Source organism: Notamacropus eugenii, chromosome 3 (genome assembly GCF_028372415.1).
Source record: "Notamacropus eugenii isolate mMacEug1 chromosome 3, mMacEug1.pri_v2, whole genome shotgun sequence".
NCBI classification, from domain to species: Eukaryota; Metazoa; Chordata; class Mammalia; order Diprotodontia; family Macropodidae; genus Notamacropus; species Notamacropus eugenii.
In genome coordinates, this window is record NC_092874.1 from 478946133 (window position 1) to 479090311 (window position 144179).

General features: G+C 43.2%; 1 protein-coding gene, 2 pseudogenes and 1 gene segment (V, D, J or C); 3 read left to right on the forward strand and 1 right to left on the reverse strand.

Moving 5' to 3' along the window:
- The first annotated feature begins 5577 nt into the window (after nucleotides 1-5577).
- LOC140497742 (STARD3 N-terminal-like protein) lies at nucleotides 5578-65954 on the forward strand. Of its 7 annotated transcripts, XM_072599078.1 has the most exons (12): nucleotides 5612-5790; nucleotides 10532-10588; nucleotides 11465-11572; nucleotides 36387-36531; nucleotides 37106-37391; nucleotides 48043-48120; nucleotides 50637-50714; nucleotides 53560-53613; nucleotides 53709-53826; nucleotides 60268-60369; nucleotides 64374-64446; nucleotides 65450-65954. In XM_072599078.1, exons 5-11 carry the CDS (start codon nucleotides 37167-37169, stop codon nucleotides 64424-64426), a joined length of 708 nt encoding a protein of 235 aa, XP_072455179.1. In that variant the 5' UTR covers nucleotides 5612-5790; nucleotides 10532-10588; nucleotides 11465-11572; nucleotides 36387-36531; nucleotides 37106-37166; the 3' UTR covers nucleotides 64427-64446; nucleotides 65450-65954. The 7 variants fall into 7 exon arrangements, with proteins under 7 accessions (XP_072455184.1, XP_072455177.1, XP_072455179.1 ...); XM_072599077.1 differs by lacking the exons at nucleotides 10532-10588; nucleotides 11465-11572; XM_072599080.1 differs by lacking the exons at nucleotides 5612-5790; nucleotides 10532-10588 and having other exon boundaries at nucleotides 10994-11572.
- Nucleotides 65955-71943: 5989 nt separating this feature from the next.
- On the reverse strand, nucleotides 71944-112954 carry LOC140497748 (T-cell receptor gamma chain C region DFL12-like). The segment is given in 6 exon segments: nucleotides 71944-72375; nucleotides 75196-75249; nucleotides 80689-81009; nucleotides 91934-91984; nucleotides 106038-106043; nucleotides 112646-112954. Coding segments are annotated over 6 exon segments (879 nt in total).
- Nucleotides 106066-107198, forward strand: LOC140497744 (glia maturation factor beta pseudogene; annotated as a pseudogene).
- An 18796-nt stretch (nucleotides 112955-131750) lies between the features above and the next one.
- On the forward strand, nucleotides 131751-133350 carry LOC140497746 (glia maturation factor beta pseudogene; annotated as a pseudogene).
- The last annotated feature ends 10829 nt before the right edge of the window (nucleotides 133351-144179 follow it).

The following is a 144179-nucleotide window of genomic DNA, read 5'->3' on the forward strand; positions in this document are numbered from 1 at the left end:
GGGTCACTCCTCTTCCCAGCAGAAACTAGATATAGGCATAGAGACCAGTGTCCCATGAGATGGAAGACCCTGGATTTAATGATCAGATGGGGAGCCTGGTTTCAGTACATCACAGTGTCTCAAGAATCAAAGGGAAGAGAATACAAGGCTAACGAAGAGGTGTTTGGAGACTGTCAGCATCTGTGACATGTGATGAATGAAGACTTACGCCAGAGAAGTGATGTGACAGCAATAATCAGATACATGCACATCAGGACAAAAAGGACGGCTGGTTGCATAGCAAGAAAAAAAGGCAAGAGGGACAGCCCAGACATGGTATTGAGTGACTTCCAGAGTGATTCCCCAGGACTTTGAGTGCATACTGCTTTCTTGAGTTTCTGAGAGAGTGTTCATGGGAGTCCAGCCACTGTGCTCTTCAGAATTGGATACCTATGTGGATGAGCTCCTTCAGAGTACTGGCATATGGTGTATATTTCTCAACTATGGTAACTCTCAAGGAATTTTGACTGAGGCATTGTGGCTGCAATCTGTGTCAATGGAGGGGATAGCCACACCAGAAGATCTGAAGTAAATTTAGAAAAAGTTGAATAAAACCATTCCTGTTACATTGTCTAATTTCTGTCTATGTATGACAGGGAACAAGTCAGTTAGTCAATCAATAAACATTTATAAAGTGCCTTCTATATGACCAGGTTGCTAAGCAAAGCAGAGTACTGGGTTTGAAGTCAGGAAGACTCATCTTCATGAGTTCAAATCTGGCCTCAGACGCTTACTAGTTGTGTGACCCTGGGCAAGTCATTTAACTCTGTTTGCCTCAGTTTTCTCATCTGTAAAATGAGCTGGAGAAGGAAATGACAAACCACTCCAGTATTTCTGCCAAGAAAACCCCAAATGGGATCATGAAGAGTCAAACACAACTGAAACGACTGAACAATAGCAGCTATATATATAATATTTATGTATCAGGCACTATGCTAAGTGCTGAGAGTACAAAGAAAGGTAAAAGCCAGCCCTTGTTCTCATGTAGCTCGCAGTCTAATGAGGGAGACAAGAAAAGCACTCAACCTCATGGATCTTCCCTACTGAAACTAATTCTCCATTGATCACCTGTTTGTGGGGAAATTGTAACGTCCCATAACAGTTAACAGATATCAACAAATGACCTCTTGTCAAAATACTCTGGCTGGAAAATGGTCAACAAACAAAGTCTTAGCAGTAGTTCACGAATTTTCACCATGATGTGTCATACAAGCTAGTCTACTTTTCATCTGTTACATGATTGATTTTCTTGGACTCTCATTATTGGAAAAACCTGAGACATTCAATAAATACCCACGTGTCTCTTTCTTTGAAAGTCATTTACAAGGGTGGCATCACATCTCAGCCCCACAGGGATCTTGGGGGAAGCGGGGAGAGGCCTCTTGCCAACATAAGCAATATGTGCAGATTTCTCTAAACACAACTGGGAAGAGTAAATCAATGACCTCTGCATGGCTCCTAGGAAGCCTGGTACAAGACTGTGGCATAACATGAGGGATCAGTGGTTGGATTCAACATGGTTAACCTCGGCTCCACATTTAAGTCCAATGCAATGGCTTGGTGGCTTGGGTTACCAACTCAGTCTCATGTGCAGTGAGTCACAATGGGACAGAGGTGATTCCTTACTGGTTATCCTGACTCACTCACTGGGGCAGCGACTAGGATCCTCAGTGAAGTTCTCGTCTTGCATTACACGTATGACTGCAGTGAGCTAAACAGCTTCCCCAAAATGCAACCGAATATCCCACATTGGTAACAACAGGATGGAGATGAACAGTCACTAATGGTCTAGCTTGGCTTAGCCACGAGTGGTTGGCCTTAGCTCCATGCTTTCAATGATCCAAGGCATAATTTTCCCCCTCATCTTCTCGAACCAAAGACCTAGGCAACATTCATTGGCCAAGTCACTGAATATCTCAGACATAACATTTCTCATCTTTAAAATGGGAATAATCAAGATGCCCTACCTACCTTACAGAGTTATTGTGAGAAGGATGTGTATGATATTTGTAATTCAATCAACAAACATTTATGTAGCATAAAATATACACACTTAGAAGTCAAGTCAACAAACATTTATTAAGTACTATGTGCCAGGCATTATCCTAAGCATGGAGATACAAAGAAACACAAAAACACTCCATGACTTTAAGGAACTCACATAATAAAGACAACAACATACAAACAATTTTTCTGTACTAGACACACACATGTGTATATATACATATGTAATACATACAAACATATATATATAGCTAGATATATTGAGAGAGAGACAGAGAGACAGAGAAAGAGAGAGATACAGAGAGAGAGAAGATGGAAGATAATTTCAAAGGGGAAGGCTTTAGCAGATATAAGGTGATAGTAATAACTGATATTTCTATGTTGACTGAATTGTAGGAAAGGTAGCATGGAATTGTAGATAGCATGCTGGACTTGGAGTTAGGAAATCCTGGGTTCAAATCCTATCACAGACATTTATTAGCGTTTGATCCTGGCTAAGTCACTTTTTTAACCCTCAGTTTCTCCATGTGTAAAGTGGGGCTTGTAGAGATGTTGCACACACACAAAAAATGAGAGAGTACTATGACCTTTTAGATACACTATAAATGTCAGCCATTACTATTCTGGATGTCATTATCCTTATTTTACATATAAAGAAGCTGAGCCTTAGAGAGAGGAAGGGACTTGATGGTTATGGAACATACAACTAGCAAGTGTCAAATGAGGGATTTCATGCCAGGTTTCTCCTAGTCCCAACCCCGGGGCCCTTTCCATTACATACACACTCTCCCTTTTTCGGAGTTCTGGTCATGCCAGTTTATAATCGTTTTTCCTTCGTAATTTTTATTTCCCATTCATTAGGAAGGGTGATCCCACTTCCCCAGGCTCACCCAGGAGTGATTTTAAACTTCCTTCCTCCAGACTGGTCTCAGAACCTGGGTCTCTTCCAGGATTTGTCCATAGGCACACATGCTTTTCCCTGACTTCTGCAGGTTCTGTGCTTTCTTTCATTTTCATTTACCTTAAATAACTACCATCACAAAACTTCAGCTTCCTCAATTTACACAGGCAATCCTCACTAATGTATGTGGTAGGCTAGTTGTGCTGGATCAAGGCTGGGACCAAATGCTAGAAGCCCATTTTCCCTTTATAGTTAAGACTGCTAAGACACAGTTAGATGATAAACAAAGGGAAAATAGTAGCATGCTAGAGTTCAGCTCAGTTGAATTCACCGATCCCTATCTAGGCTCTTCCCTCTTCATTCTATTTATTGCATATGAACTTTCTCTTGCACTTGAATCAGACCTCCTTAAGATCAGCAGACCTGTCATTCATCCTGGAGAAGGATGAATGTACACATGTACACATGTGGAAGGAGCCTGGGTCTGGGCTCAGAAGACTGTGGGACCATGGGCAAATCACTGAATGTCTCAGAGCCTCAGTATCCTCCTCCAAGTATTTGCACTATCTTAGCAGTTGGGGTTAGAAACTGCTTTGTAAACCTTAAGATGCAAAAGAAACGGATGTCTTTCATCATGATCTTTGCAGCTCCCATGAGCACTTGGTCTTGCTCAATATGCTCAATAGCTGATGTTGTTTGTCTTTGGTTTTCGAAGAGGGTTAATGACATCGCTGGTTGATATTTTGACTCTTGCACAAATGGGATTGAAAGGGAGACAGAGCTGCATAACATTGGCAGCCTCACTATCTCCTCCAGTCATCAGTCCGGCTCATTGAAAGTCCAGTGGCAACACAACAGGCAACACAGCAAGTGGTGATGGCCCAGGGTGCAATGACATGGTACTCAATAAATGCTTACCTAGAAAATTCCGTGTCTGGCAGAGAGGGCCTGTTTACCAGCCACTCCAATGGAATGGGAGCTCCTTAAAGCCAGGGACTTTTTTTCCATCTTTGAATCCCTGGTGTTTACTTAATATAGTGCTCCCAGGAAGTTCTTAATGACTTTGGAGTTACTTTGTATATATTTATCTATACCCACATTGTATCCTCCAAAGAATGTAACATTCTAGGGAAAGGCATGTTTCCTCTTACGGTAATGGCTAGCTAGCATCATGAAGTGTAGACCCTGGATGTATCCTCGGTATCAGTGCCAAAAAGGGCTTGGCCTCCAGGATCTTACTTTCTAAAGAGAAGACATCTCCAAGGAGATATAGCACATGTACAAAATAATAATAATTAATAGTAATAATATAATGCTTTAAGGTTTGCAAAGTGACTTACTCATTTGATCCTTTGAGATAAAACAGACCTCTGAGGGGCATGTTATGGTTATCCCCATTTGCTGAGTCATTTTTCAGTCCCGGTCCACTCTTGGTGGCTGCATTTGGGATGGACTGTTTCTTCCAGATTCTCCGTGTACCTTCACTTGGCAGTCTTTCCTTTTTTGAAGTCAACTCAATCTAAAGTTTCTACCCACTGATTTATGGAGGTTGTGACTCCCAGGTCATCTCCTTTCCTAAGGAGTCCAGCATCTCATCTTTCTGACTTTTGTCTTTATATCGACAAAAAAGCTTCCTCAAACGCCAATGGTTCACCTTCATTCACTCCGCCTCAGTCACATGCTAGGTCTCACCGCCACCCACAAGGTTTCCATTCGCCTGACTTTGCCTCCCATCATTCCACCTCCCCCGTGCCCCATCCCTCCTAAGACCCGTTTACTCCACCTGCAGAGGGAGTCTCCAGGCTGTTCTTTCTTTGCTATCTTCCCACGGGAGTCTCAACCCAATAGTTAATCATTTACCTCTCCCTGTCCTCTGCTCCGGGATCCCCTGACCCTTGTCCCAGGGCCGCTGATTCTTGCCAGACCTCAGCACTGGATCAATGTCACCCACTGTCTGCCTCCCGCTGTCCAGCGCTCTCATAGCCTTGACCAGCAGGTATATTGCAAACCCCGTTATCTCGCCCCAGCCCCTCCTCCCGGGATGATTCCCGATGTCCTGACCCACAAAAACAGCTCCAGCCCACTTCCCTCTTCGTGCCTCACACAACGCCTTGGCTGGAGGGGGGGGAGCCTCCCCTCTCCCTGTGTTCAGAAATGGGGCTCATCTTACACCAGCGTGTGCACCTCGAGACCCCTTGATGTCATCTCTCCCATTGTTTCCCCCAGGTTTTAATAGATAAGGAAACTGAGGCTGAGAACCGTTTCGGTGACTTGCCCACAGTGACAGCAGGATTTGAACTCGAGTCTTTCTGAAGGATGAGCGTTGGGGCTGAAAGCCTGAAAAGAAGGCACTTGGTCCCCGCCATGCTCACTTTACAAATGAGGACACTGAGGCTCAGAGGTCGGGTGACTCGTCCAAAGAAGAGAATCCCGGGGGCCCAGGGGACTTTTACTCCACCCCCTAAGCACCTGCCCGGCCAGCTCCGCACTGCCCCCTGTCGGCTCCCAGGTGGTTCAGACAGCCCCGCTCATCCCGCCCACACGCCTTGTTCTCCCCTCTCTCATTGGTCACTTCGTCGACTGACCGATTGTTGAAGCAGCCACTCGCTTGGCTCCCCTCCTCCGGGGAGGCCGGTGTCGCGTTGACGTCACCGCGGACGGGTGACGTCAAGGCGCACTGACGTCGCCCGGCGGCTGGCGGACAAGCCGGCTCCGGCCGCTACCTGAGGGCGAGCTCGGGTCCTGGGGCCGCGTCCCGTCCGCCTGCCCGGCCCTGGCCCCGGCCCCGGCCCCGGCTCGAGCGTCCGGCGGCCCTCTGGGACACGGTCCGGCGCCAGCCCGATGAGGTAGGGCGGGGGGCGGAGGGCGGGGGGCGGGGCAGCGGCGCCGTGCCCATTGCGCAGACGGGCACACTGAGGCTGGGGGCGGGGCTGGGAGCCTCCATGCCCTCTCCTGTCAAATGGGTCGCGGGCCCCAGGCCTGACTGGGAGCGTCCCTGCCTCAGTTTCCCCACTCTGCTGCAGGTCGACTTTCTGAGCCCCCGGTGCCTCAGTTTCCCTGTGTCTGGGTTAAGATTGCCCCTGGCCCTCGGGGTGTGTGTGTGTGGGGGGGGGGGTGGGGAGGTCCTTTAATCCGCCGCCAGGCGTTTGCCTCTTACAGGGTTGATGCTTCTCTTGCTGTCCCCACGCTTCGGAGTCCGAGGACCTGCCCCACGCCCTGTCTCTGACCTCAGGCAGGTCCCTTCCCCCGTCTCCGGGACTCAAGTGTCCTCACCCGTCAAGCGTGGGCAGCTCTCCCTTAGCTGTCCCTGGCTCCGCTTTGGTGGTTGGACAGGGCAGTGACCATTCTCCAGGTGATTCCGTTCTGATGAGGAAGGGAGTGACCCATCCTGGACATGCCACCTGCTCTTGCCTCCTGCCAGGCTGGCACACCTGCTCTTCTGCCCCCAGGCCCTGGGAGGTGGGCGTGAGGTGGCCTCAATCCTTAGTATGACCACTGGGTGCCATGTCCACCTTAGGATGGGTCCAAGTGTGGCCGCTGTACATGTGTCCACGTAGGGTCAGGCCAAGTGTAGCCACAGGTGTGTGTGACCCCATCCACAGTCACCACCAAGGGAGGTTTCCAGACCCGACCTCTGGATGGTTCCTGCTGGGAGATGCTGAGGAGCCCCTTGCTTACTGGACAGCGCCACTCATTGTTTTGGAATCTTGGGTCTAAACCTAGACTCTTTGTTTCTCAGGTGAATTCCATGAATTCTCCCAGAGTACAGTGGTTCAGTTTTCTGCAGATTCTTTCTCTGTCTCTTTCTCACACACACTTTCACTTTCTGAAACATAACAAGTTGGTGAAAATCGTTCATTTGACTTTTTTGGTTCTTTATATAAATGAAGGCTAGAAGGACTTCAAATCAAGGACAAGGTCTATCGATTGATACAAAGATATCTGAAATAAAAATTTTTTATCCTATTTTCATCTTTCTATCTACTTACTTTGCTTTATGTGTAAAAAAATTGCCTTCAGGCAGTTGCCACAGCTTGGTCCTTTGAGATCTTAAATTTTGGTCCTTCTTGTGCTAAAATATAAGAACCCCAGATTTACTTTGGTTGTCAGATCTGGAATAAATAGTTGAGACTTTTTCTAACAAAGGTCTTTTAAAAAGACCTTTGCATTAATCTTTTCATCCCTATTTCACTTTTAAAATTGTCTTCTCCCCTCAGCCTTGGGTTCCCCCACTCTTGTTTCTTCATTTGGCTAATGCCTCCATGCTGTTTACCTCTTCTCTCCCACCTCTTGTGCTCCCCAAATGGCCCGGTGCTTAGCACAAGGCCGGGCACCTAAGGAATACTCATTGATGTGGCTGCCACCAGAATCCTCTCCTTCTGGATTTCCTTTGGCCATTCTGTACTTTGCTCACAGTCTATTCTTGGCACCAAATCCAGTAGGTGCCATCTTTGGAGGTGGGAAGGTGAGGTAGGCAGGGATGCTCTGCTGGGTCCATGTCTCCTTGATTCCTATATCTCATCCCAACTGTGGGCATCAGTCACGCCCTCTTCATTTCATCTTGTGCTTCACCTCCCATACATCTTCTGTCAGATGTGTGCCTAGTGCGTTGGGAAGCTTATGTCCTCGGGGGAGCCTGAGAGTTGTCATTTGGGGGGTAGACATGGCAGGATGTGGGGGAGGAAGAGTGCAGTTGAGGTGGTGCACCTGGGAGGCTCAGCAGTGGCGGGTGGCTTGTTCTGGACATGGAAACTTTGAGATGTCTTGTGAACCGGGCCATTGGCAGACACAGAGAGCTGGGAGTCATCGGTGCAGCAGTGATGGGGGTGGCCAGACCCCTAGTTTGGGGTGAGAAAGGGGAGATGAGACATCATCATCTCTTTGCTTTGTTCCAGTCTCTTTATTGGTCCCTACTTGGAACCCGCAGCATTGTCTTCCTGACTCTCTTTGAGCCCTTGGGCTGCTCTAAAAAAGCCCTTCTTCTGTTTGCTTTGTCTCCCTCCTGGACCATAAGCCCTTGAGGGAGGTGAGTGTGTCTCCAGTGCAGCCCTCAGTAGCCCCACTGGTTCTGGGAGCTCACTGATGTGAGGGCCAATTCTGCCCGCTCCATACATTTTTCATCGTGTGATTCCTTTCGTTCCCAGGGGATTGTTCTCATTCTGAGACCTTTCTCAGTGGGTCTCAGAATACCACTCCTCTTGGGTTCCTCCCCCTGGCCCACTTCCCCTCTTTCAGGCTGCTCTTTAGTACACTTTTGTAGCATGCTTCCTAGTAGGTTTTGTGCCCACTTACCAAATGTCTCTTCCATTGCCCATTGAAAGAACTTTGGTCTCTGGAGACCAGGATAATTCATGACTTGCAGCCATATCACATCACTGGAAGACTTACTAAAAAGCTGGACCTTGGTATTGGAGAAGCACTCTGATCCAGTGACTTGCCCAGGGTCACACAGCTTGTCTGTCAGACTCAGGACTTCTGACTTGGGTAATTCTCTAAGTCACTTACCTGCTAGACCAGGGCCTGAATCTCCTGAAATGGTCACTTTATTCATATTTGCACCCCATGATTTCTTTGGGCTGGAACCAATGGCCATAGCTGACGTAATTACAACTTTGAATTTGAATATGTGACCTCTTCACAGGCTTCAGTTTACACTAAAGGGGACCAAGCTGGAGATAGCTCCGATAACGTGGTCAGGACAGTGGAATTGCTGGGGGAACAGAGAGGTTGTTAATTCAGTGATGAGTGACAGAAATTTGATCTTTTCATGAATAATCCTCCCAAAGTGATGGAATTTCATCCTTAAAGCCAGGAGGAAGAAATTTACAAGTTGAGACAAAGTGATTCTTTCAGCTCGGTGCTCAAAATGTTAATGTTGATTTGGTAGCTGCTATTTCTCAAGATTAACAGCGTTCCTGAAGGAAGCAGACAGATTCATAGTGTTAGCGCTTGGAGGGACTTTTGACTTTATCTGAGCAAACCCTTAGTTTACACACATGAGGAAAGCTAAGTGGTTTCCCTGAAGCCTGGGAGCAGAGAAGACTCTGATTTCTCCTTCAGTGCCTTGTTCTTAGCTTTGAGAGGAGCCCTGCTCAACATTTATACTTGTGACTATTTTCCTATTCTCTTTCCAGTTAACCTTGTGACTGGGGAGCAGAATGAAGATTTCAGGGCTTTAAATATGATAATTTTGCTGATTCTCCTTTTTCCTCTTCTTTTTGGATTGAATTTTCTGAGCATGAGTCAGTTTTTATAGGCACTTTAAAAACAATAAGTTTATAGATGCTCTTTTTCTAAATTTTCTATCATATCGATTTCTGGTCTTAATTCTTTTTTGTTGTTGTTCAGTTGCTTTTCAGTCATGTCCAGGTCTCTGTGGCCCCATTTGGGGTTTTCTTGGCAAAGATACTGGAGGGGTTTACCATTTCCTTCTCTAGCTCATTTTACAGAGGAAGAAACTGAGGCAAGCAGGATGAAGTGACTTGCCCAGGGTCACACAGCTATTTGAACTTAGGAAGATGAGTCTTCCTGACTCCAGACCTGGCACTTTATCTACTGTGCCACCTCACTACTCCTCACTGTTTTTACTCTCCCTTATTTTTTTCTTTCATTTTGGTTCATGTCTTTCTTTTTTTTTCTACCATCAGTTTCATTTCTAAATATATGCCTCCTCCCTCTTCTCCTCAGTCTTGTAACCAAAATAAAAAAAAAGAGAGAGAAGGAGAAAAATGGAGATCAGCTCAGCATAGCTTCCTGACATCAGTTGTGACTGACAGGCTGTGGGGTGGTGCCCAGTTAGGTCCTCCAGCTCTCCTGTCCTAGGAAGGGGGCTCGTGCTTTCATCTTGGGGGAAAGGGAGGAGTAATCGGCTGGGTTATAACTAAATAGCGCTGAGTTCTTTCCATTTACCTTGGTGTTATTACGTAAACTGTTCCTAGATTTTAGTTGCTTTACCCTGCATCAGGTCCAGAAGAGAATGAATTCCTTGGGGAGACTGGTTGCTCTTCTCTCTTATTAAAAGAACCGTTCTTTGTCACTGATTGGATCACAAGAGTTGTTTTGGCCTTGTTTTTTATATTTTAAAAGCTTTCCCAGTATCTTCAACCCAATTATTTACTTGTCTTTGTTTCTGTGTAGCCTTTGTTCTCATGTTATTGTCAAATATTATTACAGTTTAGTCTGAAATGATAAGTTTGGTTTCTACCTTGTTAAATTTATGAATTCTCTGCATTTGAAACAATCTATTTCTTGCCTTTTTGATTCTGGTCTTCATACACACACTTCTAGCTTGCTAAATAAGTTCGACTCTTTGTCGTCAATCTGTGTTTATTTAATTTCCTATGTCCTGATATTGTGGTATTAAAGTGTCTTATTTTATTTTCACCTAATACTTCTTATGCTATTGTTGTTATTTTACTAATTAATAATTATTATAAATGTACATAAATGTTATAATAATTATTCATTTAATTACTGAATTGTTTGGTGGAGATGTGTGACAATTGTTAGATATTCATTTAATGTTTCTTTTAAGTATTTCATGATTTCCTTGATATGATTTAATTGCTGCCACTTTTATTTGTGCAGGATATTTTGGACTAGCCTCTTAGTTTTGTGTTACGTGAAGATATATGCCTTGTATAGGTAAGACAAAGGATCTATGGGAAAGGGTTAATCTGAAACATCTCCCTGGGCTGTAGCAATAGTGTGACTGGGTAACACATCCTTTGTAGGAAGAAAAGGAAGAGTATAATGAGTCACCAGAACGGCCTTTGAGCCGTTAGGCTAGTGGTGCTCTGGACGTGACTCAGGTCCTAGTAGACCGAGTCTGCTAGGGGGTGCAGTGGGCAGTGTGTATCTGGGGGCAGAATCAGACCTCAGACCCTCAGCCGTGTGATCCTGGACATGTCACTCACCTGCTGGCAGCCTCACATTTCCTCTTTATGCAGCAAGGATGATGACAGCTTTCCCCCAGGGTTATTGTAAGGGCAGATGAGCTGATATATGTCAAGTGCTTTTGCCAGCCTTAGAGCATTTCACCAGTTCTGGTGTTGCTGTGCCAGCCCTTCTTGGTAGGCATGGTCAGAGCTGCCTTTCAATTGAGAAAGAGTGAAATTCCTTCATTCTTGTGCTTAGAAAACTGTTTGTCTTCATACCAGATATGTTTATCAGCATAGCAGACAACATGACATCCATGGTGAAGTTGCCAGCCCACGAGAGCGGCAGTTTGTCATGTGTGCAACAGCCTCATTTTGCAGTGGGAAATACCAAGGGTAGTTGGCAGCAGTGGCCAGAGAATAAAATGGCACATGAATTTCTGCGAACTCATTCAGAAGTTGCATTTCACATTGAAGGAGGCTAGAGTTAATCATAGGACAGCTGGGTGGTATGGTGGATAGGGTGCTGAGCCAGGAGTCAGGAAGACTCCTCTCCCTGAGTTCAAACCTGGCCTCAGATACTTACTAGTGTGACCCTGGGCAAGTCACTTCACCCTGTTTGCCTCCATTTCTTCATCTGTAGAATAAATTGGAGAAGGAATGACCAACCACTCCAGTATCTTCACCAAATGGTGTCATGAAGAGTCAGACACAAGTGAAAACAACTGAACACTACTGAATAATGACAATGGTGAGCCACATTTTACAATGATGTCCAAAGGGGTCTGGTAGCAGGAGACGGAGCAAACCCTGGCAAGACTGAAACCCTATTCTGTCTAGTGTATAAGCTGGGCTGGTACACGATTTACATTGAGAGGAGTTCCTGGGATGAGAGCATCAAATGCAGAACTGTTATTTCAGGGGAGTTTCTTTTGACACCCTCAGCCTGAAAGAAGGATGAATTTTGCTACTCAGGCCATTGATTGTTGTCATGGATGGTTAGGTTGTAAAACCTTATTTTGTTAGACTTAGGCCTCAGGTTTGTAATAGGCACTCAGACATTTAATGCAGGATATCCCTGGGATGGTTGGTCCCCCATCTGTTTGCTCCCTTTAAGAGTCGATACCATCCCTGCATACATTCTAGATGACCGCAGTCATCTCGTGGAACCTGCTAACCCTGAGCAAACTTGACTAGAGGCTCTGTCATGATCAGACTGAATGGACTGAAATTTTAGGTGTAGAGAATGATGAGTTCCTATTGAGAGGAAAACCGTGTTAGTTTTTTACAACATCAGAGATTGAGAAGTTTTTCATTGTGTTAGTGTGGCATTTGGGAAAGAGACAGGACTTCACCAGAGACTGTTGCGCAGATGGTAGTGCCTCCTGTGGGTGTAGCACGTTGCCCTGTGATGACAGAGGATGCTGGGGTAACAAGGCCCGATTCTGGTCCTCATGGAGGGAAGGAAGCAAACAAGTGTATATGATGTGCATTTCAGTGAGGGCTGTCTTATGGAGCTCTGGACCCAAGGGCTGGGGAAGGATATAGCAGAGCTGAGATCAGGGAGAACTTCATGGAAGAGGAGATGTTGATTGGGATGGCCAGGGATTCAGTGGGGGGAGCATCTGGGAGCAGGAAGGGGGGAGACTGTGGGATGTGGTTGGAGGCAGGGAGGGGCCTTTGTGGCTGGAATAGAATGAATGGAGGGAGGACTTGTGAAGTGAGGGGCAAGGTGGGCTGGCACCAGACTGGAAGATTGAGGCTTCCCATTGTATCAATTCCACTAAAACCTCATGAATTCAGATGAATTGGAAGGAAGAAACTTACCTAAAGAAATGGCATTTTATTACGTAAAGGCATGTAATTGGAACTCTCTTATCCTTCATTGTAGGCACGAAGTCCTTATTGACTGATTAGATGGAAAGGAGATTTGATCCGCAGGATCCAAAGGCCTGAATTCAGATCATGGCCGTGGCTCTGCTTCTCTGCCTAGGAATGTGCTGCTTGAGCTCAGTTTCCTTAGCTATAAAGTGTAGATGATAATCCTTGTGTCTTCCTCAGGGGTGTAGATTTGTCACCCTTTGATCATGGAACCCCTCTGTGGTTTTATGACTAAGCTGAGCTCTTTGTATTTTCTATCCCACTGAGATGAACTGAGATGTTTCAGGGATAAGGTGGTGTTTGGCTAGCCTGTTACAAACCTGTGATTGAGAATCCATGTAAAGTATATTCGTACCCTTTCTTGTCTTTGGAATTGTAGCAAACTGATTATAATCCAGTTTTTGGATTGCGTCTTAAAGCATTACTGGAGCATAATCATGGTATGTTAGTGATTGTATGTACAGTATTGTTGCTTCAGAGAGGAGGTATGAGATCATTGAGACCGAGATGCCTGGGAAAGTGTGTGTGTGTGTGTGTGTGTGTGTGTGTGTGTGTGTGTGTGTGTATGTATCTTTTAGGAGCTTTCTTCTGGTGCAAAAAAAAAATTCCAGATAAACTGAAAGTTCTTGTTTCTTGAGTTTCAGTTAATTAAGGTTTTATTTTAAATGAACTGGAAACTTGTTTGAAAATAGTTTGCCTTTAAACTGTTTCCAGTCTCTTCCCAGTCTTTTTTGATTCGCTGTTCATTTGAATAACAAAATCTTCATTTGTAGGTGGGGCAGAGAGACCCTTCAGCCTAGGCCTTATCTAAGTTAGTCTAAACTCCAGACTGGAGGAAGTGAAGTGAATGTCCCCAATGACATAAGAGAAAGGGGTTGTTTCTAATGAAAGAAGTGGGAAATTTCTCCTTTGTGAAAGCACCTGTTGATCTTCCTTACTTAATGGTAGTTTACACAAATTAGATTTAGCATTCTGTGCTGGGCATTTATGAGCTCTGGGAAAGCGTTGACTTCCCACTTAATGAACTTACTGAAACTCTGTGGTCTTTTTCCCCATCTCCCACTACTACCATTTCTTCTTGCCTTTTGGGGACTAGTTGACTCCCTTGAAATCTTTTTAAATTAATGATTTTTTAAGTCATTGGTGTGAGAGCGAAACATAGATTGACCTGAAGCACAAGGTGAGCCTGAACATGTTGGCAGTGCCTCCTTTGAGCCCCACAGTGTGCTAGGGGCTGGGCAGAGGTACAAGATTAATGCAGAACAGCCCCAAGCCTCCAGAGGGTCCCTTTTGGATGGAGGGATGTGAGGCCTGGATGTAAGAGAGAGTGGGTTTAGGCCGGGTTTTTGGAGGAGGCTTCGGGATGGCAGGCCAAAGGGAGATGGCCCATGTTTTTGTCTGACTGCAGGATGCTGGGGGCTGTAGCTTTAAAAAAAGGTGGTTGTTTCCATCAGAGTTTGGTTCCCGGATGCCGTGGCTGTCATTTGGGTATTTATTATTCTCTAGGGCCTGCCTCCTTTACTTCTTGCTAAGCGTCTTCCCATGTTTCTCTGAATTCCTTCCCTTCATTGTTCCTCTCTTAGCTCTAGGTGGTATTTGTGAGAGATGATTAAGGTGCGGCCCGACCTGGGCTCTTCGTACCTTTTGTATTTTGGTGTAATTGATTTCCTTGGTGTTCTTGTACCAGATCCTCCATCTCCCACTTCCAAGCACTTTCCCTGGCTCTCCTCCATGCCTAGAACTCTCTCTGCCTCTTCTCTGCCTTCTAGCATCCTTAGATTCCATCAGTTCTCAGTCAAAGTCTCACCTTCTACAAGATTCCTTTTCTGATTCCCTTTAATGCTACTACCCTCTCTGTTTGCCTGTTGTCTTCCTCCTGAGAACAGGGACTGTCTTTTGCCTTTCTTTGAATGCCCCTGGGTTTAGCATAGTGCTTGGCACATAGTGAGCACTGCTAGATTTGACTTGTAATCCTGTCAGGCAATTAAGCAATTATTGAGTGTGTCTCATGTGCCACACACTGTGCCAAGGGTCGGGGACACAGATACAAACAGAAAGAAAGCCAGTTCCTACCCTCCAGGAGCTTCCATTCTAATGGGTTCAGACAACCCATAAAAGGGAGCAGAGATTGGTGGGGGTGGGGGCTGGGGTGGTAACTAGAGAGGAAGATTCTGGGCCTGGTTCTTTGAGGAGGGAGGCCAGGAGAGCTCTGGGTGAAGCCTGACCAGAGAGGAATGAAGCCCTGGCTGGCCCAAGCCTCTGGAGTCCTTCAGATGGTGCTTCTGGGAGGAGCCAGCCAGGCAGAGGGAGAAGACTTGGAGGCCAAGGGGACCTCCAAATGTGCCAACCTGGTTGGAGTGAGCTTTTAGGGGAAGAGGCTTTGGGGCATTGCAGAGAAAGCTCAGGGAGAGCCCTCAGAGGGACCCAAGGCTGAGAAGGCGTCTGTAGGATTCAGCTGCCGGTCAAAGGGACCTGCAACAGCCTTGGAGCCGAATAATCCCACTAAGCCACAACAGGAAGTCCGCCTCTCATTGCACAGAGATGATGCTCACCTGCTTGGAAAAGTTCCTTTCTATAGAAGCCACAATCTAAAAGTGGGAAAGTAGGCTTGGATGATTGTTATATATGAGGGATTGTAAGCAGGCACTTTTGGTTGGAAGGGGAGAGATGTGTTATAATCTTGGAAGTGTGTGCAGAACCAAATTGTGAAGAGCTTGAAATGTCCCTCCTCCCCCCCACACCCCAAAAGATTGTATTTTATTTTAGAGGTAGAAGGAAACCCCCTTGACTTTCTGAGCAGGACCTGTGGTTATAATATGTCCCTTGTTCAGTTTTGTGGAGAGAAAGGAGCGATACTAGGGGCAGGGAGATGGATTTAGGAGGGGTTTGCTCTAGCCCAGCTAAGAGGAGATGAATGAGTGCTTAGACCACAGTGGTGATCTGTGTGAATGGAGAGGTGGAATGGGGAGAAGCATTGTCGTTAGGGCCTTGGACTGACCAAGACTGACTGGACATGGGGGCAAGTGAGAGAGAGGAGCTGAGGATGTCACCAAGGTCTCAAACTTCAGGACTGGACAGAGGAGGGGATCCTTAAAGGACAGAGGCAAGAGGCTTGGGCACTGGGGAAGGTGACAAACCTCTAGGGGAAAAGGAAACTTGAGAAATCTGGTTTCTATTGAGATCAGTAAACTGTCATTACTGTCTAGAGTGGAGAGGGGGACACTCCCTAAAATCAATGAGCAATTATCACTCATGCTTTTATTGACAAAATTATATTCAGTAAAACATGTCATTGTTTTTAACTTGCATTGACTCACTGAGATCAAAGGATCACAGAGATCTGTGGCTGGAAGGGACCTCGGAGGCCTTTTCTAATCTAAGCCCCTCATTTTATTGCTGAGGAAATTGGAACCCAGGGAGCTCATGGGACTTGTTTGAGATCACACACATTTAAGTCTTTTGTCATTTCCGTTTTGGAGTTCTTCTTGGCCTTAAAGATGCCCCCTCCCAAGTTTCCGTGGAGCATAGGGTCTTGGCTGATGCCCTCCCCAGCCTCCAGTGCTCACTCGTGCCATGATTCTGGGTTTGTTTGAATTCGATTTTGCATTTGCTTTCATGTGCACATGCTGTTTTCCCATGACAGAGGGCAGACCCTCTTTTAATTTTTCTGCTTTTGTACCCCAGCACAGCGTAGGGGCTTAACTATTGCTTGGTGAGTTGCATTGAATTTTGTGTGCACTACTACTCCTATGAGCATTGTACATCCAGATGGGATTTTCCACAATAGCTTTTTCCCAGGGACTTAGTGAAATTTGGCTGAAGAAGAGCCTGTTGCCATGACTGTTATTTAACCAGAGGATGGGAAACAGAGAAGAGAGGACAGGAAATATTCGTCTGGAGACCAGGCCCACTCCGTCCCTGGATGTTGGTAGTTAAAAAGACAATCTGGCCTTTTCCGCCTCAGACGCTTGTGCTCCAAAGGTTTGCATAACAAGTGTAATAAGCTCATACTTAGGACCTTTGGATGTGAAGTTTTTGCCTTTAGAAATCTTTAACCTGAATTATGTAAGAATGTCTCTTGGGTTGACTAGCATGTGCAGCGTGGGTGTCTATTGAAGAAAATGAATGTGTGCTGAAAAATCAGAGAGAAAACTAGTGTCAATTCATGGGAGAAATCCAGATGAAAACTGTGTCTGTTCCCTTTCTCCTTCCTTCTCTCTGGTTCCATTTGTATTTAGCAAAGCATTTTTTTCTTGCTGTTCCGTTGTTTTCAGTTGTGTCTGTCTCTTCATGATCCTGTGTGGGATTTTCTTGGCAGAGATACTGGTGTGCTTTGTTATTTCCTTCTCCAGCTCAATTTACAGACAAGGAAACTGAGGCAAACAGGGTGAAGTGACTTCCCCAAGGGCATAGGCCAGATTTGAAGTCAGGTTTTCCTGACTCTAAACCTGGTGCTCTGTCCCCTAGACCACTTAGCTGCCCGGGGAACCATTTTAGTCACAGGAATAAGAATTGGACTAGAGAGAAGTTAGCTCTGCTCTGTTCACCCCATTGTATGCCTTACTTACTTGTCTTTGACCTTTTCTCTGATAAAGCTGTTCACGATGATGTGTGTTAGTATTCCAAGGACTGAGCTTTAACAGCCATTTCAGAACCATTTCTCTGGCTCTGATCTGCTTTGAGGTGATAGACAGGCCCAGTCACCAGTAGAAGCTGGCAAACAGAGTTGTCAGTTGCAGCCTTTGTCAATGTACTTTATGGGAAGACTCTGCTCAGTAAACCCTACCCTCTAGTGAAGACGAATGAGGTCTAGTGGCACACACACACACACACACACACACACACACACAGGTATGTGTGTCTGTGTGTATCTCTCTCTCTCTATATATCTCTGGAGAGAGAAGATGATGATGAGGATGATGAAGAGGAAGAGGAAGAGAGGGAGGAGGAGAAGTTGTTTACCATAATGGATAGAACTCCGATCTTGGAGTCAGGAAGCCTTGGGTTCAGATCCTGGATCTAGCACTTAGTAGTTGGATATCTCTAGGTAAACACTCTCACCTCCCTTAGTTTCCTCATCTGTCCAATCTTAGTGACCTTCTGTGAGCTCTGCCAGCTCTCTTCTATAACCCTTTTGATTTTCTGCGGCTGGAATGGAAAGGTAACAGGGCTTGAGGAGAGCATTGTCTCCCAAGGGAAGAATAAAGTCCACAAAGAACAGAAGTCATCGGTAATGATGCATTCCATTTCCTGGATCTTGGGAGGGCTCAGTGGAGATTCTTTCTGGGTCTACATCTCCTGCCATTTTGGACAGGTAAGATGTCTTAGGACCCTAAAACATTTTGAGAGAATTTTAGAGATCCTGTCATGTCAGGGACTTTAGAGGTCAGCTGATGAGAGAAGCAGAGAATTTCAGAAGAAGGGACCTCCATGGCTGTCGAGTCCAGTTGATGCCCATACTGACCCAGTTATCATCTATCAGACCAATTCTTGTATACAGCCTTTGCTTGTAGATCACTGGTAGGGAGGAGCCTAGCACCTTCTAACATGGCTGTTCTGCTTAACTTAACATTCTTAAACTGTTAGGAAATTTTTCCTGAACAAATTGCCGTCTTTCTCTTGACAATGTCTCCCCTCTTAAGGAGCAAACAGAAGATAACTCCCTCTTCTTCCTTGCTGAGACACTTGGAAGTAAGACAGCCAGCACTGTGCTAAGCTCTGGGGCTACAAAGAAAATGTTTTATAAAAGCTAGGGAGTTGTAAAGGGTTGGGTAGGTGAAGAGGTGGGAGGGCCTCACCTGAGGCATTTCGTCCAAGTTGGGAAGTCAGAAGCACAGCCACTCCAGAGGAAGTGCCCTCAGGATCAAACACTCTGGCAAATGCCGTTGAGTGCACCCTCCAGGACTGTGCTCCCTCTCCCGTTTCCAGTATTCTTACACTGTACTCCTCACACATACTCTTCAGTCTAGTGACCTTGGTCTCCTGGCTGTTCCAAAAACGAACAAGACTCTCCATCTCTTGGCTCTGGGCATTTTCTCCATCTGTCCCCCATGCCTGGCAATTCTTTGTCCTCAGTTCTGATGACTCACCTCTCTGACTTTCTTTAAGTCCCAACCAAAGTCCTACCTTCTGCAGGAAGTCTTTCCCAACCCCCCTTCATTCCAGTGCCTTCCTTCTATTCATGATCATTTCTTATTTAGCTTGCTTACATAGCTTACATAAGCTTACATAGCTTGCTTTGCATGTTCTCTCCCCCATTAGATTGTAAGCTCCTTGAGGCCTGAGAGTTTCTTTTGCCCCTTTTTGCATCCCCAGCATTTAGCACAATGCCTGGCACATAGTAGATGCTTCATAAAGGCCTTAGCTTTTCCCTAAAGTGCGGGCAGTGGGAGAAGGCTTGGCCCAGCAGAGAGATATCCCAGTGTGAGAAAGCAGAAGGCCAGGTGGGTGCTGCAAGGCAGGGAGGCCCCAGGTACAGAGGGAGGGCTGTTATGTTTCTACTGAGTCTCCTTTCCTTTAAGCTTTTTCTTTGTTTGCCCTGTCCTTAGCACAGTGCCTGGCTCACAGTATTTCATAAATGGTGGGTGATTGATTGATTGGCATCTCCATTTCCCTCAGTCCTCGTTAATTCTGGGCACATCTTTATGTGATCACCCTCCCCTGCATACTTTTCAGCTTATTCATGTCCTTTCTAAACTATTGTTCCCAGATAGAGGTGCCCCAGATAGGATTTACCTGGGGCCAAGTACAGACAGCCTGTTACTTCCTTATTTACCAGGATTGTCACATTCTCATTCCTAGAAACTTCCCTTCTTGTTGTAGCCCAAGGTCCCAGGAGTTGTTTTGACTGCCACATCCTGTTGACTCATTGATGGAACTTGCAATCTACTACAACCCTCAGATTTTTTTTGGCAGATTTTCTTCATCCCCTCCTTGGGAAATGGAATGCAAGAATAAGATTTTACGTTTACCCTTATTCAATTTCATCTCTTGAAATTCAGCCCAGCGCTGCGGCCTATGGAGTCATGAAAGCATGGAGGCCTGGATAGGTGATTTACTTGGTAACTCTAGTCAGCGGTAGAATGAGGAACAGAACTTGTCAAGATCTGTTTAACCAATACAACCTGGCATTATGATCTAGAAACCAAACTGTTTTAGTGGGAGAAAGGGTGACCACTCTGAAAGTTAAGGAAAAGACCCAACCTTGGAGAAGGGATGATGTTCTCATGCTTCCCAGACTCCCAAACAGTAAACTAGCTCTGGCCATTTGTGTGGCAACTTCATCATCGATGTGGACCTCCTTGGAAGGTATACTACCAAGGTAAATGAACTTATCCACAGCATTTATAATGTCACCATATAACCAATGATTCCACATAGGGACAGTGTGGTGCTAGCTGGCGAAGAACCTGTGTTTTCTTCGTGTTAGTTGTTTGGCCAAATTAGCTCAGGTAGCAGAGAATCAATCCATACTTTGTTGCATTTCAACTTCAGAAGCTCAGCCTCATCTGTGAACAAAAAATCATATACCAACTCTCCCTCCACTTTAGTCTTGGCTTGTAGCCTTTTTAAGTTAAAAAAGTTTACAGTCAGTGAGGTAGCTGACCTAGATGCCCTTTTCATATTCTTTGAAGGTATCCAATGGCATCCCAGAAAACATCTTGCTAAAAAGCTTGGGAGCAAGCACACAGCCCTGCTTCACTCCATTGGTGACTGGGAAAGCATTATCCATTATCCAGAACCTGAGCAAGCTTTCTGTCATGAAACCTATGAACAATACTGATGAACTCCAGGCAACCAAGGTTTGCCATGATCTTCCACAAGCTCTCATGACTGACAGTATCAAAGACCTTGGTCAGATTGTTGACTATTGTGTACAGAGCTCTGTTCTGCTCTAGGCATTTCTCCTGGACTTGTCAAGCAGCAAATACCATATCAACTGTTGCTCAGCTCTTTCTGAAGCCATACTGGCTCCAGGGTAGATGACCATCTTCCAGGTGAAGGTTCAGCCTATGAAGGAGGATTCTGGCAACAATCTTGCCAGTAGTGACTAAGAGAGAGACCCTGCTCCCCACTGTGATTATCAGGGTGTTTCCAGAATTCCAAAGGAGGAGAGATTATTTTCAGCTGGTGGGGGTGGGGTGAGGGACCAGGGAAGACTTCATGGAGGAAGGAGCATTTGAACTGGGCCTTTGAGGATGAACAGAGTTTCAGTAGGTAGTGCTGGAGGGCATTCTGGGAAAAGGGAATGACATTAAACCAGGCAGAAAAGCTGAAAAGCCTAGGTGTGGCAGACAGCAGAGTGGTAGACAAGAGAGGTCTGTGGTGGCCATTGGGAAACTGTGGTATAATTTAGTGAAGGGGAATGATGCAGTCAAAAGTTATGTTTTGATTCCAGGATCTCAGAGGTAAAGCTGGCCCTGACTTTAGAGGCCCTCCCAGGCCAAGCCCCTGTAATTTAGAGAGGAGATATCTGCCCAAGGCCACACAGGCGGTGAAGGGAAAAATGCCACAGTCCAGATTCCTGTGGTCTGGCTGCAGATGGGCTCTTTGCCTTGCCCCCTGCTGCTCACTTCTGCTGCAGTGCCTTCTGGGTGGGAGATCAGAAGTTTGGGAGTTGGGTCTCTCTTCCTTTGGAACTCACAGATACAGAGAAGCTCAGGCTTGCTGGTGTTTCAACAGTTCTGTCTCTACTTCTCCCCCCCCCCCCATTTATTTTTGTTTACTTCTGTATATTGCGTCATGCATGAGAATGAGTACTTCTAAGCACTGTGCAGAAAGCTATGGAAATTTGCTTATTAACCTTCCAGGTTTAATATGAGATGAATGAAGAACTTTGTCATCTTCTGAACATGATTGTTCTGAACTCTAAGGCTCCACAGAGGGAAGGCATCCCGAAGGTGTGTTGAAATGGTCCAGCCCAACTCCCAAGCTTGATGGGATACACATCTCTTTGAGAGAGAGAGAGAATCTGATAGAGTGGAAGAACAGTCAGCCTCAGAGTCTGAGAAGTTGAGTCTAAATCTCTTTACTTAGTGTGTGATTTGGGGTAATTCCTGCCTCCTCAATAAAATGAGGCATTTGGACAAGGTGACTTGGTAGCAATAAATCTCTGATCCTACACGATGTCAGATTGCTGTATGGTAATAAATTTTGGTGACTATCTGGACGTTCTTAAAGGTTCTTCATTGTCCATAAAGACTGATAGAGTTCTGCATAACATCAGAGAAAGCTATGAGGGGTCCTCTTGGAGGCTTTCCTGACATTTCTCTTACAGCACTTTTCATTTGCCCTGGCACGGACATTTAGCCTTTCAGTATGCCTTCTCTTTTACATGTGGTCCAACTTCCACTTGAATTTCTGCTGAAGAATCGGGCAGGTGATTTTAGTTGATATTACCTTGAACTTAGTAATTAACTTAGTAATCATCTCTAATGCAGATTTCTCTGTATTTTTCCATCATTCATACTTAGAGTTGTGTTGGTTTTTAAAGGGACACAGCCATAAGAAAATCCAGCCAACTGATTTTTGGAAATGACTTGAATTTAGGGTCACTCACACTTCTTACACTCTGCAAACAGCAGGATTATTTTGTCAAATAAGGATACGTTTGTGACCTTGACTTTGTTTAATTTCCTGTATTACTTCATATTGTTGGTACTTCTCCTAGTTCAAGAATCTGGTGTATTGCTTCATCCCACTTCTCTCTTCTCTGGAGCCCTTCTCAGCAATCATTGTTAAGCTTTGAAAAGTCAGCAAAAAAGTCTAGCTTTCCTCAAACTTTGTGAGGTGCACGTATGCAGACAAACAAATCCTTAGCTCTATGTGATAGTGCTGTATTTGAATTTTCTTTAGTTTGAATTCTTGTCCACAAATTTATCTTTAGGTATCTTCAAATTGCTTTAAGTATCTCACACTCTAAATTACAGATGCTCATCTGAATTGGCGGAGGTTCCCTATACTAATAAAATCACATATTTGTTCTCTGTGAAAGCAAATGGCTGTCCTCATCTTATTTTATGTTTTTGGAAAGGAAAATTTTTATTTTTTTCCTCCAACTTTATTTATTTGTTTTCAATTTTCAACAATCACTTCCATAAGTTTTAAATTTTCTCCCCCTACCTCCCTCTTCCCTCCCCAAGACAGCATGCAATCTTATTAAATACATCCATTCTACACATCTATTCTTATTAAATGCATTTTCACATTAGTCATGTTGCATAGAAGAATTAAAATGAATGTGAGAAAGCACAAATAAGGCTCAACAAAACCAAACATAGCAAAAGAGAAAATAGTCTGTTTCATTCTCTGTGCCGATTGCGTAGTTCTTTCTCTTAATGTGGCTGGCATTTTGCATAATGAGTCCTTTAGAAATGTTTTAGGTCTTTGCATTGCTGTGATGGGCTAAGTGTATCAGACATAGTCTTTGGACACTGAGGCTGTTACTGTGTACACTGTTTTCCTGATTCTGCTCACTTCAGTTAACATCAATTCATGTAAGTCTATCCAGGTATTCAGAGTCCACTTGTTTGCCATTTCTTATAGCATAGTAGTATTCCATTACATTCATATACCACAACTTGTTCAGCCATTCCCCAGTTGATGGGCATTTTGTTGATTTCCAGTTCTTGGCCCCCACAAAGGGAGCTGCTATAAATATTTTTTTTTCCATGTGGGCCCTTTTCCCATTTTTATAGTTTCTTTGGGATACAACCTTAGAAGCGGTATTGCTGGGTCAAAGGGTATGCACATTCTTATAGCCCTTTAGGCTTAGTTCCAAATTACTCTCCAGAATGGTTGGATCGGCTCACAGCTCCATCAACAATGAGTTAGTGTTCCAACTCTCCCACATCTTCTCCAACATTTATCATCTTCCTGTATTGTTATGTTAGCCAATCTGATAGGTGATCAATAATGACTTAGAGCATTTTTTCATAGGACTACAGATAGCTTTCATTTCTTCCTCTAAAAACTGCCTGTTCATATCCTTTGAATATTTATCAAGAAGGGAATTTGACCTCATTTTAAATAAACAAAATACTGATTTTCCAAAATTTATAAATTGGGAAATGAATTAAAAATTTAATATCAGCAAGAGTCATAGTAATATTCCCTTCATTATGGTACCATGTTTTCCTTTTAATCTTAGTTTTGGCAAATGCTAAGTGCATATTGCCTTTAAAGACCAAGCATAAAGGTTTTCTTACTAATTTTTTATTTCCTACTTCATAAATTTGTTTTTCTGAATTTCTTATTTTTATTTGTCCTTTGTTCTCAAAGAGGACCAATGATATCGTGAAGCCGCCATCTTGGCTTGTGTGTTATTGGATTTAAGTGATTCAGAGTTGCACAAAGCCCTCAGCCTCACTCTCTCTTCCACAGTCATTGACTTCTAGGGGCAAGAGATTAATCAAGATGACTGGCAGTGGTCCAGGATGCAGTGGATGGCCTTGACGTCTTTGATGTCTGACCAAGCTCTTAAGTGTTTGACAGCACTTGCCTTAGCTCCCTTCATGGCTGTTGGAATGAACAGTCCTCATCCATTCACTGTGCTGGATGAAGTCTTCTCATGCTTGGGGTGGACCTCCCCCTGACTCATGAACAGTGCTGATACCTGTCAGTCACTTTCAGCCTGGTGTAACCTGTCTGCCAAGGTGGCTTTGACGGAGTGTGGCTCCTGTTCATAGGACAGCTTCTTGGAGCCACAGGTGAGAGCTGGGTGACAGATGCATACCTAAGGTGGATAAGCAGCCCTTTAAAGGGCCCAGTAGCCCTCACATCAGAGGGGTTAGACTTCCCCATGAACATCTCATACACCCAGGAAAATCACTTTGCTTGGTTGGTTGTTGTCCTTCATCTTCAAAGAGGACCAAAATGACATCACCATGATAAAGTGAAATTTCAGTGTGTCTGACTGTGGCTGATCAGACCAATATGAGCTTGGAATGCTCTAGTACAGGTTGGGCATAGACAGTCCATTTGAATATTTGAGGTGGATATCCTAAATTTGCGCATCCTGTGTGTACTTTGTGCTGTTTCAGTTCTCTTTTGCTCAAAGAGTACAGCACCCTTTCTGATGTGGGCATGCCATGCTGAGCGGTCCTGTGCCAGTGTCTCCCATGTTGCACAGTCAAATCCAAAGTTCTTGAGAGAGACCTTGAGAGTGTCCTTGTATCGTTTCTTCTAGCCATCATGTGATCTTGTGCCCCTTGCAAGTTCTCAATAAAATAGTCTTTTTGGCAAGTGTACATTTTGTGTTCAAGCAGTGTGGCTAGCCCATCAGAGTTGCACCCTCTGAAGCATAGTTTGAATACTTGGCAGTTCAGCTCAAGCAAGGACTTCAGTGTCTGATCCCTTATCCTGCCAGGTGATCCTCAGAATCTTCCTAAGACAGTTGAAATGGAAATGATTCAGTTTCCTGGCATGGCGCTGGTGGATTGTCCATGTTTCACAAGCATATAACGATGAGGTCAACACAACAGTTCTGTAGACCTTCAGTTTGGTAGTCAGTCTAATACCTCTTCTGTCCCAAACCTTTCTTCAGAGCCTACCAAATACTGAGCTAGCTCTGGCAACGCGTGAGTCAACCTCATTGTTAATGTGTACATCCCTGGAAAGTACACTACCAAGGTAAATGAAGTTATCCACAGCATTCAAAACTTCTCCATTTGTTGCAACCGATGGTTCCATGTATGGATGGTGTGGTGGTGGCTGATGGAGCACCTGTGTTTTTTTGGTGTTAATTATTAGGCCAAAATTAGCACCGGCAGCAGAGAACTGATCCATCTCAATTTCAGATGCTACATTGAGTGCACAGTCATCTGCAAACAGAAAATCATGCACTAACACTCCCTCCACTTTGGTCTTGGCTTGTAACCTTTTCAGATTGAAGAATTTACCATCAGTGCGGTAGTTGACCTTGATGCTGTGTTCATCCTCATTGAAAGCATTTGTCAACATGGCTGAAAACATCATGCTAAAAAGCATGGGAGCAAGCTCACTTTTGTGTGAGCAATGTTCCCCCTACCTTGTAAATCTCAGCTGGAATAGAATTAGCACTAAGTGCTTTGCCACGTAAAAGGAACCTAATGGCTCTCAAAACCTCTTCTTCAGTTTCCCTGTTTCACTCCACTGGTGACTGGGAAGGCATGAGAGCTTTGTCCATTATCCAGAACCTGGGCAAACATGCCATCATGAGATTGACATACAATATTGATGAACTTCTCCTGACAACCAAATTTTGACATAATTTTGCATAAGCCCTCATGACTAACAGTGTCAAAGACCTTGGTCAGATTCACAAACATGACCTCTGTTCTGCTCCTGGCATTTTTCCTGGAGTTATCAGACAGCAAACACCATGTTGACTGTTCCTTGGTCCTTTCTGAAGCCACACTGGCTCTCAGGTATATGCCCATCTTCCAGGTGAAGGATCAGCCTATTAAGGAGGACTCTAGCAAGAATTTTGCTAGCAATGACTAAGAGAGAGACCCCTCTGTGGTTGTCTCAAGACAATCTATTCCCTTTACCCTTATAGAGATGAACAATGGGTGCATCCTTGAACTCCTGGGGGATAACCTCCTCTTGCCATATAATCTGGAAAATTTCAGTCAGCTTTTGTATGAGCAATGATCCCTCTACCTTGTAAATCTCAGCTGGGATAGAGTCAGCACCAGGTGCTTTGCCACATGAAAGGAGGCTAACGGCTCTCAAAACCTCTTCTTCAGTTGGAAGTTCAGCTAAGGAGTGATTGACTTCAACCTGAGGTAAAAGGTCCATGGCCTCAGCATTGATTGATGATGGTCTGTGGAGAACACTATAGAAGTGTTCAGCCCATCTGTCTAGGATCATGCCCTTATCAGTAATCAATGTGGCTCCATCATTACTGAGTAATTGTGATGCACCATAAGTTTTTGGTCCATAAATAGTTTTCAGGGAATCACAAAAGCACTTTGAATTGTTACTATCAGCATAAAACTGAATTTCATCTGCCTTCTTACTGAGCCAGGAATCCTGCATCTCTCTAAGCTTTGCTTGTACTTTGCTTTTGATGGAATTAAATGCTGCTTTCTTAGAGGTGGATGAACTATCCTGCTGATAAATCCTGTGGAGTTCACTTATTTCATTTAGCAGCTTTTGTAAATTTCCCCATCATTTTCATCAAACCAGTTTTGGTGTTTGCAGGTGTTCCGACCCAGATGAGCAAATGCAGTGCTCTACGTCAAATCTCTGAGAGCTGCCCACTCCTTTTCTGCTCCACTCTTGCCAGCTGTATGTTGGCTCAACTTTCCCACCAAGTCAGCAGCAAACTGTTCATGCTCAGAGAAGAGCTCTAATTTGTTGACATTAATTCTTCTGGTAGTCATTTTGCCTTGGGGGCAGCGCTTTTGGTGAATGCAAATATTTAGCTTGGAAAGGATAAGTCTATGATCAGTTCAGCACTCTGCACCACACATTGCCTTTGTCACTCTCACGTCTTGTCTGTCTCTTCTCCTTACAATCACATAATCTATTAGATGCTAGTGTTTGCCACGAGAGTGCATCCATGAAGTTTTATTGCGTTTAGGTAAATGGAAGACAGTATTGGTGATGAGAAGGTCATGTGATGCACAAGTCTTCAGCAGTAAATGACCATTGCTGTTGCAGTTTCCAACTCCATTCCTCCCTAGGATTCCCTGCCAAGTCTGGTAGTCTGAGCCTACTCTATCATTAAAGTCACCCAGACTTATAAGCTTGTCCTCTTTTGGCACATTGATGATAAGGGTCTCTAGGTCTTCATAAAGTTTTTCTTTGACGTCATCAGGGTTTGTCATGGTGGGAGCACAGGCACTGATGATGGTGGCATGGTGTTTTCCTGTGAGTGGCAATTGCATTGTCATGAGCCTGTCATTCACTCCTTTTGGCAGGCATACCAGTTTGCTGATTAGATTAGTTTTGATTGCAACATCCGTGCCAACTTCACATCACTTTCCTTCATTGTGCCCCTTCATTGTGCCCTTCATTGTGTCCAGAAAAAGGTGTATCCAGCTCCAACTTCAGTATGCTGACCTTCATTTGACAACCTTGTTTCACTCAGGGCTGCCATTTGGGTGTGATACCTGTTGAGTTCTCTTGCAAGAAGAGCAGTTCTTCTTTCAGGTCTACTGAATTTTGTGTTGTCTATTAATGTGTGCACATTCCATGTGCCGATGGTGAATGGAATCATCTTTGCAGATGTTTTCATACATTTTTTTTTGTGTTTCAACTGCATAGTGGGATTCTCCATCTGCTGCGTTAATCAGGCCAGGGTTGAGGAGGCAGACAATGTTTAGGGCATCTTTCCTAGCACCTTCCTTATACCAGGAGGTGAGCAGTGCGATCCTTAAAAGGCTGCTCAGACACCCAGGGGGCTGCTGAGTCCCGCTGCTGCTTGTAGTGAGAAACGACCCTATGGACTGGGCCGCCTGTGAGCAGGGTCATGATTCCAGCTCCCAGTGTATCCGCACCTGCTACTTCATCACTTGACTGTTGCCACAGGACTTTGAGGCATAATTGTGAAATGGTATGGCTGAAGTTTTTGATTCATGCATAAACTGGATTTAAATGCATCAAGTCGTCAGTCTCACTCTCTCCTCTAGAGTCATCATAGTCCAGTGGCAGGACAGAGTCATGACAGCTGGAGATGGCTCAGGATGCAGTGGATGACCTTGTCGTCTTCAGTGTCTAACCAAGCTCTATGCATTCCACATTGCTTGTTTCATCTGCGTTCATGGCTATTGGAACAAATTGTTCTCATCTGCCCATTCCACTCGAAGAAGTCTTCACATGCTTGGGGTAGACCCTAACTCACCAATGGGTTTAAGAACCCTTGGTTACCCTCAAACTGGTTTGGCCTGTCTGATGAAATGGTTTACTAGAGTGTGGCTGCTGTACATGCTGCAGCTTCTTGGAGCCACAGATTAGAGTTCGGTGGAACAGGTGGACACCAAAGGTGAAAAGAGCCCCAAAAAGGGCTCAGCATCTATCATACCAAAGGTACTGATATGCCCTGAACACACCCTACACCTCAGGAAAATCACTTTAATGACTGGAGGATGGATTGACATTAGGAGAGACCCTGAGTTGGACAGACCCACCAGCAACTCCTGCAGGAATCCAGGTGTGAGGTGATGAGGGAGAAGAGAAATGCACATATGGGAGAGATGCTGCAGAAGAAACCTTGGGCACAGCTTGGCTACGGGAGTTGAGGGGAAAGGAGAAGTACGGGATGGCTCCTGGGCCTTGGAGGATAGTGTTACCCTAGTTAGGAGGGAGGAGGATGTAGTTCAGTTTTGGACATGTTCCGTTTAAGGTGTCAACTGCACATCTAGTTTGAGATGTCTGAAAGGCAGTTGCAGATGTAAAATTGGGGGTGAGCAGAAAAGTTAGGACCAGAAAGGTGGATTTGAGCATCATAAGAAATCCATATAGAGATGGCAGTGAAATCCTTGGAAGCTGATGAGATCACCAAGTGAAGTAATATAGAGGGAGAAGAGTAGAAGCCTCAGGACTGCACTCTGAAGGGCACCTACAGCTAGACGGCATGATCCCGATGAGAATACATCAGAGGAGATGGAGAAGGAGCCATCAGAGAGGACCAGGAGAGAGGGATGTTCCTGAAAACCTAGAGAAGAGAATGTGAGTGAGGAGAGACTGATCAACAGTGTCCAAGGCTTCAGAGAGGCCGAGGAGAGTGAGGACTGAGAAGAACATTGGATTTCCATCTGAGAGATCATGGTACCTTTGGAGAAAGCAGTTTGGGTGGAATGATGAGGTCAGAAGCCAGTGTGGAAGAAGAAAGTGGGAGGAGCAAAAGTGAGGCAGCTCTTGTAGATGACTTTTTCAAGGGGTTTAGTCACAAAAGGTGGAAAAGATAAGACTATAGTTTTTTGGGATGGAAGGATCAAGCGAGAGTTTGTGAGAATATTCTCCATCATGGGCATATTTGTAGGCAGTAAAGAATGAGCCAGTGGACAGGGAAAGATTGAACATAAGTGATTGAGTAGGGATAACAGGGGCCAGTCTGTTGGAGGGTATGAGATGGAGTGAGGTGATATAATGGGATCCCTAGAGTAGGTAGGATGGCTATTAGCCATCCAGCATTTCTGAAAAGACTATTGTGTTCAATATGGCAAGGAATTAAGCAGCCTGAGACTGCGCTGAGCTTGGGAGAAGGGAGTGGGGAGTCTGTCCAGCCCTGTCCTGTGACCCATTATACCTGCAAGCAGTAAAGGGTTTATGTTCTCTTGCCAGTCCTCTGTAGAAGGGGAACAGTCATCCAAGATCCAGGGCAAGGCAAAGAGGGGAAGGTCAAGGTTTGTATTCTTTGGTCCCAGAGCTGAGAACATTCCAGAGATAATACTGTGGGTCTGCTATGAATCCTGCTGAACTGATGGCAGATGTTCATACACAAAGACCCAGACACCTCTGTTTACCTTTCTGATTATATAAGGCTCTGGGTTTCGAGATACTGATCGATCATGCCAACATGCTATATTCCAGATAAGTGAGAATTAAAAGAAGGAAGAAGGGCTGGGTAAGACCACAATTAGTCTATTCAACTTTAAAGGAATCCTAATTGGTAGGAAACATTTCTTTACAGTAAACTGAAGTTCATACACTCATGGCATAGAGATGTTCTCTGAGTGAGCTGGTTACATTTTAGCATTAGCTTTAGAAATACGTGGTCTTAGACATAAGGAAGGGGCTTATACAGGGGTTGAGGCTCAGGGTACTTCTTGGGGAGAAGGAAGACACCGTAAATAATCCACTTGTTGAAAGGCTCTTTTTGTTGGTCTAATGAAGACCTGCACAACAAGAGGGCTGTATGGCAGCTGTCACATGACCTGAGGCAACCAACTGTTGTCATTCTGTCTCTAGTTTCACCTATCTGTGGCCCAAAGAGGTTAAGCCTACTTTAATTTTACTCTCTACCCTTTGCCACCTTGTGCAGGTCTCATTTAATGTGATGAGAATGTTTAGAGAGAGGTCATCTAGTATCCTGTTTAGGGCCTTCATTCTTGATGTGGGGAAACAGACCTAGAGAAATTAAGTGTCATGGTGGTAGAGCCTGTGTTTGTGTAGCACTTTGAATTTTGCCTGTAAGTGCTGTGCCCTCTTACCTTGGCAGTAGGTCTTTGAGCCAGGCAGGGAGAACTTTGGAATCCTGTTTTTACCAATGAGGAAGCTGAGGACCAGCTTCTTTTTCAGGAAGGTATCTCCGTTCATCAAAATCATTCACAACTCTGAAAATTATAGCCATGTTGAGTCTGTTTTTACAAATGACTAATGTGGAAATGCTCTGCATCCCTGCACATATAGAACCTCTGTTTGATTGTTTTACCCTCTCAAGGAGGGAGGGCTGGATAGAATTTTGAGCTCAAAACTTTCAATAAAGATTTTTAAAAATTAAAAACATCTGCCAATGTAAACAATCTTGTTGCTGCTCGATCTGATGTTGGCTCTGAGGTAGGGCATAAACAAGGAGACAGATGTGTTCTTGCCCGAGGTATTTGCTACACGGATGGAGAAGAGGAAGCACTGCATCCAAGGCAAAGTAGGGTTCCGTGTGCAGACTGAGGTCCTCCTGGTGCTCCCGTCCGAGGATGACGTTGTGGTGATTGAATCAAGCTTCCAACCATTGCAGAGCCTCCTGGAAATGATCTGTCATCTTTTAAAAAGGTTGGCCTGACCATCCACACTCTCAAGGCCAAGTAGATGAAGAACAGTAATTGCTCACAGTATAACCTATTGGATAGACCATTTGTAGAACTTGTCTATTACTGTGTTAATTGGATATAGAAAATGCAGATAGACTATGAGTTGGGCCCATGTTTAACAAGAGGAAAGTGGCCTGGATTGCTTTGGGGAAGTTGCTGTCAGAAAAACCTTAGGATTATTAAAAGAGCTTTCCCATGACCCATCTTTTTAACACCAAAGCAATATTAGGCAATGTTGTTTTATCGCCGTGAAATGCAGAATACAACAATTAAAAATGAGTATCCCATGGAAGGGCAATGGAAAGGTCCATGGGAAGAGTGAGCTGGCTGGAGCTTCTTCAAAGACTAGAAGTGGTCTGTGGTCATGTGATGAGTCCAGAGGATGATGCTAGCCTTCTGCTGGCCCCCTCACAATGTCAGGAGAAAGTGAGGAAGTTCTTGAATGTGCTGGGTGGACCCCTATCCTGACCTTTGGGGAGGAAATGGGTAGGCGTGGCTGGGTTTTCTTCTGCATTTAGGGAGAAAATTTCCAGACTGATGAAATCACAGTTGCATGTGAGTATTTTAAAATACCACTAACCATGTCTTCGTTAATTTTGAAAATTTCCCTTAGTTGGCACTGTTTCTGGCATTTCTAGCACCTGTGCCTGGGAAAGGGTAATGTGTTCTAGTATCTGAGTTTTAATCTGAAGAGCTGTTTGAGCTCTTTAAGGAAAGTTGTCATTAGTGGGCATAGTGTTGGGGCTAGAAAATCAGGCCCTTTGGTGGGGAGGGGCAGCCCCATCAGCGAGGGCTGCTCATTTCTTTGCTTGCTTTTCTAATACAAAATGATGATTTTATATCGAAAACTTGTGTTTATGTTGTTTTAATTCAGCAAATCCATCTGTGTGTCATGCTGGAGCATGAGTTGCTAAGCAGAAATGTTTGTTCATAGCAAACATGCTCTTTGCACAGTGATTTTCTTTTGTTGCTAGTTAAGTCTCAGAGCTATAGCATTTCTTTATTGTCTTGTAAACGACATTTGGGTATTTTCATTGATTAACAGACAATTTTGGGAAAACACTCCTGTCTGTGGAGACAGAGAAACTAGGTTCAAACCTCTCTCTTGTCACTACCTATGGGGCTTTGGGCAAATTACTTTTCCTCTCATGCCTCAGTTTCTTCATTTGTAAATTCGACCCTAGATGGCCTCTTAGAATCCTTCTAACTCCAAATCTCTAGCCACTTATTCTAAAGGATGATAGACTCAGAGATGAAAGAAGCCTTGCACATCTTCTAGTCCAGCCTCTCAATCTTCCTTTCACAGATGAGGACACTGAGGTCTAGAGGCTAAGCAACTTCCCTAGAGGCTGTCAGCTGACTTGGGTGTCAGTAGAGGGAATCCTCCCAAGTGAAGCTTTCTGCTTGGATGTTGGCCTTAATGTGGCCATGTTAGAGACAGCCACCTAAGGGCCAGAAGATTATAGGCTACAAAGAGTTGTGATTTTTATTTCAGCTCCATTTCTTGGGCAAAGCACAAAAGTCACTCTCACGGAGTCATACCTTTTATGCTTTCTTCTGATTTCTTGTGTGCTTCAAAATGATATGTGTAATTCGCTGATACTTAGAATGAAAATTGATGACCTTATTGGCATCACTGTTTATTACCTGTCTGGCATGGCCTGTCTGGCATGGCAGCAGCCTTGAACGGTGTTTCTGGAATCAGTTACAGTCAGTGTCTTATTCTTCCTGAAAGTGAGGGGGAGAGGCAAGGTTAGCAGTCCTGGGGATATGCGCACACATTTATGTAGAAATAACTTATAAACATTTTTATACCTAGGAGTATGCACAGATATTTGTGATTAAGTACACCTACACTGACCCTCTTCAGGCTCTCTGAGCTGTTTTGTTTTAACTACAGCTCCTGTGTAGGACTGGAATGAGATGGTTGTATCCACTTGAAATGGTAAAACCATACTCCAGGAAATTGTTCTGAGTTATAGAGCTGCAAAGGATATTCAGGGTCATCTCATTCAGCCTCCTCATATTCCAGATAAGGGAACAGAAGGTCCAGAGAGCTGAGGTGATTTGCCTGAGGCTCCTTATGTAAGGATGGAGAATCAGAGGATAAACCAAGTCATCCAGTCTCCATGGGTATTTTTACTTCTTACTTCCAAAGCCTGCCCACTGAAGGCTCTTGGAATTTCCAAGCTGACAAGACGTTTCAGAGAGAATACAAGTAGCAATCCTCCATGGAAACTTTTGTGAAAACACTGTCCTAATGGCCCCCCAAACAAAGATTGCTTTGTCTCAGCAAGTGAAAGAAAACTGCTTCCTCTTGAAAAAAATCCCCCCTAGAAAAGAGGTTAGCAAATATAATAATAGTTTGGCTGCAAGATGCTGTGCCTTGTCCAGTTCTTGACGGTCCCAGCCTGCCCCAGAATCCTGATGCCGTATCACCCTCTTTCTCTAGCAAGGGGGGCTGACTGACTTTCACTAATACTTCTATTTACCAAATATGCCTTAAATTATCGGAGAGTACAAACAGAAGTTTGACTGACAGAAGTAAAGTAGAAGAGAATGGTGGGGGGGGAGGGGCAAGGTGGCTTCCATTCTTTGGAAAAGTTTCTTGGGGGGGAGTTCTAGCAAACATTTCACAGAACTGACCTGGAGCCCAGAGACTGCTGAGTCCCAAAAACATTCAAAGTAAATGAACTGGTAACAGTGTGACCATGGCAGGAAGAAGCCCCCATCTTTTTCATGAGTAATATGTTCATTTCAAGCTGCTTTTGTTGACCTCTTGCCTTCATTTCCACTGGTGCATCTTGGAGGTTCAGTGGTTAGAACACAGAGCCTGGAGTCAGGAAGTCCCAATCAAGTCTTAGACCCTTAGCCTAATTGTGTGATCCTGGGTAAGTCACGTCTCTGTCTGCCTCGGTTTCCCCATTTGTAAAATGGAGATGATGATAATAGTACCAACTATGCAGGGTTATTGTGAGGGTCAGTGAGATATTTGTAAAGAGCTTAGCCCAGTGCCTGGTACAGAGAAGTTAGCTATTATTATTAGATCTATTGTGCTTCTTCAAGATAATTAAAAATAGAGTATTTTCAGTGATAGAATTCTTTTTAGAATACATACAAGACACGAATCTTGGTCATGAGACTGGTCAATCAGAAATGTGCTTTCTTTCTCAGAGCAGGGATGAGGTTGCCTGTGCCCCATACCCTCGGAGCCCAGGCGTGTTTCATCTCCTTTCTGTCATGGCACATTTTCGCTGGCTGTCCGTGGAGGGAGTAGGTCATATATGGAGAATCTTTGGTGTAGTTCTTGGTAGCCAAGTGGGGCACTCTGAGCTCCATCTCCATCTGAATCCATGTTCTAGAGAAACTGCAAGCTGCTGCTTATCTGAGGAGGGGAAGACAAGCCTGGTCAGTCCTGCCTGAACCCCACCAAGAAGTCCTTTGGCATGGATTAGGAGAGCTCATGGAGCAAGCATCAACCATCTTCTAGGTGCTTAGTTGACTGCATTCATCTCAAATACCCTGAAAAGTAGGATGTGGGAGTAAGGACTCCTCCTGCATGCTTTTTTTTCTGGTGTTTTCTTGTGTGGTAGAAAACCCTTGTGGATGCTATAGATTGATAAGCATTCAACACTTCTTTTTCATTCTGAGTAAATGGCTTTCCCCAAATGATTGCCTACCCAGTGACTTTGTCTACATAGGGGAGCTGGTCACTAAGCTTGTGCATTTCATTGATCTGACCAGAAATTCAGGGCTTATGCCCTGATTATTGTCTAGCTGTCTTTGCCTGGAATTATCAGAGAGCTCGCTGAACACTATGGTGTACCTGGGAATGTTATGGCATACCTGAGGCAGGTATCTTTTTGTTCCCAAGTTTGGTCAGTCTTTCCTGATGCACATGGGTGTGGGGGATCACAGGAGGAGGTAAAGTCAAGACTTGTTTGTAAATCAGAACAAATCCTATTTGTTCTTTTAATGGGATAGTTCTATTTGTCTGGGAAACCAGGCTTCTGTAGGGGAAGCGAAAACATTGTTTTACTAGAATTTCTCTGCCTAGGATCCCCTAGACTTTATGTGTACAATAGGTTTTTATATAGCCTTCATTTCTGATCTCTACCCAGCCAAACCGTCCTGCAAACCAATCTCATAACAAAGAACAGAAAAGAAAGAGAGGAAAAAAGTGATTCCACAAAACCCACCACTAAGTCAACCATGTCTGATAACATGGACCTCCAAAATTTCACTCTTATAGTCACCATATCTCCACAAATAGGGGAGGGAGGTGCATTTCCTTAGGATTTCTTTGGGATCCACGTTGACAGTACAATTAAATAGCATTCAGCTTACTTTCAGTCTTTTAGTTTGCATTGTTATAAAGTTTATTTTTTAGAGGGAGGGGGCTTTATTCTGCATCAGTTCAAGTAAGTCTTCCTGGATTCTCTGAATTCTTCTAAGAGTGCAGTAATAATCCATTCTATTCGTTGACTACAATTTCTTCCTCAGTAAAGTAGTAACTTACTTTATTTCCTGTTCTTTGTTGCCACAAAAAAGTTAGCATTGTATCATGGAATTCAACTTATAGAATGCTATGAACTCAGTGCAGTTGAGGTAACAGGCTCAGGGAGGTTAAAGAATTTGTTCAGTATCACATACTGGAACCAACTTTGGGGTGCTATGCCACATAAAACACTGGACCTAGAGTCAAGAAGACCTGAGTTCAAATCCAGCCTCAGACCCTTACTCTATGACTTTGGGCAAATCTGCCTCAGTTTCTCTAACTGTAAAATGGGGATAATAATAGCACATGCTTCCCAGTCTTGTTATGAGAATCAAAGAAAATAATTTTTGTCAGATGCCTAGTGCAGTCTGCCACAGAGCAAGTGATTAGTAAGTGTGTTTCCTTTTCTTCTTCTTTCTTGACTTGGCTTAATGTTTCTTCCGATACAGCGCTGTCTGCTGGAGTCAGAGTGGAGGAGTCTGGGGCCATTTCTCTGTAGGTTGTGCAAATGCTTAGAGTCCACCTTTCCCTAGGACAAGGATTATGGTGGAGGAGCTTCTTCCTGGGGGTTCCAGTCTAAAGTTGGGCTATAAGGTAAAATCCATAGTGCCAAATGACCCTCAAAAATCCCCTAAACTCACTCAGAAAGTATCTTTAAGTAGTCGCAGTTGGAAAGGGTTTGGAATCTCTTTAAAATTTGAAACCACTTAAATTGTGATTTTTTTTCCTCCCTCCCCCTTCTCCATAGATTGATTTGAATTGGCTCATAAGTTAAATATTTAGAAATTGTACAGACCACTGTGAATCACCGCCCCAAATCATGTCATTGGTAGAGGAACAATTCTGGGATGCCGTTCATATTCTACACAGCTCCCCTCCTTTTTTTTTTTACGGATTCATGCTGCTTTTTGGACAGTGTATTATAATGACGTGTAAGTAAATTGGAAAATTGAAATCAGAAGTTCTTTTCTTTCTGTTTTCCCTTGTGTTGAGCCTTTGGCCTGGCCTTTAATATCCAAGTGAGGCCTTTGTGTTGTGTCTCATTAGTAGACCTCCTTCCCCAAGGTTTTCTGTCACCAAATTTTGGAAATAACTATGCAGTGAAAAGCAGTTTGGCAAAGTGCTTCAAGCAAACTAACTTTGTGTTTCCATCTTTTTTTCTCTAAAGATTGTTCCTGAATGCCAGTGATGGTGAAGCTGGGAAAAGGTTCCTTTAAACCATCACCAGGATGAATCATCTGCCCAATGATCTGGAAAATGCCCTCAGTGGAAGTCAGGGCTCCCACGCCTCTCTGCTCAATGTCCACTCCATCAACCCCACCCAGCTGATGGCCAGGATCGAATCCTACGAAGGGCGGGAGAAGAAAGGCATCTCAGACGTCCGCAGGACTTTCTGTTTGTTTGTCACCTTTGACCTTTTGTTTGTTACTCTGCTGTGGATAATAGAGTTAAATGTGAGTGTTACTCTTCCATTAGTTTCAGCTTTCGGTTTCTGAAAATCAAGCGCTTTCACATTTTCCTCAACAACCATTTTATGTAGCCTGTGTAATTCTATGCAGATAGGGCATCAGTCTAAACCTGATGTTTCTGAGCTGATGAGATGCCCAGAGGCTTGAACTTCTCAGGCTCCATATTTTATTGATATTGCAAAATTCAAATTCAAATGAATGATATTTCTTGTTTGTGCCCTAAGCTTTCTCTTCCTCAGTCTTATCATCCCTTGTTCTCTCATGGTGGAGCTCAGTCCAGATCTAATCTGACTGGGGCCCGGTACCACTGTGACCGCCATCTCCCTTTTCCTGGACATAAAGTCTTATTGCCCAGAGCTAGATTTCTCTAAAAGTGCTTTACAGTTATTATCTAATCCTCACTGACTGCCCTGAGAGGGAGGTGCTGTGATGATGTCCATTTTACAGATGAGGAAAAGGGTTTAGGCAGGTTAAGGGATACTGCAGAGTAGCACAGCTTGTAAGTGTCTGAGGCATGGTCTGAACTTTATTCTTACTGGCTTCAAGTCTAGTATTCTGTACTTTGCTGCCACCTTCTTGCTATCTGGAATCAGAGTAACTTTTGGCCTCCATGCCACACTGATGAGCAAGTCAGATTGAATTGGAAGTCCACTAAATCTCAGTCCTTGTTCCAAAGGTGCTGGTATATGGCAATACCTCCTTTATCCTTTACTTTTGAAGTTGGTATTTTGTACCAAAGTGTATAGCCATTCATTTATCCCTTTTAAATAATAGGTTAGAATTGGTTCATTGGTATATAGCACAGGGACTCTGGGGTCTGGGAACTTTTTAAAAAAAATTTTTTGCTAAGTGCATTTGAATATAATCACTTTCATCTGTAACCCCATCTCTTACTTGATGCATTTAAAAATATTCTGATTCTAAACAATCTAATAAAATATGAGTTGGTCCACAGGTTTCATTAGACACCCAAAGTGACCCACGACCTGGGAACTGTTTAGAGACCCTCATCTAGACAGTTGGTGTTTTGATTGATTGTTGTTCAGTGTGTTATCTAGCCCTCCCAACTATGCCAGTATGTAAAGTAGACAGGCACCCTTACTCAACCAAGTTATTTTCATAAATGTTAGATCACCGTAGAACCCAATGACAAAGTTTGAGGGCTCTCTCCTAATATTGTAAAAAATTGGCAAGGACTCATTAAGTATCTGTTCCTTGAGTCTAGCCATTTGACAAGTTCCAAATCCAGTTGATTGTCATCATTTACCCCATCTCTGTCTGCTTGTATCTTCTCAGTTTATTCTTAAGAATGTTTTCTCCTTCTTGGGCTCACTTTGTTTATAGAATTTTAGGCCATTTAATCCAACCTCACCTTTTCCTGAACCTTTTGAAATTCGCCCTCCTGAAGATAGCAGATTCGTTTTTTCTCTGATGTCTCTGGCCTTCCAAGCTTCTCTAAAACAGAAATTATGCACCAAAGATAGAGAAACATCAGCTGTGCCCCTGGTCTGAAACACCCAGGATCCAAAAGAAGTTTGTAAGAAAAATCCCCGCAGAACGATGGCTAGACTCGTACCCTGGGCTCCCTACCTCCTGTGCTAGCAGCAGAGGAGAAGCAGAAAGCGAGGGCAGTGGAAGCAAAGCTGCCCCGCATTCAAGCAGGACGCTAGTCTTTTTTAAAATTTGATTTAGCTTTTTTTTTCTTTCCCCAGTTACGTGTAAAAACAATTTCTAACATTTATTTTCAAATTCTCTTCTTTGCTCCCTCCCTCCCCTCCCTCACTAAGAAGGCAAGCAGTTCGATGTAGGCTGTACATGTGCATGCATGCACGACATTTCCACAACAGTCATGTTGTGAAAGAAAACAGACAAAAAAATTTCAATAAAAATAAAGTGAAAAACAAGTAGACTTCGGTCTGTGTTCAGACGCCATTGGTCCTTTCTCTGCGGGTGGATCGCATTTTCATCCTTCAGAGCAGGACCTTGTCTTGAAGAGAGATGCCTGGAGATAACCCAAGGATTGTGGGTCTCCCAGAGAGATCCTGAAGACCAGACATCAGGCAATAATACAGGAAGACTGCACAGAACCTCTGAATGCAGGAACAAAATTCCAGTGGCAAGAATGAAGATCTCGCCTCCAGAAATCTGACTTCGCCAGTTGAGGAAACAGCAGATTATCCAGTTTCCCCCTTCTCTATGAGAAATACCACCCCACCCCCCCAAAGGATTGGTGACTCCCAGAGTCATTTCTGTAGGCAGTGCCTCTTTGCTAATTGGAATTAGCGCCAGAGCAGGCTGCACCTTGTTTCTTCCTTCAGAAGTTTGGAAAGACAAAATCCTTTGGACAGATCAAGAGTTTACCTGCTGCTCTGCTCTGGGCAGATGCCGGGTTGGTTAAAGCTTACCACAGCACAAAATCTTGCATCTACTGAGCAAACACTTGGGGCTGCTTCTCATTTGGGACATTTGCTTCTTCCTGCCTTAGGAAGGATTTCTTCTTGGGCAAAGACTGGCCTTCCAGTAATTAATGGCAGCGTGTTCATTTTTAGGATATCATTATGACCAAATGGAACAGACAGTGCTCGGGGATGGGGAGGTCAATTGTAATTGGAACTAGTTTTTAATTGGACTAGTTTAGTTTTTGAAGAACAAAATTGAACATCCCGAAAAGAACTGCTGATCACAGTTTGAAATGCATTCCATCAGTAACTTCAACCTTAGAAGGTAGCTGGAGTTTTAATACGTTTCTTAGAATTTCATTTATTTCCAGCTTAGTTTGGCTTTAAGTTTCATTTCCACTTCTTTAAAATCTCTCTTTTTTCAGGACTGTCCCATTCATATGATGAGTATTGTTTTTTTTTTGTTTTTTTTTTTTATTAATTTTTAACATTTATTTTCACACAATTTTGGGTTACAAATTTTCTCCCCTTTTCTCCCCTTCCCCGCCCCCAAACCCGAGCTTTCTAATTGCCCCTGTGACCTATCTGCTCTCTCCTCTCTCCTCCCTCCCTGCCCTTGTCTCCGTCTTTTCTTTTGTCCTGTAGGACCAGATAGCTTTCTTGACCCCTTAACCTGTATTTCTTGTTACCCAGTGGTAAGAACATTACATTTGGTCCTAACACTTTGAGTTCTAACCTCCTTAGCTCCCTCCCTCTCCACCCCTTCCCCTTGAAAGACAGGCAATTCAATATAGGCCATATCTGTTTAGTTTTGCAAATGATTTCCATACTAGTTGTGTTGTATAGGACTAATTATATTTCCCTCCATCCTATCCTGTCCCCCTTTATTTCTATTTTCTTATGGTCCTTTCCCTCCCCATGAGTGTCGACCTCGTATTGCATTCTCCTCCCCATGCCCTCCCCTCCATCCACCCCCCCACCCTGCTTGTGCCCCTGTCCCCCACTCTCCTGTATTATGAGATAGGTTTTCCTATCAAAATGAGTGTGCATTATATTCTTTCCTTTAGTGGAATGTGATGAGAGTAGACCTCATGTTTTTCTCTTGCCTCCCCTCTTTATCCCACCACTAATAAGTCTTTTGCTTGCCTCTTTTATGAGAGAGAATTTGCCCCATATAACTTCTCCCTTTCTCCTCCCAATATTTCTCTCTCACTGCTTGATTTCATTTTTTTTTTTAATATATGATCCCATCCTCTTCAATTCACTCTGTGCACTCTGTCTCTATGTATGTGTGCGTGTGTGCATGTGTGTGTGTGTGTGTACTCCCACCCAGTGCCCAGATACTGAAATGTTTCAAGAGTTATAAATATTGTCTTTCCTTGTAGGAATGTAAACAGTTCAACTTTAGTAAGTCCCTTATGATTTCTCTTTGCTGTTCGCCTTTTCATGGTTCTCTTCATTCTTGTGTTAGAAAGTCAAATTTTCTTTCCAGCTTTGGTCTTTTCATCAGGAAAATTTGAAAGTCTTCTATTTCATTGAAAGACCATTTTTTCTCCTGAAGTATTATACTCAGTTTTGCTGGGTAGGTGATTCTTGGCTTCAGTCCTAGTTCCTTTGACTTCTGGAATATCCTATTCCATTCCCTTCTATCCCTCAATGTAGAGGGTGCCAGATCTTGTGCTATCCTGATTGTATTTCCACAATACTTGAATTGTTTCTTTCTAGCTGCTTGCAATATTTTCTCTTTCACCTGGGAATTCTGGAATTTGGCCACAATGCTCCTAGGAGTTTTCTCTTTTTGGATCTCTTTCATGCGGTGTTCTGCGGATTCCTTGAATATTTATCTTGCCTTCTGGTTCTAGAATCTCAGGGCAGTTTTCCTTGATAATTTCATGGAAGATGATGTCTAGGCTCTTCTTTTGATCATGGTTTTCAGGTAGTCCCAGAATTTTTACATTGTCTCTCCTGATTCTATTTTCCAGGTCAGTTGTTTTTCCAATAAGATATTTCACATTATCTTCCATTTTTCGAATCTGCGCGGTATGTTCTGAGATATGCCTACATACACCCCTTCAATAGAGACACACTGTGTAGGAGGAACTTTTGGGGCAGGCTAGTTCCATATTTGGAATTGTGCACTAGATAAAGCAGCCCCAAGAGTGGCCCTGCTTGGTCAGGAGCATCTGTCCCTGGGCCGAGCGGCTGCTTTGATCAGTTTCTCTAGGCTGGCGAGGCATGAAGTATGTGGCATCACAAAACCTACTTAGTGTTCATTGTTGGCCTGGGCTACTTGTTTGTGCTTTCTCAGCTTTCTTTGGTTTCTGGCCCCTTAACGCCAATGAAAGCCTCACCCAATGCCATTCTGCTCTGAGATCAGGAGGGGTAGGAACCAAGGGTCCTTCAGTCATGGATTGTTTCCTTGTCTGAACTTCAGGTTACTGCCTCAGGCTGTCTTGCTCTCTCCCCATGACTTGTGTGATGGGTGTCTTTAAATCGAATGAGACATTTGGGATTTACTGAGAACTGATGTCGTGCTTATTTGCTTCAGAAGGTCATGGTCCTGGCGCAGGGCCCTGTCACAACTCTATCACTGAAGCTTTTGGCTTCTTTTCTTGCTTTTACATCTCCTCCAAATTAGATAAACAAGCCCTCTGTGCCTTCATTCAACAGGGTGGAGGATAGACCACCTCATGCCATTTCCCTGATATCCTCCTTCACTTGGCCAGGCTCCATTCACATTCTGGGGGTCTCAAGACTTAGTCGATGAATATCCTAAGACAGGGGTGGGGAACTGGGGCCTTGAGGCCACATGTTGCCCTCTAGGTCCTCAGAGTCGACCCTTTGATCAAATCCAAACTTCACATCACAAATCCCCTTCATAAAAGGATTTGTTCTGTAAAACTTGGACTCAGTCCAAAGGCCACCCTGGAGAACCTAGAGGGTCACCAGCAGATGAGGATCAGAGTGCTCTTTGCAGGAGACAGCTTATCAAGCATTTAAAGTAACAGACAAACAAAAATATAAAATGCCCATTTTTATAGGTGAAATCCACAAAGCAGTTCCTGACGGGTGTGGAAAAAAAGAGAATTGCAGATCTTTCTTGGGCATCACATTTCTTCTCCTTTAATCAGTTTTTCCAGGTAAAGTAGAGCACTTTCTTTTCTCAGTGTGCTCTTTTCTTTCCACTTCTGACTGCACTTCTGTACTTTAGATCTGCCTGAAGTATTGTGGTCTCTGACTGTAAGTGAGCATGGAATGTATAAATATTTTTGGGACCAGCATTTCAAGACCAGGGAATGCTTTGATGTTCATCTGACTCTGGGCCAGAGGCTCTTGGTGATTTTATAGAGACCTGCCTCGTGCCCACAGGCTCCAGAGAACCCTTGGATCATTGCAGGGGGTTAATGACTATCTCACCGTATTTTGGGACATAAAAATAACGTTTGGAATACTAATGGCTGTTTTTCATTCCCATGAGTAGAATTGAAGAAGCTCTAAAGCAGTGACCCACTTGCAAGATTCACTTGTTGGACTTTTGTATTTTTTCCCCCATTTCTTTTTTTCCAAGTTTTTATCTTTTTAACTTTTAAAAAATATATAATTTATTTATTTTTTAGTTCTCAACATTCACTTCCACAAGAATTTGAATTCAAAATTTTCTCCCCATCTCTCCCCACCCCCACCCCAGGAGAGCATAGATCCCATCCACCCCTTCCTCCAGTTACCCACCCTTCTGTTACCCACCCTTCTTCCATCCCCCTTCCCCTCTATTTTCCTGTAGGGCAAAACAGATTTCTGTACTCCATTGCCTATATATCTTAATTTCCCATTGCATACTAAAACAATTTTTTAACATTCATTCTTAAAGCTTTGAGTTCTATATTTTCTCCCTCTCTCCCCACTCACCCTCATTGAGAAAACAAGTAATTCAATGTAGGTCATACATGTGTAACAATGCAAAGCACTTCCTTAATAGCTTTGTTGTAAAAGATGAACCACATTTCCCTCTGTCCCATCCTGCCCTTCATTTATTCCATTCTCTCCCCTGACCCGTCCTCCCATAATAGTGTTTGCTTCTGATTATCCCTTTCCTCAATTTCCTGTCCCTTCTATTATCTTCCCTCTCCTATTCCCTTCCCCCTTGCCTTCCAATATCCAATGGAGTGTGTGTTATTCCCTCCTTAAGCCAAATCTCATGAGAGTAAGGTTCAATTATTTCCTTTCATCTCCTCCCCGCTGCTTTCCCCTCCTTTGTAAAAGCTCTTTCTTCCCTCTTTTATGTGAGATGATTTGCTACATTCTCCCTCTCCCTTTCTCTTACTCTTGGTACATTCCATAAAACAGCAAATTTTATTTTTTTAGGTATTCTCCTTTCATATTCAGCTTACCCTGTGCCCTCTACGTATGTGTATATATATATATATATATATATATATATATATATATATATATATATATATATATATACCCACACACACACACATGTATGTATATATGTGTATATATACGTATATACACACATTCACCCATGTACGTATACATACCTACACATATATAATATACACATACATACATAGCCATACACAGCAACATATATATATATTCCTACTAACTACCCTAATACTGAAAAAGGTCTCATGAGTTACAAATAACATCTTTCCATGTAGGAATGTAAACAGTTCAACTTTAACGAGTTCCTTAAGGCTTCTCTTTCGTGTTTACCTTTTCATGTTTCTCTTAATTCTTGTATTTGAAAGTCAAATTTTCTATTCAACTCTGGTCTTTTCAGCAAGAATGCTTAGAAATCTATTTCATTGAAATTCCATTTTTTCTCCGAAGTATTATACTCAATTTTGCTGGGTAGGTGATTCTTGGTTTTAATCCTATCTCCTTTGACCTCTGGAATATCATATTCCAAGCCCTTTGATCCCTTAGTAGAGAAACTGCTAAATCCTGTGTTATTCTGATTGTATTTCCACAATGCTTGAATGTTTCCTTCTGGCTGCTTGTAATATTTTCTCCTTGACCTGGGAACTCTGGAATTTGGCTACGATATTCCTAGGAGTTATCCTTTTGGGATCTCTTTCAAGAGGTGATTGGTGAATTTTTTCCATTTCTATTTTACCCTCTGGGTCTAGAATATCAGGGCAGTTTTCCTTGGTAATTTCTTGGAAAATGATGTCTAGGCTTTTTTTTTTATTATGTTCAAGTAGATCAATAATTTTTAAATTATCTCTCCTGGATCTATTTTTCAGGTCAGTGGTTTTTCCAATGAGATATTTCACTTTGTCTTCTATTTTGCTTTTTTTTGGTTTTGTTTTATAATTGCTTGGTTTCTTATAAAGTCCTTAGCTTCCATCTGCTCCATTCTAATTTTTAAATAACTATTTTCTTCAGTGAGCCTTTGAACCTCCTTTTCCATTTTGCCAATTCTGCTTTTTAAAGTGTTCTTCTTCTCATTGGCTTTTTGGACCTCTGGCATAGTCTATTTTTAAAGGTGTTATTTTCTTCAGTATTTTTTGGGTCTCCTTTAACAAGCTGTTGACTCACTTTTCATGATTTTCTTGCATTGCTCTCATTTCTCTTCCTAATTTTTCCTCCACCTCTCTTACTTGATTTTCAAAATCCTTTTTGAGCTCTTGCATGGCCTGAGACCATTGCATATTTATTTTGGAGGTTTTGGATGTAGAAGCCTTGACTTTGATGTCTTTCTCTGATGGTATGCTTTGTTCTTCCTCATCTGAAAGGATGGAAGAAAATACCTTTTCACCAAGAAAGTAATCTTCAAAAATCTTATTTTTTTCCCTTTTTTGGGCATTTTCTCAATGAGTTACTTGACTCCTGAGTCTTTTGTCAAGTGGAGGGTATATACTGAGGACCTGTAAGTTCTCAGTTCCTCCAACGTGGCACAATTAAAGAAGGGGAGTTTATTCCTCTCCTAGCCTGCGCTCTGGTCTGTGAGCAACAAACACTCTTTTCTACCCTGGAACTGTGAGTAGGATTCCCTCTCCACAGTCACCACCAGCTCCACCACTCTAGCCAGCAGTCCTCCTCACCCCAGGACTGCCACTCAGGGCTGAGATCCAGATCAGTGGCTCAATTCCCCCAGGGTCTTTAGGCAAAGGGCTCCAAAAGGGAATGCTGCCACTGCCTGGGGTGAGGGCTGGGGCTGGACTGCACTTCCCTCTCACCCAGGTGGAAGCTTTCTTACTGACCTTTGAAACTGTTTCTGGCATTTGTGGGTTGAGAAATCTGGGAACTGCAGCTGCTACCCGTGATTCCTCACCCTGAAGCTTGTTCTAGTCCTGTCCATGAAGTGTGGCCCTGGCTGCGCTGCGCTCTGCACTGAGCCCAGTGTGATAGACCTTTCCTTTTGACCTTCCAGGCTGCCTTGGACTGGAAATCTCTTTCCCTCTGTCAATTTGTGGCTTCTGCTGCTCTAGAATTTCTTTAGAGTAATTTTTTACAGGTATTTTATGGGCTATGGGGCGGGGGAGAGTTAGAGCAGGTCTGTCCTTCTACTCTGTCATCTTGACTCTGCCCCCCCATTTCTTTTTTCAAATGAAACTGGAGGTAGAGCTCTTCACACAGTGCCTCAAACTTAACCTTCAGGGTCTCAGTTTCCTCTGAAAGTCTTACAGCTCCAGATCTAGTTGATAGTGCAGGAACATAGGGGGAACTTGCCAATTCTCACTGTGCTACTTTGTTCCTTTGGGATCTTGGGCAGGTACTCTGACCTGTAGATTTCAGTTACCTCATCTGTGACATGAAAGGGTTTCACCGTGAGGGTGAAATTCTACAATCCATCAACTGTTTCACCAATTGAGAGCCTACCTAATTGTATTTATTTGTTCTCCATCCCAATCTCCATGTTATCCTTTTGTTTTTTTGAGACTGGGTCTCCCTGTCTTGTCCAGACTCATGAACTGATCCCACAAGGCACCAGAGCATTGACATTCTCTATCTCAGGCCCAGGCTGGTTTGTGCCTCCTTAAGCTTCCTACTGTCTGATCCCTTACTCCTGGGGGTGCACGCCATCAAAGCTGAATTTAGTGCTGACATCCAATAGGCAGAACCCACTGTAGCCTCAGACTCTTGAGATTAAGCGATACCCAGCCTGAGCCTCCTGGTAGCTGGGGTAGCGAGTATGCCACCATGCCCAGCCTTCTATGTTATCCTTAACTGTGTGGTAGGAGGCTTGAGCAGACTCTTCCGGAAATCTAGATAGACCACATCCATCACATTCCCCACCTTGACTAAGCTGTTCTTCTGTCCAAAGAGGAGCAGAGGTCAATCTAGTGTGGCTTGGTAACCCATGTTGGCATTTGCTGTTTTGAAAATATTCTCTCATTTCTCCCCCATTTGAGGAAAGTTATGAGTGGGAGAATAGCAGGCTGTCACCAGGGAGCAGGAGGGAAAGCAGTATGTCCCAAGTCTTCACATAGTTGCCAGCACAGAGCTCGGTGGGGACACAGGTCAGCTTGGAGCTTGGAAGACAATGGGGAAGCTGCCGTTTGTGCAGGGACAGCTCCAGGTTACAAGCCAGGCCTGCAGTGGAGGGAGGATTCCAGTTTGGCTCACCTTTTAGGAGTACTTTGTAAAATACTTTTCCTTCCAAGAGAGGAAAATCCTTTTTAAGTCATAAAATGTTCTTTCCTTCTGAGTTATTCCTTATTATTTCAGCCTTCCTTCTTGAAGAAATGCATGGCATTATTTCCCCAACAGTCAGTGAGAGCAACGCCTCTCCTGGTCAGGTGGATGTGGATCCTTGAAGAGTTCCATCTAACTCACTCATCTGCTCCCTCTGGCCCTCTGAGTGACCTCTGGGAGTGGCTATTCTCTAGTATGCTCTGGTCTAGAGGGACCCTACCCACTGGAGGTCCCGTGTTCTTACTACACCCATGTTAAATGCATAGATGAATACTTAAGTTAAACAGAATGACTTTCCACATGTCACAGATTTACAGGCAAAGGGGTCCTTAGTCAAGCTTTCCCCTACAGTCATTCCTGTGCCCCTTTAATCACTGAGTAAACTGAAGCCCATTTAGCCAGGAGGTAACAGGAGATCCTGGAATCAAACAAAAAGACTTTGCTCTGCTTGTGCTTTTTTCTACCTTGTTCTGGGAGATTTCAGTCCCTTGAGGAGGGTGGGCAGGGACGTGCCTGTGGAAGCGGTCGCTTTGGTGTGTGTTGCTGACTGCACCCTTTTCTTTCATGTTTTCTTCTTTGCCTTCTAGGTGAATGGGGGCATCGAGACCACTCTGGAGAAGGAGGTGGTGCAGTATGACTACTACTCCTCTTACTTTGACATATTTGTGAGTATGTCCCACGGTCGCAGGACCCCAGGGCTGCTCCTAGTTGTTGCTTTTGGGCCCTTGGTGCTGACTCTCTCTGGTCCAGTCACTGCTCCTACTGTAAACCTGCTAGTGGAGGGCATGGTTGTCTGCAGATCAGTCTGACTGTGTCTTCTTAGGGGACTCAGCACGGAGCATTTATTATTTGCCGTACACTACAAATACTGCCTCATTTGATCCTCAGAACAGCTCTTTATGGTAGCTGAGTTGATTGAGGCAAACAGAAGGAAAATGACTTATCCAGGGTCACACAGATAATCAGTATCCAAGGCTGGATCTGAACTCAGGTCTTCCTGCACCACCGAGCTGGCCCATATTAATCTCTACTATCTAGGCATTAATTATCAGGGCCCTATGGTAGGGAACTGTGCAGGGAGAGGCCTTCTGCTGCTTTGAAGCCTGGCACAACCATTTATTTCTGTATTGGCTGAATCCCTTTGAGTGCTTGAAGAGCAAATGATGTTCCTCTGTGTTGGTGCAAGCAGAGAAGCGACCATTTGTGGGGAAAGGCTTCTGTAATCTGAATCTCATGTCGATGCCTCGGCATTTCAGGAACCTCTTATTTATGCAAAGAGGGCCACAATTGGTGTTAGTGACCTGTCTGGGCTGGAGTGACCACGTCCATACCAACTCCTGTCTGTGGTCCCTTCGGGGACACTATTTTCACCATCATTGCATCCCGCAGCTTTGGCGCTAGCACCTCTGTGACCATCCTTTCTTGTTTCTGGTGATGCCACGGGGTTAGGGAGAGCATGGGTAATTAGAAGTCCCCACTGCTCCTTCTCATTCCATGTATTTCTTGTCCTTTGGATTCCAAACATTTCTCACAACTACCATCATCTTCCATCCTTTTTCTTGAAAGAATGCCCAGAAGACAAAAAATCCTAAGGGGAAACAACTGTACTTCAACAGCTGTGTTCAGCGCCTACTGTGCACCCTCAGGTGAAAGAACAGATAACAGAAGTGGGACACTTTGGTTTCTCTACTGGTCATGTTCTGGTGCTGTGACCTTGCACAAGTTCCTTCCTTTCTGTGGGCTGGGCCTCCCTTTCTTCCTCTGTAAAATGAGGAGGTGGATGAGCTGAGCTTTGAGGTTTCCATATGGCTTTAGAATCCTGTGACCCCAAGAAACAATGGGGTGGCCTGGAGGGATGCTCTTGTGCAGGCTTAATTAAAGGCTGTGTGCCAGACTTTGGGTAGCTTATCCTGGCCACATAGAGGAGCTTGGGAGGCACCATGGCCCAGGGGTGTTATGAAGCCCTAGGAACAGAAATGCAAAAAGGCAGAGAAGAAGGCAGGCTTTGCCTGCAGGAAGGTAACATTCAGGTAGGCTGAGACAAGGCATGGGCTCGTGGTGCAGAGTCCTGCAGGGTCAGGAGGACAGCCTGTGGAGGAATGAAGATGTGGCAGTCTGGGGCCTGCTCCTTAAAATGGAGGCTCTGGGAGGAATGAGCAGGTCTGAGGGAGAGGTGGCAAGATCCTGGGGTCAGGCTAGAGAAGGTCTGAAACACAGGTGGCTGCAGAAGGCTGAGAGACAAGCTGGGGCAAGCTTGAGACCAGGAGGAGGGAATGGCAAGACAGAGTATTGTGGGCCCCAATGAGCCTTAGCATTCTCTTGGCCAAGGCCCTCATTTTACAAAAGTCAGTGACTTTCCCAGGGTCGTACATTTTACAGAGACTGGATTTGAACCCATGTCTTCTGAATGCTAAGGGAGAGGAAAAGATGACAGGATTTTTTGTTGATGACTGTCCTTAGCTTTCCTTTCTTCCCTCCCCATTCCATTCACCCATTTCTTGAGAGAAGTGGATGTCTCATCAAGGTGGGGACATAGACCCCTTGCCTAACCCCATTCCTTCCTGTACGTATTCCAGAAGTTTATGTTTGCACATGAAATGAGAGGAACATTCCAGAAGATCTTCTCCTACAGTGTTCTAAAAGGAGATGGTTGCTGTGTGTGGAGTCACCTGACAGGGTGTTTTAATCCTGGGTTCTCTTTAAATCTGCGCAGGTCTGTGAGAAGTGGCCTAGGCAGCCCTGGGGCTGGCTTTTCCCTGCATCCCTTCTGTTCCCTCCTGCAGGCCGGGACCTTTCCTCTCTCCCAGACTGTGACTGTCAGGCCCATTGTGTAGGGCTGGCTTTTCTTTCTGTCCTGGCCCAGTCCTTTGTTCTCCTCTGTCCCTTCACACGCTGGGCTTTGTCCGACTCCACATGATAGGCAGGCCAGGTGCTGACTGGGAGTCAGGAAGAGTTGGCTTCAGGTCTCCCCTCTGACACTCACTGTCTATGTGGTCAGGGACAAGTCCTCAGTTTCCTCATTAGTGAAAGGAAGGGATTGGCCTAGATGCTCTCTAAGAGTCCTTGTCACTCTGAAGTTAGGAGCTGTGGTCCTGGTAATTAACCTTTGAGTATGTCATAGGTGTTTGCTTTTGGCCATTAAAATGAGAAGATTTTTTTTCTTCCCTCTTTTTTGATACAGCTCCTGGCAGTTTTTCGTTTTAAAGTGTTAATCCTCGCATATGCTGTGTGCAGGCTGCGCCACTGGTGGGCAGTAGCAGTGAGTATCTCTCCCCTCCCCCTCTCCCCCCAAATGCTGACAGTGAGGAGTGAGCCTAGCTGGGCACTGAGACCCCTGGAATTCCCTCTTCATACCTCAGGGTCTCCTGTTTGAGGGCCTTTTGGTAGAACTCTGACATCGATGTGCCGTCCAACCCGTTTGTGGGCTTGTCAGCACACTCAGGGTTGGTTTGGCTCTCGAGGTGCTTCCTTCACCTACTAATGAGAAGATAACAGGATTCGTCCTGTGGATCACAAGGCCACACAGGTGACTGCCAAGGGGATATACCCTTCCCTGCCTCGTGCTGCACATACCTGAAGGGACCAAGGAACGAAAATCTGTGTGGCTGTGAGATTGTTCTGTCAATGAAGCACCTGAAGACCCAGGATTGAAACTACTCCCAGCCTGCAACCCTAAATCTAGACATGGGGGAAGCGAGAAAAAGTGAGAGGAGAAATTGGAGGCAAGGATTTGGTCAGCCAGTCCACTTTTGGGGCAACAGCTTTACAGGAAATAAATACAGGGAAAAAAAGGGGGAATCATGAATTTAGGAAAGGGAAAACAGAGTGGCTCTAGGTCTTTGGGCAGGTGACCACTCTGGACCTCAGTTTCCTCAGTTATTAAAAAGAGATTCCCTGGGCCTTTCTGAGCCTTTACTGAGATCGTAATTGTAAAGCAGAGTGCCTGGCATGTAGTCAGTGCCATAGAAATATTAGCTGTTACCCTCATTCGTATTATTCTGTGATTCTAAACAGACGTCTTTCCATCTTTCTTTTTTCTTCCATTTATTTCTGGGTGCATTTCTGATGCTCTCCTGAGGCCAGGGTTATCCCAATCAGTGTCTCATTTGGGGAACAAACCGCTGTGTAACTGGGCATTCGTGCCCTGGACCCAGCTGCAGACAACTCTGTAACTTCTGTTGTTTGTGTTGGCCCAGGGAGGAGGAAGCATTAATGTCTGGAGGCAGGGATCTCCTTTCCTGTGAAGGGAGTGATGATGTCACTTTCTTAGGAAAACCCTGGTGTGTGTGGTGATGTTTTCTCATGCAGGGCTGCTTGGGGGGCTGGGATTGGGCTGTCCCGGGGACTGGATCGCCAAGGGTGTCACTGACAGGCAAGGCCCAGGGGATCTTCTTTCCTAAACGCCTGGGCCTCTCCCTCCTCATCTCTCCCTTCTATCTTCCCCAGCTTTCTTTGGATCCCAGCCAACCTTCCATCTTCTGCAAGAAGCTGGTCCCGTTCCATCCCATATGCAGCTTCTCCACCTTAGCACAGTGCTAAGCACAGAAGTGCTGTTGACTTGATGTAACCAGCCATTCCTAGTAGGTAGCATGTGATAGCAGCTCAGGTCTGTGTGGGCTCAAAAGCTTTATTAAGACTTGCACAAGGCTTTACAGCTGTAATCTCTTTCGGTCCGCACAGCAACCCTTTAAGGTTGTCAGATCCTCTTATCCCATTTTACAGATGGTAAAATGGAGGCTCAGAAGCCTTCCATGGACATTTTGTAGTGGCAACTGGGGGCCTGATTCCTGAGTCCAGGTCCAGCTCTGTGGACACTTATTCAACAAACACTTATGCATTGCCTGTTGCAGGCAAGGAATTGTAAATATGATCAAAGCCTTGTTCCCAGGGAGCTTTTACTTTCTTATGGGGATTTGAGGATAAGGATACAAGTCAGAGGAGGGCAGAGGCCCTGGCAGATGGGAGGAAGGTGAGATTGCCTTCCCTGGGGCTGGAGAACATGGTGTTGGGAAATATGCCATTGGAGCTGGTAGCCCCTTTCCCACCATGCCCATCCGCAGAAGGATGCTGGAACAGCACCTGATCCAGCCTCTGGGCCAGATGAGAAGAGCTGACCCACAGTGAGTGCCTTTGGAGGGCTTTACTTTGGGAAGCAGGTACCCTCACTGCCCCCACTTTCCAGATGAGAGAATTGAAGGGTAAGTGACTTGCCCATGGTCATAGGGTCAGCCAGCATCTGAGGCAGGATTTGAACTTGGGTCTTCTGGAGTCAAAATTGGCTACTTGGTCCCCTCTGCCATCTGGCCAGCCACCTAAGCAATCCTGACCCTGAGTGAGTGACTTTACCTCCCTGATCATCAGTTTCTCCAGCTGTAAAATGAGAGGATTGGTTTAGGGGATCTCTATAATGCCATCCTTCTGAATTCTTTGGTTCTGTAGAGAAATAAAGCATTTATTAAATAGCCAGGTAACAGGGAGTTCAAGTACAAGCAAACAAAATGGTCCCTCTTCTCATTCTAGTGGGGAGACAAAATGTGAGACTCAGGCCAGATAAGAAAGGAGGAGTAGCATCTCCAGGTGGGCAGGGGTCTGGGGAGGACTAGTGCTGTCCAGAGAGTAGACAAAACTCCTCTGGACAGTGACTTTCTGTGTGTGAAGATGTTCCCCAAAGCCTTTGACTGACTTGCTGCTCACTTACTGTTCAGGGTAAGTTACGTGAATAAGGGACCCTGATGGACCCTTACCAACATTTGTTCATCTTCAAATACTAGAGAAGGATGAGAGCAGATAGAGGGCCATGCCCTGCTGGCTCTGTGGGTCTGCTCTCTTCCCTCCAAGAATTCTCTGACTCTCAGGTGGGGGGAGTGTTAGATTTTGTATCTGGGGCCCAGATCAAGGCATCACTTCCCAGCACACACCTGAATGCCTAGTAAGTGAGGAGCAGGCCCAGGGCTTCAGGCCTGGTCCAGGGGCCATGCAGAGGCCTCTCTTCCCTCTCTGTGGAGCCAGAGCTGCTATGGTGCGCATGTCACTTCCTACAGAACTTGAGCCTGTGATGAGACTGTTATTGGTATCTGCATTGAACTCATTCCTTTGTCTTTCAGTTGACGACAGCTGTGACGAGTGCCTTTTTATTAGTCAAAGTCATCCTGTCCAAGGTAAGAGGCCCTCTTCCCTCCCCAGGGACATCTCCTGGGTGCTCTGCCTGCCAACGGCCAAAGGCTGACCCTTCCCCTCCCCCTCCATCTTTCAGCTCTTCTCTCAGGGGGCCTTTGGATATGTGCTGCCCATCATCTCCTTCATCCTGGCGTGGATTGAAACCTGGTTCCTAGATTTCAAAGTACTGCCTCAAGAAGCTGAGGAGGACAACAGTGAGTTCCCTTCTCACGGCTTGAGTGTTTGCCTTGGGTGGGGGAGGGCCCCAGGAAGGTCCCTGGGAACCTCCTTGGCCATGCAGAGGCTGCTGGGGGTGGGCCACAATGACTTTGCAGGGTTGACTCAGTCATTCTGTCCCTTCTAAGCTCTGCCACGTGCTTGAGGAGGGACCAGGGTCAATAAAACATAGACCTTGTCACACTGCAGGAACGATAGGACCTGCATCTATATGTATAATATAGTGGACATTGTAGAAATAAATGTGATACTCATATTGTATAATAGATCATTTATTAATAGCTAAACCACTCATTTAATCAATTAGATATTGAATAATATAAAAATAAGCAGCAAACAGTAATATAAGAAAATAAATTAATTTTAATTTAACTTAACAGATTTATAATAAAATGATATTAAAATATAATTTAAATGAAACTTGGGATGGGGAGGTTTGATATCACATATATACTCACACATCTAGATAGGTAGGTACATATGTACCCACACACACACACACACACACACACACACACACACACGCACACACGAATATGAGAACGCCATAGGAGTAGTCTAAAGTGGAGGTCTCCAGGGTCAGAGAAGAGCCTGCTTCAGCTCGTGTTTGCTTGTTAAGTGTCTGCCCTTGCCAAGCTGATGTTGTCTGAGGGCAGGAGACCAAGGTGAATGACAGCGTGGTAAGGGGGGGTAAGTGATATGTCCCTCCCCGCAAAATAAGCCAGATACAGAGTGTCATGGGGATAGGGCGGATGGTTTTCAAATGCGAGTGAGGAGAAGGAACCGTGCAGGGCCTGACCAAAGAGAAGGATTTCCGAGGGCTGAGAGGAGGCCAGAGTGTTTTTGACATGGGTGGGGTGGATTGTATGTCAGGGGTTTGAATAGAGTGCTGGATTCTGATTTACTGGATGACCTTGGGCAAGTCACTTAACCTCTGCCTGCCTCAGTTTCTTCATCTGTAAAATGGAGATAATTTAAGCACCTCACTTCCAGGGTTGATGTCAGGACCTTAAATCGCTACATCAGTGCTAAGTGTTGTCATCTGCTGGGTAGGGCAGGGTGAGCGTACAGAAGATCTGGGTGTGTGCTGTGGCGGCAACTTGGATTGGAAGAGATGAGATAGGGCTGAAAAGACAAGTTGGCTCCCTCTCATGGAAAGCCCTGAATGCCGGGCCAGAGAGGCTGTTTTCCCCAGTAGAGGAGTGTTTTTTGGGGGGGTCACCGAAACAGGGCAGCTCTTTGGAGGCTGGGTGGGGAGTGAGAGAGCCTGGAGGTGGGAAGACCAGAAGGCTTGGCCCTGGGACAGGAGGAAATGGATTCCAGCATGTTGTGGAAAGAAAATCAGCAAGACTTCAGCGACTGAAGGACCTTAGGAAAAGGGAAAAGGCAAAGGGCACTGGGCTGTCCAAGCTCAGGTGACCAGCATGGTAGCGGTGCCATTAACAGAGTTTGGGCTGAGAGGAGTGTAGTGGGGAAGGTAATGGGCAGCCTGGCCTCAGAGCTGCCCACAGGATGTCCAGGTGGGGTTGGCCGGCAGCAGGGGGACAGACAGACCTGGAGGCTGGGCAGGGACCATGGGAACAGAAGCGATTGTCTCGTCTGCTCCATGTACACTGTTGAGGTTGGGGTTCTGTTTCCTTCCATTGCTGCCTCATCTTGTTCTTGTGTTTCTGAATCAGGAGTTTGTTATCTCTTGGTTCCTCCTTCCCTCCAAAGGTAGGACTGACTTTCTTCAGTTTGCTTTGCTTCATCTCCTCACCAGCTCTTACCCTCCCCTAGGGGTCCCCCTTCCCTCGTTCTGCTCGATGGGTTCAGTTATCTGCTTCTTCCCTGCTTTTTTCTGTCAGCTTAGTAGCCAATTAAAAGCCTCCTTCCTCTTCCTTTCTGTTTGTCTTGTTTGGTGTTAAATTTCTCTGCTCCTTCTTCTAAAAAGGATTTCTTTTTCTAGTTTTTTTTTCCTAAGTTTTGTTCCTTTTCTGTCTATTCTAGACTTTTTGTTTATGGCCTTGAGCTTTAGCTTAACCTCCTTTAACCTCTGTGTTCCCCAGGGAATTAAAGCTTCTAAGGTGCCTATTTGGAGCTCCCTTTGTCCTTTCTTTACAGATCTGGCCCCTTCCCTTTTTTTCCTTTGTTCCTCGCTCTTAGAGATGTCTGTTCCTGGAGGAGAGAGAGGATAGAAGTATGTTCTGCCCTGTGGTGGAACACCCTCCCCCACCACATGCTAGCCCCCTTCCTGCCCTTGTTCCCTCTGTCCCTCGGATCTGTGGCGAGCACGGCTGCACCTCCTCAGAGAGTGGGGTGGGACAGAGTGCAGGGAAGTCCATGTTCTTCATTACAGCTGCTTTCCTTATTGCATATAATGCTTATTTTGGGTCAAACGGCTCGTCCTCCATGCTGTTGCTTGCATGATCTGGAAGACTGAGAGGAGATTGTCAAAGGAAAAGGTGTAGTGTGAAGGGAAAGGAGCCAACAAAAAAGTGCCCTATGGGACACCTAGCCTTGGGACCGTAGCCAAGGAGCTAGGGACGGAGATATTCAAGCAAGAGGAAGATGACAAGGGCCAGTATTTGTCTAGTGGCATTTTTGTCATCTCATGTGACCCTCACAGCAGCCCTGGGTGGTTGGTGCCTTTCTCATCTTGCTTTACAACTAAGGAAACTGAGGCTGAGAGAGGTTGAATGTGGCTTGCCCAGGGTCACATGGCCAAGTCTTATTGGAACTCAGGTCTTCCTGACCCCAGGTCCAGCACTCCCTCCGCTGCTGCTCCTAGCGACCTCACTAGGAGAAATTGGAGAAGCCCTAGGTCGTGAGGTGCATGGAGCGGTCAGTGGTGTCTAGCTCAAGGAAGGACAGAGAAAGAGCCATTGGAATTGCCCATTAAGGGACTGTAGCTTTGGGGAGAGAAGATGGAAGGAAGGGGAGGCAGCAAGGACATAAACTGATGGTTTGAGCTGCTGCCTTGTGGTCATTGTTATTTTGTTTTAAGGACATTGGAGACCAGGGTGTATTTAGGCAGAAAGAAAGGAGCCAGACCTGGGGTAGATGGGAACAGGTGGGCCTGAGGACACAAGTGGATGGGGAAGGAGAGAAGGGACAGAGATAGAGAACGTGCCATCCCTCTACTGAAGAGAGTGAAGCCCCCCATGGTAAATTTCCTCATCTTCCCTTATTCTATCCTACAGAAGTTCCTGGAGGTAGACTGAGGGCCAAAGGAGTCAGGGCTTGGGAGTGGCCCTTTGGAGCCCAAATTGTGAGTCAGTGAAACATAGACCAAAGTGTGGTTGGACACTGCCAAAGGCCCGAGAGTCCAGAGAGGCCTGGAGAGTGCCACTTCATAGTTTCCTCCAACAGGGTCAGCAGCTCCAGAATAGTTCCAGAGAAGGCCACAAAGGTTGAGGCAGAGGCTGAGATTAGCTGGCTGGGGCAGCAGAGTGGCAAGGACCAAGTCAGGAGAAAGAACTCGTTGGAATAACTGAGTTGGATTTATTCTTGTGATGGGAAGGGCCCAGAGGCTGGGAGGGGAGAGTGTGCGAGGGGATGGAAGTCAGAGAGAGGAAAGACAGGCCTCAGCCAAGGTGGTGTACACAGAAGCCTGAGGAGGAGGCAGGCATCTACACGAGGGGTTTAGGTCTGATCTAAAATCCTTTTATGAAGGGAATTTGTTCTGTGAAGTTTGGATTCAGTCAAAGGAATGCACTTGAGGACCTAGAGGGCCACAGCCACATGTGGCCTCAAGGCTAGGAGAAAGGTAGGGGGTTGCAATTTGCTAGCCTTACGTCAGGGGTGAACACCAGGCTAGGGCCTCAGTGTGGTGAAGTTGTCATATAGCCTGTCTGAATCGTATCAGGGAAGGACCGGAGGTTATGGAGGGCCTGAGAGGCTTACCCTATCCTGTTCTCTGGTGTGTCCTGCTGGTCTGTTCAGTGCAGATGGGGGCTCAAGGTGGGTTTGGGTTGATCCTGCCATTTTCAGAGGGTTTTATGTTTTAGGGCTAAGACCCCCGAGTGCAGTCAGGGAAACCAGGCTTCCTTTCCAAACTGAGATCAACTGTCAGGTGACCATGTCAGGAAATTGCATTTGGCTATCTTGATTTTTCTGGAGTAAAGCCAAATTGGTTAAAAAAAGAAATCTGTTAACTAATAAAGTTTTTGTGTTTATATACAAAGCTGTTACTTTGGAAGGGTTTCTGTACATGTCTGTTTGGCGTTTAAAGCCTTTATAATAGGGCTTGACCTACCCTTCCAGCTTCATTACCCATCATCCCCCTTCCTATACTCAGTGGTCCTGCAGACTGTCCTTCCCCATCCATGCAGCTTCATCTCCCATCTCTACACCTTTGCCCAGGTCACCCCTATGACAAATGGACTTCCTTCTCACCTTCCCCCTCTTAAAATCCCTGGTCTTCTCCAGGGCTTTACTCACTGCCTTCGCCATCCAAACTCTCTGGTCCCCCACCAGCTGCTAGAGCCTCCCCATGACATTCTCTTGTGTCTCTTGTACACTCTGCCCCCCGCCAGGTCACATGCTCCTGGAGGCCAGGGACCGGTTCACATTCCTCTTGGTATCTCCGCACCTAGCACGGTACCTGGCATACTGTAGATGCTTAATCAATACTGGTTGGTGATTGGTGACACATCAGAGAAAATCAAGTTAAGCCTGTTTGGGGTGAGATGCAGTAAGAGGGGCAGCTCTGGAAGACGACGAGTGTCGCTCCTGATCCTTCTGAGGGAGAGACCTCTCTTCCTGTCGGCCACGACCCCGACACAGGCAAGACCAGCTTGATAATAACTGCTCACAAGGTGCAGAGACTTTGGCCAATACTCCTTTCACAGGCCTCTGAGGCCCAGAGCTGGAGCCCGGGTCATTTGGCTCCCAGTTCAGGCTCTGTCTCTTATCTGGCATCTCAGGGCTGTTAGCAGCCTGTGGGTAGGTGGTTTGGGAATGGCCTGCAGGTGGCCCAGCTCCTGCCTCTGGGCTCCCTTCCTATATGACATGGGTCTTGGTCCTGCCCTGAGAGCAGAGTCTGGAGGGAAGGGGACTGAGTCTGACTGATACAGGACCTGTAAACAACACCTTTCAGCACTTAGAGGAGGATCAGGAGGTGATGAGATCCCAGCGTCTGAGGCCTGATGTGTCTCACAGTCGAGTCACGTCAAAGCCACCACTCTGACCGCTGGGCCCCAGGGCTCTCTTTGCAGAGGATGGCTTTGAGTAGAAGCCCAAATGATTCATGGAGCCACAGGTCAGATACTGGACTTTTCTTTCTGACACTGCTGATGCAGACTGTAGACGTCCTTTCCTCTCAGGGCACTTAGTCTAAAACTAGCAAATTCCAGGCAGTAGGAAGGGCACCATTTCCACCTTTAGATACCCGTTGGTCCCGCTTTGTGTTAGCTCATTAAATGCTTAGGAAGTTCTGTGCTCAGGCCTAGCCATCAAGCCGTACCGGCACTAATCATTAAAGCACTTCTTGGATTTGCATGTTCAGCCTGGAGCTGAATGTTACTATAACACACTGAATAAACGGGAGGGAGGATGCCTAGGGAAGTCCTGGCACACAGCTTTGTTTCTCTGTACCCATTTTCAGGAAATTTTAAAATAAGACAATGAAATTAAAATATAAGGAAAGGCAGTATGGAAGTGAATCGGGGGAGAAAAGAAGCCACGTGTCAGGCACTCCTCCCTCCTGTGGCTGCTCTGTGGGTTCATCCTCTGCCTCCTGAGTCATTTTGGATACACCCCTGCAGTTTGTTTTCAGCCAGTTGGATGAGGGAGATGCCAGGAGGAACAAGGCTTCGCCTCGAGTCAGAGATACAGATGATTAGACTGCTTGAGAACAATGGGGCATGAGAGCACATGACTGACCAGCATCAGCAGAGGCGAGGCCTCACTCTCTTCATGCCCTCCTTGATGCCAGGGCATGGCACAGTGCTCCCAAGGAGCTGGCGCATGCATCACCGTGAGCTCCAGCAGACACTGCCATTGCTGGGAGGGAGGCCAGCCATGTACAGTAGCTTCTTTCTTGCCCCACATTATTATTTTGATGGTCCATCAAGGTACCAGGTGTGGCTGGTTCAAATGCCTTCTCTTTCAAGAGATGCTGCAAGTCTTTTATCTGCTGGTGCAACCCATTTGTTGTTGAAGGGAACAGGATGTTCTCAGGGGACTGAGAGAAGGAAAAGTCCAGTGGCAGCCCTGGGCACCCCGGTCCCACAGGCCAGCTGTGTCCTGTATTGGGGTGAGGTGGGAAAAGGGGCATTGCCACTGTCATGGTGTTCCAGAGCTTTTCAAAGTCACACCTTCACCGCCATATGCATGGGCAGATGTGGGTACCTGTTGACAAGCATTTTTAGATGATGCTAGCCCTCTGTCCTGCTGTGGCAGACTAATGCCCGGGCTCTCAATCCCTTCTCTTCCAGGACTTCTGCTGGTTCAGGACGCTTCGGAGAGGGCAGCCCTCATCCAGCCTCCTGGAGGTCTCTCAGATGGGCAGTTTTATTCCCCTCCTGAGTCTGAAGCAGGTAAAGGGCATTTGGCTGATGCTTTGTTCCCTGCTGTATTGGGAACCGCCCCCCCCCCTTCCCCCCCCTGCCCACCCCGGCTTCATACTTCCACTTGCCTGCCACTGTTCATGGTCTCCCCCCGAGGAGGCAAGGAGGTGGTTCTGGACCCACACAAATTCTCTTGGTAGGTGTTGTCAGTGCTTCTGAGGTCCAGGTGACTGCCCCAAAAGGGAGGAATGGTAGGATTTGGCCTCTGGCTGGCTATGCTTTGCTCATGGTGCCACCTGGTGGAGTTGAGGAATGTTCTTGGCACCATAGCCAGGCAGCTGGGCGGGGCTTTGAGGAAGGAAGGAGGGGTGGGGCCAGGCTGGGTAATTCTGTATTTGTTTGTCGTTGTCACCTCTTGAGTTTCCAGTCCAGGAAACACATTGGAATATAAATGTTCCTTAGAATCAGAAGGAAGTAGATGGTCTCCTTTGCACATCCAGAAAAGGGGCCTTCTAGAATTGGCCTGAGATTCTCAGGCTGCTGTCCCTGGGCTTTGGAGAGCCGGTATAGAGCTAGGGGTGAAGGGGGAAGGTCAGTAATGTGCCCAGGGTCCCCCAGGTAGCAGCAGGTCTGAATCCGGGGCATGCTGATTACAAGTCCAGTGCCTGGTTATCCATGGTGGCTTGGTTATGTGTGTGTAAAGGTGTGTGGAGGTGTAATGGAGAGGGGTGGTGTCTGATCAGTCTATTCAGTGGGAAAGGCGGACAGACCTTTGGCCACTGGGTTTCAGAAATTGTATGAAGATTTCTCTCCTGAGAGACCCATGGTGTTGGTGAAGAAATGCTGCCTCCTGTTGTCACCAAAGACTGTGTGGAAACGGATCACTGTTGGGGGTGTGGTGTGAACTGCTCTGGGAGCTGTGAAGCACCAGCTAATGACATGGTGAAAGGCTTTGGTCCCTCTGTTGCTATGGCTACTCTGTTTCTCTGCCATGGAAACACTGGATTCATCCCCTCCCCACCAGCTTCTCTGTGATGAACTTCCCTGCACTCAGCTGGGCTGGTTATAGGAAAGCAAAGTCTGTCATGGAAATCTGTGTGCCTCTTGGTGTAGACCATCTGAGTGAGCTCGGGTACCATTGTGGCAGCCTTGGAGTTGGGGCTCACTTGGGAGAGGTGACCAGACATGGTGGAGGGACTGTTTTTGTTCTCCTTCAGCTGACACCCACGGATGCTGAAAAATACCCAGCCACATTTTGGAGAGAGCACAGTTGGAAGGCTTTAGAGCAGCTCAGGCTTAAGGGTGTTTGTCAAAGGCCAGATGAGGTTATTGGTGCTGAATGAGCCTGAGGCATTGGTAGTGTTACCTTAAAAAGCACCGTCCAGAGAAGAAAGCGGTTAAACCACAGCAAAGATTGTGTGATTTGTGACTGTATAGCTGAGAAACAAAGCTTCCTGCTCATTGTGTCCTGTGGGGGATTTTTTTTAAACCACTAATTTCACATCAAAGACATGGTTTCTGAGCTGAGGCACACACCGTGGCCCGAGTGAATGTGTGAGGTAGAACTCTGCTCCAGATCCTCCATCTTGGCTAAAGCCCCCACCCCAGCCGCTTTAATCAGGAAGCAGGCCCCCAACTGGGTTGTAGCCTACTCACAGTGGAGGGGGCAGGCAAGCAGTTCTGGGGGCAGCATGCCCTGCTTACCAGCCTCTTCTCACCTGCTGCTGGGGGCAGATGGGCCCAGGCAAGGCCGTCTGTGGAGCCAGGGCAGGTCAGTGCTTAACACACATGAATGTAGACGTATGTACTGTACACAAAGATTCAGACATCTACATGTGTGGGCTTGTGTGCATATTGCAAGGGAGAATGAGAGAGAGGAACCAGGAATAAACATGCATTATAAAGTCTTGGCCCACACTGACCTTTCTGGTTTTCCCCAGTGTGTCCTGCTCTGTTATAAGGCTGGGATTTCTACTTTTATGTGATTTTTCTATGATAAAATTTTAATAACTGTTTCATTTTTATCAGTACTTTTTGTTTTTCCCTTATTTATCCCTCCTCCTCCCCTGCGTGGTGGTCCATCCTTTGCAACAAACAATACAACAGAGGAAGAAGCCGGCAGTTCAGAAAAACCAGGCCATGGCCTGGCCTGACTGTGTGTGCAGTGCGCCATCCTATCACCCCCCAACCCCACCCAGCCCCCTCTATCATCCGCTAAAGATGTCCGTGACTTGTGCTTCTGCGTGAAGCACTGTGTGGAGGGTCCTTGTGGTGCTCATGTTTCCCTTCCGTTGGCAGAATTGTAAAGGTTGTTTTCCTCATCCTCGTTCACTCCCCTTTCATCTTCATCTGCCCAGGCTTTGGAAGTCTTCACTGTCACCCCATATCTGCTGATCATTGTTTGTTTGGCTGCCCACCCTGTGGGCAGGCAGCGTCTGCTTGGGTCCAGAGCCTTTGGGCAGGCCAGCTATGTGTGGTGTTTGTCCTTCTTGATCCTGTGCCTGGAGGTCAGAGGTGTGAACATGGGAGTCGCTTTTCAGGCCTGATTCTAGATTGCTTTGGGGTGCTCTAAGCTTCACTCTGATATCACTTGTAGGCGACAGGCTTTTTGGTGAGGTTGGCAGCTCATAATTCAGCCACTGAGAGATGTGAGCTCACATCTGACCTTGAGACTTAGCTGTGTGACCTTAGGCAAGTCACTTTTTCTCTGTTTGCCTCAGTCTCCTCATCTATAAAATGGGCATCATCATAAATAGTGCCTTCCTTCCAGGGCACTGTGAGGATCAGTATATGTAAAGCATTTAGCTCAGCATCATGGCTTAGGGGGAAAAAAGGCACTTAATAGATTGTCCCCTTCTAGCTCAAGTCCTGTCTGACACATACTGACTGTGTGACCCTGGGCCAGTCACATGCTTTTGATGCCATGGGCAGCTCTATGTTGGTGAATGGAGTTTCCTCCCCAGGAAGTCCCTACCCTGATGAAAGGTGTTCTAATGCAGCAGCAGGGCTGCCCAGTGTGAAGAGCCCTGAATCTCAGAGTCAGGAGACTGAGGTTTGAATCCCTGCCTGGACCCTGCCTGACGTGGTGAGTCTGGCTGAATCAGGTGTTCCCTGGAGCCTTGTGGATTGGTGGACTGCTTGGTTACCAATAAGAACTGAATTTCTCCTACAAGGGCATTGTTGGCAATGTGTTGAAGTGGATAGAGCCCCAGCCCTGACATCCCCTGCTCGTGGGCACACATCCCACTCCTGGCTCTTCCTACCTGGCCTTCTCTTCAAGTCACAGAATCATGGAACCCAAAAGCTCTGGAGGGCCTGCCCCAGGGAGGGGGCAGCTCAGACAAAAGAAGGAGGCTCATTGAGCGACTCTGCACAGGTGTCAGAATGCTTCAAAACCATAAAGGGAAAGCCCTCCAGGGCTAGAGCTGGTCAGTAGTGCTTGGGGACTGACTGTCCACTGATGTCTGCACTCTCCTTCTCAGCTTTATTCTGTCTGTAAACTTTCCAGCCAGACTGTCTCTTCCTCCTTGGCTCAAGTTCATAAAAATGATAAGCAGCCTGAGGCCCAGGCCAGATTCCTGGGCCACAGCACTGAAGACTGGCTGAGCCACCCTGGAACCAGTAAGAACGGCTCCCTGGTCCCATCTGAATCATCTCAGTTCTCATCACAGTTCTCCATCCTCTTTTTCTAAGCATGTTAAGAGATGCTTTATTAAAAGTTTTGCTGAACTCTGTTTACATCAGATCGGCAGCATTCACTGGGTTCCCTATGTTAGTAACCCTTCCATGATGGGTAACAAGGGTAGTCGGGTGCAGCCTTGGTGAGGCCATGAAGTCATACCTGCCTCGTCTTTGTCTGGTTACTTCAACTTCCAGAGCCTCCATTTTTGCATCTGAAAAGTGGGGCTAATCTCAGCAACGACCTCACAGGGTTGTTGTGAGGATCATGAACGTAGGAGGCCTAGCACAGTGTCTGGCACATAGTAGGCCCTTCATAAATGCTTGATCCCTTTCTCTTCCTTTCTCCCACATAGGTTCTGATGAAGAAGCAGAAGAAAAGCAGGATAGTGAAAAGCCAGTCCTGTAGCTGTGAGAATTTTGAGGAAAGTAAGTGTTGGAAACAAAAGATGAGAGCCCCAAAGTACAAATGCTGTCTCTGGGAGGGTTTTCACTGAGGTGACCAGCACAGCCTTCCTTAGATGTATCCTTTAGTCAGTCAGCAAATTGCCTTGATATTCAGGGAGTGAAATACCTTAATATTTGTCTACGTGTTTGCTTGGAAAAGCATTGTGAGTGGGAGTCTCCAGGCACTTGTGAGGCCCTGATCCCACGAGGTGACCTGAGTCTTTATTATGTGGCCCAGCACTGTGGATATTGTTTGCCATTTGTGCCCCGTCTGTGGGTGGCGAGGCAGGCAGGACAGTGGGGAAGGGAGCCGTGCCGATGTGAAGGCTGGTATGCTTTGGTCTGGTCCAGGCTTCCCTACCAAGAGTATGCCTTGGGTAAAACAATTCTGTTTGCTGCAAGCTCTCCATCTGTGAAGTGGGGCTGGTCTATTCCTAGTGCCACGGTCAATAGATCGAGGACATGGAAATTTCTAAGATGGAAGAGCAGGCACTGATTCACTGACCCAGCTCTGCTCTAGGCATCCCTGACAGGCAGGCTAGGCTAGGCCCTCTCAGAGCCCCCAAAAGCCACACAAGCTGAAGAGGCAGAGCTGCTTTTCAGGCTCCAGCTTGGCCTCATCATGTAACTCTCAAAGGACAAGCTGCCTTAGAAAATTGGAATAACCACAGGCTTCATTCTGAACCAGCCCCTCCAAGGCCCTTGCTCTTCCTGTTGTATTTTGTTAGGTAGCTTCTGATGCCAAAATGTATAGGATGATTGCCCATGTATAACCTGCACTGGATGCTTACTGTCTTAGGGAGGGGGAGGTGAGGAAGGGAGGGATAAAAATTGCAACCCCCAAACAAAAAAATGCAGAAAATGGTTGTAACATGTAATTGGGGGGAAATAAAATCTTGCAGAAAAACATAAGAACTTCACAAAAGTGCAGGGAACAACAGGAATGATGAATGTTGAACCTGTCTCCTTCTTATGACCACCCCAGCCTGGCCCATCTGTGAATCTTCACTGTCCGTCCATCTGTCCGTCTGTCTGAGTTGGGAGTGTGAAGGCCCCCAGCATCGTGGGCTCTGCCCAGGAAGCCGTGCCCACCTGTTTTAATCAAGGGTTTATTTATTGTGATACCTCACAGAAGATTGTCCCCCACCCACACATATCTGTTTGCCTGCCTGGGGCTGATGAGAATGTCCCAGAACAGCCCATGCTGTTGTCTGCTGCTGAGCCTTGTCTAATGGGAGGGAGCTCTGGGAAAGTGTCGTGCTGTATTCCTAATCAATAGACACCATGGTAGTATAGCCACCTGACACATCTTCTGTAACACAAAAAGTACATGGATTTTTTTTCTGACTCACAAAACGAAATTGTTTTATTTGTCTCAGATTTATTTTATATTTCTTTTTAAAAGAATAACATGTCCTTGTGTGTTTTTAAATTCATGCATATGAGCTCTTTGTACAGTTTAAAATCATTAATAAAAGGCAACATCCCAACCTTTGGCTCTGACCTTTTACTTGAGTGGTTGGTGGGCCAGGCAGTGTATGAGCTGGGCAGCGGGTGCTCAGCATCGTTGTCCCTGCCTTTCCATCCAGGTCGTCTCCTGTCTGGGTAGGGTGGGGACTGACTGGGTATTGATTTCACTGGCGTGGAGAGCTCCCAGGTGAGCACAGTCAGTCTACCAGTACTGGTTGTCATCATCTTCACCACTTGTAGTCTCAGTTGAGAGGTTCAGTGACTTGTTCAGGGTCCCACAGCCAGCATGCTTCAGAAGCAGGATCTGAACCCAGAGCTTCCTGATTCCCAAAGCAGCTCCCAGCCTGCCTCTCTTTTTCACCAGATCCCTACCTGGACCCTCCCTAGAGGGTCTCCCTGAGTAACATTCTGCAAGCCTCCTCCCACCATGTGTGTGTGTGTCAGGGGTTCCCCCTGGAACCATTTCTCTCTCTTCCTTGTTCAGCCTGTTGCCCTTCCCACAGGGCAAGGCCTCGCCTGCCCTGTTTATTTAAATTTCTGAGTCTCAAGTGTTAAACTCATTTACGTGGTTTAAAAGCTTTGTCCCTTTTCTAGGCCACCATAAAAAGAGGGTTCCTTTGGGACTGAAGGGAATTCAGGTTCATCAATCCTTGTAGTCATTGCTGCTGAGTCAGCATTGGTCAGAAAATGTGCTCTGTGTCCTCAGTCTGTCAGTGCCCCGATAACTAGCTACGTCCTCCGAGAGCAGATGTCAGCTAGGCATACTCTGCAGGGAAGAGAGCAACCTTTGGGAGATTCAGCGTGCTGTGTTAGCCTGGCTTGGGAGGGTGTTTGTGTGTGCATGAATATGTGATGAGTATGTATTTATGTGTGTGTGTGTATTTGTGAGTGTGTGTCTACATGTGTGTATATTTAATGTGTATATGTGATGGCATGGATGGCATGTGTGTATATATTTGTGTGTGTGTGTGTGATGAGTGAGTCTACATGAGTATATGTGAGTGTGTGTATACATGTGTGTGATGAGTATATGAGTCTATATATTTGTGAATGTGTGTGTGTGTGAATGCACATATGTGTGTTGGAGGGGGAGGGAGAAGGGGAGAGACATGGCCCATGAAGAGCAGCATCTTGAAAACTTTGTCCAGTTGGGAGGACACCAAACCCCCACAACCTGTGACAACACCCGAGGTAGTTGTCACAGTAGTTGGTGAGGGTCTCCATGGCCGAGGTGCTTGAGAAGAGTGAGGGAGAGCAGAGAGGGGAGTGGAAGGAGGGAGTGTCCAAGCCATGCTAGCCCTGGGGACAGGGGCGCCGGCAATCTGGGCAGTCACACATCCCTGCCATATTAAGGCCAGATGGGGCCGCCTGCTTAGTGGCCCAGCTTTCTCTTTCTGCCTATGCACCCCATCCCCCTTGCCTGCTCCTGACTCTCTGCCTGCACACTTTCTCCTCTCAGTTTTTCTCTTCCTCCAAGGATGAACTCAGGGCCCTTCCTTTGGCGGCCACCAGTTCCGAATGCCCTGATCTCCTTCAGTGACCTGGTGTTTCCTGACCGGGTGCATATTTTCTCCTTCCTGTAGCACATGAGCTCCTTGGCCAGAGGGGTTCCATCTTTGCATCCTCCTCAGTGCCTTAGGACAGCCATGCACATTCTAGGGAGAAGGGCTCAGTTCTGTGACTGTACCAGTGCAAGGGCAGGGAGACAGGTCATTTTTAGGGAGGAAACTCCCTCTGCCACTATGGACCAGTGCCTCCACTGCAGCTTATCATTTGGGGAAGGGGCACGGGACATCCCAGGACAGGGGAAGGGGAAGAGCTTTGCCCACAGTCACCCAGCCCACACGCGTCAGAGGCAGCCCTTGAACACAGGCCTTCTTGACTGAGGCTGCCTCTGCCCTCTGACCCAGAACAAATAAAAGATGTTGAATGTTTGTTGAATTGGCTTAAGGTAAATATTTGCAGTAGGTGAAGAGAAGAGAAATCCAAGAGAACTCACTGGGCTGATGGCCAACAATAGCTCAGACTGGCATGCACAGTGTGAGCCAAAAGATGGCACACTGTCTCAAGTCTAATATTCATTCAACAAACCCTGGGGACGTCATCTGCTAGGAGGCCTCAGGAGGCAGCACACAGAGACATGTAACTGTGTCCTCTCAGGGCATTACATCACAGGGTGGATGGGCCTGCAGGCCTGTTGATCATTTTCATCAGACTTAATACTATGTGCATGGTTCCTATTCTGAACCCAAGGCAGAGGTACAAAGGAGGACTCCTTGTGTGAGGCCCAGAGAGGCCAGCCACAGCCCCTTTGCACGGCCCCTTGATGCAGGCTGCTTTTTATCTACCACTAACTGTGGCCTTTGAGAAGGTGCAGGTTGAGCTGTGGTTTAACTGCCCTGTTTTGTCACATAATACCCCAGCCCCTCTGCCCATCCCCCAGCCTCAACTGGAAGAGGCTTGTTTGACTCAAGCATTTTCCCCAGCCCACCTCAAAGACAAAGCAAAGCCTAAGGAAGCCATGATCCACACATCCGCTGCTGAGGCCACCACCCCTTTGGAAGCCCAAATCAAACCTCAGGAGGGGTGTGGGAAAGGGGACTCACTGGTTCACTCTCCTTTCCCCTCTACCTCCAGCCTTTCTAATCAAGCCCAAGAGAAGGATGCTAAGTTGTGTGATTAACACAATACTATTTATTGACTTGAGTGAAAACGTTCATTTCACTGTTTGTTTATCACCAATAAGCAAAAACAAGAAATGAGTGACAAGATCTGGGCACCCTTAGGAGCATAAGCTAGCAGCTTTCAAATCTGAAAAAAAAAAAATGATTGTTTTTCTTTTCAACTCTTTGTCCTCCCCTGCCTCTTTAAGAACAAATAGGAATTCTGGGAGGCTTCCTGGATGCCTCTCTGTTCCTCTGGGATGTTGATGGTAGTCTCAACACTTTGGACTTATTGGGGTCATTTGTATTAAAGTCTGCCTTCTTCTCATGCTTTCTTCCCTCTTTCCCTTTTCCCTTCTTCCTCTTATGCTGATAGAAAATATGTAATTGTGTAGATTCTGTATGATTGTTCACGTACATATTAAATATTCCCAGTGCTCAAGCTACTGTGCCCAGCACTGGTCGATATAGCCTTGCAAACCTACAAATTTTGTGCCAGGGATATTTGTTCCTAAAAACCTGTTGGTGGCAGGGGGACCAGCAAAGAACTGATTGTGCCAACATGTAAATTATGTGATGGCAGGAATATCATGATGACTGATTGTAGCTCAGAGACAGGGAAAGAGAATGTGAATGTGTGACTGAGAATTTTAAAAAGTATTTTCTGAGGACATTTCAATACATTTCTACTAGATGGTCTTTGGACCCAGAGAGAGAATTAATAAGGAAGTGAGCCAGTAGCAGATGGAGGAGTGTGGGCTTTTTCGCTTTGTCCCCAGGAGCATCCAATAGGTATCATTCTCACACCTTAGACCCCAATATTTTGAAGGGTTTCTGCATGTACATTAGCACAAGCATGCCCTACCACCTTTAAGGCTATTATTTGCCTCTTTTACCTTTCATTACGATAGTAATTATGTAATGCTAAGGCAGGGAAGGGACCTTAGCCATCATCAAGTCAGCTGTCATACAGCTAAGCACTGGAAGACTTGAATCCCTGACCCTACCACCAGCCCAGTGACCAAGGGGAAGTCATTTAATTTGTATAATGAGGATGGACTAAATAGGATGCTCTAGATGCACAATCCTCATTGGGTCACTGGGTGACCTGGGGCAAGTCATCACCATCTCTGGGTCTTTGTTCCCTCATCTATAAAGCAAGGGGGTTGAGCTGAGAGCTGAGAGACTCCTTCTAGCTCCATATCTGGAATCCTCTGACTTGTTATGCCCACTCACTGAACTTGTTTCATGTTTCTGACCCCAATATAAGTGTGACTCAACTTCCCCCAAAGTATGTGGAAGTGCTGGCAGGGAGGCATTGGGTTAAATGGATGGAAAATTCTCTCCATTCTTCTTTGGGCTTATGAGAGTTAAAGGGAAAGCAATGTCAGGACTGTTTCATTGCTGGAGATGCCAAGATTTTATGTTGACTTGGTGAAGTTCATGCTCTGATTTAACTTTTTTGCACAACTTTGATAAAGCCTTGGTTCCACCTAGGATTTTCTTATACCTTGGGAGTATCCCTTCCAAAATCATGGGGATCCTGGGAATGGAGAATGCCTGGTGCTAGTGCATTTGGCTTTGAGTGTTGTGTCCAAGCCACCAAAAGATTGAGAGCACCAGCCTCATAACTAACTTCTCCAGATTTTACCCATCATCTCTCTGTCTTGATGCTGTGCACCTTAACAATGAATAGATCTTAAACCTTCACGTCACTAAATAAGACAAATATGGCGGACTCATCCTTCAGAGCCAAAAGAGCTATTGGAGATGTGCTAATCCAATGAGAAACCCAGAGAGTTAAAATCACTTATAGGATCATGACATGACCAATTTGCAACCAGAAGAAACCTTAGAAGTCGCCTTGTCTAACCCTCTCACTTTGTAGAGGAAGAAACCGAGACCAAGATGGTTAGAACCATGCAGGCCTGCTTTAGAACTGAAAGGGGCCTAAGAGGCTATCCAGGACCCTGCTAATTCTAGAGATGAGAAAACAGAGAAATTAGAGCCCCAGGATCACAGACAGTAGGCAGCAGAGTTCATTTGATGCCATTTCAAAGAAGCTGCCATTTTGGAAGAAAGGCAATTCTTGTTGTAATTTCCCATCATGCTTTTAAGAAAATTCAGCTCACAGCCTCCGTTGATGAAGGAAGGAATCTGTATCCTAAAGCATGGGCTTTATCATAGGCATCATTAATGAAGTAAGTCACCAGTGAGGCTCAGTGGCTAGGAAGATAGTAGAGAGGGTGCTAGACCTGGAGGAAGGAAGACCACAGTTCATATTCCACATGAGAAACTTAGCATGACTCTGGGCAAGTCACCCCCTTTCTGCCTCAGTTTCCTATTCATAGAGATGATAATAATAGCAGCTGCTTCCCAGGGTTGTAAGGGTAACATGAGATTATACACATTCACCGTTGTTACTCTTGTTAGCTCCTTCAGGCCTTAGTCTGGGTATGATGTTGCATTCACCCAGACTTGGAGTCCCCATCCTCCCCCATGTATTCTACAGCCCAGTGACACTGACCCCCTGGCTGTTCCTCATACAAGATCTTCCATCTCCAGACTGGGCATTTTCCCTCACCATGCTCCAAGAATGCTGGAATACTGTCGTCCCATTGCGGCCTTTTGGCTTCCTTCAAGTTCCAGCTAAATTCCCACCTTCTACAAGAAGCCTCCTGGTCCCTCTTAACTCTGATTTATTCTGTTTGTTTCTTGTTTGTACATAATTGTCTCCCCATTGGAATGTGAGCTCCTTGTGGAGAGGAGCTGGTTTGTTTTTCTTCCCCTCCTTTCTTTGTATCCCCAGCACACAGCATACGTGTTGGCACATAGTAGGCACTTAATAGATGTTTAATGACTGTCTAACTCACTCATTCACTACTGGCTTTCTAGCTGGTGCCCTTGAGAAACTCACAGAGAAAGCCCTTCCTTCATTCCCCTGCTGTAACCAGAGGAACCAAATAAATGGGTGCCGTCTGTATTCAGATGTACAAATGGAAGACACCACATCAGCCAATTCCAGCTCCAATTTCATATGAAGCCTAATACAGGAAAGAATGAGACTTGGAGATAAGAAGACACAAGATCAGACTCTGCCCCCATCACTTTCTAGCTATGTGACTGAGTAAGTCATTGATGCTCTGGGAGACTTAGTTTTTTTCATCTGTAAATTGGGGTGAGTTAGACCCATAATGCCTCCCTCGCTGGACTGAGACTCCAAGGCAGTACTGTGTGTCAAGTACTTTTCACCCCTAAATGTGCTCCACAGAGGTGAGACGTCATCATCCCATCACTGGGTAGCATCTGACTAGGTCGGACCAACAGAGGTGACACAGAAAAGAGGGAAATTTAGTGCCTTTTTTATTGGGGAGAGGTCTATCAGTAAGGAGGTGCCTAGATATCTAGAGTAAAGCACCCAAAAGAACAAAACTTTTACAACCTAAAGTTTCCTGTTTGTCCGACAGATTAAAATTAACCATCTTGCATTTTCCAAGTTAGAACATAGATGCATTGCTAAGCAAAAAGAAAATGATGAGAATCTATAATGTGGTCACCGGCCACCTCCTGCAGAAGATAACACGGAACACGCAGATAAACTCTCCCCTCTGTGAGAGCTGAAGGGCACCTCAGCATGCCTACTTTGTGCCTTGGTTCCAAGCCGCTCTCTTCTGGTAGAGGAAGAAGAGGGTAATGGTGAAGTAGATGGTACTCTTCACAAGCAGGATCATATAGGTATAAAAAGCCGATGTGTTGGCAAAATGCAGCTCCTGGAGCTCTAAAATGAGAGAGCGTGGTTAGTGCTGCATGGCCCTTTAGGAGATATAGGAGCACAAGCATTGGGAGCAGAAGCCCCTGACCCTGGGCTCTGGCAGGGACAGCACCAACAACGAAAGTGAGCCCTGAAAGGAGACTGGAGAAAGCAGGATATGCTAGGCCACCAGTGCACTTGTATAATTGCTCAGAACACTTCTTTATGCTACCATTTGTTGGATTCTCTTTTCCTCACTGGGTCTAATTTGGAAGCATACAGCAATATAATAATAATGTTAACAAAAAACTAGCATTTATGTCTTGTTTTATAAACCTTGAAGTACTGCATAAGTAGGGGCTATGATGGTTTTTATCATTACGAATAAAAGCAATAGCAGTGGATGGAGTCATCCTTCCAGATCTTCTAGAGAATTCCTATGTCAGAGCTGGGAGGGGCCTCAGGGGCCACCTAGGGAAACCCTTCCTTGAACAGGAGTCCCTAAAGTCTTGCAGTTATTAAGCCATGAACTTAATTTGTTTTTTTTTTAATTGATAACTGCATTTCAACACATTCGTTTCCTTTGTAACTCAGTCTCACACACTTATTAGCTGTGTGATCGTGGGCAAGTAAGTCACAATCTCTGTCTCAGTTTTCTTATCTGTAAAATGGGGATAGCAGCAGCACCTACATCCTAGGGTGGTTGTGAGGGTCAACTGAGATCATTATAAAACGCTTAGCACAATGCCTGGCACATGATTAGTTATTATTTATTAATTTATGCATTTAAAAACATGCTTCTGAGAAGGGACGCAAAACCTTTACCAGCCTGCCCACAGTGCAAAAATGGTAAAGTGCCCTCAATCTACATCATTTCCATCAAATGGTAATCCAGCCTTTGCCTGAAGACCCCAGTAAAGGTGAATCCACTGCCTCTCAAGGGAAAAATACTACAGACAATCTCAGCTTTCACCAATCTGAGTCCCTAAGTTAGAAACTGAGGAACAGGTGAGGAGGAAAGAGCCCTGATCTAGGCTCTAAAGATCTCAGACTGCAGCTTTGCACTTGCTAACTTTATGACCACAGTCAGCTCTAACTCTTCTGAACCTTACCTTCTGCATCTGTAAAATGGGGATGACGATACCTTTGCTTCTCACCTCATTGGATTATTGCAAGGAAAGAACGATGTCTAACTGAGATATAACAAGTCCATGGAAATGGGAGTTATTCTCCTCAGAGACAATCAGAAGTTGCATGTGTCTGCTTAAGACAGATTTGTCCACTGCATTGGGAAAGGATCATGTAATTGCAAGGGACTGCCCCTAAAATCCTATGGATTCTTGAATACACAGCACTATGGTCTGGCGTGGAGGGGTCAAATCTGTGGCCAGTAGCCCACAACACTCCCCAACGCTTCCTAAAGACATCAGGTTAAAATGTAAGTGGGAAATATTTAAGAAAATAAATAAAAATTCAGTAAAACAAAAATGGTGATACATTTAAAACCTAACTCAAAATGTAGCCCCAAGAGATTTTCAGCCTTGGGTTAGTGCCTCCGTATTTGACTTTGAAACCAGAGGTCTGGAGAGAAGACAGTGCTGCAAGTGCAAAACTTTAATCTCAGAGCTGTCCCTGCGGGGTCAGTAGTTGTGGATCATCCCCAGCTGCTGATCCTGCCAGGGCTTTGGCCGATTCCCTCCTCATCTCTCACCTGAGGCTGACTTGTTGCCCAGATGGGATTGCTGTGAGGACCAATCCTGACTAAAACTCAGAAAACCCATTGGAAAATACAAATGGGAGGCATTTTTATCGTTATCATTGTCAGTCTGGCGTAGATTGAATTGTGCCCCTCGACCAAAAGTTTTTATTGACCCCGAGCCAAAGTTTCTGTGGAAGCTTTCATTCTGTGACATTGTTGCATGACTAAGTCACTTCTCATCTCTGGGTCTGTGACTTCACCCATAAAATGAGGATTTGTACCAGGATGATTCTGAATCCCGTCCCCCTCTAATGGCCCATGATTCTATGTCACTTGGCTGATGTGACAGAGATACCGCCCCATAAACAAGTGCATGAAGGCAAATAGAGCCAGACTGTTTTCATTGGATTCAGATCTAGAGGGAATCTTAGATATCATCCCCTTCACCTTCTCCCCCATTTTACAATGAGGAAATGGAGACCTAGGCAAAGGAAGGGACCTAACCAATGTCCTACAGAGAGGAAATGAGGTTTATAAAATGCTTTCCTAAAAATCCCTGTGAGACCAGGTATCGATGTCCTGATTGGATAGAAGGGAAAACTGACATTCAGAAAAGCTAAGCAGCCTGACAAGCATCAAGCTGTTAGTCTTGTCCAGGATATGACTGCATTTTCCTGACTACAAGCACGACATTTTCTCCACTAAGAAGTGGAGACCCAGAGGGCTTCAGTGACTCAACCATATTCACACACCATTAGTCAGTGCTACAGCTGGGAAACGAGGTCATTAACTCAACTTTGTTGCTTTGGGTTGACCAACACCTGGGGTGATTCTCGGGGAAAGGTCTAGGATGCCTTCCATCCTGGACCTCCCAGGCCAGCTGCTTCCCAAGCTCCCATCAGTCAAACACTTCCAATCTTTCTGGCTCCAGAAGCCCTAGATTCCAGACTTTGCACAGTTAGATTATGATAGGAAGGAAGTGTCCTTACATGGACAAGCCAGTCTTCCACATTTCCCTGCAGCATCGGGTGTCTTGTTCTGGATCCCAGGAAGCTTCCATTCCTCCCCCAATCACCAGAAGTACAAAGCTGAGCTGATCATGATAAAGACTCCCTACAGCCCAGAAAACAAGTTAATGGGAAACTTACCTCTCCTACCGTCAGTTTTGTTACAGTGATCTGAAGAGTGATTTTCTTTGAAAACTAGAAAAAGGAGAAAAATCAGAAAAAATTTCTATTTAGTTAGCTACACACATATGTTTATTCTAATAGAAAAACATCCATTCAGAGAAAACCACAGGATTCTGGCAAGATTCTTATCAGGTGATTTTTTTTCTATTCTCATTCATTCCTTCATTATATTCAGTTCCATTGGGTTTTGGACACATGGTGGGACTGATGTGCCAAGCAGGAAATATTTTATCAGATAATTAAACAGACAAATTGGTGTCTCCTTCAAGGACTTTGTGTTAGCTACATGCACGGATGGTCTGAGTGTTTGAATCAAAAAAAAATCATTCATTCAGGGAATGGTAGAATCAGTCAATCACTACACATTTACTAAGTGCCTGCCATGTGCTACGTGTTGAGTTGGAAGAGAGCTTGGAGATCAATTGGCCCAGTCAGAACAACAAAGTGCTTGTCTCCTGAGTAAACAGGATTCCTGCCAGATGCTAGGACACCACGCATGGGATCCTCCCTTCAAGGGTTGGACTCAACCATTAAAACAATGGATTTCTTAAGTGGAAAGTCACTAGCCCTGGTTCGGTTCGTGTGGGCTCCATGATACTGACACCATGAAACTTCCCTTTGAAATGACTTTGCATGATGGTTTATGCCCCTGGCATTGACTTATCTGTGTACGTTGCTCCTGTGGGATGCAAGCTTCTTTAGGGCAGGGATTGTTCAGTCTTCGTGCCCACAGTCCCTGATCAAATCACTCTTGAAGGGAGTAAACTGATGGGTACCCTTTTTCACTCTTACATGATCATTAAATGACTGTTGTTTTCTTAGAATTTAATCTCCCAACCTAATTTAACAATTCAAATGAACAAATCTTCATTGCATTGTTACATGCCATTGGGCGGCTAGAGGTCAACTGAGGCAGACATTTCATTGGGAAAATGCTGAAGCATGCATCCTTCACTTCAATATTTGGCCAGTACACTCCACCAAGCTGACATGGCCACTTGTACTAAAGGGAGGCCTTAACATTCATCTAGAACAGTGGTCTTAACCTGGGATCTGTGAACTTATTTTGTCAAAGAAGTATATTTCAGTACAGTTGCTTTACTTTGTAATCCTATGTGTTCCATTTCAGGCACTTAACAACATAATTTTGAGAAATGGTCTGTAGCCTTCTCCAGGCTGCCAAAGGGGTCCATGAATAAAAATAAATTAGAACCGCAGTAACCCAACCTATTTATGTTATGGACAAAGAAACCAAGGTCCAGACAAGTGAAGCAAATTGTCCCAGGTCACAAGTGACAGAGCCAGGATTTGAACCCGGGTCTTCTGCTAGCAAATCAAGCATCCTTCCCATCGTCCTGTCCTGTGTGCTGGGCATGCTTATGGAATTTTGTGTCTCTACGCTTGGAAAGTAGCGAACAGCAGAGTGACAAGAATGAACAACAAAGGACAAATGGAAGAAATTGTCCTGGTACAGATCAGATTAAAAAAATCAAACTTGATAAGGAAGCCATTTATTTACCAAGAATGGTCTGGCAGAGAGGTTTCCCTTGACCAACTTCAACTAAACATGATTTTCTACTAAATTTCTTTGTTTTTTAGGGAGTTTCTTGTGACCTTTTTATCAGTCAATTCATTGAAGTGACAAATGAGATGCATTTAAAAGCAATGTCTGGGGATTCTTTGGATGTTTTCATTAAAAACAACTTCCTTGTATAAGGGACACTCAGGGTTGGTTTCCTTGTTGTTTCTGAAAGTCACATCTATGTAAAAAATGGACACCTATGAAAACCAAAGTGGTAAGTACATTTACAAGAATGAGTCACTGGAACCCAAAGGAGAGAACCCAATTCTGAGCCAGTATTCGGGGAAATGACCAGCATTGCCCCTCTCCTTTCCTCATCTCTACTGCAAACTCCTCCTGCCTCTGGGGCTCATAGACTGTGTCGATAGAAAAAAGCCATCGAATTCATTTTATTAGCTAACTAGTCAGTAATCAGACAAAACTGAACCACCTAATGCAGACCTTGAATAAAGCTCAGTTTAATGCAATGGAATGAAGAGCAGACATGAGAGTATTATTCAGGCAAAAAGACAAAACCCAACATGATGGTAAAAAAAAATTCCAACCCTCCCAAGCCCAAGGACTGAGGTTAATTTGAGGTCAAAGGCCTTGAGCAACTTGAGGGATCCATGTGGGTGTGAAACACCTAGATTTCTTCCCTTCACTTTGCATCTGGGCAAACATAGCAAGAGAAGGTATCATGGGGGAAAATATGAAGTTCTGTTAAAAATAGGATTTTGGATATGGAGCATGGATTTAGAACTGGGAGGGACCTCATGCCTCCATTTTATAGATAAGAAAACTGAGGTCCAGAGATAAACCTCTTGTGTCAAGTAATACTGGTAGTGACAGAGACGGAATTCAAGCTCAGGTCCTCTGACCTCAGACCCAATGGACTTTCTTCCACATTGTCTCATCCCTTCAAAAGCAGACACAGACTCAGCAGACCATTTCTAGTCCCTCTTCCCCTCCATACCTAGACACTTTTCTCCTAAGACGTCTGTCCAAGTCTGACAAAAGCTGGTAAAAGTGTAAAGAAAGACTCCATCTCTCTGCTATGATTAAGCTATTGTCACATTCATTTCAAAAAGTAGATTGTGATACAATGGGAGCTGGAAACCATCTGCACTCCTTGGATGTCTCTAACATAGGATAAGGTGGTGGTATCCTGTCTGGTGTAGAAAAGGGCCACCAATCCATTAACAAGCATTTATAAAACATCTATTCTATGCCTGTTCACTCTACTGGGCACCAGAGATGTAGAGACAGAAGGGAAATCAGGCTCCCCAGGAGCTTGTTATTTATCTGAGAAGCAACATTTAAAAGTTGTATTTTGTTTATGATCCTAAATACCCACTTTGACAGATCTCACACCAGGGGATCAACCAATTAAAACTGACTGGTGATGATGCATGAGCCACACCATCACCAGGTCTTGGGGTTTGTTACTGAGAATTGTAGGAATTTTATGACCAGAAGAGATAGAAACCAGTATAAGGACAGGGATTGGACCTGTGATATTATTGACAAGAAAATGCCCAGGGAAGGAAGTTTCCCCTGCCAGAGCAGGCTGGCTCCCCTCTGAAACTTACAGTTTTAGAAGTTAATTGATTTGTCCAGAGTCACATGGTCAGTAAAGGTCAGAGGCAACACTGAGCTCAAGTCTTCCTGGCTTCCAAGGCTAGGTCTACCATGAAGCCACTCTCTCTCAAATATATGCGTATGTATATTATATATATATTATATCTGTTATATATATTATGTATGTGCATATTATATATGTATACACACAGACGTAGACATATATGTGTGTATATATAGTGATAGGTCCAATGTAGAGATTTTTTTCCAGTGGAGGGAGGTACCAAAGAAAGGCTTGCATGCTATGTACCAGGACCCAAACTCCCTGCTTATTGTTCCATGAACTCACATCTCCATCTTCCTACTTGTGCATCAGCTGCCCCTCGTGACTGAAACGGACTCCCACCTCACCCTTTGAATTTTTGTATTAAAACCTTCCTCGGTCTCCCTCACTGTTGGGGTTCTCTCCCTTCCCTAGTGAGTAGGCATATACTTATAGCCTCCCTTCCACAGAACATAAGCCCCTTGAGGACAAGGGCTATTCTCCATGTTGTCTTTGTATCTCCAGTACTTTGCAAAGTGTCTGATTCATAGTAGTTTGATAGATTGCTTTTGGATTGAAGTGGACTGAACTTCTTCTGATATTATGAGTTGAGGGTTTGGAGCAACAACTGCAAAGCAGCTGGGAGTACGAGACATTCCAGTCAGCAAATTCTAATGGTTGATTCCCTGTGGGTGGGATTGTGAGATCTGCCAAGACATCCATGTGATCTCCTAGCGAAGATATATTTCTACATTTTTTTCACTTTCTCTTTGGTGTATAAGTGTCCATGTAATCGGTGATTGTGAGCAGGAAGCACCTTGGGAGATTGCCTTGTCTAGTGGTTCCCGGAAGGCAGGCTCCAAAGACATGAGCAAACTTGGAGTTCTTCTGAGTGGTCTGCAAACCCAAATGTGTACTCAATACACCTTCCGTAGACTAAATGAACAGTTGGTCTCACAGTTAATAAATACAATGATATACAAATTCACTTAAATGTCACTGAATTCAGAGCTTTTACTTATTCTATATTTTGCAGCTCTTAGAACAGTACCTGGGAAATAATAAGTGCTTTGTAATTGTTGATTTTTTTAAACCTGTGAATTGATATTAATAATAAAATGACTCTCATATAGAGGTCTCAAAAAATTTGACATCCCAAAGGGCCCTTTGTTCCTTGAAAAGGTAGAGAAGATGTTACATCCCTCTACAATCTGCAGATGAGGATACGAAGGTCTGGAGAGGAGCATATAATGAGTAAGTGCTAGAGCTGGGTGCTGAGTCCAGTGCCCTTTGGTCTTTCTATGGATGTAGATGTAGATGTAGATGTAGATGTAGATGTAGATGTAGATGTAGATGTAGATGTAGATGTAGATGTAGATGTAGATGTAGATGTAGATGTAGATGTAGATGTAGATGAAGTCCTGTGTACACAGAGGATTTTGCCTTTGCCTCCCCCAGAATTTACTGAAACACAATGGGAGGACAGAATCTCAGCCCCACTAGCTTGATGTGCAAATATTTGATATGAGATCTTTGTGCTGAGCTCACATACCAGATGAAAGGATTTAACCTATCGTTATGTGAATCTTAGATGTCTCTGCTTTTCTCTTAGTGGTTTGTTTGGATGGAAGATGAAATGTAACGTGTGGGAAAAAGAGTTGGATATGTTCATGGACTAAAAGGAGGGAAGACTTATCAAAAGTCACTCTTTTTTGAAAGAAATAAAAGAACTTACTTTGGTATAGGACTCTGTGGTCTACCTATGTCTTTTGATGTAACTGTCCCAGTCCTGTCTGGTCCTTTCAGTATCGTTATTGACCAGGTAATTCAGTTATAACAATTAGGGGGCTTATCTGTATGTTTTACTTTCTCTCTCTCTGTCTCTCACTGTCTCTGTTTTTGTTTCTCTTTGTCTCTCTTTCTTTCCCCTATCTCCTCCCCCTCTTTTCTCCCTCCTTTCTTCCCTCCCTCCCTCCTTCCTATTCTCTCTCTCACTTTCTGTCTAAATTCCCCCATGAAAATATAAACTCTTTGAAGGCAGGGGCTCTTTGAATTTCTAATTTCTAACTGCAGTATTTAGTATGCTTGGCATACTGTAAGTATTTAATGCATTATTGGTGATTGACTTTGGGAGGCTGGGCAGAACTTTGAATGACAGTGAGGCCAATTCTTGATTCTGCTAATGGAAAGCTCTTGGAGAGAGAGAAGAGTCAACATGCAGAAATATGGAACTTTGTTTCCCTGCTCCTGAGATCAGAGTACATACCTTCCGAAATTGAAGGAAGACGAACTGCCACAGGTTCTATGCCCGATTCCTCATGTTGGAAGTAGTAGATAAGATTTTTAGGCTGGGTGTCTTCTTGCACAGTCAGCCAACTGACCTGCGAGTATGAACCATTGACCTTAGTGATAGGTCCAAGCTGTGCATCCAGCGAGCGTGACTGCTCATCTTTCCAATATGTTTTAACGACATTGGGGAAAAAATCCTCCAGCAGGCAAATGTAAGTCCCAGATTTTTTCTTCTTCACTTCTTCCAAAGTAGGGAGAAAAACTATGGATTTTGGTGCTTTCTTTTCAATAGCAGTACCTACAGAGAAAATCAAAGAACAAAAAGATATTTATTGGAAAAACTGATTTGGTGCCACTAATGCTGGTCTAAGAAAGTTCTGAAGCTCAATACTATCCTGGACAAGGAAAGATGCCCCTTAGGCTTCTTGGGGCACCATTTGTTTTAGACTCACAGAATTTCAAGGTTGAAAAAGACCACAGTAGTCATCTAGTTGAACCCCAAACTGAAAAACTGTTCCCTATATACCATACCCAAATGGACATCCAGCTGAGGCAGCCACTACTTCTGAAGGCAGTTCCATCTACTTTTGGATGGTTTGAGTTGTTAGAAAGATCTTCCTTATCTTGGGTGGAAATTTGCCTCTTTCCAACTCAGTTTTGCCATATTGGGTCAAGCAGCAGAACAAGGCAAAACTCTCTTCCAGATGACAACCCGTTATAAACTTTTACCACATTATTTCTGGATATTCGCCAGTTTTGATGAATAGGAAATTGTATAGGAAATCTGGCCTTCAGGATGGGAGATGATATTCAGAAGGGCCATTCTTGTGAACTGACTGGCTTGTGTATTTCTTTAGAATTCATCCAGATGTTTTTTCTAGGTGATACTGAAACCAGTTTTTCTCTCCCTAGACCTAATTCAAATGTCACCTGATTTATTCAATTTTATACAGGATCAAATGCTTGGGAAAGTTTTAACAAACCACATTCACATCAGTGTTCCATGGAAGTAAATCAGACAGCAACTTTTGCTTTCAAACATGAATAGAGAGCTTTCAAATTCTCAAAAATGCTGGTCAGAAAAATATTTATAGCAGCTCTTTCTGTGGTGGCAAAGAATTGGACATTGAGAGGATGCCCATCAATTGGGGAATGGCTGAAGAAGTATGTGATTTTAATGGAATATTATTGTGTTATAAGAAATGACAAGTAGAATGATTTCAGAAGAACCTGGAAAAACTTACAGGAACTGATACAAAGTGAAGCAGAATCAGAAGAACATTGTATGAATAATGATACTGTACGACGAAGATCTGTGAATGACTTGGCTATTGTCAGAAACACAGTAAATCAAGACAATCCCAAAGGAGTTCCGATGAAAAATGCTATCCACCTCCAGAGAAAGTACTGATATTATCTGAATACATACCAAAGCATACTATTTTTCACTTTCTTCTATTTGAATTTTCTTATACAATATGATTAATGTGGAAATGTTTTAGATAATTGCACATGTGTAACCTATATTGGATTGCTTACCATCTCACGTAGGGGGTAAGAAAGGGAGGTAGGGTTAGAATTTGTAATTGAAAACTTTAAAAAAAAACCCAAATGTTAAAAATGGTTTTTACTGTAATTGAGGAGAATATAAAATATTTTCTTAAAAATTCTGCTCAATTTCTAAGTTTACATTTTTCCTAATTATACTCAAGAAAATCATTAGGTTATTCAGGAGCATATTACCTCATACTCCTTCCAAAAGTATAAATTATGTCTTAAGTTTGAAAAGCTGCCTTCTCTTGATAAAGGATGCTCTTTCCTCCCACCAGTTGTTTTCCAGAAGAGGGGTTGACTTTATTTTGTATATCATTACCTTGTATTTCAAGATATACATTTACCAGTAATAACGTATTGTGCCTTATCCAAAGCATTTTGAAGAAATGATTCTGTTGGTCTTTTCAAAATGGCCTTTGCTTTCTGAAGTTTTATGTGAGTTTTATGTGAGTTATAGATTTTTCATGCCTTTTCCTAGGTTGAACTTCACTAATAATTGGGAATTTTCTACATATTTCAGCATCTTTCAAATACAAATACATTTAATCACTTACTTTACCCTTCAATGCCCACCTTCTCCATTGTTTTGTCTATCCAGCTGGCAATAGGATTGTTCCAAATCCCTACTAATTACAACCTACATTGGGAATGATGAACTGTGAAGAGGCTGATGGATCTGATGCCCTGAGGGCTTCTTGTAAGAACTTACTATATCATTAGGACTGAATGTGACATCTTAACGGAGCTGCTGCCAGAAGGGTAAAAATAGCCAATGCATTCACCAATATTTCATTAAATTCTTCCACTAAGATCCTACACTGATGCCTCCTCATTTCTTGGGAGGAATTTGGCTTCTTAAAATTTGTGCCAATGAGTCACAAGCTCTGGTATGTTCCTCCAAAATGGGCTGCACGCTGTGTGTCCACCATCCCCAAATCAGCTGAGCTATGTTTGGTGAAGCTCCTCATAAGTTGCTGATTTGATGGTGAGGACTGCAGAAACTCGTAAGTCACATACACTGTAAAGACATACCAGAGACAAAGGGACTGGAGGAATCAGTGAAGTTTGATTTTTCACCTTAGTCAGTTTTTTTGAGTTTTTTTTTTGTTTTTATCCAGAGGAGTTCATTAGTTTCATTTTCCAATATGCTAAAATAATGAAAAGATACAGCAAAATAGCAGGAGCTCTCTTCCCTCCAGCCATAGTCCTTTACTACGTGTATCCACCCCCTTCAGAACAAGGTGATTTCCCAGTTCCCACTAATTCCAGCCATATCCTCACAGCCACCCCTACTGGAAAATAGCCTACTTTTCTCACAGACCTTCAACAGCTGTGGGTTTTTGCTTTCCCAAATGCATTAAACCTCGTTTTATGGCTGGGATGCCTAGAAATTGATGGAAACATAACTGAAACACTTACTTGTCACAATGAGCTTTGTCCCTTCACCAAAGACTTTAGCAGGTCCCACCGTGGGGCATCCAGCTACAAAAACCATCTAAGGAGCTCACTCAGAGCCAGAGACAGAATCAAGGCACACTGTGGGGCCAAAGGGTTTGTCTCCATGGTATTTTTTCCTGTGTGTATATTATTCATAAATATACCAAACCTCAGCCAAGCTTTCAATCAACCTTAGTTATCCAACTCAGTCATTTGCGTTGAATTCTTCCTATTTCTTTTCTTCTCTTTTGCCCCTTTATTCTCTCATTGCTCCTCTAAAAATAGTCATTTCAACTCCACAAAATAAATTTACCAAAACTCATCCATGTTTTCAATTAACATTAGTTCTCCAACTTACACATTAGAGTTGATTCTCTGTAAATTTTGCTTTTCTTCTCTTTTTACCCTCATTCCTTTTGTTACTCCTCTCAAAATACTCGTTTTGATTTTGTGACAATTTTTCTAATTTATTTGATTGGTTAGAGAACATGTCCGCTTTTGTAAAGAACCTCCGAAGACTATCATATGTCAGTCACAGCAAATGTTCTGACCTTTATTTCTTGGTGGTGAGAAAACACCAGTGACACCTGGGGTACTTAGAAAAATTGTTGTTTTGAACATTTACAAAGTAATATTTACTTCAGTGACATAACATTAACAAATATACAAACACTTCTAGGAAAATACCTTCTCCCAGAAGCAGGTTCCTGGGTCTCCCAGGTGAGTACTTCCATCTTTTTATTTTTTAACTTTGGATTCAAGGGCCAAAACACAAATACAAAACAGAAAAGAAACAAAAACATATCATAAACTTAAATAATGAAAATTCAATACAAAGTAAGAAAGGAAAAAAGCATGTTGTATGCAGAGCAGAATGTAAGAGAGGATTGAAAATATGTAACAAAATTGTCCATCGATCTTTGCTTCCCTGTGAGTTTTCTTTTGTTCTCTGCCATGAGCTTTTTTGTTCTTTTTCCCTTCCCCCCACACCCCCAGAAAGCGACAATAAAGTTTAGATATGTTTCTCTATAGCTATAGATATATACATTCACATATATACATATATATTTATATATATATGTAGACATATACTTTCCCCCAAATATTCTATTCCTGGTCTTTGTTTTTATGTTTGTGCATATCTCTTGTTTCCTATCCCTCCTACCTCCTCTACTTTACTTCTACCCACTACCTTGCCCTCCCATTTATTACTTGCCTACCCCCCTTCATGGATCCCTCCCCATATCCTCCCATTCCCAAAAATCCAAACACCTTTTCGTACCCCCCCATTTATGTATTCCCTCACCCTTCCCTCTAAAGATCCCTCCCTTGTCCTCTCCCCCTCCCTATGCTGCTACCGTTTTATTTCCTCTGAATTTAGAAGATTTTTACATTCTTCTAAACATACATTTGTTGCTCCTTCTTAAGCCTATTCCCCATGAAAGCAGGTTACTAGAACTACTAACCCTCTTCCCCATCTAATTCCTCTGTATCAGTTCTTCCTCTTGTGCCTCATTTTTATAAAATAATTACTCAGTTTTAATTGTTCCTAAATGATTTTACTTTTTAAATTAATATCGTAATTAGGTTTACCTCAATCTTTGTTAAAAGCTAACTAATTATTAATAAGAATCTTAGACATACATTTTACACGTATAAAATGTAAACAGCTTAGCCTTGTGAGTCCCTCATAATCAGTCATTGGTATAAATATACTTTATATTTTTTTGGTTCTTATATGTCAAATCTTCTATTAAGTTCAAGATTTTTTTAATGAAGTTTTGAAAGTCTGAGAGTTGATCGAATGTCCATATTTTTTTTTTCATTCAGAATAATACTTAACTTGGCTGGAACCCCAGTTTCTTTTACTCTTCTTGTGTTCCAAGACTTGCTGTCCTTTAATGTCTCTGCTTCTAGGTCTTGTGTGGTTCTAATTGTGGCTCCATCATATTTAAATTGTTTTCATTTTGATTCTTTTAATATTTTATTCTTGAGCTGGGGATTTCAGAATTTGACTATGACATTCCTATGAGTTTTCCTCATAGGATCTTTTTAAAGTGGTGGTTGAAGGACTTTTTTCCATTTCTACTTTCCCCCTTGTTCTAATGCTTCAGGACAATTTTCTTTAACTATTTCTTGAATGTTTGTATCAAGATTCTTTTTGTCGGATCATAACTTTAAGTTAGTTCAATTATTTTTCTATTTTCTCTTTTTATCTATTCTCCAGATCTGTTGTTTTTCTTATAAAATGTTTCACTTTCTCTTCTATAATTATTTTGTGATCTCTTATAATTTCACTCTCTTCCCTTTGCCTAATTCTAATTTTCAAGGTGTCTTTTTCTTCCTTAAGAGTCTGGATTTCCTTTTCCTTTCATAACCTTCTGGTTTCTCTTGGATTATTCTTATTTTTTTTTTTAGCTTTTCCTCCATCTCTGTCATTTTGATTTTTAAAGTCTTTGTTAAGATCTTCTAGAAATTCTTTTGGGGCAGGTTACTCTTTGGGGGTGGTGGTGGTTCAATATCCTCCTCTGAACATGATCTACAGTCATCTCTATTCCCATAATAGCTTTCTATCATTGGATTCTTTCTCCTTTGCCTGTATATTTTTTTGTGGTAATAGCTTAATTTTTGTAATCTCCTGTAACCCAGAGGTATTGGGAAATGGTGCATCTTGCCCCAGAGCTTCAGTGCTGTCTCTAACTTGGAACCAAAGCCAAACCTCCAACCTCCAGTAAGTGCCAGCAGCCAGAGGCTTTCAACACCCGCTTTTGCACTCACCAGTCAGGCACTGGTTCCTTCTGGCCCCCAGCTCTTCGCCATACAGCTGGGTCTGGCATTCCTTCTCAGCAAAGATTCCCTCAATCTTCCTGGGCTCATTCACTATCCAGGGGGTGAAAGTTTAAGTTGCTGGAGCGGATTCAGCCTCCCAAACCAACCAACCCCAGGGCTTGCAGCTAGTCTGGAGGTGTTTGCTCTTCATGGGGCCAAACCTTGGCCTGAGATTTTGCTTCTGATCTTCTCAAATTGTCCCAGGAAGACCCGGATCATGATCCTATCCTTACTTATCTCCCTCCCTAAGGTGCTATTTGAACTCTTGTGGGGGAAAATCTTGAGAGCTCAGAATTTTCTGACCTACTCCGCCATTTTCCCGGAATCCTCTCGAAAAATTCTTTAGACATTGTTTCCTTGCAAGCGGTTGAATAATTTCCAGAGTGGCTATCATCTGAGTGACTTTCTTTTTCACTTCTCCATTTGAAGTGAGGTTGTCCCTGAATCCCCTGGGGAATTCCTGATGCATAACATGAGTCAGTGTGATAGAGATGGAAAAGAGTTCGGGACCTGGACTGAAGAGACTCAGGTTCCAATTCTGCTTTTTACCTATATAAAAGTAAGCTTTCTTGTTGTTATCATGAAATTTAGACCTGGAACGGATCTTTGTAGCTGTCTAGACCAGGATTTCTTAACATTTGTTTTGTGGTTTTGTGTTCTGGATGCCTTTGGCAGCAGGTCAGTGAAGTCTATAGGTCCCTTCTTGGGATAAAGCTTTTAAATGTATAAAGTAAAATGCATAGGAGTACAAGGAAACTAAATGCATTGCAATGCAATGATATGCATACACACACACACAGGTAGCTAGATACATGTATATGTCTATATCTCTGTATGTATATATAAAGTTCACAGTGCTTAGAACCGCTAACTCTAAAATTCCTCCATTTTATAGATGAGTTAACAGAGATAACCTACTCAAAATCACACAAAGAGAGGAATAAGAGATAGAGTTGTGATCTGAATTCAGGTCCCCTGACTCCCAGCAAATTTTAGAAGATATCCAAGAGACTCCTCTTAATGGATCATACCTGATTGCCAAACTATGAAGTTTAACTTTAACACAGAAGACATCCCCACAGAGTCACTCACTGATCCCTAGATTAAAGGGCCCTTCAAGACCACTTGACTTGGAGTTGGCAAACTATGGCTCCCACCCACCACCCTACCTGTTTTTGTATGGTCTGGAGCTAAGAATGGTTTTTACATTTATGTAAATCTAGGCTAACCCATGTCTTCTCTAAGAATTCCCATTAGAACAGAGCCATCAGCTGGCCATCCAGCTTTTTCTCTGATGATGTCTAGTGAATGGGGAGCTCACTCCTACCTCCTCCCCTTTGGAGCAGTTCTCAGGAGGAAATTCATCCCAACCTCCAGACCAAGGTGGCCTCTTTGCAAACAACTTTTCCCATGGCTTCTTGCTGTGCCTGCTGGGGCTAAGCAGAATGAGTTCGATCCCTCTTGAATAGTCATAGGTATGACAGGAAGTAAATTTATGGATATGGTATTTTGTGAATGACCTTTTAAATAAAAGAGAACTTTAAATAATAAAAAAGTCATAGGTAAAATGTGATGCAGTTAGTTGCTTGCTGTCTTGTTTTAACTATTACTGAGATTTTAATGGATGCTGATATTTCCCTAACTTTTCCTTCATATGATAGAAACTTATGCAATCAGTATGAAGCCAGAGTGAAGTCAAAGGGACTTTGGAGGAATCATAGGTGTAAAAATGAAAAGTTTGTTTTGCACCTCAGGCAGCATTTGCCCAGAGGATTTTATCAGGCATATTTCCAAAAATAAAATAGAATGACAACAAAAATGACAGATAAAATCCTTTGAAGTAACCCAGCATCTCCCCTGAGCCTTGGTGCATTGCAACCATTCTCTCCAGAGCAAAATGATTTCCCCGCTGCCGCTAACTTCAATCAAATACTCACTGCCATCCCACCAGAAAATGTCCCACTTAGTTTGCAAACATCCCAAATGGATCTAGCCTTACTTTTTACCTGGGATTACTGGAAACTGATGGAAACATGACTGAAGCACTTACTTGTCACAATGAGCTTTGTCCCTTCACCAAAGACTTTACCAGGTCCCACTGTGGGGCATCCAGCTACAAAAACCATCTAAGGAGCTCACCCACAGCCAGAGATAGAATCAAGGTGAAATGTGGGGTCAAAGGGTTTGTCTTTATGGTATTTTTTCTTGTGTGTTTGTTCTCCATAAATTTACCAAATCTGAGCAGAGTTTTCACTGAACCATAGTTATCCAACCTAAACATTTGCATTGAATTCTCCCTATTTCTTCTCTTTTCCTTTGCCCCTTTATTCTCTCATTCCTCCTCTAAAAACATTCTTTCCAGCTCCACAAATGTTTTCCTAATTTCTTTGATTACTTATTAATTGTGAATTAGGGAAAATTTCCATTTTTTTGAGGTGTGAAAAACCTTGGAAGGAAGTTGAATTTTTGTCACAGTAACTGTTTAAAATTTTGTCTTTTTGTGCGAAGAAAAATAATCAAGGATACAGCTTAGAGAAAAAAAATCAAGCTACATTGTCCTTCCAGCTATTCCCTTAGGTGACAGGGATCTGGTGGCCAATTCAGCACTAAATTTCATGTGTGTGAAATGATTCTCCATTTGAGCATTTCGGCCGTCCCTGAATGTTCCAGAGAATTCTGGAAGTGTGAACATTAGCTTGTATTCAAGAGGAGGGTGCTGTCAACTGGAAAAAGCTTTGGAGCAGAATTAGGAGAGACCCAGACTCAAACCCAGCCTAAAAGACATACCAGTTATATGACTGTGGGCTCTTCCTTTGCCCTTCCAGGACTCAGTTTCCTCATCTGAACAATGGAAATGGTAGAAACTGTTTCACCGTTGAAATGAGCAAATGCAAAATTGTATCTAAAATATTTGACACAGCCCTTCACCATTCCCTCTACAAATGTTAGTTATCATTTTCACGGAAGTCAGACCTGAAAGGGATTACCTGGTCCAGTTTCCTTATTTTATAGATGATACAATTGAGACCCAGAGAATGTTTCAGTGACTCGCCCCAAGGATCTAAAGGTTAGCAGAGCTGCCCTTTGGATACAGGTTCTCCGAACATAAACTCCTTTTTATAAGACTGTGTTCAGAATCCCCATATCGAGTCCTGTCTGACTATCAGCACACAAAGCACAGTGACCTAGTTGTCATGCAACATACCTGTCACAATGAGTTTTGTCCCAGAGCCAAATACTTTGACGTATATTGTGCCCGCACAATGTCTGAGCCCTTTACAAAATCTCTGAATCTAAGAGCGCTCTAAAGCTGTTCAACATTCCTTCCTCCCCACATTATATCTTCCATTTTCTCTTGGAACAACTCTTCTGTCATTCATGTCTGCTCTACTACTTTTCATTGATTGTCTAAATCAACTATGTTCAAAGTGTGTTCTAGGGATCCTTGGGGGTCCCCAAGACTGTTTCAGGGGGTCTACAAGGTCAAAACAATTTTTACGATAATACTAAGATGATTTCATTTCCAGCAGGATAAATAATAGGTAGAACCTACACAAATAAAAAAATATTTGGAGGTGTGGTCCTCAAAAAGTTTTAGGAGTGTAGCGATTACAGGGATCTAAAAGTTTGAGAATTTCTGGCTTTATTCACTGATTCATCCATGCAGTCAGTCAGTGATCCATTCCTGGGATATTTCCTACACCATTACAGCATGCCAAGGAGAGCTGAGATCTGTGCTTCCAAACTGAATATTTCTTCTGTTACTGCCTGAATCATCTTTATGGTGGCTCTTCATTTCTTAAGGAACCACCCCTGGATTTCTCTGTACCTTGTTACCTAAATGATTCCAGGACATTTGGGTGTTCTGATGGGCCTGAGCAAACAGCTCCAAGACTTAAGTAGCTTGCTTTCCTGATTGGATTAAGATCACATCATAGGTGTTATTACTAGAATAGAATTCCCTCACTAGTAACTTATTTGGTTAAAATATGACTCCTACTTCAAAAGTTAGATTCCGAGTTTCAGAAATTATATTTAAAAACGAGAGGTATACAGAACTTCCCTCCCTTCTTTGAAGAGGTAGGAGATTATGGGTGTGGAACATTGTGTACATTTTCCAGCTGGGTTACTGTGCTGATTTGTTGGGCTAAATCTTCTCTCCTCATCCTGCCCTTTCCCTTCCCCTCCTCTCCTGTTACCAGGGATGTTGCTCTGGAAAGGGGATGTGGACGGATATTTAGAGAGGAAAGTGATGTAAAGATAAGACAGATCAATGAAGTTTTTGAAAAGAAAAGAGTGAGAGGGACCTATTCATACAATTAGGTATAAAAAATAATTATTTCTAATAACAAAAGCTCACATTTAAATAGTCTTTACATTTGGAGCTCTTTTCTTTCATTAGCTCAGGTGACTTCACAGAAACCCTGGGAAGTGTGTTGTCTTTAACCACATTTTACAGGTCAGGAAACTGAGGCTCAGAGAGATTAGTCAGGGTCACACAGCCATTTAGTGTCGGGTGGGATTCAGGGTTTCTTGACTCCAACCCCAGCATTCTGACCATGACACCTTTGCACAAGTGTCTATTGACCCTCAGTCTTGAAGACTGGATATTGTAGTTTGAGGCAATGAAGGGACTTTACTCTGAATCTAGTTCTTCCCTGGCCACAGTTGTAATCCAATCAAGATGCTGCTACAGTGGCTATTATCCTCCATGGAAAATGCATTTGCTAGCTCTAAAATGCCACTTATCCTTGTATTCTGAAATTGCCATTCTCCTTTCCAGGGCAGGGTGGCTGAAGCCTCTGCAGCTCAACAGGAAGTCTGGCTGGGCTTGGTCAGAGCCCCATGCTGGTTCCCTCCCTCCACCCCACTCTGTTTCCCCCCACGCCATGAGCTCTGCAGATACCCTTGGAAAGAGAATGGAGTCTGGCAGCATACCCTCAGCAGCATCATTTCTCACAAATACAGTGTGTGTGTGTGTGTGTGTGTGTGTGTGTGTGTGTGTGTGTGTGAATCCATCTAGGTGAAGGCCTTTCTTCTGAAAAGTGTTTTAAAAGTTTAGAGCTGGCAGGGATCTCAGAAGTCACTTAAACCCACCTTCTTATTTTACATAGGAGGAAACTGAAGCTCAAAGAGGTGACCCGACGTCCAAAATGACCCAAATGAAAAGTTGCAAAGCCGTAATTCAAACCCAGATCTCAGGACTCCAAAACCAGAATTTTCCCCACTGTATGGTTATGTCCCCTTGAATGAAAGCTCCAGGAAGAAGCTCCTGTAAGGTGGTTGTCTTTATATCCCTCCACCTGACTCAGTGCTGGCACATAGTAGGTGCTTCCTAAAGATGCATTGAATTGGTTTGAATTCCCCCAGATATGGGCAAAAAAGAAGGAAAAAGCACTTACCACTCCCAAGAACTATGAGCTGAGTTCCTTCTGCGAAGATTTTGATCCAGCCTGAGCTATCACACTGATCACCTGCTAAACAAAAACCTCCATGAGCGCCACAAGACTTATCCTGGGATGTGAACATCTAGGAATAAAAACAACTAAGTAGACAGATTTCCCCAACATCCTCACATTTGTAATGCGGCTACTTGATCATTGGGCACGTCCAGAGATTTACTGTCCCTTGGAGTCTCTGAGATGGCAGGCGAGCCTTCCCAAGAGGCACTGAATGAACTGCACACTCCTTAATAAATGAGCAAGGTCACAGTGTCCTCATATGGTGCACAGTAAAGACTTCCCTTAATGGGATCTGCAGGGATGAGGGAGATAATAGAAAAAAAAATGAATTTGAATAAAGTAGAAACTGAATAAAATATGAAAATGAAATAGACTGAAGATCCCAGGATGTCTGAGGAAGAAACAATAAAGCATCTACTCATTTCACAAGGCGTAAACTGAAGCCCGGAGGTGAAGGGGCTTGCCCAAAGTTATATAGATGATGAGTGGCAGTCAGGGTATGAGCTCACTAAATGACACTCAATCTTCACCCTGGCAGTACATAAGCAGAGCCATTGTGTGTGTGTGTGTGTGTGTGTGTGCGTGTGTGTGTGTGTGTGTGTGTGTGTGTGTGTGTGTGTGTGTAAGGTGGGAGTATGGGGGAGAGACAGAAAGACACCACAAAGAACTTTAGAGCAGAGGAGAGGACACCGCATCCGCTCTTAGCCACAGCCAACGTGGGGCATGGCCACACAGAAAGAAGAAGGTATTTACATGATGGGAAATGGTGGCAGGGTCACTGTAGACTTAAGTACTCCTGTTCCTTTTCTCAGTGCATGGCCAAATAGGAAGCTGTACCTGCAGTCAAGTTGATTTTTTGTTCTGTTGAGTTGACAGTTTAACAGGAAGTGTACTGTTTGTGGCTCTCTGGAAGCAGACTCTTGACATCTGTGCTCCCACATATGGTCGGTTACCAAGTTGGGCTCATTTCAGTTCCATGATTTCTCCTCTGTCCATCTACTCCTTCCTCCCTCTTCCCATCACCACAAACTGATCTGGTCCTTGAGCATCTTCAATAGATAGCTACCTCATTACAGGTCTTTCCCTCTTTACTCTTCTCAAAAGGACCTTGTCCACATTTGGCACATGGAAGTGACCCATTTGAATGTGAATCCACAGTCACTAGGCTGACCACACACAGAAAATTTACTTCTCTTTTAAAGAAATCTTTGGGTGAGAGATTTGAGGCCTGGAATTTGTACCTCATTCAGATAAAGAAAATAAAATGTTCTTTCACAGAAGATGGAATTCGAGCAATTTCTACAATGCCTCCAGTAACATAATGGAATATTGGAATAACAAAGGAAAATGTAATGCAAAACTTTCAGAATTCTTATCAATGTATTTACCGATCATGGCTTCAGAGGACAGGTGGGTAAAGCACACCTCCTACCTCTCATTTGAGAGGTGGTGGATTACTGGTGCAGAGTGAGGTATACACTGTCAAACTAATCCAATTTTCCTTAATTGTATCTTGTGTTAAAAAAACACAAGGTCAGGTGTTTTTGAAGAGGAGAGTCATTGTGAAGTCTGAGTGATTTCAAAAGTAGAGCAACTCAACAAATCACTATTATAATTCATTCATTTTGCCAATCAATAAGCATAGTCCATGCTGTGGCCTAAATGCATTACCCTGATTCTCTAGGAGCTCACATCCTAATAGAGAGATGCTGTTCAAATAACTGTGTACACACAACACACATGTTGAATAAGTTGAAGGTTGTGTCAGAGGGAAAGCATTTGTAGCATGTGTGTGTGTGTGTGTGTGTGTGTGTGTGTGTGTGTGGGATGGGGACCAGTCAGCCAGTGAGTCAATAAAGATTTATTAAACATCTAGGGCATCAAGGTGGCACATAGTGCACAGAGCCCTGGGCCTAAAGTCAGGAAGACTTTTCCTCCGGAGTTCAAATCTAGCCTCAGACACTTACTAGCTGTGTAATCCTGGACAAGTCACTTCACCCTGTTTGCCTCAGTTTCCTAATCTGTAAAAAGAGCTGTAGAAGGTCAGCACCTTTGCCAAGAAAACATCAAGTGGGGTCACAGAGAGCTGCACAAGACTGCAAATGACTGAACAACAAAACACCTACTAGGTGCCAGGCATTGTGCTGAGCAAATAACTGGGTAAGTACCTGCTTTCCACAGGATGAATAGGAAATGACCCACAGAAGGAAGGCACTAAAATTAAGAGAGGCTGGCGATGGGTTGGTAGAAGATGGCATCACAGTTGGCACTTGGATGAAACCAGGGAATCCAAGAGGGGAAAATGAGGAGGAGGAGCATTCCAGGAATGGGGGTGGGGTAGGGAGATGGACAGCCAGAGAAAATGGTCATAGTAGGGATTTGGAGTGTCTTGTTGAAGGAACATTAAGGACACCAGTGGTGTTCCCAAAACTCAGTTGGGATCATGTTAAGCTCCCTCTTTAAAGAGCTCCAGTAACTCCCTGTCTCTTCTAAAATAAAATTAAAATGCCTTTTTTTGGCATTTAAAACCCATCATTGCTTGAGCTAAGCCTGCTTTTGCAGGCATATCACACACGAATGTATTTGTCTTCATGCGTTTGAAAATCCAGGCAAAGTGGCCTTCCTACTGAGCTTTCTCACCCAGAAAATCCACCTCCCACCTCCATGCCTTTACACTAACTGTGCTCCAGGACAACTTCCTCCCACCTCCTCTTCTAGGAATTCCTAGGCTTCCTCAAGGATCCTCTGAGCTCTGGAATATTCTTCCAGGTGGATATGTGATCCTCTCACTTTACTGAGGCACAACACAACCACTTCTTGCCTTTTCAGCTCACACAGCACTTATCTGGGTCCTGACATACCTACCCCTTAAGACATTCAATCAAGAGGTGAGAGACTCTCTTATTCCATGGCTGCTGGTGCAGCCCTTAGAGTGCCCACCTGCTGTCCTTCCCCTTCAGAGAGACCTGGGTTGAAAGCCAAGCCTTATTTCTTGTGCTTCAAGAGCTGGCACATAGTAGGTGTTTAATAAATGCTTCTTGCTTTTAACTATGGGACTCTGGGCAAGTGACTTCAGGTCTCTAAGCCTCAGATCCCTCTTCTGGCCAATGTGCAATAGAATCTTTCCACTGCTGACTCACGTGGTTCTTGAGAGGAAGGCAATAGTCACTAGCCCTCTGCTTCATTAGGACAGATGAGGAATCTTCCTCTGCCAATGCCAGCTGTCTCCTCTACAACTTACAGGCTTGGGGAGCAGTCCAAAAGATCGAGAGATTTGGGAACCAATCTGAAACTATGCCCAAAATCATAAATTATAGATTGTGCCCACACTTATAAACCTAGGTATACCCTTTGAACCAGCAATACCACTACTAGGTCTGTTTCTCAAGATTATCAGGAGGAAAAGGAAAGAACTTTCATGTTCTAAAAACTGATAATTTCAGTTACATTAAATGAAAATTTTTGTACAAATGAAAAAAGGTAGCTAATATACAGAAGGAAAGCAGGAAACTATAGACAGTTTCTCAGATAAAGGTTTCATATGTCAAATATATAAAGAATTTTTTCTAATCTAGAAAAAAGTCATTCCCCAATTGGTAAATGGTCAAAGGATATGAACAGATTGTTTTTAAATAAAGAAATCAAAATGATTTATAGCTATATGAGAAAATGCTCTAAATCACTATTGACCAGGGAATTGGAAATTAGAACGATGTGGAACTACCACTGTATACCTATCAGATTGGCTAAAATGATTGAAAGGGAAAGCAACAAATGTTGAAGGTGATATGGAAAAAAATGGACACTCATTTACTCTTGGTGGAATTGTGAACTGATTGAACCATTTTGGAGAGCATTTTGGAATTATACCCAGAGTTATTAAAATGCCTCTACCCTTTGACTCAGTAATACCACTAGTAGGACTCTTTCAAAAGAAGATTAAGTAAAAAGGAAAGGAACCTCTGTGTTCTAAAAGATTTATAACAGTTCTCTTTGTGGCAAAGAACTGGAATTTATGGGGATGCCCACCAGGTGAGGACTTGCTGAACAAATTGTGGTATATGATCATGATGGAAAACTGTTGTGCTATAAGAAATGACGAGCTCAATGATCTTAGAAAAAACATGGATAGACTTGCACAAATAATGAAGAGCAAAATGAGGAGAAGGAAGAGAACATTGTATACAATAATAGTAACATTGTTTCAAGAATAACTTTGAGTGACTAAGTCATTTCGATCACTACTAATATCCACGTTAACTACAAAGGATACATGAAGGAAGACGCTATCAGCATCCAGAGAAAAAACTGAGAAATAGAGGTATGTATTGTATGTTTTTTACATACACAAACATACACAGATATTTGTGTCTAATGGTCACTACCTCTAGGGTTTGGGGTGAGAAGAAGAAAGGAAGAAAAAAGGATAAAAATATATTTAGATGATAAATTTATTATGTATTAAAAGTGATAGCAAGTTGGTCACAATACATGTGCTGTTTCATATGCAATCCTCTGTGTTTTTTCCTATTCTACTATATTATTGGAATGATTGTTTTATTTCTTAAGTTCAGAATAAAATGAGTAAAATAAAATGTCTCACAATTGGGGGCCCCATCCTTTCCTCTTTGGACAGTTTTGAGACTAAAGTTGGGGAACATACCTTTGCCTGTTGTCTGAGGGAAAATTAGAGCACTTGAGTACCTCAGAATTGAAAGAGATGTCAAAGATGGCTTGTTCCAGCCTCCAGTGCCATGCACACAAACACTCTTTGGAAATCCCCCTGAATTAGGATTGTGCAATTTAGCAGATCCTGGCTGGCTCTTCATCTTTCAAGGAGAACAATGCATGGGGGAGCATGGAGGTAGGTTCCAATCCTGCCTCTGACACCTGCAACCCATGTGACATTGGACAAGTCATTTGCTGTCCATGATGAAGTCTCCTCATCTGTCTGCAAAATGAGGCATCTGTTCTAGATTGCTGCTAAAGTGCCTTTCAGGAAAAGCTAGGATCCTACAAGTATAACATTTCTGGGCCTCAGTTTACTTCTCTATAAACTAAAGGTCTTGGGTCAGATTCCTCTTGAGGTCCTTTCCACCCCTATGTCTATGATCATATTAAGTGTTCACCTCTATGGCACCATCCAAGGCCCTCCAAATGCCTTTATTTTTTGGAACTTGGTTGAGCGATGTGACCCTCTCATTCACTGACAGAGGCTTCCTCACATTGGTGAGGCTGAGTTGGAGCAGAGACACTTTCCAAGAACCTGGGCAGCTGTGGGAGAAGGGAAAGGAAATGAAAGAAAATCTCACAGTTGGGTCAAGACGCCCAGACCCACTTCTGAGACTTCCCCCTCCTAGTTTTGAGTCGACCACAGGCAAGATTACCACCATGCCCGCTATCTAGCTGTGGGACCTGGGGTTGACAGTGAGGATTTCCCAGTTGCATGGATGCACAGAGTGAGAGTTTTTGTTCACAGCCTCTGTAGTTTTGGCTCAGAGTGCCATCCCAGCAGGCACAGTAGTATAGCCCCCCATCTGCCTCCATGACTTAGTGGACCCTGAGGCTTGCTGAGAAGTCGCTCTCCCATTTCTTGGCCTCCTACCTCTCCTCACTGACCCCATCCTCATGAATGACATTCTCATTGGATGAAAGATAGAGAATCCATTCCAGACGCCCACCGGGCTTCTGGCGGTACCAGTGAATGTAAGCATACCCAAAAGGAGACACCTTTACTTGGCATTCAAGAAAGGCAGTGTTACCAGTTCTCGTAGTGTTGGACAGTATGTGTTGGGTCACTATGGGCTCCATCCTTGCCCCTACAAGAGAAAAGAATCTATCCTGAACTGCCAGATACCCAACAACTCAAAATATAGGGCTGGTGAATTTGGGCTGGACTTGGACTTTGAGAGGTGAATAGTTCAAGTTTAGAACATAAGACAAGTTAATGAAATCGGTTTTGAAAAGATCTTTTAAAAAGCTACTGATGAATGGTCCAAAAATTCTTTCAAAGTCGTTACTAAGTACTTTAATCAATTATACATAAAATAAGCGCTGATCTGATGATAAACGAATTCCTTATTGACTGACTTGACTTTTTTTAATGGGTTAAAGGAGTTTTCATTGTCTTTTAAACTTTTTTTAATTTATGGAATAAAACTAGCATTTCCATGGCATAGCACAGTCACTGTTTGAATGAATAAAGGAATTTGTTGGGCGAGTTTGACTTCTTGTATCTACTTAGAGAATGAAACAGAGACATCAACCTTCGAGCAAGGACAGAGGGAACAGAAAGGGTATGAAAGTTTCTGTCTCTCTCTTTAGAGTAACTGAAACAAGGCTAATCAAATGCATTTGCCCATTCAGATGGAGGCTTGGAAATGTCTTTCAGGGAGCCTTTAGTACAGCCAGTGCTCTTATGGTAGAGGTTATGGCCCTGGTAGTACCTTTGCCAGGGTCGTCCTGCTGGGTAAGTGACCTCAGATAGGATTTCAGCCCAGGGACTCTGACTCTGAGATCACTACATAATGCTGCATTTTTCAGAGGAAGAGATGTGGTGTTGCCTTAAAAAGAAACCTCAGATTCAGTCTTTTATCCCATAGTTCATAGTTGTCTCTGGGAAGAAAGCATCAGGTTTTTTGCCCTCACCCATTTTGTGACCCCCTCCACAAATTGATACCAAATAAATGATAAGAAGAAAGACCTCACAAGTCTCAAGAAAGTCAGGATCAGAAAACAAACCAGTCACACTCTGGTGGTCTCCATAATGTTTTGGGAGAGAGGCAGAAGACATTCTTCAGAAGGGAAGTGATGCCCGTATTGGAGAAGAAGGAAATGACTCTATCCAGAAGGAAGCTAATCATAGAAAATGTCCTTTTGGCCATAGATGCACAGCCACCCACAGGGGAAAGAGATCTAGGCTAATTCATTGGTGACAGTTCATTGAATTCAATCGTTTAGGTATTTACAAGCAGCATCATTGTATACAGGTGCCCTTCCTTAGAAAAGGGGGTCCTTATAAAGAATATGAGGTTCCTGTAATGGGTCCCTAGGTTTCACAGGAAATTGTGAACATGGGTATAATATCTGCCTTGTAATATAGCACATCTGGATCACAGTTCTGATGCATGTGGGCTGCTTGGCTTCTCATTGCATTGGGAAGTGCTCACACACTCCCTCACCCCAAATTGCGCACCCCACCCCTACTTTACTGGAACGTACCTCTTAAATGTTACCAATGATATCTCTGCTGTGAAATTCAGGGTTTTCCTCTCAGTCCTCAACCTCATTGGCCTCTCTTCAGAATTTAACTCTGTTGACCACCCTCTTCTTAGATATGGGGTTAAACAGAGCAAAGATGGATCAACAAGGAGCACAAGACAAAAACCAAACCCTCAAAAGCCTAAATAGTTAATGGGAACTTAAATAATTTGGAGGGAAGCAGTAGGAAGGACAGCCCTGACAATCAGGGAACTAAACCTCCTGAGGCCATATTAGTGAGCTGCTCTATGTTGTGGGTGAGAATAGCAATGTGGGAGATGTCATGGATGGGGAGGGGGAGAAGAGGGACAGAAGGAAGCAGCTGCTGGGCTACCACCAAGTCCATGGGGAACAGATTCTTCTAGGCTCTGAACAACAATGAAAGCCATGGGAAAATAGGCTAAAAAATCGAGTTGAGGGCCTGGATGGTACCTCAAGGTGGAGTTGTTCCTCTAAGAAGTGCATCCTTGTTGGTACCACTAAAACACATTCCAGTGGGAGAAGAGATTTATATCTCTGCCAAGAGACAGGGAGAGTTTAGTGGACAAGGAAGCTCAGTGGCACCGGGGAGACTCCAGGCTGGACCTGGAATCAGAACGACTTGTGCTTGAATGTGATCTCAGACATGTCCTAGTTGGGTGACCTTGGGCAAGTCACTTAACTCTGTTTGCCTCAGTTTTTCAACTGTAAAATGAGGACAATAGTAGGATACATCTCAGCATCATCATGAGGAGCAAGTGAGATCTATGTAGAGTGACTAGTATGGTGCCTGGCACATAGCAGGTATGTCATCATCATCATCATCATCATCACCATCATCATCATCATCACCATCATCATCATCATCATCATCATCATCACCATCATCAATAGTATCACTATTGTTATTACATCTTGGGAGATCTGCCCTTTAGGAGGCTGCCTAAGGTTGTGCCTTCTTGGACACCATCTGTGCCCCAAGAAGTGCTGCATGATTGTCTAAAGGCAGCCAGCTCCCGGAATGTTTTAGAAGGGAGGCTTTAGAAGGGGAGCCGTATGACTAGTCACTGACTATGGCTGTCTTAAAAATAGCAAGGCAAAGGCAGGGAGCAGGAACAGGACTGTGGACTTTGAGCAGCCAATGAGGCCCACCACACACATCTGCTCCCATCTGATGCTCTTATTTTTAATGGGACAAAGCAGAGAGTCAGGAGGACAGGCAAAGAGGTACAAAATCAGTACCATTGAGATGGATGGAAGGAACTGAGGTGATGCTTCAGAAACTTTGACTTCATGAGTCAGAGGAAGTCAAGGAACAAGTCAAAATAGTCTGTGAACACTTTCTGCTCAGTTGTTTTCAGTCACATCTGACCCTTCCTGACTCCATTTGTGGCTTTCTTGGCCAAGGTATGGAGTGATTTGCCATTTCCTGCTCCAGTTCATTTTACAGTTGAGGAAAACAAGGTTAAGTAACTTGCCCAGGGTCACATAACTAGTAAGTGTCTGAGGTCAAATTTGAATTCAGGAAGATGAGTCTTGCTGACTCCTGGCCTAGCACTCTGTCCTCTGCACTCTATCCTATCCTATCCACTAGTTGCCCCAAACATTTATTAAGCACCACTGTGTTTTAGTTGTTCTGCTAAGTGCTGGGGATACAAAGAAGTGCCCTCCTGCTCCCCCTTCCCAAAAAACAACTGTTCCTGCTCTCAAGGAGCTCATAGGGTAATGGGGGAGACCACAGACAAACAAAGTACCAACAATGTTTGGACAGGATGAGTTGGAAATATTTAATAGAGGAAAAACCTTCTCATTATTAAGTGGAATCAGGAAAGATTTCCAGTGGAAAATGAAATTTTAGCTGACACTTGGAGGAACCAAGGGAATGCAGAAGGCAGAGTTGAAGGAGAGAGTCCCAGGTAGAGGGCACAGCCAGTGAATGTGCCTTGATCTAAGTGTGTATGTGTGTGCATGTGTGTGTGTGTTTATATGTGTGTTTGTGTGCATGCATGTATGTTTATGTGCATGTGTATATGCATGTGTGTGTCTGTATGTGGGTATGTGTAGGTGTGTTTTTGTGTGTCTGTATGAAACACAGTGGAACATTGAAGATGTCTGGCATGGTAGGAAGGGTCCAGTTTAGGAAGGGCTTTGAACACCAAAGAAAGGATTTTCTATTTGATCCCAGAGGTGTCTGCCATGGCAGGGCCACTCTGCTCTGCACTGATCCATAGACTCATGTTCTCTTCCATGGCTGGTCATAGTATTTCTGCAAGGCTATTGGCATTTCTTTGGATAGAAACCATATTTTGGGCTCCTTTCATCTTTCCCACAGCACTGGGCACCCTCTATGTGAATCCACATTTGTTGACTGAAAAAGATAATGAACCACCATCGCAAATAATGAGAAATTGCATCTCAGTGTTGGAAGGCATGGTCCTGGTCACTTAGTGCTAATGTGACCCCAGAAAGCATTTGTGTTGGTTCAGAGAACCAAGGAAATAAGACAGGATATTAATGTTGCCTTTCTGTCTGTGTCTCTTACTTCCTCAAAAGTAATATTGAATCCAATGGCCATCTTTGGTGCATGAGCCTTGGACAGGTGGCCAGACATGGAGTCAGGAATATCAGAATTAAAAAGCACTGCTCATTTGATGCTAGGAAAGCCACTTCAGTCACCATAATGAGTGAAGAGGGTAAGACAACATAACATAGTGTAAGGCTCTCTGCCAAAAAACTGAGTGACAGAATTTGAGAATTGGAAGGGACCTTGGGAGCTGTCTAGTGCAACTTACAAAACCAATGGAAATCTTACAATTCTATAGAAATATGAGTGGTGATGATGGTGATGGAAGGAGTTTGGAACCTGTGTGAATTGGAGCAGGAATGTGATATAGCATAGACATGGGCCTGATGGCCTTGGGAAGAAATGAAGGAAGTGCTGCAGGTGGGCTGAGGATGGGAGTGAGAAATGAGGAGGTGGCCCCCAGGAAAGAGGATGTGGGGAGGGATGGAGGAGGGTAGGATTCTTGTAGGTGTTGTCATTGGGTGTTGATTGCTGTGGTCTTCCCAGCATGCACAGTGGTAGGCAGCCTCATCCTCATGTGTTATGAAATTTATTGCTAGGAGTCAAGTTCTTTTTTCTTCTATCAGTTCTGCCCCAAATTTGTCTTTTACATCATCTAAGGATACTTTATTAGTGACTCAGCTTTTTGAGAGAAAGAGTAAAATTTACAAAGGCTGGCTTGGCTTTTGTTGGCACCAATATAGGGACTTATCCTTAAAGGTGAAGTGACCAAACACTTGATAAATCACACATGCTGCTGTGTTCAGCTCTTTTAATTTACACTTCATAACTTTACACATAGTTCCAGATCACTCTTCAAACCTCTCAATCTTCTTGACCACTCTCCAAGCCTGTAGTTTGTAGAGAAGGCATCAGCTGGCATTGTCAGGGGAGATTCCTCACCTGTCCTAATGAAGCACAGGGCCAGTAATTTTGCCTTCCATTCCGTAACCATGTGAGTCAGCAGTGAAAGATTCTATTGAACATTGTCCAGATGAGGGAATTGAGCCTTAGAGATGGAGTCACTTGCTCAGGGACCCACAGTTGACAGGTAGAATCAAGCAAGAAGTGTTTCTTAAATACCCACTAAGTGCCACGCAGTAGAAGCACAGGACATAAGGCTTGACTTTCAACCCAGGTCTCTCTGACTTTCAGTCCAGTGCCTTGTCTCCTGACTCCAGGCTACTCCCAAGTACAAGCCTGTCTCCCAGAGGTGATGGGATGATGATAACCTTTCACTTTGTGTTGTCCTTCACTCATACTGTTTCTTTGGGACCCCTGAACCTTTCTTTCCCTTTGACAAAAGAAACCAGTGAGCTCTGGCATTGATCTGCTCTCCTGTTCTTCAAATACCCCCAGAAAAATGGGTATTTGGAGAGTTAATTTGCCAGTCAGTTTGAAAGGTTTCATCCAGCTAGAACCAGAGAGGGTCATTGCTCCTGTTCCAGCTTGACTTTCCACACCACTACTGCACCAGTTTCTTAAAGGGGACTATGTCTTGGGCTCCTTACTTTTTTCCCACAGCACTGGGAACACTCCATATGAATTTGTTGACTGACAACGATAAATAACCTCCACCACCATGAATAATGAGGAGAAATAGCATCTCAATGCTGGAAGGTACTTCCCTAGTCAGAGAAAACATGTGAATTGTTTCAGAGACCTAAGGAATGAAGAGATGATATTAATGTCTTCATTCTTCCTCTTTCTCCTATTTTCTCCTGAGGACTATAGGATTCAATTGCCAGCTTTGGTGCATGAACCTTGAACTGGTGGCAGACATGACATCTGGAAATCTGTGTTCAAATTCTGCCTCAGACAAGGAATTCCTGGTAAGCCACTTAAATCATCTGTTATCTCACCTTCTGTAAAGTGGGAATGGAAGGAGATTCCGTTCCAGAGAGAGAAGAGGGTGAGACAACATGACGTAGTGTAAAGCTGCCAGAAAACAGAATGCAAAAGTTTGAGAACTGGAAGTGACCTCAGAAGCTGTCTAATCCAACCCATAAAACCAATGGAAACCTTACAGCCCTGTAGAGATGTCAGTGATTATGATGCTGATGGAGGGAGCTTGGAACCTGTGTGAGTTCAAACAGGAATATGGTATGGTATAAACATGGGCCACATGGCCTTGAGAAGAAATGCAGGAAGTGCTACAGGCAGGCTGAGGATGGGAGTGAGAAATGAGGAGGTGGCCCCCAGGGAAGAGGATGTGGGAGGGAGGGAGGAGGGTAGGATTCTTGTAGGTGTTGTCATTGGGTGTTGATTGCTGTGGTCTTCCCAGCATGCACAGTAGTAGGTGGCCTCATCTTCATGTGTTATGGAGTTAATTGCTAGGAATGAAGTTCTTCTGTCTTCAATCTTTTCTGCCACAAATTTGTTCCTTACATCACCTAAGGGTATTTTGTTGGGGGTGCTGGTTGATTGTACAGAGAGCAGATGCTTCAAAGACTGGTTTGGCTTCTGTTGATACCAGTGTATGTACTCAGAAGCAAAGTCTGTGGAGCCGGACACTTGACAAGTCACACGTGCTGTTCTTCTTAGCACTTTGGTGATGGAGACCTCAGGCTGTGTCAGTTCTATGGCTGCATGTCCAACTAGAAATAAAAGAAGAGAACACAGAGATATGAGCAGGTCCCTTTGAGAATTTCTTCCATTTCTCACCTGATCTGAAAAGAAGGAGAAGTTGACTCACGGTTCCAGAGGGCAACCACAGCAAGCACTTGGCAGAGGCTCATTCTGGAGGTGCCAGTTTGTTTGACCAGAAGAGAACCCAAGGAAGCAAGGAGAGTGATGGACAGAGAGATCTGGATGGTGGAAAGAGTGGCCTGTTGTGGTGTCAGCAGAGGAAATGAGCTGCTGGAATCTTGTGACCTTTCTAAGAGGTACAGACCAGGGCTGTCCCCATAGGGGTGGCAGGCTTGGTAATGTCAGTGGTGATTGTCCTTCCTGTTTCCTTTGCCCAAAGATGAAAGTATGGAGGTATTGCCTTGACCCACTTCTCCTACCCCTAAAACCCTGGGAATATCTGCTGGTGACACCTCAGACACTCCAGAGACCTCTAAATAAGTAGATCGCACATTCTTTTAAAGCTTTATTCTCACTGAGAAATAACAAGAAGAGTGAAAAGAGAGGGAATGAAGAAGACCTGGGCTCATGTCCTGGTGCTCGTTAATTCTAGGTTTGTCATCACCTTTCAGTTTTCTTCTTTTTTTCCTTTTGTAGGATTTTTAAAAATTATAATTAAATTTTTGTTTTCTTTTGAACTTAAGAAGAATAGAAAGAGTAGAGTAGAAAAGCAAGTTGCACATGAAACTGCAAATATTTTTTGTACAACTTGCTTTTGCTATTAATTGTACACCAAAGTAATAATTTAATTTTCTTTCTTTCCCCTCCCATCCCCCGTATGCTACAAAATACTACCATTAGACACAATTATATATTTGTATCAATATATTTCTGTAAATTCATGCCTTCCTTACTTCTATTTATGAGTTCTTTTTCTGGATGCAGATAGCACATTCCTTTATATATCTCTGTAGCAAATTTGGGTTTTTATAATATTCTAAATGATTTACTTGCCTAAAGTCAGTCTCAAAGTGATATTTCTGTCACTGTATACAGTGTTCTCTTTGTTGTTCTCATCTTACTTTTCATCATTTCATGTAAGTCTTTCCATGTTTTACTAAGATCACTGAGCTCATTGTTTCTTATAGTCTAGTAGTATTCCATCATGATCATATAGCACAACTGTTTCAGCCATCCCCAACTGATGGGCTTCCCCTCAATTTCCAGTTCTTTGCCACCACAAACAGAGCTGCTATCAAAGTTTTAGAACATGGACGTTTTTTCCCTTTTCTTCTGATAATCTTGAAATTTTTTTTTTATTTAGCTTTTAACATTCATTTTCACAAAATTTTGGGTTACAAATTTTCTCCCCTTTTCTCCCCTCCCCCCCAAACGCCAAGCATTCTAATTGCCCCTATGACCAATCTGCTCTCTCTTTCTTCTGATAATCTTGAGAAACAGACCTAGTAGTGGTATTGCTGGTTCAAAGGGTATACCCAGGTTTACAAGTGTGGGCACAATCTATAATTTATGATTTTGGGCATAGTTCCAGATCGGTTCCCAAATCTCTCGATCTTAAGGACTGCTCCCCAAGCCTGTAAGTTGTAGAGGAGACAGCTGGCATTGGCAGAGGGAGATTCCTCATCTGTCCTAATGAAGCACAGGGCCAGTCACCATTGCCTTCCTCTCAAGAACCACATGAGTCAGCAGTGGAAAGATTCTATTGCACATTGGCCAGAAGAGGGATCTGAGGCTTAGAGACCTGAAGTCACTTGCCCAGAGTCCCACAGTTAAAAGCAAGAAGTATTTACTAAACACCTACTATGTGCCAGCACTTGAAGAACAGCAAATAAGGCTTGGCTTTCAACCCAGGTCTCTCTGAAGGGGAAGGACATCAGGTGGGCACTCTAAGGGCTGCACCAGCAGCCATGGAATAAGAGAGTCTCTCACCTCTTGACTGAATGTCCTAGGGGGTATGTATGGCAGGACCCAGATAAGTGCTGTGTGAGCTGAAAAGGCAAGAAATGGCTGTGATCTGCCCTAGCAAAGTGAGAGGATCACATATCCACCTGTGAGAATATCCCAGAGCTCAGGGAGGAAGCTGTAGGAGAGAAAGGGCTCAAATGGAATTCGTGCTTGAACGGGCCCTAGGAAAGGCTCTGCAGGATTTTGGCCGGGGCAGAAGGAATATGAATGAATCTCTAGTGGTTTGTGATGTTGCTGAAGATCCAGTGGAGAAATTGAGAAAGTTTCATTTTTGCAAAGAAACTAGCAATGCTGCTCTTCTAACGAAGGTTGACAATATAAATGGCTGGTCATCCTGGATGAAGAGCATGAGGGTATTTCAGCTGATGAGCTGCCAGAATGACAATGTCGCTTCACTGTATGTAGTTATAACTATCACAACGATGATGGAAGAGTTTCTTACCCTCTGTGTTTTAGTTCCTCTTGTCCTGTTGGGTGCAAACCTGAACAACAGATGATGTCTGCTGGGAGTAAGAATAAGCTAGTTCAAAGAGCTCAGCTAACTAAGGTTCTTGAAATAAGAAATACTGAAGACCCAACTGGAGAATGGTTGTGGGAGAAACTTGGATTTTTCCACTAAAGTGAATCTTCTGCTACTCAAGAATCTCAGTATTAACCTGACTGTACTGGAACCACACGCAGACACTCATTTATGCCTAAAAATGCACTGTTATTTACAATTTTGTTTCCTGCAGCAAATAAAAATCTTTATTTGTGCAAAGTGTGTACAAAAGAGGAGAACCTTCTTATACTAATGGAAATTTTAAAAGTGTTTCCTCATATTTGTAATTGCTTAGTGGAATACTTCTGCAGGGAATTTTAGCATTCTTGTGACTAACTTCTATTACTTCTGGTTCAGAATTTGTTGCTGTTTTCAGACTTCATTGGAAAGTGGACATTTTGCTTTCCTTTTGAAAAATATTGGATATTAGCATTAGTCTTACTTGTCAGATATGTGAAAGATTTTTAAAGGCTTGAATTGTCAGACCCAAATTTGAGCCTATAAGCATGACTTTAGAGTGTCATATATTCTTAGTCTTTTTTCATTAATTCTGGAACTTATTTAGTTCACTACATTTTCTTTCATAACCTCCAGTATCCATAATTATCAACCAATATTAAGTCCTGTGTACTTATAAACTTGAGTACTTCCTGGCGTCATATGAGTGTGAGTCATTTTAAACCTCTTAATACTGGGTCTTTGACTTGTTAGCTTTAAAACTAATCTTGAGAGTTTTACACTGCCACTTATCCAGACTTGGTGAAATGAATACTCTTGTAGAGGTCCACGTAAAATGTTTTGTAGTGTCTAATTCTCCAGTTGACATTTGTGATAAAACCAACTTCATTTCTGTAAATTCCAACCAGTTCCTTGAATTAGTGAATACTCGGCAGTTGAAAGTTAGGATTTTGTATGTATCTGTGATTTCGATTTGTATCACAGGGAAGAAGTTTTGATCTTGAACCTTGGACATAGTCAACAAAAATAATATGTCAATAAAATTCATCTTGATCCTATAATACTTTACTTATCAGAATGGCATTCCAACCTCAATGAATACTTGAATAATTGAGTTATTCTTCTATATGTCATTAGCACAAATCCTCTCATGAAGGATATTTTAAAATGTCTATTTAACATGTTTACTTTACAACATTTAAAAGTAGAGATTTTACGGATTTGTCAACACAGTGCCTTAATCAGTAACAGGACAACCAAGTAAGATGATTCATCTTATATCTTGGTCATTTTCTTAAAAATAAGCAGCAAAGAGCCTGTTTGCAATGGATTCTATATAATTCATAATTTCTGACTTTCAAATATATGTGCTAACTAAATTTAGAGTTATTAAGGTTTTCTAATATTACTGAATGAGAATCTTTCATGGCCTAATCAATTTATCATGTGTCTTCCTTAATAGGAAAGCAGGAAATTAAAGGAAATAAGAAATAAGACAGATGGAAAAAAGAGGGGAGAGATCTTTTATTTTTGTTGTTTCTCGAGAGTAGAATGGATTGCTTATTTCTTCCAGGTAAAATATTACTTCTACAAAATTATAAATTTCATAAACATTTATTTAAATATACAATTTTTGCTCTTTGGGCCTTTTCAGAAATGAAGTGTCACTTAAATTCATAGGATCATGAATCTAGAGATGGAAGGGATTTTAGAGGCCATCTTGTCCAACCTCTTCATTTTATAGATGAGCATCCTGAAGCTGAGAGAAGTTCAGTGACTGACATCACACCCTGGTCCTCCAATTCTGGAATCAGGAGGGTAAGACCTCTATGCTAATATTAGTGCAGGCATATTTTGGACTACAGAAGTTATATTCTATTGCCTCAAGTCACGGCAATAAAAGGAAATAATGCTGTCAAAGCAAAATAATGCTGTGATCTTAAAATATAGGAAATTTTTGTCTTTTATACTAAGATCCTCTATACTTACTGACTTACTCCCAATGAAATCATTTCTTTCATTGTTTTTCTAGTTGTGCCACTGGGTTGTGATAAGTTATCAAGATTCTTAAGCCTGATTTTTCCCTGTATGACCAATAGCATACATACATTCAAACAAAGGTGGATGCAGTAATGGGTTCAATGGAAAGGGTATCTTTTTTCTTCTATGAAATTAACTTTCATAACTGCTCATTACACCTGTGACCTTGGTCTCCTTAGCACAGTGCTTTACCAGAGACACCTGATCTAAAATATTCTCAGACTTTGGCCAGATTCGCTTTTGTCGCTTAATTATTTTATGGTCCCTTTTTCCAGAAAGAGAATGAACTCTAAAGGAACTAACAAGAGAAGAGCCATGGTCCTCATGGATTTACAGGGGAAGTTCATCAGGCTTTAAAGGAACTATTATTTACCAATACTAGACAGATTATTCTCAAAATTAAAAATGAAAACATTTTTTAGCCCCAATACATTGTGGGTTTCTTTTAAAACAATTTTCATAGTACCTTCACAGGGTTGTTGAGAGGATCAAATGAGATAATATGTATGAAAAACAGGCTGTATGTAAATCTTAGATATTATCACATGAGTATTAAATTTCTTTTGTGACAGTTATAAAAAGATTCAAGAGACAGATCCCCCCCCCCTTTTTTTTACTGAACTAAAATAAAAACAAAATTCAGTTGGAAGAACAAAAAGTCAAGGAAGGATATTTAGTAGTATCAGATCTTAAACTGTATTATAAGGCAATAGTTAACAAACTACCTGATAAAAAGGTAGATGAGTGGAGCAGAGTAAACATACAATTTGCAGCAGTATATAAGCATTGTATTTGTGTAAAGCCAAGTTTTGGGGACCAAAATTCATAATTTGGTAGAACCTACTGGGCAAACTGGAAAGCAGTCTGGCAGAAACTGAGCATAGGCCAACCTTCTACCATGTAGCAAGATAAAGTCAAAATAGACTGTGTTCATCCTTTGTTTTTGAAGAAGACCATGACATCAGAGAAATGATGACATGACTTGCACTTGATTTTATTTTGAGTGAGGGAGAGCTGTCCAAGTCACCAGCCTCATTTTTTCCTCCTGAGCCATCTGGATCCAGTGACCAGATATTCATCAAGATGACTGGAGATAGGCCAGGACGCGGTGGGAGAACTTGGCTTTTTCCAACTAAGGTCTATTCAGGGACTCACTTAGAGTGAGGTACCACCCATTCAGTGAATAGACCTCTTCAAGAAGTAATCAGAGAATGGCTCCTTTAAAGAGCAAAAGAAAAAATAACTAAATCAAACTGGGAAGGAAAGAAATACAGTTACTATTGATGATCACTCTTAAGCCAGGAGGGTCCAGAAAACAGCCATTGAGGGGACTCTGGACAGGGACCTACTGTTGCCCAATCTATGGGCTTCAGAGTGCACTGGAACACAAGAAAGAAAGACAGAAAGACAGAAAGGAAGGAAGGAAGACAGATAGGAAGAAAGAAAGACAGAAAGAAACAGAAAGAAAAAAGAAAGAAATCTAGCCAGTAAACGCCAAGTTAACTGGGCATCCTCTGACCATCCAAATTTACCTTCCCTTGAAGAGGACACAACCTGTATATACAGAGAGATATTATGAGAAAATTTTTAGAACATGGAATATTCTATATTACCTATAAGATTTGTGGATAAGCACACAATTTATAAATAAACAAGAAGGAGAGAGCAGTGGGAGGTATAAAATGGATAATTTCAATTACATTAAATGACAATTTTTGTACAAATGAAAAAAAGTTAGCTAACATACAGAAGGAAAACAGGAAACTATCGACAGTTTCTTAGATAAAGGTTCATATGTCAAACATATAAAGAATTTTATCTGATCTACAAAAACTATTCATTCCCCAGTTGGTAAATGGTCAAAGGATATGAACATAGTATTTTAAATAAAGAAATCAAAATGATTTCTAGCTATATGAGAAAATGCTCTAAATCACTATTGACTAGGGAAACGGAAATTAGAATGATGTGGAAATACCATTGTGTAAGTATCAGAATGGCTAAAATGATTGAAAAGGAAAGTAACAAGTGTTGGAGATGCTCTGGAAAAAATTAGACTCTAATTTACTCTTGGTGGAATTGTGAACTGATCCAACCATTTTGGAGAGCAATCTGGAATTACGCCCCAAGAGTTATGAAAATGCCTACACCCTTTGACTCAGTAATAACACTAGTAGGACTTTATCCAAAGGAGACTAGGTAAAAAGGAAAAAGAACCTCTATGTTCTAAAAGATTTATAACAGTTCTCTTTGTGGAAAAGAGCTGAAATTTATGGGGATGCCTGCCAGGTGAGGAATGGCTGTACAAATTGTGGTATATGATCATGATGAGAAACTGTTGTGCTATAAGAAATGAGGAGCTCAACGATCTTAGAAAAAACATGGATAGACTTGCAGAAAATAATGAAGAGCAAAATGAGCGGAAGAAAGAGAACATTGTATACAATAATAGTAACATTGAAGTCACTTTGAGTGACTAAGTCGTTTCGACCACCATTAATACCCACATTAACTACAAAGGATACATGAAGGAAGACGCTATCAGCACCCAGAGAAAGAACTGAGAAATAGAGGAATGTATAGAATGTTTTTTACATACACAAACACACACAGATATTTGTGTCTGATGATGACCACCTCTAGTCTTTGAGGTGAGGAGAAGAAAGGAAGAAAAAAAGGATAAAAATAAATTTAGATGATAATTTTATTATGTATTAAAAGCGATAGCAAGTTGTTCATAATAGATGTACTGTTTCATGTACAATCCTGTGTGCTTTTGCCTATTCTACCATGTTATGGGAATGGTGGTTTTATTTCTTAAGTTCAGAATAAAATCAGTAAAATAAAAAAAAACTCACAATTGAGAGAACACATCCTTCCCTCTTTGCACAGTTTTGAGACTAAAGTTGGGGAACATACCTTTGCCTGTTGTCTGGGGGAAAATTAGAGCACTTTACTTCAGAATTGAAAGAGATGTCAGGGATGGCCTGCTTCAGCCTCCAGTGCCATGCGCACAAACAGATTTTGGAAATCCTCCTGAATTAGGATTGTGCAGTTTAGCAGATCCTGGCTGGCTTTTCATCTTTCAAGGAGAACAATGCATGGAGGAGCATGGAGGCAGGTTCCAATCCTGCCTCTGACACCTGCTACCTGGGTGACATTTGACAAGTCACTTGGTGTCCATGATGCAGTCTCCTCACCTGCAAAATGAGGGGGCTGGACTAGATTACTTCTAAAGTACCTTTCAGGTAAAGCTAGGATCCTACAAGTGTAACCTTTCTGAACCTCAGTTTACTTCTCTATAAACTAAAAGTTTTGAGCCAGACTCCTCCTGACATCCTTTCCACCTCTACATCTATGATCATATTAATTTTAAAACAGACAGTGTTCACCTCTAAGGCACCATCCAAGGGCCTCCAAATGTCTTTTTTGGGACTTGGTTGAGAGATGTGACCCTCTCATTCACTGACAAATGCTTCCTCTGGTTGGTGAGGCTAAGGTGGAGCAGAGACACTTCCCAAGAACCTGGGCAGCTGTGGAAGAAGGGAAAGAAAATGAAAGAAAATCTCACAGTTGGGTCGAGACACCCAGAGCCAGTTCTGAGACTGCTACCTCCTAGCTTTGAGCTGACCACAATTACCACCAAGTCCAGTACCTAGCTGTGGAACCTGGGGCTGACAGTGAGGATTTCGCAGGTGCATTGATGCACAGAGTTAGAGTTTTTGCTCACAGCCTCTGTGGTTTTGACTCAGAGTGCCATCCCAGCAGGCACAGTAATATAGCCCCCCATCTGCCTCCGTGACTTGGTGGATCCTGAGGCTTGCTGAGAAGTCGCTCTCCCGTTTTTTGGCCTCATACCTCTCCTCGCTGACCCCATCCTCATGAATGACATTCTCATTGGATGAAAGATAGAGAATCCGTTCCAGACGCCCACCAGGCTTCTGGCGGTACCAGTGAATGTAAGCATACCCAAAAAGAGTCACATTTACTTGGCATTCAAGAAAGGCAGTATTACCACTTCTCTTAGTGTTGGATGGTATGCGTTGGGTCACTATGGGCTCCATACTCGCCCCTACAAGAGAAAAGAATCTATCCTGAACTGCTAGATAGACCCAACAACTCAAAATATAGGGCTGTCAGTTTGGGCTGGAGTTGGACTTTGAGAGGTGGATAGTTCAAGTTCAAGATATAAGACAAGTTAATGAAAAGGGTCTTTAAAAGACCTTGTAAAAAGCTACTGATGAATGGTCCAAAAATTTTTTAAGGTAGTTATTAAGTACTTTCATCCATTATACATAAAATAAGCACTGATATGATGATAAACGAATTCTTTATTGATGGACTTTTGATTTTTTTTAATGGGTTAAAGTAGTTTTTATTGTTTTTTACATTTTTTTAAATTTATGGAATAAAACAATCATTTCCACGACATAGTACAGGCACTGTTTGAATGAATAAAGGAATTTGTTGACTTCTTGTATCTATTTAGAGAATGAAACAGAGACATTGACCTTCCAGCAAAGACAGAGTAAGCAGAAAAGGCTAAGAGAGAGTTACTCTCTCTTTAGAGTAACTGAAACAAGGCTAATCAAATGCATTTACCCATTCAGATGGAGGCTTGGAAATGTCTTTCAGGGAGCCTTTAGTACAGCCAATGCTTTTATGGTAGAGATTATGGCCCTGCTAGTACCTTTGCCAGGGTCATCTGGTTGAGTAACTGAACTCAGGAAGGATTTCAGCCTAGGGACTCTGACTCAGGTCACTACACCATGCTGCATATCTCAGAGGAAGAGATGTGGTGTTGCCTTAAAAATTCTGTCTTTTATCCCACAGTTCAGGTTGTCTCTGGGAAGAAAGCATCAGGTTTTTCGCCCTCACCCATTTTTGACCCCCTCCACAAACTGACACCAAATAAATGATAAGAAGAAAGAACTCACAAGTCCCAAGAAAAGTCAGGATCAGAAAGCAAACCAGTAAAACTCTGGTGGTCCCCATAATGTACTGGGAGAGAGACAGAAGACCTTCTTCAGAAGGGAAGTGATACCTGTGTTGGAGAGGAAGGAAATGACTAACCAGAAGGAAGCTAATCAGAGAAAATGTACTTTTGGCCATAGATGCACAGCCACCCACAGGGGAAAGAGATCTAGGTTAATTCATTGGTGATAGTTCATTGAATTCAATCGTTTAGGTATTTACAAACAGCATCCTTGTACACAGGTGCCCTTCCTTAGAACAGGGGGTTCTTATAAAGAAAGAGAGTTTCCTGTAATGGGTCCCTAAGTTTTACAGGAAATTGTGAACATGGGTATAACATCTGCCTTGTAATATAGCACATCTGGAACAAAATTCTGATGCATGTGGGCTGCTTGGTTTCTCATTGCACAAGGCAAGTGCTCACATGCTCCCTCACCCCAAATTGCGCACCCCACCCCTACTTTACTGTCACCTATCTCTTAAATGTTACCAATGATGTTTCTGCTGTGAAACTCAGGATTTTCCTCTCAGTCCTCAGCCTCATTGGCCTCTCTTCAGAATTTAACTCACTTGATCGCCCTCTTCTTAGATATGGGGCTAAATAGAGCAAAGATGGATCAACAAGGAGCACAAGACAAAAACCAAACCCTCAAAAACCTAAATATTTAATGGGAACTTAAATAATTTGAAGAGAAGCAGTGGGAAGGACAGCCCTGACAATCAGGGAACTAAACCTCCTGAGGCCATATTAGTGAGCTGCTCTGTGTTGGGGGTGAGAATAGCAATGTGGGAGATGACATGGATGGGGAGGGGGAGAAGAGGGACAGAGGGAAGCAGCTGCTTGGCTACCACCAAGTCCGTGGGGAACAGATTCTTCCAGGCTAAAAAATTGAGTCGAGGGCCAGAATGGCACCTCAAGGTGGAGTTGTTCCTCTAAGAAGTGCATCTTTGTTGGTACCACTAAAGCACATTCCAGAGGGAGAAAAGATTTATATCTGTGCTAAGAGACAGGGACCTTTTAGTGGACAAGGAAGCTTGGTGGCAACAGGGAGATTCCAGGCTGGACCTGGAATCAGAAAGACTTGTGCTTGAATGTGATCTCAGACATGTCCTAGTTGGGTGACCTTGGGCAAGTCACTTAACTCTGTTTGCCTCAGTTTATTCAACTGTAAAATGAGGACAATAGTAGGATACATCTCAGCATCATCATGAGGAAGAAGTGAGATCTATGTAAAGTGACTAGCATGGTGCCTGGCACATAGCAGGTATGTCATCATCATCATCCTCATCCTCATCCTCATCCTCATCCTCATCATCATCATCATCATCATCATCATCATCATCATCATCATCAGTAGTATCACCATTGTTATTACATCTTGGGAGATCTGCACTTTAGGAGGCTGCCTAAGGTTGTGCCTTCCTGGACACCATCTGTCCCCCAAGAAGCGCTGCATGATTGTCTAAAGGCAGCCAGCTCCCGGAATGTTTTAGAAGGGAGGCTTTAGAAGGGGAGCCATATAACTAGAGACTGACTATGGCTGTCTTAAAAATAGCAAGGCAAAGGCAGGGAGCACGAACAGGAGTCTGGACTTTGAGCACCAAATGAGGCCTACCACACACAGCGGCTCCCATTTGATGCTCATGTTTTTAATGGGACAAAGCAGAGAGCCGGGGAGGACAGGCTAAAAGGTAGAAAATCAGAACCATTGGGATGGATGGAAGGAACTGAGATGTGATACTTCAGAATCTTTGTCTTCATGAGTCAGAGGAAGTAAAGGAACAAGTCAAAACAGTCAATGAACACTTTCTGCTCAGTTGTTTTCAGTCACATGCATATGTGTGTCTGTGTGTGTTTGTGTGCATGCATGTATGTTTATGTGCATGTGTATGTGCATGTGCATTTGTCTGTATGTCGGTATGTGTGTAGATGTGTTTTTGTGTTTCTGTGTCAAGAACGATGGAAGATAGAAGATGGCTGGCATGGTAGGAAGGGTCCAGCTTAGGAAGGGCTTTGAACACCAAAGAAAAGATTTTCTATTTGATCCCAGAGGTGTTTGCCATGAGAGGAAAACACCACCCCCTCTCACCCTGATCCCCTAGGAATTCCTAACCTTCTTCAGTAATCTAGGTATTGTCTGTATTGTACTATTGACAGGCTTTCAGGAATTCCCTCCCACTGCCAGAGTCTTTCTCTCCCCTCCACCACCTAAATTAGGTTGTTTTTCATTTTTAGGAAAGGAAGCTTGGGTGAGAGATAGAGAGGTAACCTCAAATCAGGAGAGCCCAAGTTTAAGTCAAGGGTTTGACAATGTGACTCAGGGGAATTGATTGAAGTTCTCAGTGATTCAAAAACCCCTCTGAGCCTATAAGTTGAGAGAAGGCTCTGGCCTCTGTCGATAGAAGGAATTTCCAAACCTGGGAATTCCTGATAGAACTGAAACCACAAGTCTCATTTCCCTCTCATATTTTAGACATAGTTTTGACTTTCTTATATATGTGTTCATATTGCTTCACCTATAAAACATATGGTCATTGAAAGGAGAGAAGTTTTTATTTCTTGCATCTCTCAGACCAATGCCTGGAAGGCACTTTCTTCCTACTGGACCTGTGAGGTCATTGTTGTAGGGATCTCCCTGTGAAGAAGACCCTCAACTAGTGTAGATGAACATATTCTGAAACTTATGATTGTAGGTCATTACCTGGGACAATGAGAGGATGAGAGAATTTGCACAGAAGATGCCTAATGAATGGTTATTGATAGATGGAAACTGTGTAAATTTGTAATTTAGAGAAATGCTTTTGAAAAGAACAGATGATCATTTTTGGAGCCTGATTTTGCACAGAAAATACTAACAGAACATTTTCTCAAGGAAGTTCCTTAATTCTTAAATATTTCAGTTACATCTGTTCTACAAAAAAGGGAAGGATTTCTAGAATTCCCATCCTTTTATCATTTTAACTTTGGCTCCTGAAATCATTCATTTTGCTTGGATTTTCCCTCCATGAAGCACTCTTAGTGGCCCATCCCAGCCCCCAGGAGCATGGATCTTCCTCCCTCCCTGCCCCTACTTCAGGTCCTGGTCTTCTATAACAGGACTTCTTAAACTTTTTCCACTCACAACACTTTATTGCCTTAGAAATTTTCATGAGACCCGGGTATACAGGTGTATACAATATACCACTCAACCATTTATTAATAGCAACTCATGAAGAAATTTATTTTAAAACAATTCTTTGGTATACGTATGATTTCACCATTTATTAAAGATGAAAGCAAATTTACCTACTCACGAGATGGATGTGCTTGCTTATTTTTACATAAAGAATTAAATCTTGATGGGATGTTTGATTCTGCAGTACATAAAGCATCTTCGCATTTTTCAGAGCTGATCAGTATTTTGATTTGATAATCATCAAGGCTGAGAATGACACTTCACACAAATATGTAATACAGAATGGCAGAAGTATACTTTGGGCCATTTCAGAAATTGTTGGAAATTCTGTCCTAATCCCAAGGGAAAATTCATTTAATGATTCTTGAGGAAACTCAAGATTTAAACCTATGTCACTTGATAACTTGGCAAATTGCTGTGTGTTCAGAACCAAGGCTGCAATGAAGTTGAGTGATGCAACATGGGCAATTGCTGCCAGAAACACCTCAGATTCATTACATATTTGATTTTGAATTAATTAATCCTTGCATTTTCATGAATCTTTTACTGTTACCAAATTTCTGTTGACCCCCACATTCAGTTATATGACCCCATTTGGGGTCACAACCCATGGCTTAAGAAGCACTGATCCACAGACACATGTTCTTTTTCATGGCTGGTCACAGCATTTCTGCAGGGCTGTTAGCATTTCTTTTGAAGGGAACCATATTTTGGGCTCCTTTCATCTTTCCCACAGCACTGGGCACACTCCACGTGTATCAACACTTTTGACTGAAAAAGATAGGGAACCACCAGAAATAATGAGAAATTGCATCTCAGTGTTGGAAGGCATGGCCCTGGTCACTTAGTCCAAATGTGACCCCAAAAAGCATTTGTGTTGGTTCAGAGAACTAAGGAAATAAGAGAGGATGTTAATGTTGCCTTTCTTTCTGTGTCTCTTATTTTCTCAAAAGGAATATTGGATCCAATGGCCATCTTTGGTGCATGAACCTTGGCCGGGTGACCAGACATGGAGTCAGGAATATCAGAGTTAAAAATCACTCCTCATTTGCTGCCAGGAAAGCCACTTCAACACCTACTAAGTGCCAGGCAGTAGAAGCACAGGAGACAAGACTTGACTTTCAACCCAGGTCTCTCTGACTTCTAGTCCAGTGCCCTGTCTCCTTACTCCAGGCTACTCCCAAGTATTAGTTAGTCTCCCAGTGGTGATGGGATGATGATGACCTTTCACTCTGTGTTGTCTTTCACTCACACTGTTTCTATAGGACCCCTGAACGTTTTTTTCCCTTTGGCAAAAAGAAACAAATGAGCTCTGGCACTGATCTGCTCTCCTGCTCTTCAAATCCCATCACAAAAATGGGCATTTGGAGAGTTAATTTTCCCATCTCTTTGTAAGGTTTCATGCAGAGAGAATCTGGGAAGGTCATAGTTCCTGCTGCAGCTCAACTTTGTCAGCCTCTGTTGCACATATATATGTGAGAGTGCACACACCCACACCCTCCTCCCACTCCTGTGTGACCTTTACCAGTTACGTGAACTCCATGGGTCCCAGTTCCTCCATGGTCAATCACATAATTTAAATAGGTGACCTCTGACATCTCCTAAAGCCCTAAATTAGTTATGTCAACCTGTGCCTGGATAGTCATTGCCATATATAATTTAAGGGAGGGCATGTGAAAATGACCAGAGATCCCTGCCATTGACAGAATTCATGGCAGTGGGCTGCTTTGAGGTTGCAGGAAGGTTGACTCACATGCCCAGACCTGTCTCCTTTACAGGGTATCACCAGGGCCCACACTCTCATCCTCTCCTTTGGACTCAGGTAGGAACAATGGAACTTATAAAATGAATTGCCCTTATGTGCCTTTGATGGACTTTCAACCTTGAAGTGATCACATAGCTCTAAGAGAGTCGAGAGCTATTATTGGTTATAGGAAAGCACTGGGTCCTGAAGAGCCCAGAAATGTGTAGAGGCAGTCCTCCAGAAAGCCACACAGTATTGTAATGAACCACAGAATCTCCCAGCAGGCCAGGCATTCAGGAGTCATCTAGTGTGTCCCATTCCTGATTACAGATCCCCTCTGGGCTGAGCCCAGTGGGTGGTTGGCCAGCCTTTTCTCGAAGACCTCTTGGGTGGCCCATCCCCTGAGCCTGCCCCTTCCACTCTTGGCCTGCTCTGGTGATCCTGATGCTTTGACGGACACCAAGCTGGAATCTGACTCTGCAGCTGAGTAGTAATGAACAAAGGGCTTTAAAAAACTTCAATCTTAAGGAGGATTATAATATATTATTTATTATACATCATAATTATCATTTATTATATTATAGGTATTATTATTTTATTGTATAATATATTTATTATTTTTTAGAATAAGAAGTAAAGACAGATAGGGTGTTTTTGGTGGAATTCCTGCAGGTGATAAAGCCGTTAGAGACAACTTCAGGGAAGTTATTGGACTAGTTTTGCTTTCTTCCTATTGCTTTGAAGCAATCATTGCTTTTGGCAGTTTCTTAAAGGGAACCGTGTCTTGGGCTCCTTTCATCTTTCTCACAGTCCTGACCTCCCCTCCCCTCCTCTCCCCTCCTCTCCCCTCCCCTCCTCTCCTCTCCTCTCCTATACTCTCCTCTCCTTTCCTCTCCTCTCCTCAGAGATCTAAGGAATTTAGACATGATATTAGTGTCATGTTTCTCCTATTCTCCCCTGAGGAATATTGGATCCAAGTGCCAACTTTGGTGCATGAGCCATGGACCGGAGGCCAGACATGGAGTGTGGCAGATTTGGTTTAAATTCTGCCTCTGGTGATTCTGGGTAAGCCACTTAAGTCATCTCACAGCATCTCACCCTCTGGGAATGGAAAGAGAACCTATTCCGCAGGGTGGAGAAGATGGTGAGACAACATGATATAGTGTAAGGCTCTGCCAAAAAGGTGAAAGACAGAATTTGAAAACTGGAACAGACCTCAGAAGCTGTCTCGTCCGACCCATAAAACCAATTGAAACCTTACAGCACTGTAGAGATGTGAGTGATTAAGATGCTGATGGAGGGAGCTTGGAACCTGTGTGAGTTGGAGCAGGAATGGGGCATGGTATAGACATGGGCCACATGGCCTTGAGAAGAAATGCAGGAAGTGCTGCAGGTAGGCTGTGGATGGGAATGAGAAATGAGGAGGTGGCCCCCAGGGAAGAGGATGTGGGAGGGAGTGAGGAGGGCAGGATTCTTGTAGGTGTTGTCATTGGGTGTTGACTACTGTGCTCTTCCCAGCATGCACAGTAGTAGGTGGCCTCATCTTCATGTGTTATGGAATTAATTGCTAGGAATGAAGTTCTGTCTTCATTCTTTTCTGCCACAAATTTGTTCCTTACATCACCTAAGGGTATTTTGTTGGGGGTGCTGGTTGATTGCACATAGAGCAGATATTGCAAAGACTGGTTTTGTTTCTGTTGGTACCAGTATATGAACCCAGAATAACAGTCTGTAAAGCCAGACACTTGGCAAGTCACACGTGCTGTTTTTCCTGGCTGTTTGGTGATGGAGATCTGAGGCTGTGTCAGTTGTACAGCTGCATGTCCAACTGGAAATAAAAGAAGAGAACATGGGAACATGAGAAGGTCCTTTTGAGAATTTTTTCTGTTTCTCACCTGATCTGAAGAGGAGGAGAAGTTAACTCACAGGCCCAGAAGGCAGCCACAGCAAGCACTTGGCAGAGATTCATTCTGGTTGTGCCAGTTTTGGCCAGAGGAGAACCCAAGGAATAAGGGGAGTGATGGATGGAGAGATCAGGATGGTGGAAAGAGTGTCCAGAGGCAGCCTGTTGTGGTGTCAGCAAAGGAAGTGAGCTGCTCAAACCTTGTGACCTTTCAAAGAGGTACAGACCAAGGTTCTCTCCATGGTGGGGGTGGTGGTGGTGGAGTGGTAGTGGCAGCTTTGGTGATGTCAGTGGTGATTGTCCTTCCCATTTCCTTTGCCCAAAGATGAAGGTATGGAGATGTTTCCTTGACTCACTTCTACTCCTCTTCACCCCAAAAACCCTTAGGATGTGTCCTGGTCTCCTCCGGCATTGAGTGCTCTAAATAAGAATATTGTATATTTATTTAAAACTTTAATCTAATTGAGAATTAACATGGAGAATGGATGGATAGTGACTCCCAGAGTCAAGATGACTTGGCATCAAGTCCTGAGGTAGTTTAACCCTAAGTCCATCATAACCTTTCAGTTTTCTTATTCTTTCTCCTTCTGCAGGATTGTTAAAATTAAAATTAAGATTTTGTTTCTGTTTTGTATTATTCTGAACTTAAGAAGAAGAGAAAAATTAGAATAGAAAAAGAGAATTGCACATGAAACTGCAAATCTATTACGTGCAACTTGCTTTTCCTTTTAAATTTATAATGAAATTATCACTTAATTTTGTTTTTCCCTCCCCCCACACCCTACAGATGGCTACCATTAGACACACACACTCACCCACATATGTATGTAAATCTATTCTATATCTCCTTCTATTTATCAGGGTTTTTCCCCTCTGAATGCAGATAGCTTTTTCCTTCATAGATCCTCTGTAGTTAATTTGGGTATTTATAACAGTCACAATGACTTATTGGCTCAAAATTGTCCTTAAGGCAATATTGTCGTTACTATAGACAATGTTCACTTGCTTTTTCCCATTCTGCTCTTCATTTTTTCGTGGAAGTCTTTCCATATTTTTCCAAGTTCACTGAGTTCACCATTTCTTACAGGCCAGTAGTACTGCATCGCGATCATAGACCACAGCTTCAGCCACGCCCCAATTCATGGGCGTTCCTGGCATTTTCAGTTCTTTGCACCACAAACAGAGCTGCTTTCATTGTTTTAGAACATAGAGGTCCTTCTCCTTTTCCCCTGATCATCTTGGAAACAGACTTAGTAGTGTGTTGCTGGGTCAAAGGGTATATACCCAGTTTTATAGCTCTTTGGACATAATTTGTAATTTATAACTTTGGGCATAGTTCTAGTTCTCTCTCCAGATTTTTAATCTTCTTGATAACTTCCAAGCCTGCAACTTGTAGAAAAGGAGCTACTTTGCATTGGCAGAAGGAGATTCCTCATCTCTCTTAATGAAGCACAGGGTCAGTCACTCTTGCCTTCCTCTCAAAAACCATGTGAGTCAGCAGTGGAAGGATTCTACTCCACATTGCCCAGAACTGGGAACATGACCAGGGTCCTTCTTGTCCAATTTACAAGTAGAATCAAGCAACTATGTGCTAGGCATTAGAAATACTGGAAATAAGGTTTCACTTCACTCCTTCACTCAGTTTGTTTCTATAAAACCCTCAAATCTATCTTTCTTTTTGGCAAAGAGATATAAGAGAGCTTTGGCATTGGTCTGCTATCCAGTTCTTCAAATCCCCCCAGGAAAAATGGCTGTTTGGAAAGTTAATTTTCCCATCTCTTTGGATGGTTTCATCCAGATCGACCATGGGAAGATCATAGTTCCTGCTGCAGCTTGACTTTCCACACCTTTGCTGAAAACAGGCATACACCCTCCCCAACATACATACACACCCACACACACCCAATCCTTTGTGACTTTTGGCCAGTTACTTGCCCCCATGGGTCCCAGTTCCTCAGTGGTTAATCAGACAGTTGAATTAGGTGACCTCTGACATTTCTTCCAGTTCTAAATTAATTATGTCAACTTACCTGTATTATGGCAATGTCCTCAGTAGGATGCAAACTCCTCAAGGTCAAGGACTACTGTGGGATGGGAGCATTTCTTTGTGTTCCTCATGTCTACCAGAAGTGTCTGGCTCATAGTGAAGGCTTAAAGCTTGTTAAATGAATGGTATATGGAAGTGCATTACGAGGAGTCAAAGCTGAAAATGTAGGAAAAGTACCAGATTATGGAGAACTTTGAAGGGCTATGTTCACAGTCCAAATTTCACTTGAAAGTGGGAACTATTGAAACATTTTCAATAGAGGAGGAGCATGATAAAAGCTGTACGTAAAGAAGACCTGGCATGAGAGAGAAACCATCATCTCCACTGCCTCCCCAGGAGTAACTTAGACCCCATTGGTGTTCTCCTTGCTCTGATCAGTGAACTTACACTTTATGTTACCCACAATGAGCCCCCACATCCACCCTCAGGACTCTGAACAGCCTCGATTTGTCCTGCTCTCCTCTAACTCTTCCTTCCTGACTTGCTTTTGTATGTTGTCTTTTCCCACTAGAATACAAGCCCCAGGAAGTTAAGGGATTTCTTGGTGCCTTGTCTTACTTGTATCCATAGCCCTCAATACAATGCCTGGTATGTGATAAGCATTTAATAAATATTCTATGCATCTATCTATGTATCTATGTGCTTAGGTGTACTTTTATGTATCTAATTATATCTTTGCACCTATGCATCTATGATTTTTCTATGTAGCTTTCTACATATGCATCAACCTCTATGCCTCTATTTGCAATGGATATCTATGTGTCTTAAGGTCTTGCTGTCTAGATGTCTCTGTACCTATGTATCTAACTCCATCTCTCTATGCATTTATGCATGTATCTATTATCTATGTATTTCTATATGTATGAATGTAGCTTTCTGTCTCTCTACCTCTAACTATATTTCTCTCCCCTTCCCTCATCCTTGTTCCTCACTTCATCTTCTGGATCCTGACCTTGGGCTTTGAATCATAGAATTCCAGTGACTAATGACCTAGTGCCTGTGTGAGGAGGCAGGAGAGTGTCCATGTACATCTCTGGCCTTGGTGTGAAGGCTCTACCGTCCTATTCACTGGTGTTCTCTATGTGAACATCCTAGGCACCAGCCCAGGCCCCTAAGAAATGATGTCTGGAATAATTTCCCCCATCCTTGTAGCCGTGAGATCTCTACCTGCCTTCAGGGATCAGTTGGGATGCCTCTTCCTCCAGGTCCTTATTCTGAATATATTTGATGTGTACTTATCTGTGCACATTACATTGACAGCATTTGGGTTCACAGGTATGAAATCACATGACCTTGGAAAATTCACTCATTCTCTCCTAGCTTCCCTCAGTTTCTTTATCTACAAAATAAGGGATGATCTCTGAGCTTCCTTCCAGCTCTGAATTTCTCTGGCAGAAAGTGTTTTCCTTTTCTCTTTATAGTCTTCATGCCTAACACAGTTCATGGCCATCAAGTAAGAACTACCGTTTATTAAGACCATCCTATGGGTTAGGCAATATGCTAAGTGCTGAGGATACACAGAAAGGCTGGAAAAAAACACATGCACACACATAGTCTCTACCCTCAAGAGGCTCCCATTCTAATGGGAGAGAAAACATGTAAATAACTAGGTGAGTACAAGGCATATACAGAGTAGATGGAAAATAATTTTTGAGAAAAGTCATTATTGTTGTGGTGGGGGCCAGGAAAGGCCTCCTATAGAAGGTAGAATTTCAGCTAAGTCTTGAATGTAAGGAAAGCTGGGAGGCAGACAATGAGGGAGAACATTCTATGCATGGGGGTAGCCAGTGAGAAGGGGAGGACTTCAAGAAACCACAAGAAGGTCAGTGACATTGGATTGTAAGTATGTAGAGAGGAGAAAAGTGCAAGAATACCAGAAATGTAAGATACAATATCTATCTATCTATCTATCTATCTATCTATCTATCTATCTATCTATCTATCTATCTATCTATCTATCATCTATCTGTCTGTCTACCTGTGTGTCCATCCATCCATCCATCCATCCATCCATCCATCCATCCATCCATCCATCCATCCATCTGAGCAGTGAGGTGGCACAGTAGATTAGAGCACTAGATCTGAAGTCAGGAAGACTCATCTTTCTGAGTTCAAATCTGGCCTCAGATACTTGCTAGTTGTGTGACCCTGGGCAAGTTACTTTAAAGACGCTGTTTTACAGTTCCTCATTTTTAACATGAGTTGGAGAAGGAAATGGCCAACCACTTCAGTATCTGCCAAGAGCTGAATATCACTGAACAGCAACAAAACAAAATCTATCTAATCTCTACCATCTATTTGCCCACCCATCCATCCATATATCCACTCTCTATCACCTATTTGTCTATCTACCTATCATGCTACATATGTAAGTATTATATATAAATGAAATTTATGAAGGTTCATTGATTTAGAGTTGGAAAAGACCTCAGAGATCTTTTAGTCCAGATCCTTCATTGAACAGATGAGGAAACTGAAGGCTAGGGAGGTAAAGTGATTTGCCCAAGGTCACAGAAAACAAATGGCGAAATTGTGGTTGAAATCCATGCCAGGCAGTAACCTCAGGGCATGTGAGCCCTGGGCCAGGAAGTCTGAACTTTGTTTCCCAGGTAATGTAAAGAGCAACACCATCGTGCGTGCGTGTGTGCGTGCGTGCATGTGTGCGTGTGTGCGTGTGTGTGTGTGTGCGTGTGTGTGTGTGTGTGTGTGTGTGTGTGTATGCTGCTCCCTGGAGATCCAGGAAGTTTGGGGAAATGGGATGCTCTGGAGTGCATCTTGACGTTGAACTCTTCTATTCCAAGAGCATCTGCTCAGTTTCCTGTTTAGATGGGAAGGGAGAAGCAACACATCCTGTTCTGTTAGAAAGAGGATGTTGGTGGCTTGGTGTGGTGGAAGCAGGATCGAAGGACCCTGATAAAAATCTTACTTGCCTCAGCTTATTTTAACCACCTACTCTACTTTTGGGGGCAGAACTACATTATTAATACTACGTCAAGGGTAGTGATGCCTGATAAGAATGCTAACCACTATCTATAACTCCTACCTCTCCCCCTAAGAGCATCAGGTTTTTCTGCTTATTTTCTTTTATTATTTGGGATTGTGGGCAGGATATCACCTGAGGCTGCACAGTCAACTTGCCCAGACTGTCGAGGCTCAGCTTAGGGGATCTACCAGTGGTTCATTGGAGCAGGAGTCCCTGTTCTGTGGTTGAAAGTGTAAAGGCCTCCATGTCTTCAGCAGAGATGCACAGGACAAGGCAGGTGTCAGGGGGCCTTTTCCCTCTCCTTGCCTTGTTTGTGGATGTTTTGAACAGGGGAGTAAGATCAGCCATGAAAATCTTCTGCTCCACGTCTTGGCTTTGCCAAGGCTTTGAACAATGTGGTCTTTGTGTTATGGGGGAAGAGGAGGCAGAACTCTTCAGGTACAGAATACAAGAGCTGGAGAATTCCTTGGAAGCCACTGAGTCCAATCCATATCTGAGCTACTACATACCATCCTTATTACAACATTCCTAACAAGTGACTGTCCAGTCTCTCTATGAAGAACTTCAAGGAGAGGAAGGCCACCACTTCCTGAGATAACCCAGTCAACTTTGGGATTAGGGGGAAGTTTTCCCCCACATCCAGCCTCAACTTACAACAGTAGCTTCTCCCCTTTGCTCTTGACTCTACCCTCTCGGGGAATGACAACCTTAAGTTATCCAAGGGGGACTATTAAGTCTCTTTCCCCCAAGTCTTTTGTTCTGCTGATTCTGAGTGGTTGTTCAACTTAATGAAACTGAAATCAAGTTAGCCAATCAATGAGCATTTACTAAGCAACCCAGGAGTCATCCAGGATTTCCCACTATCTCTCACCTTTCACATCCCAGCTATTGCCAAGGCCTGTCAATTTCACCTCTGCAGCATCACTTGAATACATCTCCTGCTGTCCAGTGACATCATTTCCACCTTGGGGCAGATCCTCATCCCATCACACCAGTAATGTAATGGTCTGCTGGTTGGTCAGCAGTCTCTCTGCACTCTGATCCATTCTTCATTCAAAGTAGTTTTCCTGAAGTTCCCATCTGATCATATCAGACTCAATGTGCTCCACGGGCTCTCTCCTGTCAAATGCAAAATGCTCCATATGGCATTCAAAGCCCTTCATAACACACCCCCTCTTAGCTTTCCAGTCTTCTTCCATCTTATACCCTGACATGGGCTTTTGGATATAGTGGCACTGGCCTCCTGATCTTTACATAGGGCACTCCACCTCTCTGTTCTAGGCATTCTCTCTGGTTGTCCCCCACAGACAGAACAATCATCCACCTCCACTCTGACTACTGACCTCTCTGATTTTAAGTCCCAACTAAAACCCCACTTTCTCCAGGAAACTTTCCCCAGCCCCTTTAAATTCTAGGGTCTTTCCTCTGCTAAGGTTATCTTTCCTCTGTTAATTATGTCTTTTTTATCCTGCTTGTATATATTTGTTTGCATTTTCTGTCCCCAATTAGCCTGCAAACTGCTTGAAGTCAGGGGCTATCTTTCACCTCTTTTTGTATCCCCAGTGCCTGGCACATGTTAGGTATTTAATAAATGTTTATTGATTGATTGGTTAATAGCTACCATGTTCCAGGAACTGTGCTGGGTTCAGTAATACAAATAAAATTACAAAAGAAGACTGTTCCTTCTCCAAGGAATTTGCTTTCTCCAGGGCCAATAGGAAGGGGATTCTAGGGCAGGGACAGGGCAAAGAAAGTCCTGAGTCATGAGTGACACCTGGAGAAGAATGGAGGCATGACTAGGCAGAACGTGCTTTTAAAATGCAGGTTCTGGGAGGAATCTTGCAGAGAAAGAGGAAACGAAGGGGGCACTTCCAGTGTGAGGAGTCTAGAGGTGATGTGATCCTCCAGGCTTAAGAGGTTTCTGTGATATCACAGAGAACACCTGAAGAGTCAGGAATGCAGTCTGGAAAGGAGGGAAGAGAAAATTCAGTTACATTTAGAATTTAATTCAATGGAACCAACGTTTATTAATGCTCCAGTTTGTCAACATGTGCCATGTCAGGGGCTGAAGATACACAACCAAACCAAACCAACTGGCCCGTGCCCCAGGGAGTCTCATTCTTCATCCAGTGACTTGTGAGTGCTCTGAGGAACTGAGCAGGCATTCATTTCTGATTCTACCTAAGTAACAACATTCAGTCAACATATCATTCAGTCAAAGAACACATATTTATTTAGCACCTACTGTGTGTTAGGTACTGTACTACGCATTGAGAAACAGAGACAGAGAGACAGAGACACAAAAAGAGACTCCCTATCCACAAGGACTTGCATTCTAAAGGGGAAGATGTCTGAGGAGATACAGTGAGATAGGTTAATAGATACAGATAGATATATCCTTATCTCCAGATCTATCTCTTGTATATCTATATCTACATATATATTCTAAGCTTATAAATGTTCTAAGATACTTGGGGCAGCCTATATTTAGAGAATAAATAAATAAATTAAGAAAAATAATAGACGGTTTCTTGGACAAAGGTCTCATATCTCAAATGCATGAAGAACTTTGTCAAATCTATAAGAATATGAGTCATTCCCAAGTGATAAATAGTCATAGGATATGAACAGGCAGTTTTTCAATGAAGAAACCAAAACAATCCATAGTAATATGAAAATATGCTCTGAATCATTATTAATTAGAGAAATGAAAACTAAAACAACCTTGAGATGTCATTTTACACCTATCAGATTGGCCAAAATATTTGAAGGGAAAAGAAATGAATATTGGAGATGATGTGGAAAAATTGGGACACTCATCTCTGTTGATGGAATTGTGAACAGATCCAATGCTTTTGTAGAGCAATCTGGAATTATGCCCAAAGAGTTATTAAACTGCTTATACCCTTTGACTCAGCAATATCCCTATTAGGTCTATTTCCAAAGACGATGATGGAAAGAACAAAAGAACCTATATGTTCTAAAATATTTATAGCAGCTTTTTTTATGGTTGCAAAGAACCAGAAGTTGAGGGGATGCCCAACACTTGGGGAATGGCTGAACAAGTTGTGATATATGATCATGATGGACACATCTGTGTTATAAGAAATGATGAACTCAGTGATATTAGAGAATGATGGAAAGACTGGCATGAAATAATGAAGAGTGAAATGAGCAGAGCCAAGAGAACATTGTAGACAGGAACAGCAATATTATTTGGAGGATAAGTCTGAGTGACCGGGTCACCTTGACTATTATAAATACTCAAGTTAACTCCAAAGGACACATGAAAGGAGACACTGTCTGCAGCCAGAGGAAGAACTGATTAATAGAAGCATATATAGAATAATTTGGGGAAGGGAAGAAAAAGGAGGGGAAAAGAAATTTACATGGTAACTTTATTATATATTTTAAAGAAACATCAAGTGGGACATAATTGATTTGCAGTTTCATGTGCAATCATCTTTTTATTATATTAGGTTATGGAAATGCTTGTTAAGGTACATAAATTAAAAATTAATTTTAAAAAAGAATAAATGTTAAGATACGGGGAAGACAGTGTGTGATCTGTGTCTCTCCTTCTTGTCCTCAACAAGAACATCCCTGTTTTCTTCCTCTGTAGATTGTCTTGTGTTCATCAGTTTTTCATCTGAGGCAGCTTGGGAAGGCAAGAAGAGCTAAGAAAGATGGTACTACCATTCTGACTGAACTAGAAGCAGTTAACGCCAGACCAGGGATTTCTATTATCACCTTGGATGATAGCTTGATCTGGAATGAGAATCAGTTGGGGCAAACAGCCCCATAAGGGTAATTTCCAGTGCTACATATGCCCACTAGAATTGTCCCTCAGGGCCTGCTGCCAATACAGGAGGAGGCTGAATGTCTATGTCCCAAGGGATGATGCAGATACATGTGTAGACTTTCCCTTAATGTACCTGGAGCTTTCTTTCCACTCCTCTCTTTTAGGGGGAAAGGAACTTTTCTCGTGGATCCTTTCTTCCAGCTCTGCCACTTAACAACTCTGTGACCCTAAGTAGGTCATCTCTCATATCAGGACCTTGGTTTCTCCAGCTTTGATATGGATTAGATGAGTTCTGGAGACCCTCCCAGGTCTCGATTTGTGACCCTACAAGCCAATAGAGGATCCCATGATGATTTCTGGATTCACATCCAAGTCTAGTGGCCTGTCGTCTACAATATCCAGCTGTTTCCAGCAAATCCACATGCGAAATGGTCCTCCTTCTGCAGATGATGGGGAATGAGATGCGCTTAAGTCATGTGACTGCTTCCAGCCCTATGGAAAAGGATTATTTGTGGCAGGCCAGCTAAGGCTGGAAAACAGCTTCAGAATGTGTTGGGATGGAGTGGATAAAATGCATCATGATATGGGGAAGAAGGAAATGTTTTTCTTCTTTCTTTAATGCTGTTTTGTTTTTTACAAAACCTCTGGCTATGCCCACAAATAGAGATCCCAACAGTGCTGTGATAGGTGGCCTCATTTCTTTTGTGATATTATTTATGGTTATGGTGGAAAGGGTCTTCCTTTCCTGTGGCTTCAGTCGGGGTCCTTGATGGCCAACCCTTGGGCAGCTCTGGAGGAGACACACAGCCCACGTTGGACAAACAAGCAGTTACCTGACTTCCTGGAGACGGCATTGCATGACAAGATGGAACAGAAGCGAGAAGACAGATGGGGCATAGAGTATCTGCACGGTTTTCTGGGTTGCACAGGTAAAAGAGGGCAGGCACAGGCGTAGTAGTGTTGTTATGTTATTTTTGATGTTACTGATGCTTCTTCAGCTGAAAAGTAAGAGGGAGAATCACAGAGAATAGAGCTGGGAAAATGGAGGGCAAGGGGAGTGTAACTGTTTTAAAATTAGAGGAGCGAGCAGAGCAAGCCCAGACTCAGTCCATGCTTGAGGAAACATTGCCACTGACTTGATTAAGGAGCAGAGAACTACATCCAGAGCTAGGAGAAGTCCAAAATGGCATTATGGTATCTCAGCAGGGTTGGGGGAGGACCTAGTCAGAAGTCTATTCATCACCAGTAACTGGTATGGCCATGCAGGATCCTCAGTGCCCAACAAAAGGCAAATATTACATGCACTGAGGATAATGTGAGGATGTCATTCTTCTACAAATGTATTGCTCATCCTGAGTGGAGATCATGTAGCATTGCCCAGAGTCTTTGGATACATTAGGATGATTCTCATGATCAGGCAGCAAGTTGCACAAGTTGGTTTTGTATTGGGTGTTCCTCTTCATGAGTGAAACACTTAAATGATTTTAGAATTTAATTCAGTTGGGTTAGTTTATCCCAGTTCTCTATCATTTTGAAATTTTCACCCTGTCTAGATTCCAGTTATTTTATCTGCAAAACAGGACAATAATATTTGTGCTCCCAAAGTCACAGGAAGGTATTCAGGGAGGAAAAAAATGAATAGAAATGAAAGGAATAAATGAAAAAAATAAATGAACGAATGCTTTCCATGTGCCACGTACTCTGCTAAGTTACCTGGGTATACAAATATAAACAAATGAAACAGTCCTTGCTACCCAAGAAATCACATAGGAAATGAGTAGGGAGAGTAGTGTGCTGCAGCCAGCTGTTTCCTGGCTCACCAGAACTGATCTAAATTTTCAGTGTGATACTTACTCCTCCAGGCAAATGCTACAAATCAGGGCTTGAGTTATTGTATTGGTCATTGCCTAGTCTTGAGAACATGATAAAGTAGATGTTAATAATATGAAATAAACTTAAAATGTGCTGTGTATGCTTTTTTGAGATCTGGTTGTTAAACATATGCCAACACACCAGAGTAGAGATCACATCTGACAGAGAAGTGACTGGGGAAGGGAATGAGGGTTTGGGAAGGTTCTGTAACCTGTATAGCATGTTAGCAATGCATGCTTGGGCTCTTTTTAGTGTCTTCATTAGTAAAATGAGGGAGGTCAAAAAGATGACTTCCCAGTTCATTCTTCCATTTTGGCTCTCTCTCTTTTCCTCTCTCCATTTGTTTATTCATATTTCCATTTATTTATTTGACCTTTCATGAGTTCTAGCAACTCTTTTTAAAAATTAATTTATTTGTTTGCAGTTTTCTACAATCATAAGCTATTCTAATGAGGATTGACAAGGATAAATGCCTGGTTGTCCTGGATGAAGAGCATGAGGGTATTTCAGTTGATGAGCTGCCAGAATGACAACGTTGCTTCATTGTATGTAGTTATAAATATCACCCCGATGATGGAAGAGTTTCTTACCCTCTGTGTTTTACTTTCTCTTGTCCTGTTGTGTGTAAACCTGAACAGATGATGTATACTGGGAGTAAGAGGAAGGTAGTTCAAAGAGCTCAGCTAACTAAGGTTTTTGAAATAAGAAATACTGAAGACCCAACTGAAGAATGGTTATGGGAGGAAACTGGATTTTTCCACTAAAGTGAATGACCTGTTACTCAAGTATTTCTGTACTAACCTGACTGCACTGGAACCAGACGCAAATACTCATGTACGCCTATAAATGCACAGTTATTTACAATTTTGTTTCGTGCAGCAAATAAAAATCTTTATTTGTGCAAAGTGTGTACAAAGGAGGAGATTCTTCTTATATTAATGGAAATTTTAAAAGTGTTTCTTCATATTTATGATTGTTTAGTGGAATACTTCTACAGGGAATTTTTGCGTTGTTGTGACTGACTAACTTCTATTATTTCTGGTTCAGAATCAGTTACTATTTTCAGACTTCATTGGAAAGTGAATATTTTGCCTCCTTTTCACAAATATTGGATATTAGCATTAGTCTTACCTGTCAGATATGTGAAAGACATTTAAAGGCTTGAATTGTCAGACCTAAATTTGAGCCTATAAGTGTGACTTTAGAGTATCATGTATTCTAAGTCCTTTTTCATTAATTCTGGAACTTATTTAGTTCACTACATTTTCTTTCATAACCTCCAGTATCCATAATTATCAACCAATATTGAATCCTTTGTAGTTGTAAACGAATATTTCCTGGCATCATATGAGTGTTAGTCATTTTAAACCTCTTAATACTGGGCCTTTGATTTGTTAGCTTTAAAATTAATCTTGAGAGTTTTACACTGCCAGTAATCCAGCCTTGGTGAAACAAATACTCTTGCAGAGGTCCACGTAAAATGTTTTGTAGCGTCTAATTCTACAATTGACATTTGTAATAAAACCAACTTCATTTCTGTAAATTCCAACCAGTTCCTTGAATTAGTGAATACCTGGCAATTGAAAGTTAGGACTCTGAATGTATCTGTGATTTAGATTTGTATCATAGGGAAGAAGTATTGATCTTGAACTTTGGTCGAAGTCAACAAAAATAATATGTCAATAAAATTCATCTTGATCCTATAATACTTTACTTATCAGAATGGCATTCCAAACTCAATGAATACTTGAATAACTGACTTATTCTTCTATATGTCGTTAGCACAAATCCCATCATGAAGGATATTTTAAAATGTCTATTTAACGTTTACTTTAAAATATATTAAAAAATGTATAAAATATATAAAAGAGATTTTACAGATTTGCCAACACAGTTCCTCAATCAGTAACAGGACAACCAAGTAAAATGATTCATCTTATATCTTGGTCATTTTCTTTCAAATAAACAGCAAAAAAACCCTTTTTGCCATGGATTCTATTTAATTCATAATTTCTGTCTTTCATATATACGTGCCAACTAAATTTAGAGGTATTAAGGGTTTCTAATATTATTGAATGAGAGTCTTTCATGACCTAAACAATTTATCATGTGTCTTCCTTAGTAGGAAAGCAGGAAATTAAAGGAAATAAGAAATAAGACAGATGGAAAAAAGAGAGGAGAGAGCTTTGATTTTTGTTGCTGTTAAAGAGTAGAATGGACTGCTTATTTCTTCCAGATAAAATGTTACTTCTACAAAATTATAAATTTTATAAACTGTTATTTAAATATACAGTTTTTGCTCTTTGGGCCTCTTCAGAAATGAAGCGTCACTTAAATACATAGAATCATGGATCTAGAGGAGGAAGGGATTTTGGAGGCCATCTTGTCCAACCTCTTCATTTTATAGAAGAGTATCCTGAAACTGAGAGAAGTTCAGTGACTGACATCACACCCTGGTCCTGCAATTCTGGATTCAAGAGGGTAAAACCTCTATGCTAATATTAGTGCAGGCATATTTTTGACTAAAGAAGTAATATTCTATTGTCTCAGGTTACAGCAATAAAAGGAAATAATGATGTCAAAGAAAGTATTTAATGTGCTGCGATCTTAAAATACAGGAAATTTTTGTCTTTTATATTAAGCTCCTTTATACTTACTGACTTACTACCAGTGAAATCACTACTTTCATTGTTTTTCTAGTTGGGGCATTGGGTTGTGATGTTATCCAGATTCTTTAGCCTGATTTTTCCCTTTATGACCAATAGCATATATACATTTAAAGGCAGCTAGATGTAGTAATGGGTTCAATGGAAGGGATATTGTTTTCTTCTATGAAATTAGCTTTTATAACTGGTCATTACACCTGTTACCTTGGCCTCCATAGCATCAGAGACACCTGAGCTAAAATGTTCTCAGTCTTTGGCCAGATTCGCCTTTGTCACTTAATTATTTTATGGTTCCTTTTTCCAGAAAGAGAATGAACTCTGAAGGAACTAACATGAGAAGAGCCATGGTCCTCATGGATTTACAGGGGAAGTTCATCAGACTTTTAAGGAACTATTATTTACTAATACTAGACAGATTATTCTCAAAATTAAAAGTGAAAACATTTTTTAGCCCCAATAATTTTGGGTTTCTTTTAAAACAATTTTCATAGTACCTTCACAGGGTTGTTGAGAGGATTAAATGAGATAATATGTATGAAAAATTTAGGCTGTGTGTAAATCTTAGATATTTTTATATGATTATTAAATTTCTTTTGTGACAGTTAAGAAAAGGCTCACGAGACAGATCCCACTTTTTTTTTTTACTGAATTAAAATAAAAACAAAAGTCAGTTGGAAGAACAAAAAGTCAAGGAAGGGTATTTAGTAGTATCAGATCTTAAACTGTATTATAAGGCAATAGTTACCAAACTGTCTGATAGAAAGGTAGATGAGTGGAGCAGCGTAAACATACAATTTGTAGCAGTATATAAGCATAATAATCTTGTATTTGTGTAAAGCCAGGTTTTGGGGACCAAAATTCATAATTTGGTGGAAACTATTGGGAAAACTGGAAAGCAGTCTGGCAGAAATTGAGGATAGGTCAGCCTTCTACCATTTAGCAAGATAATGTCAAAATAGACTGTGTTCATCCTTTGTTTGTGAAGAAGACCATGACATCAGAGAAATGGTGACATGACTTGCACTTGATTTTATTTTGAGTGAGGGAGGGCTGTGCAGGTCACCTGCCTCATTTTGTCCTCCTGAGCCATCTGGGTCCAGTGACCAGATATTCACCAAGATGACTGCAGATGGGCCAGGATGCAGTGGGAGACCTTGGCCTTTTCCAACTAAGGTTTATTCAGGGACTCACTTAGAGTGAGGTAACACCCATTCAGTGAACAGGCCTCTTTAAGAAGTAGTCAGAGAACGGTTCCTTTAAAGAGCAAAAGAAAAAATAACTAAATCAAACTGAGAAGGAAAGAAATACAGTTACTATTGATGATCACTCTTAAGCCAGGAGGGTCCAGAAAACAGCCATTAAGGGGAGTCTGGACAGGGACCTATTGTTGTCCAATCTATGGGCTTCAGAGTATGTTGGACGACAAGAAAGAAAGACAGAAAGGAAGGAAGGAAGGAAGATGGACAGGAAGAAAGAAAGACAGAAAGAAAAAGAAAGAAAGAAAAAAGAAAGAAATCTATCTAGTAAATGCCATGCTAACTGGCCATCCTCTAGTCTTCCAAATTTACCTTCCTTTGAAGAGGACACAACCTGTATATACAGAGAAATATTATGAGAAAATTTTTAGAACATGGAATATATTGCCTATAAGATTTATGGATAAGCACACAATTTATAAATAAACAAGAGGGAGGGAGAAGTGTGATGTGTAAAATGGATAATTTCAATTACATTAAATTAAAACTTTTGTACAAATGAAAAAAAGTAGCTAAGATCCAGAAGGAAAGCAGGAAACTATAGACATTTTCTCAGATAAAGGTTCATATGTCAAATACATAAAGAATTTTATCTAATCTACAAAAACTATTGATTCCCCAATTGGTAAATGGTCAAAGGATGTGAACATAGTATTTTAAATAAAGAAATCAAAATGATTTATAGCTATATGAGAAAATGCTCTAAATCACTATTGACTAGGGAAACGGAAATTAGAATGATGTGGAAATACCATTGTATAAGTATCAGATTGGCTAAAATGATTGAAAAGGAAAGTAACAAGTGTTGGAGATGCTCTGGAAAAAATTAGACTCTAATTTACTCTTGGTGGAATTGTGAACTGATCCAACCACTTTGGAGAGCAATCAGGAATTATGCCCAAAGAGTTATTAAAATGCCTCTGCCCTTTGACTCAGTAATACCACTAGTAGGACTCTTTCCAAAGAAGATTAGGTAAAAAGGAAAAGAACCTCTATGTTCTAAAAGATTTATAACAGATCTCTTTGTGGCAAAGAACTGGAATTTATGGGGATGCCCGCTGGGTGAGGACTGGCTGGACAAATTGTGGTATATGATAGTGATGGAAAACTGTTGTGCTATAAGAAATGAGGAGCTCAATGATCTTAGAGAAAACATGGATAGACTTGCAGGAAATAATGAAGAGGAAAATGAGCAGAAGGAAGAAAACCTTGTATACAATAATAGTAACATTGTTTCAAGAATAACTTTGAGTGACTAAGTCATTTCGACCACTATTAATACCCTCGTCAACTACAAAGGATACATGAAGGAAGATGCTATCAGCATCCAGAGAAAAAACTGAGAAATAGAGGTATGTATTGTATGTTTTTTACATACACAAACATACACAGATATTTGTGTCTAATGGCCACCACCTCTAGGGTTTGGGGTGAGAAGAAGAAAGGAAGAAAAAAGGATAAAAATATATTTAGATGATAATTTTATTATGTATTAAAAGTGATAGCAAGTCGTTCACAAAACATGTGCTGTTTCATATACAATCCTCTGTTTTTTCCTGTTCTACTATATTATGGGAATGATTGTTTCATTTCTTAAGTTCAGAATAAAATGAGTAAAATAAAATAAGTCTCACAATTGGGGGCCCCATTCTTCCCTTTTTGGACAGTTTTGAGACTAAAGTTGGGGAACATACCTTTGCCTGTTGTCTGGGGGAAAATTAGAGCACTTGAGTACCTCAGAATTGAAAGAGATGTTAGAGATGGCCTGTTCCAGCCTCCAGTGCCATGCACACAAACACACTTTGGAAATCCCCCTGAATTAGGATTGTGCAGTTTAGCAGATCCTGGCTGGCTCTTCATCTTTCAAGGAGAACAATGCATGGGGGAGCATGGAGGTAGGTTCCAATCCTGCCTCTGACACCTGCAACCCATGTGACATTGGACAAGTCATTTGCTGTCCATGATGAAGTCTCCTCATCTGTCTGCAAAATGAGGCGTCTGATCTAGATTGCTGCTAAAGTGCCTTTCAGGAAAAGCTAGGATCCTACAAGTATAACATTTCTGGGCCTCAGTTTACTTCTCTATAAACTAAAGGTCTTGGGTCAGATTCCTCTTGAGGTCCTTTCCACCCCTATGTCTATGATCATATTAAGTGTTCACCTCTATGGCACCATCCAAGGCCCTCCAAATGCCTTTTTTTTGGAACTTGGTTGAGCAATGTGACCCTCTCATTCACTGACAGAGTCTTCCTCACGTTGGTGAGGCTGAGTTGGAGCAGAGACACTTTCCAAGAACCTGGGCAGCTGTGGGAGAAGGGAAAGGAAATGAAAGAAAATCTCACAGTTGGGTCAAGATGCCCAGACCCACTTCTGAGACTTCCCCCTCCTAGTTTTGAGTCGACCACAGGCAAGATTACCACCATGCCCGCTATCTAGCTGTGGGACCTGGGGTTGACAGTGAGGATTTCCCAGTTGCATGGATGCACAGAGTGAGAGTTTTTGTTCACAGCCTCTGTAGTTTTGGCTCAGAGTGCCATCCCAGCAGGCACAGTAATATAGCCCCCCATCTGCCTCCGTGACTTAGTGGACCCTGAGGCTTGCTGAGAAGTCGCTCTCCCATTTCTTGGCCTCCTACCTCTCCTCACTGACCCCATCCTCATGAATGACATTCTCATTGGATGAAAGACAGAGAATCCATTCCAGATGCCCAACGGGATTCTGGCGGCACCAGTGAATGTAAGCATACCCAAAAGGAGACACCTTTACTTGGCATTCAAAAAAGGCAGTGTTACCAGTTCTCGTAGTGTTGGACAGTATGTGTTGGGTCACTATGGGCTCCATCCTTGCCCCTACAAGAGAAAAGAATCTATCCTGAACTGCCAGATACCCAACAACTCAAAATATAGGGCTGATGAATTTGGGTTGGAGTTGGACTTTGAGAGGTGGGTAGTTCAAGTTTGGACATAAGACAAGTTAATGAAAGCGGTACTAAGTACTTTAATCAATTATACATAAAATAAGCGCTGATCTGATGATAAACAAATGCTTTATTGACTGACTTGATTTTTTTAATGGGTTAAAGGAGTTTTCATTGTCTTTTAAACTTTTTTTAATTTATGGAATAAAACTAGCATTTCCATGGCATAGCACAGTCACTGTTTGAATGAATAAAGGAATTTGTTGGGCGAGTTTGACTTCTTGTATCTACTTAGAGAATGAAACAGAGACATCAACCTTCGAGCAAGGACAGAGGGAACAGAAAGGGTATGAAAGTTTCTGTCTCTCTCTTTAGAGTAACTGAAACAAGGCTAATCAAATGCATTTGCCCATTCAGATGGAGGCTTGGAAATGTCTTTCAGGGAGCCTTTAGTACAGCCAGTGCTCTTATGGTAGAGGTTATGGCCCTGGTAGTACCTTTGCCAGGGTCGTCCTGCTGGGTAAGTGACCTCAGATAGGATTTCAGCCCAGGGACTCTGACTCTGAGATCACTACATAATGCTGCATCTTTCAGAGGAAGAGATGTGGTGTTGCCTTAAAAAGAAACCTCAGATTCAGTCTTTTATCCCATAGTTCATAGTTGTCTCTGGGAAGAAAGCATCAGGTTTTTTGCCCTCACCCATTTTGTGACCCCCTCCACAAATTGATACCAAATAAATGATAAGAAGAAAGACCTCACAAGTCTCAAGAAAGTCAGGATCAGAAAACAAACCAGTCACACTCTGGTGGTCTCCATAATGTTTTGGGAGAGAGGCAGAAGACATTCTTCAGAAGGGAAGTGATGCCTGTATTGGAGAAGAAGGAAATGACTCTATCCAGAAGGAAGCTAATCATAGAAAATGTCCTTTTGGCCATAGATGCACAGCCACCCACAGGGGAAAGAGATCTAGGCTAATTCATTGGTGACAGTTCATTGAATTCAATCGTTTAGGTATTTACAAGCAGCATCATTGTATACAGGTGCCCTTCCTTAGAAAAGGGGGTCCTTATAAAGAATATGAGGTTCCTGTAATGAGTCCCTAGGTTTCACAGGAAATTGTGAACATGGGTGTAATATCTGCCTTATAATATAGCACATCTGGATCACAGTTCTGATGCATGTGGGCTGCTTGGCTTCTCATTGCACATGGCAAGTGCTCACACACTCCCTCACCCCAAATTGCGCACCCCACCCCTACTTTACTGGAACGTATCTCTTAAATGTTACCAATGATATCTGTGCTGTGAAATTCAGGGTTATCCTCTCAGTCCTCAACCTCATTGGCCTCTCTTCAGAATTTAACTCTGTTGACCACCCTCTTCTTAGATATGGGGTTAAACAGAGCAAAGATGGATCAACAAGGAGCACAAGACAAAAACCAAACCCTCCAAAGCCTAAATAGTTAATGGGAACTTAAATAATTTGGAGGGAAGCAGTAAGAAGGACAGCCCTGACAATCAGGGAACTAAACCTCCCGAGGCCATATTAGTGAGCTGCTCTGTGTTGGGGGTGAGGATAGGAATGTGGGAGATGTCATGGATGGGGAGGGGGAGAAGAGGGACAGAGGGAAGCAGCTGCTGGGCCATTACCAAGCCCAAGGGGAACCGATTCTTCTAGGCTCTGAACAACAATGAAAACCATGGGAAAATAGGCTAAAAAATCGAGTTGAGGGCCTGGATGGTACCTCAAGGTGGAGTTGTTTCTCTAAGAAGTGCATCTTTCTTGGTACCACTAAAGCACATTCCAGTGGGAGAAGAGATTTATATCTCTGCCAAGAAACAGGGAGAGTTTAGTGGACAAGGAAGCTCAGTGGCACCGGGGAGACTCCAGGCTGGACCTGGAATCAGAAAGACTTGTGCTTGAATGTGATCTCAGACATGTCCTAGTTGGGTGACCTTGGGCAAGTCACTTAACCCTGTTTACCTCAGTTTATTCAATTGTAAAATGAAGACAATAGTAGGATACATCTCAGCATCATTGTGAGGAGCAAGTGAGATCTATGTAAAGTGCCTAGCACGATGCCTGGCACATAGCAGGTATGTCATCATCACCATCATCGTCGTCATCATCACCATCATCACCATCATCATCATCATCACCATCATCAATAGTATCACCATTGTTATTACATCTTGGGAGACCTTCACTTTAGGAGGCTGCCTAAGGTTGTGCCTTCCTGGACACCATCTGTCCCCCAAGAAGCGCTGCATGATTGTCTAAAGGCAGCCAGCTCCCGGAATGTTTTAGAAGGGAGGCTTTAGAAGGGGAGCCGTATTACTAGAGACAGACTATGGCTGTCTTAAAAATAGCAAGGCAAAGGCAGGGAACAGGAACAGGACTGTGGACTTTGAGCACCAAATGAGGCCCACCACACACATCTGCTCCCATTTGATGCTCTTATTTTTAATGGGACAAAGCAGAGAGCCGGGAGGACAGGCGAAGAGCTATAAAATCTGTACCATCGAGATGGATGGAAGGAACTGAGATGTGATACTTCAGAAACTTTGACTTCATGAGTCAGAGGAAGTAAAGGAACAAGTCAAAACAGTCAATGAACACTTTCTGCTCAGTTGTTTTCAGTCACATCTGACCCTTCCTGACTCCATTTGGGGCTTTCTTGGCAAAGGTATAGAGTAGTTTGCCATTCCTGCTCCAGTTCATTTTACAGGTGAAGAAAACAAGGTTAAGTAACTTGCCCAGGGTCACATAACTAGTAAGTGTGTGAGGTCAGATTTGAACTCAGAAAGATAAGTCTTGCTGACTCCCGGCCTAGCACTCTGTCCTCTGCACTCTATCCTATCCTATCCACTAGCTGCCCCAAACATTTATTAAGCACCACTGTGTTTTAGTTGTTCTGCTAAGTGCAGGGGATCCAGAGAAGTGCCCTCCTGCTCCCCCTCCCCAATAAACAACTGTTCCTGCTCTCAAGGAGCTCACGATGCAATGGGGGAGACAAAGTACCAAACAAAGTACCAACAACTTTTGGACAGGATGAGTTGGAGATATTTAATAGAGGAAAAACCTTCTCATTATTAAGTGGAATCAGGAAAGACTTCCAGAGGAAAATGAAATTTTAGCTGACACTTGGAGGAACCAAGGGAATGCAGAAGGCAGAGTTGAAGGAGAGAGTCCCAGGTAGGGGGCACAGCCAGTGAATGTGCCTTGATCTAAGTGTATATGTGTGTGCATGTGTGTGTGTGTTTATATGTGTGATGTGTGCATGCATGTGTTTATGTGCATGTGTATATGCATGTCTGTATGTGGGTATGTGTGTAGGTGTGTTTTTGTGTGTCTGTATGAAACACAGTGGAACATTGAAGATGTCTGGCATGGTAGGAAGGGTCCAGTTTAGGAAGGGCTTTGAACACCAAAGAAAGGATTTTCTATTTGATCCCAGAGGTGTCTGCCATGGCAGGGCCACTCTGCTCTGCACTGATCCATAGACTCATGTTCTCTTCCATGGCTGGTCATAGTATTTCTGCAAGGCTATTGGCATTTCTTTCAAAAGGAACCATACTTTGGGCTCCGTTCATCTTCCCCACAGCACTGGGCACCCCCTGTGTGAATCAACACTTGTTGACTGAAAAAGATAATGAACCACCATCGCAAATAATGAGAAATTGCATCTCAGTGTTGGAAGGCATGGTCCTGGTCACTTAGTGCTAATGTGACCCCAGAAAGCATTTGTGTTGGTTCAGAGAACCAAGGAAATAAGACAGGATATTAATGTTGCCTTTCTGTCTGTGTCTCTTACTTCCTCAAAAGTAATATTGAATCCAATGGCCATCTTTGGTGCATGAGCCTTGGACAGGTGGCCAGACATGGAGTCAGGAATATCAGAATTAAAAAGCACTGCTCATTTGATGCTAGGAAAGCCACTTCAGTCACCATAGTGGGTGAACAGGGTAAGACAACATAACATAGTGTAAGGCTCTCTGCCAAAAAACTGAGTGACAGAATTTGAGAATTGGAAGGGACCTTGGGAGCTGTCTAGTACAACTTACAAAACCAATGGAAATCTTACAGTTCTATAGAAATATGAGTGGTGATGATGGTGATGGAAGGAGTTTGGAACCTGTGTGAATTGGAGCAGGAATGTGGTATAGCATAGACATGGGCCACATGGCCTTGGGAAGAAATGCAGGAAGTGCTGCAGGTGGGCTGAGGATGGGAGTGAGAAATGAGGAGGTGGCCCCCAGGAAAGAGGATGTGGGGAGGGATGGAGGAGGGTAGGATTCTTGTAGGTGTTGTCATTGGGTGTTGATTGCTGTGGTCTTCCCAGCATGCACAGTAGTAGGCAGCCTCAAGCTCATGTCTTATGAAATTTGTTGCTAGGAGTCAAGTTCTTTTGTCTTCCATCTGTTCTGCCCCAAATTTGTCCCTTATATCACCTAAGGATACTTTATTGGTGACTCAGCTTTTTGAGAGAAAGAGTAAAATTTGCAAAGGCTGGCTTGGCTTTTGTTGGTAGCAATATAGGGACTTATCCTTAAAGGTGAAGTGACCAAACACTTGACAAATCACACATGCTGTTGTGTTCAGCTCTTTGGTGATGGAGGCCTGAGGCTGCTTCAATTCTAAAGCTGCACATCCAACTAGAGATAAAAGAAGAGAACGCAGACATATGAGCAGGTCCTTTTGAGAATTTCTTGTTTTTCACCTGATCTAAAAAGAAAGAGCAGCTAACTCACAGGTCCAGAGGGTAGCCACAGCAAGTACTTGGCAGAAGTTCATTCTGGTTGTGCAAGTTGTTTGACCTGAGGAGAACGTGAGGAAGCAAGGAGAGTGATGGATGCAGAGATCAGGATGGTGGAAAGAGTAGCCAGAGGCAGCCTGTTGTGGTGTCAGTAGAGGAAATGAGCTACTCAGTCCTGGTCTAATGTTCAGTGTGCATTCAAGCTAAGATGTGCAAAGCAGGGCTCTCCACATGGGGAGGGAGGCAGCTTTGGTGATGTCAATCGTGATTGTCCTTCCTGTTTCCTTTGCCCAAAGATGAAGGTATGGAGGTGTCGTCTTGACTCACTTCTGCCACCCTCCACCCCTAAAAGGGACGTTGGCTGATGTCTCCTCAGACACTGAGTCCTCTAAATATGAATATTGTCTATTTATTCAAAGCTTTATTCTTATTGAGAGGCAGCAAGGAGAGTGGACAGAGGGCCAGTCTCAGAGTGAAGAAGACCTGAAGTGAGGTCCTAGGGCAGTTCCACCCTAGCTATGTCATCACCTTTCATTTTTCTTCTTTTTTTCCTTCTGCAGGATTTTTTAAAATTAGAACCAAATTTTTGTTTTCTTTTGTTTTTTTCTGAACTTAAGAATAGAAAAAGTACATTAGAAAACGAGAGCTTTGCACGTGAAACTGCAATCTTTTATTTACAACTGGCTTTTCTGATGAAATGCATAGTCGTTATCGTCACTTTCTTTGTCCCTCTCCCTCCCCCTCAAGCTAGACATGGCTACCATTAGGCACAAATATATATATGTGTATATAAATATATGTATATAAATTCATGCTACACCTCCTTCCATTTCTCACTTCTTTCTCTGGATGCAGACAGTGGCTTCCTTCATATATCCTTTATAGTTAATTTGGGTTTTTATAATAGTCAAAGTGATTTATTCATCCCAAAGTCAGTCTTAAGGTGATATTTCTGTTACTATGTCCAGTGTTCTCTTGGTTCTGCTTATTCACTCTTTGTTAGTTCATCTAAGTCTTTCCATGTTTTTGTGAGATCACCAACCTCATCATTTTCTATAGACCAGTAGTATTCCCTCATGATCATATACCATAACTTGTTCAACCATTCCCCAATGGATGGACATCCCTGAAATTTCCAGTTCTTTGCCACCACAAATAGGGCTGCTACCAATGTTTTAGAACCTGGAGGTTCTTTC

What these genes read in the sequence shown, in the direction of transcription:
- LOC140497742 (XM_072599076.1), top strand. Translation starts at nt 37,167, where the DNA reads ATGAATCATCTGCCCAATGATCTGGAAAATGCCCTCAGTGGAAGTCAG. An exon ending in TGTGGATAATAGAGTTAAAT is followed by an intron (nt 37,392 to 48,042) that starts GTGAGTGTTACT and finishes TTTGCCTTCTAG; the next exon opens with GTGAATGGGGGCATCGAGAC. An exon ending in TCAAAGTCATCCTGTCCAAG is followed by an intron (nt 53,614 to 53,708) that starts GTAAGAGGCCCT and finishes TCCATCTTTCAG; the next exon opens with CTCTTCTCTCAGGGGGCCTT.